At 51.0% G+C, this 121,896-nt stretch overlaps 33 protein-coding genes across 33 annotated transcripts; 18 read left to right on the top strand and 15 right to left on the bottom strand.

The window, feature by feature from the left end:
- Positions 1-5,108: 5,108 nt before the first annotated feature.
- On the top strand, positions 5,109-7,134 carry CTRU02_204575 (uncharacterized protein; the record flags this gene model as incomplete). The annotated part of the gene is made up of 2 exons (XM_036721048.1): positions 5,109-5,722; positions 5,775-7,134. The coding sequence occupies 2 exons, from the start codon at positions 5,109-5,111 to the stop codon at positions 7,132-7,134; spliced, it is 1,974 nt and encodes a 657-aa protein (XP_036587032.1).
- Positions 7,135-12,525: 5,391 nt separating this feature from the next.
- Positions 12,526-16,916, top strand: CTRU02_204574 (exocyst complex component; the record flags this gene model as incomplete). Its single annotated transcript, XM_036721047.1, has 4 exons — positions 12,526-12,610; positions 12,682-14,768; positions 14,816-15,948; positions 16,001-16,916. The coding sequence occupies 4 exons, from the start codon at positions 12,526-12,528 to the stop codon at positions 16,914-16,916; spliced, it is 4,221 nt and encodes a 1,406-aa protein (XP_036587031.1).
- Positions 16,917-17,953: 1,037 nt separating this feature from the next.
- Positions 17,954-23,848, bottom strand: CTRU02_204573 (HECT-domain-containing protein; the record flags this gene model as incomplete). Its single annotated transcript, XM_036721046.1, has 4 exons — positions 17,954-18,150; positions 18,205-18,354; positions 18,404-23,427; positions 23,487-23,848. The coding sequence occupies 4 exons, from the start codon at positions 23,846-23,848 to the stop codon at positions 17,954-17,956; spliced, it is 5,733 nt and encodes a 1,910-aa protein (XP_036587030.1).
- A 2,214-nt stretch (positions 23,849-26,062) lies between these two features.
- CTRU02_204572 (dehydrogenase E1 component) lies at positions 26,063-27,507 on the bottom strand (the record flags this gene model as incomplete). The annotated part of the gene is made up of 2 exons (XM_036721045.1): positions 26,063-26,836; positions 26,896-27,507. The coding sequence occupies 2 exons, from the start codon at positions 27,505-27,507 to the stop codon at positions 26,063-26,065; spliced, it is 1,386 nt and encodes a 461-aa protein (XP_036587029.1).
- An 869-nt stretch (positions 27,508-28,376) lies between these two features.
- Positions 28,377-30,106, bottom strand: CTRU02_204571 (major facilitator superfamily transporter; the record flags this gene model as incomplete). Its single annotated transcript, XM_036721044.1, has 5 exons — positions 28,377-28,633; positions 28,705-29,161; positions 29,216-29,377; positions 29,438-29,860; positions 29,918-30,106. The coding sequence occupies 5 exons, from the start codon at positions 30,104-30,106 to the stop codon at positions 28,377-28,379; spliced, it is 1,488 nt and encodes a 495-aa protein (XP_036587028.1).
- A 668-nt stretch (positions 30,107-30,774) lies between these two features.
- On the bottom strand, positions 30,775-31,933 carry CTRU02_204570 (branched-chain amino acid; the record flags this gene model as incomplete). Its single annotated transcript, XM_036721043.1, has 3 exons — positions 30,775-31,623; positions 31,692-31,796; positions 31,856-31,933. The coding sequence occupies 3 exons, from the start codon at positions 31,931-31,933 to the stop codon at positions 30,775-30,777; spliced, it is 1,032 nt and encodes a 343-aa protein (XP_036587027.1).
- A 414-nt stretch (positions 31,934-32,347) lies between these two features.
- On the bottom strand, positions 32,348-34,602 carry CTRU02_204569 (branched-chain amino acid; the record flags this gene model as incomplete). Its single annotated transcript, XM_036721042.1, has 4 exons — positions 32,348-32,786; positions 32,889-34,101; positions 34,171-34,444; positions 34,525-34,602. 4 exons carry the CDS (start codon positions 34,600-34,602, stop codon positions 32,348-32,350), a joined length of 2,004 nt encoding a protein of 667 aa, XP_036587026.1.
- Positions 34,603-35,123: 521 nt separating this feature from the next.
- CTRU02_204568 (uncharacterized protein) lies at positions 35,124-35,291 on the top strand (the record flags this gene model as incomplete). The annotated part of the gene is made up of 1 exon (XM_070204396.1): positions 35,124-35,291. The coding sequence occupies one exon, from the start codon at positions 35,124-35,126 to the stop codon at positions 35,289-35,291; it is 168 nt and encodes a 55-aa protein (XP_070062159.1).
- A 268-nt stretch (positions 35,292-35,559) lies between these two features.
- Positions 35,560-36,579, top strand: CTRU02_204567 (ubiquinone/menaquinone biosynthesis methyltransferase; the record flags this gene model as incomplete). Its single annotated transcript, XM_036721041.2, has 2 exons — positions 35,560-35,831; positions 35,898-36,579. The coding sequence occupies 2 exons, from the start codon at positions 35,560-35,562 to the stop codon at positions 36,577-36,579; spliced, it is 954 nt and encodes a 317-aa protein (XP_036587025.2).
- Positions 36,580-37,544: 965 nt separating this feature from the next.
- CTRU02_204566 (calcineurin-like phosphoesterase) lies at positions 37,545-39,710 on the bottom strand (the record flags this gene model as incomplete). Its single annotated transcript, XM_036721040.1, has 3 exons — positions 37,545-39,309; positions 39,368-39,479; positions 39,551-39,710. 3 exons carry the CDS (start codon positions 39,708-39,710, stop codon positions 37,545-37,547), a joined length of 2,037 nt encoding a protein of 678 aa, XP_036587024.1.
- A 1,357-nt stretch (positions 39,711-41,067) lies between these two features.
- CTRU02_204565 (telomere silencing protein) lies at positions 41,068-44,080 on the bottom strand (the record flags this gene model as incomplete). The annotated part of the gene is made up of 2 exons (XM_036721039.1): positions 41,068-43,890; positions 44,075-44,080. 2 exons carry the CDS (start codon positions 44,078-44,080, stop codon positions 41,068-41,070), a joined length of 2,829 nt encoding a protein of 942 aa, XP_036587023.1.
- A 3,851-nt stretch (positions 44,081-47,931) lies between these two features.
- Positions 47,932-49,339, top strand: CTRU02_204564 (short chain oxidoreductase; the record flags this gene model as incomplete). The annotated part of the gene is made up of 3 exons (XM_036721038.1): positions 47,932-48,258; positions 48,334-48,591; positions 48,671-49,339. 3 exons carry the CDS (start codon positions 47,932-47,934, stop codon positions 49,337-49,339), a joined length of 1,254 nt encoding a protein of 417 aa, XP_036587022.1.
- A 2,006-nt stretch (positions 49,340-51,345) lies between these two features.
- Positions 51,346-53,312, bottom strand: CTRU02_204563 (mitochondrial rho gtpase; the record flags this gene model as incomplete). The annotated part of the gene is made up of 2 exons (XM_036721037.1): positions 51,346-53,219; positions 53,303-53,312. 2 exons carry the CDS (start codon positions 53,310-53,312, stop codon positions 51,346-51,348), a joined length of 1,884 nt encoding a protein of 627 aa, XP_036587021.1.
- Positions 53,313-55,222: 1,910 nt separating this feature from the next.
- CTRU02_204562 (catabolite repression protein crec) lies at positions 55,223-57,626 on the top strand (the record flags this gene model as incomplete). The annotated part of the gene is made up of 8 exons (XM_036721036.1): positions 55,223-55,227; positions 55,420-56,122; positions 56,173-56,340; positions 56,391-56,767; positions 56,818-57,103; positions 57,173-57,364; positions 57,422-57,497; positions 57,565-57,626. 8 exons carry the CDS (start codon positions 55,223-55,225, stop codon positions 57,624-57,626), a joined length of 1,869 nt encoding a protein of 622 aa, XP_036587020.1.
- Positions 57,627-64,775: 7,149 nt separating this feature from the next.
- On the top strand, positions 64,776-66,834 carry CTRU02_204561 (arrestin; the record flags this gene model as incomplete). The annotated part of the gene is made up of 4 exons (XM_036721035.2): positions 64,776-64,840; positions 64,932-65,075; positions 65,144-65,906; positions 65,962-66,834. The coding sequence occupies 4 exons, from the start codon at positions 64,776-64,778 to the stop codon at positions 66,832-66,834; spliced, it is 1,845 nt and encodes a 614-aa protein (XP_036587019.2).
- A 2,410-nt stretch (positions 66,835-69,244) lies between these two features.
- Positions 69,245-70,830, top strand: CTRU02_204560 (ph domain protein; the record flags this gene model as incomplete). The annotated part of the gene is made up of 2 exons (XM_036721034.1): positions 69,245-69,337; positions 69,454-70,830. The coding sequence occupies 2 exons, from the start codon at positions 69,245-69,247 to the stop codon at positions 70,828-70,830; spliced, it is 1,470 nt and encodes a 489-aa protein (XP_036587018.1).
- Positions 70,831-72,208: 1,378 nt separating this feature from the next.
- CTRU02_204559 (uncharacterized protein) lies at positions 72,209-73,107 on the top strand (the record flags this gene model as incomplete). The annotated part of the gene is made up of 2 exons (XM_036721033.1): positions 72,209-72,324; positions 72,495-73,107. The coding sequence occupies 2 exons, from the start codon at positions 72,209-72,211 to the stop codon at positions 73,105-73,107; spliced, it is 729 nt and encodes a 242-aa protein (XP_036587017.1).
- A 454-nt stretch (positions 73,108-73,561) lies between these two features.
- On the bottom strand, positions 73,562-76,358 carry CTRU02_204558 (Copper transport protein 86; the record flags this gene model as incomplete). The annotated part of the gene is made up of 2 exons (XM_036721032.1): positions 73,562-76,091; positions 76,147-76,358. 2 exons carry the CDS (start codon positions 76,356-76,358, stop codon positions 73,562-73,564), a joined length of 2,742 nt encoding a protein of 913 aa, XP_036587016.1.
- An 885-nt stretch (positions 76,359-77,243) lies between these two features.
- Positions 77,244-78,706, top strand: CTRU02_204557 (tyrosyl-trna synthetase; the record flags this gene model as incomplete). Its single annotated transcript, XM_036721031.1, has 6 exons — positions 77,244-77,367; positions 77,427-77,776; positions 77,827-77,908; positions 77,959-78,090; positions 78,150-78,388; positions 78,440-78,706. 6 exons carry the CDS (start codon positions 77,244-77,246, stop codon positions 78,704-78,706), a joined length of 1,194 nt encoding a protein of 397 aa, XP_036587015.1.
- Positions 78,707-79,261: 555 nt separating this feature from the next.
- CTRU02_204556 (5 -methylthioadenosine phosphorylase) lies at positions 79,262-80,332 on the top strand (the record flags this gene model as incomplete). The annotated part of the gene is made up of 3 exons (XM_036721030.1): positions 79,262-79,289; positions 79,369-79,860; positions 79,932-80,332. 3 exons carry the CDS (start codon positions 79,262-79,264, stop codon positions 80,330-80,332), a joined length of 921 nt encoding a protein of 306 aa, XP_036587014.1.
- A 361-nt stretch (positions 80,333-80,693) lies between these two features.
- CTRU02_204555 (uncharacterized protein) lies at positions 80,694-85,332 on the bottom strand (the record flags this gene model as incomplete). Its single annotated transcript, XM_036721029.1, has 2 exons — positions 80,694-85,238; positions 85,294-85,332. 2 exons carry the CDS (start codon positions 85,330-85,332, stop codon positions 80,694-80,696), a joined length of 4,584 nt encoding a protein of 1,527 aa, XP_036587013.1.
- Positions 85,333-86,219: 887 nt separating this feature from the next.
- On the top strand, positions 86,220-88,210 carry CTRU02_204553 (WD repeat protein; the record flags this gene model as incomplete). The annotated part of the gene is made up of 2 exons (XM_036721027.1): positions 86,220-87,220; positions 87,271-88,210. The coding sequence occupies 2 exons, from the start codon at positions 86,220-86,222 to the stop codon at positions 88,208-88,210; spliced, it is 1,941 nt and encodes a 646-aa protein (XP_036587012.1).
- Positions 88,211-88,410: 200 nt separating this feature from the next.
- CTRU02_204554 (uncharacterized protein) lies at positions 88,411-88,954 on the bottom strand (the record flags this gene model as incomplete). Its single annotated transcript, XM_036721028.1, has 2 exons — positions 88,411-88,688; positions 88,756-88,954. 2 exons carry the CDS (start codon positions 88,952-88,954, stop codon positions 88,411-88,413), a joined length of 477 nt encoding a protein of 158 aa, XP_036587011.1.
- A 3,764-nt stretch (positions 88,955-92,718) lies between these two features.
- CTRU02_204552 (uncharacterized protein) lies at positions 92,719-93,410 on the top strand (the record flags this gene model as incomplete). Its single annotated transcript, XM_036721026.1, has 2 exons — positions 92,719-93,070; positions 93,127-93,410. 2 exons carry the CDS (start codon positions 92,719-92,721, stop codon positions 93,408-93,410), a joined length of 636 nt encoding a protein of 211 aa, XP_036587010.1.
- Positions 93,411-93,559: 149 nt separating this feature from the next.
- CTRU02_204551 (uncharacterized protein) lies at positions 93,560-95,407 on the top strand (the record flags this gene model as incomplete). Its single annotated transcript, XM_036721025.1, has 1 exon — positions 93,560-95,407. The coding sequence occupies one exon, from the start codon at positions 93,560-93,562 to the stop codon at positions 95,405-95,407; it is 1,848 nt and encodes a 615-aa protein (XP_036587009.1).
- A 369-nt stretch (positions 95,408-95,776) lies between these two features.
- CTRU02_204550 (mitochondrial 54S ribosomal protein bL33m) lies at positions 95,777-96,136 on the bottom strand (the record flags this gene model as incomplete). The annotated part of the gene is made up of 3 exons (XM_036721024.1): positions 95,777-95,823; positions 95,945-96,061; positions 96,124-96,136. The coding sequence occupies 3 exons, from the start codon at positions 96,134-96,136 to the stop codon at positions 95,777-95,779; spliced, it is 177 nt and encodes a 58-aa protein (XP_036587008.1).
- A 2,825-nt stretch (positions 96,137-98,961) lies between these two features.
- On the top strand, positions 98,962-100,487 carry CTRU02_204549 (aminotransferase class I and II; the record flags this gene model as incomplete). Its single annotated transcript, XM_036721023.1, has 2 exons — positions 98,962-99,367; positions 99,436-100,487. 2 exons carry the CDS (start codon positions 98,962-98,964, stop codon positions 100,485-100,487), a joined length of 1,458 nt encoding a protein of 485 aa, XP_036587007.1.
- Positions 100,488-101,256: 769 nt separating this feature from the next.
- Positions 101,257-103,099, bottom strand: CTRU02_204548 (proteasome regulatory particle subunit; the record flags this gene model as incomplete). The annotated part of the gene is made up of 3 exons (XM_070204395.1): positions 101,257-101,455; positions 101,508-102,319; positions 102,374-103,099. The coding sequence occupies 3 exons, from the start codon at positions 103,097-103,099 to the stop codon at positions 101,257-101,259; spliced, it is 1,737 nt and encodes a 578-aa protein (XP_070062158.1).
- Positions 103,100-103,491: 392 nt separating this feature from the next.
- On the top strand, positions 103,492-104,922 carry CTRU02_204547 (mRNA cap methyltransferase; the record flags this gene model as incomplete). The annotated part of the gene is made up of 1 exon (XM_036721021.1): positions 103,492-104,922. One exon carries the CDS (start codon positions 103,492-103,494, stop codon positions 104,920-104,922), a length of 1,431 nt encoding a protein of 476 aa, XP_036587005.1.
- Positions 104,923-113,546: 8,624 nt separating this feature from the next.
- On the top strand, positions 113,547-113,882 carry CTRU02_204546 (uncharacterized protein; the record flags this gene model as incomplete). The annotated part of the gene is made up of 1 exon (XM_036721019.1): positions 113,547-113,882. The coding sequence occupies one exon, from the start codon at positions 113,547-113,549 to the stop codon at positions 113,880-113,882; it is 336 nt and encodes a 111-aa protein (XP_036587003.1).
- A 1,749-nt stretch (positions 113,883-115,631) lies between these two features.
- Positions 115,632-117,185, bottom strand: CTRU02_204545 (DUF500 domain-containing protein; the record flags this gene model as incomplete). The annotated part of the gene is made up of 4 exons (XM_036721018.1): positions 115,632-115,695; positions 115,748-116,781; positions 116,894-117,051; positions 117,149-117,185. 4 exons carry the CDS (start codon positions 117,183-117,185, stop codon positions 115,632-115,634), a joined length of 1,293 nt encoding a protein of 430 aa, XP_036587002.1.
- A 1,554-nt stretch (positions 117,186-118,739) lies between these two features.
- Positions 118,740-119,113, top strand: CTRU02_204544 (snare complex subunit protein; the record flags this gene model as incomplete). The annotated part of the gene is made up of 2 exons (XM_036721017.1): positions 118,740-118,874; positions 118,955-119,113. 2 exons carry the CDS (start codon positions 118,740-118,742, stop codon positions 119,111-119,113), a joined length of 294 nt encoding a protein of 97 aa, XP_036587001.1.
- A 718-nt stretch (positions 119,114-119,831) lies between these two features.
- CTRU02_204543 (uncharacterized protein) lies at positions 119,832-121,624 on the bottom strand (the record flags this gene model as incomplete). The annotated part of the gene is made up of 2 exons (XM_036721016.1): positions 119,832-121,435; positions 121,507-121,624. 2 exons carry the CDS (start codon positions 121,622-121,624, stop codon positions 119,832-119,834), a joined length of 1,722 nt encoding a protein of 573 aa, XP_036587000.1.
- Between the last annotated feature and the right edge of the window lie 272 nt (positions 121,625-121,896).

The raw sequence follows: 121,896 nt of genomic DNA, 5'->3' as shown, positions 1-121,896 counted from the left end.
AAGGAGGTTTGTCTTTTTATTAATTATAAGATTAAAGCGTATATTCTTATATACGTCGACGATAACGCTATCGCTATTCTTAATAAGTAAGTTATAATAGAAGTTTGTTATCTCCTTAAGAAGGTTTGTTTTCTTAAAGACCTTAGCAAGGCTATTAATTTTCTCGGTTTCTAGATTAAACGCGACAGGGCTGCTAGTAAGATTTTCGTTTCCTAAGCTAAGTATATAAAAGCAGTATTTTAACGATTTAACTTTGATAGTTTAAGTACTATCAAGACGCTTATAACAACTACTAACGATCTGCTTATTACCTAGGATAAGAACGAGTACTTGCTTAACGAATAGTAACTTTATATCGAATAGACTAGCTGCCTTAACTTCCTAGTAGCTAGAACTTGCGTTAACATAGCCTATACTGTTAGTAAATTATTATAAGCGAATTCAAAGCCTTCTAAGGCTTATCTTTATACTATTAAGCATTTATTCCGATACCTTAAAGGTACCGTTTATCTTGGTATTATACTTAGAAGCATCCTTACGATTAACGAGTTAAGGCTTTACATTGCTATAGATACCTTTTTTACTAATAATAAGCTATTATAAGTCTCGATAGGTAGTTACGTCGTCTTCCTCGCTAGTACGCCGATTGCTTAGAAGTTAAAGAAACAGACTTTCGTAACTTTAAGCACTATAAAGGCTAAATTTATCAATCTTATACCTATAGTAATTACTATAAAGTAGATTAGACATTGCCTCTCCTAACTGCTTAGCAAACCTATTACTACGCCTACTATTATATTTACTAACAATACTAACGGCTACGATAACGTCATAAACCTACTCAACGAGGCACGAACCCGCTATATCGACGTCCGATATAAATAGATTATATAAGAGGTTTATACTACGAAAAGCATTGAACTCCGACTTATCAAAGGCGCTGATATAGCCGCCGATAGACTTACGAAGCCACTAGTTACGGTTAAACACAAGGAATTCGTTCGTTTGTTAGGCATAGCGGAGGGATTAGATTAAGAAGGGGATTTTGAGACTATAGGACTATTGATATTGAGACTTCGGGATTCGGAGGATTTCACAGCCTCCTATTAGCCAGGTTTAACTAGTAATTAACCGAGTTTTCTAATAGTTAAGAACTCCTCAGATTTGGAAGACTTAGGACTTTTCCTATATTTCCTATTATTCTACTACTTTTTCGCTAAGGAGTCTGAGAGGGGGTGTGGGTGGCAGGCCTCGCCGGCCCGTCACGTGGGCTGACGGCCGCCACCACTGGTCTTAGCCAGCCTCCACAGCCCTCTAGCCAGTTAGTTAGTTCTTCCACCAACAACACCACTTTTCCCCATTCTGAGCGTTCTGTGCTGGTTTCGCCCACAGAAGCTATCCCAGCTCTGCATAATACTGGAGCAGAGCATTATGTCTCAGCCATATGTGGCGTCGCATCTTCTTTCACGTGACATGTATCAAGCCACAGTTGCCCGGTCGGACAATGCTCTCCCGACATCAGTTCCGACCATTTCCTCCCAACACGGGATCCCGTCCTTTTGAAAAGAGCTTGTGTGGAGCCTCCGAACCGGTGGACCTAGCTCCAAAGTATCCCTACATCAGAAGGTGCGCCAGGATTGTACTGTGTAGGTCAATCTGTGCCAAATGTGTTAAATATCAAGCAGGTGCATCTAAGACAGGATTAGCTACCACCATAAGAGTTATTGGCGCTCCCAGTAGGTGATTATCAGGTGGTTGTCCTAGGAGGAACTCTCGAATAAAGGGTCATCTTTTTACCTTTCCCCGTCAGTTAGCAAGATTTTCCGACAGCCAATGACTGTAGCTACGTCTTTTGAAAATCGAGCGTTTCAACGCCAGTGGCTATTGTCTGCCATGTCCCAACAACATCACTGCAAAGTATTCCTATAAACGTACTTGTCATAACATGACCCCTTCTGTCTACATTGTAGGATGCGGCAGTCGCCTGCATGTCACCGGGTAGCTCAATGCCCAAAAGCAATAGGGCAGTGCTGAGTAGAATCACTTTTCCTGGTTGATAGAAACGTGCAACGTAATTATACGGTATGGATGTTTCCGAATTGTCAGCAAGCCTGCACCGTTCCAACCAACGACCAAGAGCCCTTAGTGTGAGGCGCGCCTGCAGCAGTTGCAGAAGCGTAATGAGATGTTCATCAAATTCTCTGCGGCGCAAAAGGGGTGCATTACTGAACGAACGACAACCAACAACACTTACTTGCGCTACAGGGCAGGCATTTGTCTTATTGGATCTCGATTTTAACAGCCCGCTGGCAAGTGCCAACGCGGCCCTGAAGCAAGGTTCTTCACAGCCAATGAAATGCAAGTGGAGGCATATGGCCTGCCTCTCTCCTGTTCCGGCCTTTTCAACGGTGATGTCGGAGGACGGGCCACCTTGTGATTGCGGCTCTGTTACTCGACCAAAATCAGTATGCTGCGCTGATGGAGTCTCCCTTCCAGCAGCCGCCACCGTAGAGTAGGTGACGAGAGAAATTAGCGGTGTGTAGTGCGCGGACTGGTCGGCAAACGACCTACTAGATGGGTGTGATGGGGTGAGTTGCAGTAAAGACGGCCCGGACAAGGTATACCCAAGACGCAGCAGTTGCATTCCAGGCCAGGGTCAGCAGTGAACCACAGGAAATCCACAGGAAGCGCACCGCCCACTTGATTTTGCGGAATGTCTGTCCTTTCCTGCATCTTATCTCGCTGATGCCAACTCCATTATCCGACGCAAGAAGAAAAAAAAAATGAGGGAGGCTATTGCGCACCAAATGCAAGCAGAGGCAGAAGCTAAAGATCAGGGAAGATAAACTTGGAAAAACAGAGCAGAGGGACTTTCAATTTGAAATCTCCAAAGAAAGTTTCCCTCACTAAGAGAAATTTGATCAGCGCAACATGACGCGGGAGCTGTTGGGCCTGCTAGGTAGAACCGTTGGCACTACCTGCGCTCCTTCGCCGGCTCCCCTGGATGATCTCCCGGAAACCCCCTGGAAAATTGGGCCGAACACAAGCCGGTGGGCCTGAGCAGCCTAAAGAAACGAACCGGGAATGCCAACTTGTGCCCTGGTCCAGACTAGCCAGGATTCTTGCGTCCAGCATGGCCAGTTATGAGGCTTTTGCAATTAGACGAGGCGCCTGGGTAGCATTTGCCGTGCCGATACTGTACGGAACACCTGGGTCTCATTATCATCCACCGTAAGGACTCCTAGCGATGGCCATTGGCCCCATTATTCAGTGAGCAGTCGGCGGCACCTTGTCTGCAGAGTCATATGCAGCCAGTTCCATTTTGTAAACCTTTCAGGTCGCTTGAGTCAGATTCGCCTGCTGCCCAAAACAATCTAGGCTCAATAAGGCACCTTGGCAGGGTGGGTAGAAATGTGTCTTCTTGAAGCGTAGGGATGTTGTAAAAAGGAGTCAAAATGACCGAAGAGACAACAGGCAGCCCAGGTGCTTGATGCAAAAGTTCCCCGTGCGCCTCTCAATAACGCTAGGCCAGTAAAAGTGAGGCACAAGGCGGTGCCGGCCTGATCCTCTCCTTTCCGCGGGCCAGATCAGAATTAGGCGAACGACGTGGGCGCATGTGAGAGAGCGCCTACGAGGGTCAAGTGCTGGAATGAAGAGTGAGGACGCTAGAGAGATCTGAAGCGGGATGCGTGCGTTTGTCTGAGCCAAAAGAATGCCGTTGGTATGCCACCTTATTTTTCAAGTACTTATGTGAGAAGATACTTGATGTGCTTAGGAAACATGTGAGTATCGATTGGTTGGTTGGACTGGATTTTTGGTTTGGAAGCTGGAGGGTTTGCTAAGCAGGCTAGTGGTGATGCATCAGTTTCGCCTTGGCCAAAGCACAGGAACTCCAGATAGACCAAGTGCAAATCTTCTCAACAAGAAAACAGTGTTTGCCTAAGATGCTTCAAGTGTGCTGCGTTGTTGTCGATTAAAATCACTGGTCGGTCAGGAGAAGGTGCAGGAGAGGTACATACACGCACTAATTAGCCAGTTAAACCCTACTTTACTGGTAAGCTGCCACGGCAGAACCTCCTTCATACGTACAGTCCAACCTCTACATAGTACCCTACTAGGTGGAGAGTGCCCCACGAAACTGCTATTAAAGCGCAGCAGTGTTGAGGTGGGACCACCATATGGCCCTGAACGAGCCTGATCTGGGCCGTCCTTGGCTCTGTCTGTGCTGCCACTGGCGCTAATCTGGGGGAACTGGATGGGGGAAGCTCGTCTTTTTTTTTTCTTTTTTTTTTTTTTGGCCAGCCGGTGGTGCTACCCCTGCCATCCTGCCTCAAAAAAAAAAAAAAAAAACTGCAATAATTAACCCCGGGTGACATTTTTGCAACTTCCCCTTACTCTGTACTTTGCTTTCCACCTCTCCGTCTATCCTTTCCCGACCCCCCTCCCCTACCTCTTCATTCGACAGAGGTCGAGAGATTGCGAGAGTCAACGGTTGAAATAGAGATTGCAACGGCGAGATTATTCCTTAATTCCTAACAAAGGATCGAAACCGGAAATCCTCTCTCGCCTAAGCCTTATCTCGCCACGCTCCTCCTACCCAGGCACGAACCACCTCTCTCCGACCATCACAAGGATCGGCTGTGTTCTGTTCGCGCACGGGTTGGCAAGCAGCTGCTTCTCGACATCTCCCCACGACCTCCTTCTCTTCGCACACTCGTTTAGCTCTTCAGCATCCAGTCTTTCTTTCCCTTGTTTAAACCTCTCCTTGCGTTACATCTACTCTGTCCTTTACACCTCCTTTCCTTTCCTGGTCGTACCTACTATCATACTCACTTTTAAATTTTGCTTGCATTCGTCTTTGCTTGCTTTTCCTCGCTGCAACACGAAAACACCAACTATTACTCGACATACCGCATGAGCATTAGCTGCACGGCTCCCCCGGAGCAGTAGCAAGACCCCGTCCACACGAACGGCCTGTAGCCCTGTACTTAACCTATTCTCGTTGGCGAACTACTACGTCGAATCACTCGTTACCCACCAAACAATTTTCCAGAACCCTTCTCAAGAAGGGGATCAAAAAAAGAGAAAGAGAAGCCCGCTGAGCGATAATGGCCGAAACCGCGAGCAATGCAGACTCGAACCAGAAACTGAGCGCCCCAAAGGATAAGAACTGCCCATACTGTGGCCAGGCATTCACCTCTTCCTCTCTTGGCCGACATCTCGATCTCTACATCAAAGAGAAGAACCCTAAGCCCCCAGATGGCATTCACGATGTCGACGCGATAAGGCGCCTAAGAGGAGGCATTACACGGAGACAACCCAGGGGGTCACTGGGCGCTAGGAACGCCTCAACCCCGACGGGCACACCGAGGGCAGCCCCAGCCAAGGGCGATCCCGCCACACACGATGCTGAACTCCACCAGTCTCCCGCCCTGCCTAAGGACGGCCAATATGCTGTAGATTCCACGCTGAGCAAATACCCCTGGACTCCTTCATGGGAGGCTACCGGCGTAATCAACAACATCCCTCCTAATGGCGAAACTGCTACCTCGACAGACGGAGAGGGTAGCCAGAATGCTGGAAAGAGACAGAGACAAGTGAGCAAGCAAGTGATGCAAAAGGCGAATTTCGATCAGAAGCACAAGCTAGCCGACGCCCTTGACACCGCTCGTGCTGCAGAGCTTGCCTACAGAGAGCTCTACAGCTCGTTGAGGGCTGCTAAGTACGTTAATGCTGGCGTATACAAAGAAGCATACTTGCTAACCATGTGACAGGCAACATATCGACAATAATTCAATGCCTTTTGACTTTGATCCCCTTGCTCTTGACTTTCCCGCACTAACCCTACAATGCCTCGCCTCGCCGCCTACTCTCTTTTCTTCTACGCAACATCCCACGTCCACTTCCTGGTCTGTACAGTCGCCTGGCCAGAGAGAATACGACGCCTTGAGAGCTTTCTTCCAAGAAGAGTTCAGTAACTGGAAGCTTGCCTGCGCGGCTGCTACCACAGCAGCAATAGAGGAGTTGACCTATCCTCCACGTGACGGTCCGTTTCGTGATAGCCGCGATGCAGTCAAGAAGGCCGAAAAGTCTGCCGAAAACCTCGAGAAACAGGTAAACGAGCATTTGCAGTCAGCCTTTTCCGTGTGGAACTCTCTGCCGCTTCAACGGCGCAATGAGCTGTGGCTTTTAGAAATGGCAAGGAGCGTGGGCAGGAAACAGACTGAAATAAGTAAAATGAAGGATGCTCAACACAAGTTGGAGCAGGAAAATGCCCATTTGAAATCTCAAATCGACCAGCTGAACCGCCTTCAACAGCCACGAGAGTTCAAACTTTTCGCCCCGACTATGATCCCCTTTGACAGGCAACTCATGACCCATGTCTTGGAAACGGGCTTGAGCGGCGGCGTCCGTAGTGTTGGATTGCGCCTGGAGGATAGACACTTGGATATCAACGACGTTGTTGTTCAGAGCATTGAGCGGTGGAAGACAGTTATCACATCGGCTCGTGCTGCGACTAGTGGTATGAATGCCCAGAGGTCCTTGGATCAGATGGGCAGCAACACGACGACGCCCACGCCTACTCCTCAACAGCAACAGCCTCAGCAGCAGCAAAATCAGCAGCAGCCACAGCAACAGGTTCAATCACAACAGCAGCAACAACAACAACAAGCACAGCAACAAATGCCACAGCAGGCTCAACAGCAACCCATACCTGTACAACGGCAATCAACGACAAGCACTAATGGTCATAGTGATCAAGGTGCGTCGACTAGCGGCCCGCCTTCGATTGATGAAAACAGCGACCAGGATGCCGACGCAGATGCTGATGCGGATGCGGAGATGGAGGATGATGATAGTTTCGCCGTTATGAACACGCCGACTACAAAGCCTATGCCACAGCAACCAATGCAACGGCAGGCTACTCTCGATGTCCCTCGGACGAGACAGGTGCAGAGAGGTGCTAGCGATGCGCGGTTCATACCGCAGAACGGAAACCCCAATGCGAATCGGGGCGCGATCAATATGAGTCGCTCGATGCCGAACATGCAGGCTACGATGCAGGGCATGCATGGCGGTGACATGGGCATGGTCATGTCCCAGGTACGGGGTGATCCGATGTATATGGATTGAAGGATTATTTTTTTACAAAACAACTCTTGAGCCGGAGGGCAAAAGGCTGCGGTGTTTCCTTTATTTCCAAGCCGCAGCTTGTTTTCGGGGCAACAGCCCGCTGTATAAGCTTACTTTATGGACTAGCATCTCTGAGGCATACAAGGCGTAGCCCAGAATGACTTTTTGGCATTTGGTGTTTTAGTATAAAGTCACCTGTCGGATGACACGGGAATCTTCTATCACCATATTTCGTTACTACTCAAGCATGTGAGGTCTATCTTTACTTCGTTCGTCCACTGGATTTGTGTCATTCAAGGAAGACAAGAACCATGTAGAAGTTGGGGCTCTATCATAAGGGTTAGCTGCCGAACTAATACACAGCGTTGTTTGTTGGATGACGATTTCAAGGATTAGATTCCGCCTAGATCCTGCCAAATTGCTTAGTGTTACCATTCCGTCGGTCACGCTACGGCCAAGGTGGGGGGGTTTTGCATCCACAGTGGAATTCCTCAGCCAGGGGTTGTCACAGATTAAAAGAGTCCTGGAGCATAAAGCAACTTCGTTTAATTCGGTAAAGGGCAGTCACCGAGATAAGCAATGAACAATGCTGAGCTTCTTTGTTGTCCCTATAAAAGACAAATGTTGCCTTAGTCTTGAGGCTCTGGGAGCAGTATTCGCTTGCCATGAGTAAGTGTCACCAGAAGCGTATTGGTGAAATGAGTGGATTTACGGTGGCATGGACTCTATTTAAACTAGCAAGGGTTTCAGCGACTGAGCTCCATTCAAACTTCAATATTCGAAAGGAACAGTTACCGGGGCTATGTAATAATATTTAGCTATTTCGTGTGCGTCGCTTAGGATGCGCTTTCGTCTACTATGATGCAGTGCACTGGATCCAGTCCTTATTCCTATCTTGCCATTATTTTGTTACTGCCCTTCTGCTTGTCTTCTTCCTCGTCTCTGTCAACCTCCCATGAGCCCTTTCCATTCTAATCAAGTTCTGTAGCCATTTCCGTGGCCTTGGAAGGCTAGGGTATTATTATGCTCGAAGGACACGTCCAGGGATTCAACACATGATGCCTTTACCTATTTTTAGGCTAGTAACGGGTTTATAGCCCCAGGGGAGAAGAAGGAGGAGTTAGAAGACACCTCGACACTCATCTTAACTGCCGAGGGGCAATGTGAGTCCGCATCCAGTTTGAGCCCATATTCCCATTTCCCGAAAACCCGGACGGATGGAGACAATGAGACATCGTTGGCCACTACGACAAGGTGATCTCCCTATATTTGGCAATTTCACGACGCCGCGGGGATCCCAAATCCGGAGATACCACCGAAAACAACCAAATCGCAACATTTAATAACCACCTACCCACCTACCCTGGCCTCGATAAGATCCCTTCTTTTTGTCCTGCTCTTTCGTAGCCATGACCTCGTATTATGTTATGGCCATGAAGTGGTTCCCCCCTTTCTTGGCTTCGTTGGAGAAATGATGATAGCTCGATACTCCGACGGCAAGGCTATACCCCCTGCCTGTCGGGTAATGGCGTCCCCGAGGCTTCCATACGAAGTTCTCGGAAGCATACAGTGATTACGTGGAGTCCTATGGTTACTAAGCGGGTATGTCTTTGAAAGCAAATTTTGAAGGGGCCTGATGCGGTGTCGAGAGCAACTCAATGGGCACTGAAAGCCGCAACGGCGTGTATTTCTTGGCGACCTAGGATGAATATAGATATACATGGAGGGCACTGACTTTAGTAGACAAACTTTCCTGGGCCTCATCGAGGCGGGCTCTTTCTATAGTCCAGATGTCGGTGAGATGCTATAGTGATTGGTAAGAGGATGCCCAGGCGCCTAGAGCGCCTTGTTGGGTAGCCGATGGCAGAGGTAAGGAGAGGGCCTAGTTGTTCCACGAATGGATAAGCAAGAGCGTAGGAATGTCACAATACATCATAGCTTTGTGACCCATCAAGTCTTTTGCCATCTTTTATGTCAAGTTTCTGGATAAGCGCAACAGATGTGGGAGTTGACTCGTTCTGATGTAATTAGTTCTTTGTAGACTCGGTAGAGTAGTCTTGCTTTTAATCCAGCCGAAATTTGATACGTCTCGTGTCCCGAGGTCATATCCAGGCTCTTTTTCCTTAGAAGGTTGAGAAGATGTTTGGGATCCCTTCCCAAACGGGAACCTTGTCAGCTAAGATAGAAAGCAGGAATACAGCTGGTCTTTGGTTGATACATGATAAACTACTAAGCAAAATCTTCTCTAATGATCTTTCTTTGTACTGCGCTTAGCTATAGCAACTCTGTTGCCTTTGTTGCTTGTGCTGCTGTCTGTAACTTTGGCGAATTGTATATCCTTATCTGCTATTGGTAAGCTTTAGTGTTGCGGACGAACACATTATACAGCAGAAGTTATGCATGAATATCTGGACGGTACGAAGTGGCTAACTGGCAGACTTGATGATGGGGCTTTGCGTTCACAACACATCCCTCGAACATGTTTAAAAAAACAAATCGAGGCTCGACCATCGTTTTCAATGCCCCTTTATGAGATACACATACAAACAAAGTTTCCAATATATTTTAAGAAACAAGCAATGGATCAACGCCCCAGCAGTGTCCTGCTATTTGTTTAGTCCTGCACCGTTTGGTGTTTGTTCATTTTGTTGACAGAGATAGTAAAAGCGAGGCACAAACGCTCTTACAGATCTACCTTGCTGCTATCTGTTTACACAAACCCGTCACTTGAGTCGGCTTCAAAAAGTAAACCAAAGACCTGTCTTGTAGGTATCCTACCTCCGGCAGTTGATGGTGACATTAGACTAGTCATTGCCCGCCCTTAAGATGGAGAAGCAAGGGGCGTGTTTACACCAGCCTGCGATATTCTGTATCTATTCGCCGTAACGTTTTGGGGCATAGCTGTGACTCGTGATATGCTCACGAAGCCTGGAATTTATTTTTCGGTATCTTGGTCTTGCCAAACCCGGTGGTTCATCATTAATTTGTAAGTGCTCGTAATCAACGGACGCTGCCAGTGACTCCATTCTTTCTTCTCAAGTTTCCCTTCATTACTCATGCGAGCCAAAGCTGATATTGAAGGACGAAAAAAGCACATTATCTAGCTCCATAGGAGTTCAGTTTCGAGTTTGTTCCCAGGGTTTAAATGCATTCAAAGGGCCAACTTGAAAACCTCGGGCGAAGGGTACAAAGGGTACGGTGAATAGGGCTCTGATGAACTGGCATTGGGAACTGCCTCAGGTGGTGCTAGCATGATCGTTGTATCGCAACTATGAAGGGAATGAACATGCTGCCTCTTGTCAGACAAAACTGGCCATCGACATTCCATCTCAGTATCTGCGACCCTCGGCTTGGTCTGGACATTAGGCTTGGACTTGACACAAGCATGTCGTGACGCACGACTAAATTGCCCTCTTGGACACATACTTGATGACCTAGGGTTGGATGCAACATAAGGAAAAGTGTCAATAGAAAGTATTTGTGGTAGAAAGCAGGTCAAATCAAACATTGGTTGACCAAACGAAAAATATTGTTTTGATGTTAGCTTTGACTAATTTCTCAAGGAAAGGCATGTAGATTCTTTCTATCCTACTGTCTTGCCACTTATCTCCATAGCCTTCAATGGCGCTTACCGGAGTGTGAGGCAATGTCCAATTGAATAAAACCGGCATAAAGTTCAGACAAGCTAGATGGAGATAAGAGTGAATAGAAGGGGGATGAAACCACAATAGTAATGAGACAAATGCAAAGAGAACGACAGGGGCATGGAACTTTGGAAAAAAAAAATCCATCAATATACTCAAGCAAAATGAAGAAGAAGCCGGGATTAGAGATAACGAGAACGAGAACGGGGACAAAATGGGACAGGCGGGTTGGGAGAACTCCCACAAGCACTGGTTTAGTGAATGTACTCTAACTGGGAAAAATTGATGAAGCTTGAAATGAAGAACATGAAGCCAAAAAATTCTGTGGCTTTTTATGTTGATGTCATCAAAGCATCCGCCAATGTCAACCGTAGCTGTACGTGCGGCTGCGTGTGTTGTGAGCTTTTCCCGCATTCTGTCAAACTTCAGGGTCCAGAACCCCGTCCGATGTAAGAGAGCACAGGCCACATGATGCTTCCATAAAGAACTTACAGGATTCAAAGGAAAAGTAAAATCCTGTTCGGGTGCTAATAAGTATAATAGTCGCCAATCCGTGTCAGAGTTCTTGTCAACTAGGCAAAGACGTCTAAATTCCGGGGAGATAGGCGGCCCGAAAGGTGTCAAGGCCAATGTCAGAAGTGACCGGAGGCTCGGCAGGCGAGGAGCCACTGGGATAGCATTGGGTTTCTGGGATTTGAAGCGACTGGAGTGTGGAGGGGGGGGCACTTCATTCATGGGCAGGGCAGTTTGAAACAAGGATGAGTGGGAGGCATGACGACGAGCGCCCGAGCTCTCTCACGGGACACTTGCTCCGATGGTGCGTCTGATATCGGTCCAGTGCATAGATGGCCAAAGACAGCATAACCAAAGGTAATTGGACACCGTAGTTACAATTATCTTTTTAAAATAAAAATTGATTTTGCGTGTTGCAGTCAAAACATTTAAATGATACTTGCTGCACTAAGAACTGTCTCTCGAAGGAGAGATGCAGAAAGGGATAAGCTGCAGGTGAACGAGCCAGGCGATTGCGAGACAGAAGTTAATTGGTGGTGGTGGTGGTGGTGGCATTCAGCTCGCAGAGTGAGCCACACTTGACTTTGGCCTCTCCCCTCCTAACCTCCTTCAGCACCCGACTGGGTGGCCCAGGGGAGCAGAGGCCGCTGCAAGTTCCCGTGGGTTAGTAGAGATACAGGCATTAGACAGGTACGGCAAAGTACCGTGGAGTCGAAGCAGCCCTGAACTGTTTAGAGATACTTGGCCACGAAGTAGAGCAGTGTCAGAGGCAACGAAGAAGTAGGTCCTGGTGAATGAGATATGTCACGAAAAATTCTTTTTGAGTAGTCACATCAGACTATTAAACCACTACTCAGCTATAAAGCTTTTTCTCAAAAGCTGCAGGCGATAAAGTGGCGGCGCTACTATTGAGCTGCTTAGTCCCGCACTAACAGGAGCCCCAGACTGCATGATTGAGATACTTGCATCCCCCCATTCCGAGCGGGCCCTCGAGGCTGTGGCAGCAAGCTATCCCCAAGGACAGACACAGCACACGTCGCTCTCCTACTGGCCTGCATCACGACACGACCTCGAAATCCCACCACAACCTCATCAACCTCCTCAAAACGCCCTGTCGACCACCATACCACCACCCGGCGTCGAGATAATCATGCGCATGCTTCCTCCTTCTGTCCCACGAACCCCCTCATGATTGCTCCATCTTACTGCGACGGATCGCCCAAACGGAGCAGCCATGGACAGCAGGGCCCAACGATTCGAGGATGAGAAGCGCCGCATCATCGAGAGCTGCTTCAATAAGAAAGATGTAGACGGGTCACGTACGTGCCGTTCATTTGGTTTCTTTCGAATTAGAACTAGTCTTCTCACGCTGATCATTCGTCCATCATAGTACTCGAGACCTACATCACCCATATCCGAATCACCGAATATTCCTCCCACCCTACTTCTCCTCCTCCCCCCGAAGCACGAACGCCTCAATCAGAGAAGCCCCGCGTCATTGTCATTGCCGTTAGAAAATCTGGCCGCGTGCGCATGCACAAGACGAAAGAAAATGCGAACGGCTCCTTCTCGATTGGAAAGACATGGAACCTAGATGATCTTTCTGCTCTCGAATCCTTTACGGGACCTACAGCTAATCCAACCCTCCGCGAATATGCCGGCGACACGGGCTTCATTGTCACCATCGGCAAGCCTTATTTTTGGAATGCACAGTCAGATAAGGAGAAGAGATTCTTCATCGCCAGTTTGGTAAAGATTTATGCCAAGTACACAGGAGGCAAGGTCCCAGAGTTATTAGGCTTCGACCAGGCCGAGACGGCTCAAATCCTGCGCAACGACCGACGACCGCCGCCGCCCGCCCAGCTTCCTTTCCGGCCTCCGGGCATGACACCAGATGGTTCTACTGGCCAGAGCAACCTTGGTGCTGCGAGCGCAGCGCCCTCGAACTATGGCTCTCCCTCCCCAGGACCACCGCCGGGCCCACGCCGTCCACCACCCCTCAACGGAACCAACTCTCCTGTGGGGAGCATGAGCTCATCCCTATCACAACAAGAACCGCCCACATTAAGGCGCTATGGAAACAAGAGTCAGGAATCGTTTGCTCCGTCTTTGGGAGCGCGGAGCGATGATGCGAGTAGCATGCCACCTCGCTCGAGAAACGGCATGCCTGGGCCGGGGTCCTTCAACAGGTTCGGCGACACTCCTACTGAACCGATTCCCATACCGCCACCCCAGCGCCCAGACAGCCGAGAACCGCCACCCGAGCGAAAGAGACCCCCTATGGATCCCGCGCGGCCTCAGGGCTATTCTGACCGGGATTTGGTTCCTGCGCCTTTAGTAAGCCCTGGAATGCGACGAGATCAGGTAGCCCCTCCTCCAAGGAGTACGGAACGAATTGCTGGCAGGAAAAACTCTTTATCGCAGCGATCTGATGCGGGTTCCTACAAGGACCGGCCTGTTACGCCTCTTACTCCTGGAGATGCAGGAGCGGCAGACGTGCCACCGGCACTTAGGACCCCGACGCGAAATGGAGCCACGCCGACGAGACCCCCTGCGATCGTGTCGCCGCCGCCGGAAATCCCTGTTCCTCCCGCACCTGTTTCTCCTATTGCTTCTACCCCGCCCCCGGCGCCGGCTCCGGTATCTGAACCCGGCCCCGTCGTTGAGGAGCCTCCCGTTGAGCCTGCCGAACCTCCAGCCTCTGGGCCAACCCCTCCTGTGCCGCCTCCAGTGCCAGACGAAGACAGCAGGCCTGGCCTTGGCCCGATGATCAAGTCGAAGAAGTCGAAGGGTGACCTTGCTGGGGTGCTCTGGAAGGCTGCGTCTGCTGCTGCCGCATTCAAACCTCGACCTGGAGGTGCCGGAGAAAGACTGCGTTTGGCTGCGAACAAGAGCACAGAACCTTCCGAGGGAATTACTTCTGTCTTCCAACCCCCGCCCCGCCCAACATCTTCCGATGGTCCCAAGGAGCCATTGCCAGAGTCTGTTCCCGCAACCGACCCTGCCCCTGCTCCTGCTGAGCCTCCCAAGCGGAATTCGGGTGTACCAGAGGTCAAGGTCACAGTCCCCAATTCCAGCCGTCCGACTAGCTTGCAGCCCTCAATCAAGGAAGTCAAGAAGCCAGAGGAATCTACAGCGAAAGAAGAGGCTCGAAAGTCTCTTGTGGTGGGCAATGACGCTAAATACCTCGCATCTCTCGGCGTTGATCCCACAGTCCTCGACAACAGAAGCAGCGAGTTTACAAAATGGCTCGACTACTTCGGTTGGGTGCCAGGCGAGAAGATGAGATCCCGTAACATTGAGGAGATGAAGACTGACCTCGAGCGAGAACTTAATAAAGCACAGGCGGGCGGTTGGGTGGCCCGATTCCAGGAGGAGGACGACCGAGTTGAAGCTATCAAGCGGGGCATTGATCTTGCAATTTCCGAGTGTGAAGAGATGGAGAATCTACTGACTTTGTACAGCGTCGAGCTTTCGGTAAGTCGGATATTGCCTATTTCACAATGGTCGCTCACACTTTACAGACACTTTCCGATGATATCGCATATATTGAGGCTCAAGGCCAAGGTCTGCAAGTTCAGACCGCTAATCAGAAACTCCTCAGGACAGAGCTTGAGTCTCTCCTCGAAACAACCACTATTACCACGGCTGACCTGAATGCTTTGAGAGCTGCGCCGTTGGAGGACCCTGCAGGCCTCGAGGATATCGAAATGTCACTGGTAACACTCTACAAGGCTATGAGCAAAATTGACCCGTCACTACTTGGTGGTGAACCGAGGAAGAGCGATGACCTTGAGGGTGAAGGCAATCAGGCCGTTGGTCTCGACAATACCGACTACGGCAAGATGCGAATCGTTCAAGAAAAGAAGGAGATGTACAGGCAAGAGAGTGCCATCTTCATGCGGCGATTGGTCGAGTACATGGCACGACAATTCGACGACGCTTATAACGAGACAAACAGAGCGCTCAGTGAGGCATTGTCGAGGAAGGTTGACTCTCGCCACCATGATGCCGGCCGAGACATGCTTTGGAAGTACAGCCCTTTGATCAAATACGCTAAGGACGTCGACCCTCCCAACTGGGATCGTATGATTCAGATTTATCAGGACAAGAGCTACCCTGTGTATAAGAATGAGTTCCGCCAGGTTCTAGAGGCATGGAAGCGTAATGCGCGCAAGATGTCTCCCGACGAGACTGCCGAGCTCCTGTTTACGTACGAAGTCGAGAAGCAACAGGAAGGCAGAGCGACCACCGTCAGGAAGCTTACAGTTAAGCGGAGTCAAACCTTGGCTAAAAGTCTGCGGTCGCCTATCGACAGCAGCAGCAGGTCAAACCTGAAGGAAGCAGCCGAAAGTCGCAGCCTCCCCTATGAGGTATTTGGCCACGTAGTAGATGACTTACTGCCCTTGGTCGAAATGGAGCAGAACTTCATCGTCGACTTCTTCCATGCCACAACGATGGAACAGTCGGACTTCCCTGATCTTGTCGCTGCTAGCAGGCCGAGAGACCGTAGAGGAGGAGACTTACGACGACATCGCCTAATGGAACCGGACCGTGATCTCGCCCGACGAGTCACTAAGGCTATGGAGGTGATCTTCTCCTTCTTGGAGAGGGAAGTTGGAAACCTTGTTACATGGGTCCTTCAAGCCGATCCTTTGTATGTTGACAAACCCCATCAAAGGAGGGAGAACTTGCTAACAATGTGGCAGACAAGGTGCTGGTGTGCTGGCTGTTCTCGAGCGCAGTCTCTTCGACATCCAGCAATCAAATCAGGATTTCCTTAATACTCTTTTGCAAAAACTTCACGACACTCTGGAAGCCCAATTCAAGAAGTTTGTGGACGAGCAAATTAAAGCCATCGAAGACACAAAGGTTAAGATCAACAAGCGCAAGGGAGTCATTTCCTTCATTCGAGTCTTCCCCCACTTCTCCAATGCGGTGGAGAACATCCTCTCAGGAATCGACCCGAACCTATCTGTGCGCAAGACGGTTGACCGCGAGTACGACCGCATTCTCAAGTCCATGTTCGACTCGCTCAAGATTATCGCCCGCGAGAACCCAGCCGTAAGTGTCGGCGCCGCTGGTGCCGATCCGGAAGACAAGGAAGCGCTCAACTTCCACATTCTACTCATTGAGAACATGAATCACTTTTTGGAGGAGGTGAACACACACAACCTTGAAGTGCTTGAGGACTGGCGTGAAGCCGCTACAAATGAGCTGAACGAGCACATGGGCTTGTACCTGAACGCGGTTATGCGCCGTCCACTCGGCAAGCTCCTTGAGTATATTGAGAATATCGAGGGCCAACTTCAATCGGGCAAGGGCGGTTCCAGCATCGCAGCACAGCCCTCCAACTCTAAGTCTACCTTCAACAAGGTACTCTCCACATATGATGGGCGCGAAGTCCGCAAGGGCATCGAGACACTCCGCAAGCGTGTTGACAAGCACTTTGGCGACGCAGACGACCCTGCTCTCAGCCAGAAGCTGGTGAATAAGGTACTCCGTGAGTGTGAGCGCTTCTACGGCGAGGTGGAACTACGCATCAGCCGCATCACCGCCGACGTCTACGGTGGGGACGTAATTTTCGAGTGGCCGCGTGTCGAGGTTAAGGCTGGCTTCCGCTAGGCAACGAAGCCGTTTTAATATACCTTGACTGGAACGCAGTCAGAAGTGTTTTTCTTGTGTTCGGTTTACTACCCACCGCCCTCCTCTTTTTGTGTGTTTTGCTTAACTGATGGCTGGGGACCTGAAACTCGACTACCAGCTAGCTGGACAGCTACTGATTCTTGAGTCAGTCATTAGAGGAAAGAACGGGAGGGAGAGAAGGCAGATGATGGGTTTTTCTCGCGTGTGTTTTGTTTCTAAAGGCGGGGAGAGGGCGACAGGATCGAGGTTTCAGTACCTAGGGCATCTTTTTTGCGCAAATAGGGGTCAAGATCCTGTGATGAAATGAGACTTTTTACGCATGCAATCAATGGCAACCTGTTTGTAATTTTCTGAAAGTGAATTTCTGTGCTACCAGATAAACCCTGCGCAACGGTACTGTCTAGTAATGCCATCTCCAGGTCACAGATAATATTGCACTCACAGGACCCGGTTTCCTCTTCACATGTATGAGAAGACGGTTGGGTTTCACAAATCAATTTAACCATTCTAAAGACTACGATGAACCCCATTCGTACTTTGCGTCAAGCTTCGTCTGGATCCAGATGTTGACCCAGGAGACAGTGCCGAAACAATGCTGAAAGAAATGCCTCGAGGCCAGAGCGTAGAGGCAAACTAAAATGAAGCTCTGACGCCTTAACAACCCTGCCATGCAAAGTTGGATGAGGTGTTTTCCATATGTCCCCACCCTCCAAACCGCCTCACCCAAAACTGGTGTCCTACGGTACCAGGCCGTTACCATCCGTGAAGTCTTCAGCTGTTAAAATAATGCTGTCGTTGGGCACAAATTAGATGTATCAAATCCTCTGGCCCAAAAAGTGCAGCTCTTATCGCTGCATAATCCATACTAAATTTCATGCAGGCGGGACGCTGCCCGCTGAGATGGCATCTTAGCCACCTGTAATCGCTTTCTTTTTTTCTTTTATCTCATCTTTCAGTTTTCCTCCCTCATGCTCAATTTTCTGTGTGACACACTAATTCAATGGTAGACACGTTTTCTATGAAAGATGGAACGCTCCTTGACCTTCCTTGATCGCCGTGGATAACTGCTTGCGCATCACGTCGATGCTGGTGTAGTCGGGTAGTTTGAGGTAGTTCACGCATGTCATGACGCTAGGGAGGTAGTCATCAGACGTGTAAGGAGCCTCGCTAGGCTTGCAGACGACCGTGAACATAGGCGTTAGGCTCTTGAAACCTATGACCTAAGTTAGACACGTTGGATTAAAAAGGAAACCAGGTGGTAACGTACCTCCAATGGGCAGTTTGGGGCTGCCGGTTGTGAATTGCAAGAAATCACGGCGCTCAGCTGGACTCAATTCACTCATGGTCTGGAGCAGATTCTTAACGCTCTTGCTATCCATATTGTAACCATGGTCTGCCTTGATCGAATCCATAAGTGCTAGGAGGATTGTTAGTAATTTTCAAAAGAAGGTGCGAAGTCAGCTTACTCTCAAGAGACCAGTCTTCTTCGACTCTGCCGAATAGTGTAACGAGCTCATCTGGAGTGAACGCACTCAAGGCCGAGTAGGGAAAGACTTGGGAGAAGCCAGTGCGGAAAGCATCAACCTGGCGGCGAACACCAACCCCCAAAGTCATGTCAACAACATGCTCTAGGTAAGAATCCACATTGTCAATGGTGACTCGGACCTGAGCGCCGTTGGGCATAAGCTCAATCTCTGGGTATCCGGGGAGAGTGAAGTCCAAGCATAGATCATCCAACTTAACACCATCAATGGTTATGTCTTCGGTGTCGGCAACCTTTTGTGCTGGTGTACGTGAAGGATCCTCGTCGATCTCCTTCTTAGCCAGGGCAAACTTCTTAATAGTCTTCAAAGATCGAGCCAAACCAGGGTCTACGACCTTGACAGCACCGAGGGAGGGCTTTACGCCTGGTGCAATTGAGCTGTCCCCGATGCGGAAGAAGATAGGGTTGAAATTCAGATCGATGATGCGGGAATCAATCATGGATCGAGCGACGAATTTGCCTAGGGTCTTGAATAATTGAAGAATACGTTCTCCGTTAGGAGAAGATGCTTCATCGTCACTAAGTGGTCGAGGGAAGAGTCCACTTGCACCGGAAATGTATTCCTCCGAGTCATTGGAGTCCATTTCTCTCCAAAGCTTCAGCTTCTTCTTCGAAAATTCTTTGGAGACGGTTGAATAGAATTCGAGGGTAGGTCCCAAGCCAGTACCGACCTCCTCGAAGTATTCAACCTCAAGAATGCTCTGTGAAGCACCATATAACTCCATGACCTTCAAAGCGGATTCCAGTATTTTAGATCTCGAAATGCGGACCTTCTGACGTTGGAGACGACCTAAGAACGGACGATCGTGGTCACGGCGGTCACGTCGGGAATCATCGTTGGCTGAGGCATTTTGCCAGCGAGTCATCGAACGAGCATAACCAAACGAGGTCGATTGCAAGAACAGGTGCCTTGTCTCGAAAGGAAATAGGAACGGGTATAGTCTCGCCAGGTCCTCCACCCAACTAGGAATACAGTTGCTTGCGACGATGAGCGGCTCCTCCAATTGCCTGTTCAGCTTGGCAGTAAGCTTGGTATTCACAAACTGAGACAAGGGCTCAACGTTGAGTCGAACAGCATCCTTCTCACTGTTTTCGACCATGACGTCTTCAATATTGGCATTCAAGTCGTGAAGAATGTTTAGGAGACGAAGAATCGAAGAAGTAGATGGATGCTTCGCAAGAGACGCTGGCACATTTCCTTCTCCATTCTCCTCGGCATTAGACTCAGTGTTGGGGCTGAATGATAAGGTCTCCGCAGGAGGCGGGCCAGGAGCACGGCGGAATTTGATGGGGTGAACAGCAGACCAGACACTACGGCTAAGGTGCTCGTCGGAGTTGGAGGCTGATGTGTGAACCGCACGATAAATCGTGGTTTCACTTGGGATCACCTTACCATCGAGGGTGAACTCAATGTGCCAATCTTGAGGCACAGCCTGAATGGCCGCTGCATAGGACATGGCTCGCGAGGAAGTTGAAGGCGTGGGGGTTTCTTGTGACGTCGGGACAGGTAGGCCGCTGAAACGAGTGGGTAGGGCACTTTGAGAAGGCGTCGGGATCCTTGTCCCATCGTCCTTGCGTGCAGTAACCTTCCCACCCGCCGCAACTTCCATATTGACAGCGCCAGGTTCGGGGCCGGGCGATTCTCCCATGTCCTCGTCTAAGTCCCCAACAATGGCGTCGAGGGCGCTGCTACCGCCAATGTCCTCATCATCAGAAAGCTGCTTCTCGTCTGCGCATTCCAGCGCGTTCTGCAGGTCATCGTCCTCTTCCGGAGGCGGCCTTGAGGGTGCCGGGCTGTCTCCCCCGGCTACGGCACTTCGGCGCGATGATCTCCGCAACACAGCCTTGTCTCTAGTGCTTGAAGAGGTGTCCGGAGTAGGTGCTGTCTCTGGTTGAGGCGTTGTTTTGGATTTTGTCTTGCGAAGAGATCGCGAGGCACCAGGCGTGGGTGCGCTGGGTGGAGGTGGAATAGGGCTCGAAGCAGATGCAGCTGAGGCGCGCTCGGCAAGTCTTGCTGCGGCATGGCTCAAGGGCAAACCAGCAGAGCCTGCGAGTGACGCGAGTGCTCTGGAGAGGTTGTCAGCTCGCCTAGAGCCACGTGGTCTTTCGGATAAGCTGATTCTGGGCCGTAAGTAGTCGTCCAGAGACTTGAAGGTTGCAATAGCGTGAATGGACACCATGATGTTCCGATATGACCGAGGGATTTCTGATTCCTCATCTGCTACTAGCCTGAGCCTAATCTGTTTTGCGAGCATCGATGCTGCGCTGCTGCGGTTGCCATCAAAAGTATTGTGGTGAACCGTAATGACCTCGAAATGCTCAGACCTACTGAGCAAGTCTTGCAGCTTGTGAACCATTACGCTGAAGGGAGTTGCTGGCGAATCAGCTGTTGCGGTCTTTGGTTTGGACTTAACGGTGTATCCCATGAAGACCTGTAGAAAAGCCGACTGAGCCGATCGAGCCAATTCTTCATCTGGGTTACTGAAAACATCCAGAAGAACACGAACGAGGCCGGACGCTAGTAGCTCAGCGCTCGTGACACTCTCAAGTACATCCGCGTCAAATGATGATGCCAGTCTCTTGAACAGTTCGACACCTTTCTCAGGTGCAAGGTTAGTGGCAGTCCTGTGAACGTAGAATGCCTCGATTTCTTCGGCAAGGTCTGAGAGGTTGGACAAAATCTTGGCAGCCTTCTTCTTCATGGTCTTACCATGTTTCTCAGTTTCGTGATTCTCCAAGAATTTCTTTGCCACCTCACGGATTCTTGCACGCATAGACTGTACATCCGACAGAAAGTGTTGCGGAGGTCCATCGAGTGACATAGTAGATCCTCTTGAACTAACAGGTGAGCCCGAAATGTCATCAGGATGAGGCTCGTTCTCGTTATCCTCTTCATTTTCTTCATCGTCAGACTCTTCGTGTTCGTCATCGTCTTCAGATTCATCGTTGTCTGATGACCGATCCGCAGAGTCAGCTGATGCTTGTCTCTCAGCGGTATTGGTGTCCTGAGTATCGGCGGCCTCTGGTGGGGAAGGTGTCTGCTCCTCGGCCGCGAGTTTGGTAATCTCCAATATGACGCCTTCACGGTAAAGTTGGTATCGATATACTTCATCCAAACGACTCAGAAGGAGCTCAGTGGCTTGCAGTGCTAGCATGACAAGAGAAGGATGATCTTGCTGGGATAGAATTGAGGCGAGGAAGGAGGCGTAGGGAACCGTCTTCAACGCTTCTCCCAAAATACCCTCATCCAGATTGGAGAGCATCTTTAACTGCGCAGTAAGAACCTTTTGTCGAACATTCAAGTTGACAGTGCTTGAAAAGGCGTCCGTCAAGGTTGGGAACAAGATCAGGGCAAAGCGCCGAACCTCTGATTTGCACCCATCTAGCAGCTCGATTCGCTTGTCGTTTGGTGACTTACGTGCCTTTCCAGGTGCAGTTGAGGACGGGGTAATGGGTTCTGTGGTGTTCATCTCAACAAAATCGCCGTACGAAGGGTCGGCATTGCGAGGGAGGCTAGGAAGGAGCTCGCAGATGACATTTAGGGTCTCAATGATCTGCTCTCTTGGCCGGTGAATCAAAGCCTGCATGATAACAACGCTGTCAAGCTTAGAGGCAACATCGTCCGTTCCGCTGGGCGGGGAAACGCCGGTGAGGATCTGATAGAGTGTCTCGACGACATTAAGTTTGAAGAGCTCTGCTGACAGCTGAGGGCTGGCACGAGCCGTAAAAGCTAAGACTCTAAGGAATTGGGTGTGGATATTGGGCCCAATGAGGTTGGTAGTGCCTGGAACAAGTAGTCGAAGAACCGCTTTCAGCAGATCCACGCTTACCAGCTCTTCAAGCTTTGCAGACTGGTATTTGAAGCTCTCAACGATGCCAGAAACGCAAATAGAGGCTTGCTCAACGACTCGCTGATCACTGCTACCAAGCACGTTGAGAAGGGTCGGCATAACGTCTCTGATGACAGGAAACGAATCCTCTGGAATATTTCGGCAACAGTTTGCTGCTGTTGTCACAGCAGTTCTCTGGGTGCTTGTGGCGAAAAAGTCCAGGTACGACAAGCATGCCGTGAGGCCACCTTCTCGGACAATGCTCGAGGGATACTCGGCAGAGATCTTCTCCAGTGTGCTCAGAGCTTGCTCAGCGAGATCGATGAAGGAGATCTCCAATAACTTTTGGCAGAGAACTGGCACAGCACCTCCATATACAACGTTGGCAACGCTCGCAGGTAGGGCCTCCATCAAATTTGCCAAGCATCGACAAGCGAGGAGCATGATCTCGGGGTTCTCCTCTCCAGTGATTTCGTTAGGCTGCATCAGAATGACAAGTTCCTTGACAAAAGAATCGGGCGAGAAGTGGCCAGACAGGTTGTCCTCATTCGAAACTAGGAGGATCTCGGACAGTTCCTGCAACGCGATCAGTTGCATTGATGGATCATCTTTTTGACGCAAGTTGTTCAGCAGCTCACGCAGGCGGGATGAAATGCCCGACATCATGCCTGTGAGTGCTCGCAGAGTGCTGGACAGCCCTCCAGGACCTCCTGGGCCTCCAAATCCACCAAAAGGGTCATCGTCTTCATCGTCGTACCTCCTACCATCCTCATCATCTTCATCATTATCGTCACTGTCCTCATCGTCCTGGTGCTCGGGAGGGGGAGGTGGCGGTGGAGGAAGGATTGACTCCTTCTCTGCCTCGTCAGTGCCTGTCATGGCAGTATCTTGATCGGCATTGTTGGTAGCATTTCGTTTCGTACGACGAGAAGAACCGGGTGTGTTGGCAGAGAGATCTAAACCAGCCGAGTCAGTAAAACAGTCAATTAGCCTACATTTGTTTGTCTTAGGGTTACCTGTTGCACTGGGAGCTGTTCTCTTGCTTCTGCTCGACTTGCGACTCGAGGACCCAGAAGGGGCAGTATTCTCTGAGATGCTTGCAGGGCCTGCAGGCGTGCTGTTCATTCTGGTCAGTCTAACATATGACTACATTGAATTGAAACTGCGGTTCCTTACTCTGGGCTCGACATGGTTGAGGTAGCTTTGCCTTTCCTCTTAGAACGAGGCGGGGCAGGTGTCTGGGTGGAAAGTTGAGCTGGCGAAAGGGGATCGGCGACTTTCTGTCGCTTAGATCGTCTGGTCGAAGTGGTTGTCGACTGCTGATTACCCGGAGTAGGACTGGGTGGCTGAGCTGGAGCCTTTCGTTTCCGTGACGCAGAAGCGGTAAGGTTCTGGGGACTGGAGCTCGCTGGTACAGTGGCGTTGGTGAGATCAGCACCAGCAGCGGGTTCTGTCGATGAAGCTGCGAGACTAGCTGCTTGTCTAGCAGAGGATCTGGTAATTCTAGGAGACATGAGCGACTGGTTTTTACGAGGCATGCCGACATAAAAAAAAAAAAAACGAGTGTCAGATCAAGGTAGGAAAGTCAGTTGCATCCCCGGAAATCCAGGATGCCGCCAGCCATGTGTCTCCAGCCAGGGTCAGATGTGTGGTGGATGTGAGTGGATGCGGGTACAGTGTAAGGTATGTAGTGGATTGATAGACTGGGGAGATAGAGAGGGGTTAATGGGCACCGATCTGGAGGCGACCCAGGCAGATCAGAGCAGCTAAGGAGCGAAGGAGGAGTCGAGATGAAGAAGAACAAGAAGAAGAAGAGGTGCCGAGAAGGAAAGGATCAGCCTCAGCGGTGCGGATGCAGGCAGCGCGATGCAGCAGGCGGCGTGTTTCAATGTTGGGAAGAAGACCTATCTCTGTCTTTTTTTTTTTTTTTTTTGGAGGTAGGTGAAGTGCGGTGCCTGGCAGATGGTACAGTAGGTAAAGACCCGCTTAAGTTCGATATCCAACCTGCCGGGTACCTAGTAGAGGTAGCCCTGGGTGAAGTGAGAGAGCCAGGTACCAACTGATCCTGAGGCAGAGATGGCCGTGGCGGTTTAGATTTTGGAGAATCAAATATGGTAGACGGATGGGAAGGTGCAAGGTAGGCAGGGACGACTGGCTATGGCTGGAGACTGGCTCACGACATCGGAGGCACTTGCTCTTGCTCTTGCTGGCGGTGTTCCTGGTCGCTCCCGCCGGATATTTGTCTTTCCACTTTCGTCTTTTCTTCAAGCTCGAATCTCTTTCTCTTTTCTTTCTTGCGGCACACAAACAGTGCAAAGGGATCGAAGAAAGCCTGCAAGCAGGGGCTGAAAGCATTTACCTACCGGTGGGAGGGTGACGTCGAAGCAAAGGCGGGCGAGCCCGACCCGGAAGACGATATCGTCGGCGTGGACGAGAGACGCGCGGGAGGATCGTGGTCGACTACCGATCTGGAGCGCGGATTTGCAGAGGCGATTCGTTCTGCCATGGATTACGCCATGAGGCAAGGCGGCTCTGAGCTGTGCTGACGATATGGCAGGTTTGGTATCTCGATATCTGTCGGGACGGTGTGCGTTGGAGCGTAGAGGCCCCGTGATTCGGAAGTCGCCAGCGGGAACGGAGCAGCAAGGGCGGGTGGAAAATGTGCGGTCGACCAAATCAACTGATCAAACGAGGCTTCTTTCGATCGTGAGGAATCATCGACAATCGGGTGTGGTTATTATCGTTGTTATCGTCGTTGGTGGTTGTGATCGTTCTCGTCGTCAACAAGTCGATACCGAAAATGGTGTGTTTACGGTAATGGCTCGGTCGAAGTTATGCAGAACTAAAAGCAGCATGGGAGAAGAGGTAGGTAACTGGCCTGGACTGAATGGGCCGGGCACACTGAATGACTGATGCCCGTGGCCGGCGGACGGGACACATACACACACTCCACCCACACACGCACACCACCGCTAGCAAGCACAAGGCCATACCAACACACACCAGGCAGGCGGCTCTGGTATTCCTCGTCCAGTCCACTTTTTGCACCAAGCAGCCATTAGGTCCCCCCCGGGACCACCAACGCAACCGTTGAAGGGGGATCCCTGCGGCTGAGGAGCCTTGGCTCCAGCAACTCAAGCCGCTCTTATGTCATGATACGGTCTCCTCTTGTCACACCCACCGTTTGGGTCCGTCTGAAGGGGGGCGCCAATCAGGTCGCCCTCTGCACACCGGCTGGCGATTGGAACACAGCTATTATTCTAAGCCACCTGGCAGCGTTGGCAGCCCTTAGCAGCAAAAGTAGCGCCTGCCCAATGTCCGACCGTACAGTCTTTGGCAGCCTGACAGGAGGACAGAGTCCAACATGGCAGCAGCAGCATCCCAATTTTCGCGCTATAGCATCGCACAGCACGATATCATTATGGAGCCCGGTCTCCGTTTGGCACCTCCACATTTACGCTCAGGACCTTACACCAGATCCCGACGGAGCTGATTCAGGCGAAGTGGAGAGATGGAATTCCTGACTCCTGTTACGCCATCAAGGGACCTTTAGTCAATCGTTGCCCATTTCTAAGCAATAGAAGCAAAAAAACACCTCACAGAAACTGGGTCACCAATAATCTCATTTAAAACCACTTGTTTCCTGAGGCTATCCGTACTACTATCCGCTGCTCCGGGGACTCCGCCGATATGACTGGTTTCTAAGCAATAATTGTACCATTATGCAACAAGAACAAGAACAACAAGTTGGTCTAAGCTTTTAGGCTGTCCTTGCCTCCCTCAAATTCATTAAAATCGTACTCATTGGGGTATTTGTCGAGGTGTTCCCGCAGTTGCGCCATTTGCTGCTTTAAATCCGGCGTCAGTTCCTCGTAGACGTCTTCGAACATGGTCCGGATGGGCGGCTTCTTTTCCATTTCGGCCTCCTTGAATGCCTTCAAAACCTCCCGTCTTGTCGAGTCTCGGCATTCCTTCTCTTTGCTCTCATCCCACATTCCCTTGGCCTCCATCCACTTGCGCAGTCGCGTGATGGGGTTATCTCTGCGCTTCCAGTCTTCCACTTCAACTCTGGCACGATAGGCAAAGGAATCATCCGATGTGCTGTGATGGCTCACTCGGTAGGTCATAGCCTCGATCAGGACGGGTCTTCCCCCGTTCTCAAGCGCCATCTCTCGGGCCCTCTTCGTAGCCTCTCGGACGGCCCAGATATCGTTGCCGTCTACTCGGATAGTGTCAATTCCGTATCCGAGACCACGGCTGGCGATACCATCTCCTCTGTACTGCTCCAAAGTCGGCGTAGAAATAGCGTAACCGTTATTCCGGCAGATGAAGATGACGGGGCATGATCTCGTAGCTGCAATATTCAGAGCGGCATGGAAATCACCCTCACTTGCGGCACCCTCACCGAAGTAAGCCGCAACAACTCTCGGTGGTATTGATTGGTCCTGCATCCTCTGCATTTTCAAAGCATACGCTGCTCCAGAAGCCTGCGGCAGTTGCGTGGCCAGCGGTGACGAAATGGTATGCTGTTCATGACTGTTAGACAAGACCCTGTTAAGAGGGGGAAAAACAGGGGACCACTTACGATGTTCAGCTCTTTACTACCGTAGTGCACCGGCATATTCCTGCCTCTTCCAGGATCCTTGGAGTTAGCAAACAGCTGGTTCATGAAGTCCGCTGTCGTAAACCCTCGTTGCTTGAACACGCCCTGCTCACGGTACTGGCAGAAGACAACGTCCTCGGGCGAGAGTACGCTAGCGGATCCTACGCTCAGAGCCTCCTCGCCGGCAGAGACCATGTAGAAGCTCAGCCGACCCTGGCGCTGCGCATCAAACATGATAAGGTCCATGACGGAGATGAAGATCATATCCTTGTACAGCTTCACGACCTCCTCTTCGCTGAGATCGGGCGTGAAGGACTCGTCTACAATGGCGCCGTTCTGGTCGACGACTCGGTAGGTCGGAACGGCGGGGTAATCCCCAGGGGTCTCGAACTTGAGCGTGCTCGTGAAGGCGCTCTTCACAGCGCCAGGGAAGGAGACATGATTCGCATTGGGTCGCTGGGACAGATTGCTCGCTGCTCGGCTCGGGACCGTCGTTGCTGCGAAGGGAGCCGCAGCTGTCGCTGGAGAGATGCCGCTGGCTCGAGGAATGACCCTACGCAGGGGTGCACGGCGAAGCATCCTAGAAGACCTCATGGCGACGATTGACTGGTTCCAAGTTTTAACGATATAGAAAGCAAGAACTTAACATTCAGTCTCGTACTAAAAGAAGTAGAAAAACGTCCCAAAACGCAGCGGGAAGCCGAGACAAACAAACACCCTTCGCGCGGCGGGAGTCGTCTACCGTCGGCCGGCCCTGCGACGTCATGACTGAGCCGAAGGAAAGCGAAATGCGATTAACCCGAGGCGAGCAAGCAAGCCCCTCACCCCCGTTCAATGCCGCCCCCGCGCCCCCCGCGTGCGACTGGAGCCGATAAGGGACCGAACGAACTTTGACAGGGGGTGTGATTGCGATTATTTATTTACCAGCGCAGACAATAAAGTTATGTTTTCCCCCGTGCTGGATGCACCTGTCTGGGGGCCTTGGGGTCGAGTATTTTTCTGTTTGAGGATCAAACTGACAGCCGTTTAGCGCATAAATGAGGCTTGCTACCTTGACAGAATGACGTATGTTTCTGTAACGGAACGTTTGTGGCACCGTAACCTGTAGATGTGAGTTCATTGAAAGCGTCTTACAGAAATAGAGGACTTGACACATTTTGCTTCCACCACTTATCAATGTCTCGCGCGACCACATTACGCCTCTCTATCTCCATCAATGGGACGTTCTTGGAAACAAAATAGTCTCTTGGCTCTTCGACATCACCGCTGAATGAACATGGATTTGCACGGGGCCTCTTTTTGTGGTTACCATGACCTTTGCTCGGAAGAACCCCTACCAACATTTCTAAAGCGGCCGTCCAGTGCTCAATTTGCTTACTTTATCAAATTGGACTTCATTTTCAGTTAATTTCTTGCTGTCACGGTTGGTGGAGCTGCCAATGGACTTCTTGTTGGTACTGAGTCTAATATGTATAACGAAAACCCTTGTTCTCCCAATCTGTCTTGTCTTCTCTCTCCGATTCGAGACCAGCTTGCACTTTGTCTTCCGGAATGCCGTAGTTAAAATCCCGGCGTTTGTTTTCGAAAATGCACAGCAGAGAGTAAACCACGCCAGACACGGCCATGAGAGCAAAGGCGAACATCATGGCGCCGATACCAAGCGGGTATCTCGGGGCCTGGCTGGAGAGGAACAGTTGCGGCCCAATGATATTTCCGATAGCTATGAAAATTTAGTTAGTCTTAGTTCCTAAAGCCACAACTCTGCTGAGAGGGCGAGGCTCTGTCACTCACCATAGCAAACAGCAACGGAAACGCCCATGAAGCTCTTTTTCGTTGCGCCCGCCGTATTAGAAGAGTTCAGACTCAACATGAAAACGAAGGGGGGGTTATAAAAGCCCATCAGATAGACCATGGCTAATGAGGCGTCCCGGTTCACGTTCACGTCAAGAGTATGTACCATGATGGCGCCAACAAGACCGATAAGCGCTGAGACGATCCAGAAAAGGCAGCGCAGGTTCTGCACAAAGAACGAAATTGCCGTCAAGATTGTACCAGCAACCATAGCGACAGCGGCCTGGGGTGTGGCCATAAGCACTGTCTTGGTCTGGCTGAAGCCATAGCCGGCGATGATGAGGGGGTTGAAATTTGTGATACCCGCGTTGGCGATGGCATAGCCAATGCCGCAGGCCCATACGCACCAGCACTTGGGATCCTTCAGTGCTTCAAGAATCTGCTTACCGTCGAATTTCTGGTCCGACATTAGCCTTTGACCCCAGGTTTAGGGTTGAAGCACAAGCCATACCTTGTGATTATTCACGCCCGTCTGGTTAGCCGCAAGTCGGATGATAGCCGCCTTCTTTTCCTCTTCGCTGAAGAACCAGGCCTTGGCAGGAGAATCCGGCAGGGCAAAAAGAACAACGAAGCCTGTAAGAATAGTAACAGCTCCGTAGATGAGGAAGATGTACTAACAAACAAGTTAGTAACTCACGTTTCTGCGATCTACAGCTAAACAGGACCATTTTACCTTCCAAGTAGCCAAAGACCCCTTGATATTACCAATAGCATATGACAGAATGCCACCAAAAACACCGGCAAAGGTGTTATGCCACAAAGCTGTCCGAAGCGGCTGCTCCTCACGGCGGTACCACGTCGAATTGAGCACCAACATGCACGGCAAGAGAGCTGCTTCAAAAACGCCGAGGAGGACACGAATAGTTGCTAGCCCTGCAAAATTGTGGCATGCTGCCATGAGACAAATGGCGGCGCCCCAGAGGACGAGGCACGCTCCGATGTATTTGCCGATTGGCACTCTGGTGATGAGCCACAGACTAGGCAATTCCATGGCAAGGTATCCGAAGTAGAAGATACTGCCGAGCCAAGAGTACTCTTGGCCCTTAAGATTGGTGTCTTGTCGCAAACCATAGACTGCGGCGAAACCGAGAGCGTTCTGAATATATCAAGTTAATTTTTGATATTCAGAGTGCATTGGAAGGGGGCTTTATGCCTTGTCAAGAAATGCGAGGGTCATGCTAAGCACGGCGCATGGTAGGACTACAAGGTCCGTCTTCATGAGCAACCTTCTGTTCAGCGCGGGAGTTAGCACCTCAGACTCGTTGAAGTGCGTCTCATCGTGAGATCTCTTGTCTTCCGCCTGGTTGATCACCCCATTGTTGGCTACAGGTTTCGGATCCATTGTGCAGAGCTACTCTGTGTTTTGGGTTCGACAGCCGTGTAAGTCGAATATGTCTGAGGTCAACAAGTACCAAAACTTGCTGGGTCGACAATTCAACTGGATATAATTCGGTTCAAAACGAGGTCGAGGTTGAGAGCAAAACAAACAACAAAGCTTTCGCCATGGCAGCAAAAGTCGCGGGGGAAAACGCAGATATTTCACTTCGCACCTTACATCATCCACTATCCTGAGTAACAGAATCCTTGGACGTCGATTTCGATATGGAGAATAGAGCTTCAATAGCGATTGACGAAATCCAACTACGAGATCACGCAATGAGAAGGTGGACCGAGTTCGGTCCCCACCGAGACGAACGCCGATTGATATCGGCCCAGTCCGAGTTCTCACCGCTGACTCGTGCCACCAACACCCACTTGTCCGAAGTGCTAAGGTTATTTCTAGTGGTCTACTATGGCGACATGGTTTCAAGTGGCAAGTAGAGACTGATCCGGGGTTACGATGCTTGTGGAAGACCAAGCGTCTCGCATGGGAGAATGTGGCACTCAACCAGACCTGCAGAGTGTTCTGGACAAATATTTCCAAGTATTTAGAAACCAGCGGTGGATTGCACATGGTGAATGGCACTATCTGCTTGCGTTTCAATATTTTAAACCATGGCTGAAAGACATTTACAGCTTCAAACACTTCAAAATACTCAAGTCTCGCGGTTTTTCCAGATCAGCCAGAATCTCCTCTCTCGATCTAGCCACATCCCGTGCCACCTCCGCTGCGTATAATTTCTGGATAGCGGCAGTCATGGGCCCCTTCTGTCCATCTCCCAGTTTCCGCCCATCTACCTCGGTGACATGAATCTGAGATGGGAACGTTCCGGTGCAGAAGGCCTCGTCGGCACCATACACCTCAGTCAACGCAAAATCGAGCTCCCGGACAGTGATGCCATTGGCGCGACACACGTCGATGGTCTTCTGACGAGTGATACCCTGCATCTGATTGTCCTTAGTCGGCGCCCAAACCTCGTCTCCGCGGATGATAAAGAAGTTAACGGAGTTGCAAGTCTTGACAAAGCCATTGAGATCCAGCATCAGAGCCTCGTCGACGCCCATCACATTGGCGCTCACGCAGGCTTGGACGTCTGTGGCTTTGGAGATGTGATTCCACTGCTCGTCCTTGACGTCGGGCGGGCCACGGCGTACCCACGTTGTGCCAAGACGCAGGCCACGTTCCTTTGCGGCCGGATCAACGGCCTTGATCTCGGGGATAATGACAATGAGCGGAAGCCCAATGTTCACATGTGGGTTCTGATAAGGGGTTGACTTCAGGCCTCGGCTGACCACAAGGCGAATGTGTACGTGAGGCTCGCCGCCCATATCGTTGGCGTCAAGGGTTCGATGAAGTAAAGATAAGAGGTCACCCTTCGTCAGGCCCAGGTCCATGTACATAGCCTTCGCAGATTGAAATAGCCGGTTGATATGTTCCTTGGCGAACTGGATGCGACCCCTGACAGCCCGAATGCCTTCCTGCAGTAGACACACAATGTCAATTCAACTGTGAAACCCACAGTACCTTAGTATTCCCGTCTACATACCCATATACCATCACCAATAAGAAAACTGGAGTCGAATACCGAGACCATTGCTTGGTCTCTAGGGACCAGGCGGAATTTGTTGGTGACTCCATCGCGAATGCCAACCTACGAAAAACATAAGCACAAACGATGTTGAATTAGATGAGTCTTCAGATTAAACTTACTAATATGGATGCATTCTTGGCATTGAAAACAGATGTATGGCTTGTAGCTGGTTGGTTCTTAGATTCGGGCTGAGCCATGGCTTCTCTGATGTTCGCCAGGGGCGATTGCGAAAGTAACCCCAAAAACGGTGTGCTTGGTGACCAGGTCCCAAATGAGTTAGAGAATTCCGCACGAAATATTAAGGCTTTTCTTGGGATTTATCTTGAAAAAAAATGCTCGCAGTTCAGAGCTGTGTAGTTGCCATTCAGACACTTGATGGGGTGGTTTGGTGGGCACTAGACTCGGTGGAGGCCGAAGGTGTAATACCGTAGATCGAAGATTGTACTTGGTACAATCTCGGTCCGTCCCGAACCCCTGAAATCTGGTTGAAGCTCTTTCGCCCGCGGTGGATTTTACAATTCCGCTCTAATGAACAGAATATTATCCAATTTGGTAGTCCAAAACTGCAGTAAATCCATCTGTGCGTGGGAAATGACGTAACTGTCTGTGGCTCACCCCAATTCTGCGTTGTCGTTAGGTTGAAGTTCATCCAAAAAGGAGCCATACCAGGCCGCCAAGCCTTCATCCATATTGACATGACTGGTATCGAAGTAACCTGTGACCTGACTAACATAAGTCTCCAGCACGTCACCTTGGAAAAATAATTGTGACTGTAGACCATCAGAATCAAACATGCCCAGTCCATTGGAAGAGTTGATGGGGGCTGCTGATGAATGATCTGTAACTATTGCCTGAGAACTCAGCGAATCCCAAGCTGCGGGACCGTAGACTTTGATCCTAGCAGCCTGCAGAAGGTCGCGGTATTTCAAAAGGGAGTCTTCTTTCATCCAGGCAATCCCGCGGTCGATGATATCGATACATGCCGCCACGTCGTTTCCATGGGTGTGGAGTACATGAGAGTCAGAGTTTCGAGCCATTGTTTTCGTGTACCTGGAAAGAATTGTCAGGGTTTAGGAATGCGGTAAAAACTGACATAGCTCAGTAGAAAGTGATCAACTCTGAAGAGAAGGAAAAGTAATTGAACCAGCTCACCAGTCGCAGTAGAGGCCTGCGAGCCCTACCATTAGAACTGCATGTACATGACGGAAGCAGCGGCATACAGCGCTGATGCCATGATGTGTCTCCAGCTTTGTCCATTGGCGTACGGTACCAGATACAGCCCGCGAGGAAATCTCAACCATCTCGTGGGATGGAATCATGAATGTGGGTGAAGGCCGATACATCAGCAGCAGAAGAAGGCCATACTCAACTTTAATTTCTGAATATTCCCGAGTGCCTTCAATATCTAAGGCTTCGGTATCCCGTTTCCAGGATTGCAATTCCTGTTGAATCTTGTCGATTTCGTCACAAATGTTCTGGAAGGTAGTCCGGGATGCTCGTCCATCAGCGCCTCTGGCAATGTACACAGATTCCAGTACACGCCCGCCTATTTGCCGCAGCCGTACCAGATGATTGAAGAGCTTGACGTTGAGCCTGTGAATTGTAGGCGCAAATTGCGCCTCGTGATTCGTCAGGCTATCCATACTGTTTTCTACCGGCTTAGGTGCGTCTATTGCGTGGTCTCGAATGGACAAGACCCGTCCAGTTATCAAGGCGATTTGTCGTTCTAAGCTGTAGACACACCACCACGTGCGGTTACGGACTTCAGTATCCTCGTAGCTGAAGTCACCCGCGGCCGCAGAGCGTCGGTGAAGTCCCATTTCGATGGCTGCTGACATAGCATACCGGCTGAGGTGCCAGAGGTCATCGCCATGGCTTCTTATGTTTGAGTTTAGCATCCACAAGCTTAGAAGAAGGACACATTGTAGCCCTTGAATATCCCGTGGATGGTCGTGAAAGTCCAGGAAATATCGCAAGCCCGTTTGAAAGTAGTCAGATGGGCTGTTTAAGTCCATCATTCGACGGTACTCCTGACTTTCGGAGGAGTGTGCAGAAGCAAGGGCCAGAACCATCAAAACCAGAAACTTTTGATAGGGACTACATCTAGCTGGATCTTCGTATAAACAGCCGACGCTAGCTCTCAAAAATGGAAGCGATACAAAGGGCCACCAGATATGAATGCGACGGATGTATTCAGCAAGCAATTGCTTCGCAACTGGCTGCGGGGGAAGCGCAGCGTTGTGACAAAACAAGTCTCGGTCCAAATCAAACATTGGCGGACGACTCGCATGTTGCCTAATTGGGGATTTTAAGTCAATTTGCTTGAAGAATATTCGAGCAAAGGTTGAGCCGGTGGCACTTCCCACTGCGCCGAACACATTTGGTCAACGATGGGCTTTTCTGAGGCAGAACCTAAGCACGAGAGTCCACTTACGGTATAGTCTGTCTACATAACTATTTGGCCGTCCAATTGCTAGAACACCGATCTCCTCGGCTTCCTTGCGCAAATCTCCAAAACGACTGGCTTCAAGGTCTTGAGGTGGCTGTTCTGCCGTGCCTTGGCTAAGACTGTCGACCTTGGCCTGCAGCTCCTTGATTCTGTCTTGTAGGCTTTTGACAGCAGCGTAGGAATAGGTCACGCATTCCGTGATATTGCACTGCTCATTCTGTTTCTGGCATGCCGAGCAACGGGGGACCGTCAGATCACACTTAGCTAACAGCATTAGTTAATGATATCTAGTTTGGGGTTTCTTCATCGTTCCTCGATGATATGAGGGCGGCCTAGTACCTTTACTTTACGAGAATGGCATCGACTGCACGCTTTAGATGCGGTTGGCGGAAACCGCGCCTCCCAACTTGGATCCATCAGTTGGAAGCGTAGACACTGACCAAGCTGTTACTGGCACGATAAACGGAGTTGTGGTTACCATGGCTCGTGGTGCCAGAGACTCTGATTTGAAGGGCAGTGTGCTTACAGTATTGCACACCGTGTTAAATCTGCCCGTAACCTGTAGTGCTATCCCACGTTGCAGACCAGGTTCCTTATCGTTGCCCCACTTCCCGATATCGATACAAGGAGGTCCACCTTACAGCATTCAGCGGGGATGTAAGTGACCCTGGGCAAGGCTTCATGGCATGAGATTGTGAGAGTTAGGTGAAGGGAACAGAGGCAGTTGCGTGTTCAGTGATGCTCAGGTAACTTCCAATAAATCAGCATATTGGTACAAACACAGAAATTCAAAAATTCCACCTTTCTTATGCACATAGCAACCACACCCATTCCACAACCTCCAGAACTAGACCTTGTCGTCAACTTCACCCAGGCAGCTTCACCCACCAAAAATCCTAAAACAGCCAACATAAAGAAACAAGAGAAAAAGCAAAACGATGAGTCCCTCTTCCAAGATAGCCATCTTGATTATTATGATCACACTGCTCCTGTGTGCCTTAGCCTACTACGCTCGCAGTCAAATTCACGCATTCGCCAAGGCTCTTGCCCAGCATCGAGCTCAAAGTAAGGAACGCGAGGGTAGCGACACAGTCGCCACGGTCTAAGTAGGTTCTTCCTGAAAGCCTATGCGATCTTCTGGACGGACTGGTGTTTCTTTACTCGACGTTGTGGTGTTCATCTTCAGTTTCTTATTAGTCAATTAAGACGTGGCTTGACCCCCTTGTTCTGGCCCAAGAAAACGTCTCCATGTCGCGCACCAGCCACACCAAATCTATCTCCACCAAAATTTCCATCCTTCGCAGCTCTCGATCGACTGACATCCCAATCGCCAGGACTTCCCGCTGTTCCGCGAAACCAAGCCATTTCTCGAAAATGGCGACCAGACGCGCCCTCCGCACGCCATTGAGCGTACGATCCATTTCCACACCATTTGCTTCCTCTCAATATCTGCCCCGCCCTTTCGCAATCGCCTGTCGATCCATCAATACCGGCTCCGCAGAGCGCCCCAAGACAACACACTTTGGCTATGAGACTGTTCTTGAATCCGAGAAGGCTGAGCGTGTCGCCGGTGTCTTCCATAATGTTGCCGACTCTTACGATCGTATGAACGATCTCATGTCCTTTGGCTGGCATAGAATATGGAAGTACGTCCTTATTGTTTCTCCTTCACCTTACACGATCTTTCTCACCACTAACACTTCTTCTGCCAGGGACCACTTCGTCTCCTCCCTTCAGCCGGGCCTCTCGGCCTCTAACCCCCCAGCTCCCCAGCACATTCTAGACATCGCCGGTGGAACCGGTGACATCGCTTTCCGCATGCTTCATACTGCACACAACGTTAACAAGAACCCCGACGTTCGCGTTACAATCTCTGACATCAACGCCTCCATGTTGGCTGTTGGTCGCGACCGCTCCAAGGCGCTCCCAGCGTCCCAGCAGGCCGCCATTTCTTGGCTTGAGGCCAATGCCGAGAAGCTCCCTGAAGGCGCCATCGCCGACAACTCAATCGACCTGTACACTGTCTCGTTCGGTATCCGCAACTTCACCAATATCCCCGCTGCCCTGCGCGAGGCCTACCGCGTCCTTAAGCCTGGCGGCGTCTTCGCCTGCCTCGAGTTCAGCAAAGCCGACCAATACCCTCTCTTCAACGCCGTTTACAAGCGCTGGTCCTTCAGCGGCATTCCTCTCATCGGCCAGCTCGTCGCCGGCGACAGAGACAGCTACCAGTACCTCGTTGAGAGCATCGAGCGATTCCCTAGCCAGACGGAGTTCCGGGACATGATTAAAGACGCCGGGTTTGTGGTTGCTGGCGAGGGTTATGAGAACTTGACGGGCGGTGTTGCAGCCATCCATAAGGGCATGAAGCCCATCGCCCCAAAGGGGGACTCGTGAAGGGATGGTAAGGATGGAGAAGTTTTGGTCTGGATTGGGAGGCAGACGAGCCTACGGGCTCTTGTACAATGTTGAAACTGTACTAACACAAAATCACCTGGCATGACTGCATAGACGGCGGGTAACCCCAATAGACTCTATACGATGAATGTAAATCAAACTGGCCGCTGGCCCTGTACAACAGCCAATCTCTAGCACACTCTGTGCGCAGGAGTTTAACAAGCAATATCCTTCTATAAGCATGACTGGAACATATAGATGACACAATTAACCAGTGCCCTTCTGTCGGCCTACGTGGGTTATCAATTCCGGCACGTTTTGCTTGATAGTAACAACCCCGCCTGAGGCGGATAATCATCAGTAATTCTTACAGCGTCAAAACTCCCAGGTTAGAGAAAGTCAATGCAGCCTTTATGCTATTCCCAAAGGAGGACGGCATCAGGTCTCTGCGAACAGGCGAAAATGGAATATTGAGATCACAAATGGATTCGATTCAACTCTATCTCTGCCAATCAGCTCTCCACCTGCCTTCCCGGCACCTCACACCATCACCGAAGAAACGGACCAACGGTAGTTCCTAAAATTTGGCTCTCTCTCAACTCCACCGAAGCCGTCAAGCCTTTTATTTCTCATCGACAAAGAACTCCTAACATGGAAAACGGGAAACTGAGCTAAGGACAAACAGCCCGGATAGACTCGTCCAACCCGAGAAACCCCACCCTAAGTTATCTCATTAAGGTACGCGTACAAGAATTGGTAGCACTTATTTTCTTTGCCCCCTTTCTCCTTTCATAACCGAAAAAGAATCTGAATCGTGTCCTTCATTCCCCTTGCTTTGAGGGGCCAAACTTGGCCATTAGGGCTGCAAGGACATCATTGGCCGCATACGGACGGCAGCGCCTCGATCTCGAAGAGTTCGAGCCGCCTTTCGCAGCATGTTCATCATTGACTCTGAGAGAAGAGTCCTACTCCGCCGGAGTGGCAGGGCCAGGAGCGGGTGACGAGGCGCCACCCTCACCCTTGAGTCCGCCTCGACCACGACCGCCACGTCCTCGGTCGCCTCCACGGCCGCCACGGCCACCACCACGGCCGCGGCGGTTGCTCTCAGAGTCACTGGCTCCGCCGGCGCTACGGTAGCCGCTGCCTGTGTTTGCAGAGTTGCCGCCGCCTCTGCTGCTTCCCCAGTTGCCGGCACCGCCGCGGGGCTGGAACTTGGTCTCACGGTGCTGGAAGACCTTGACAAGAGGGCGAGAGCGATCCTCTTGGGCGCGGGTCTTGAGGTCCTCGGGAAGGCTTGCTAGGGCCGCGTCACGGTCCTCAACTGTCTTGAATTGCACCACCTTGTTCGAGTTGCCCCACTTCTCGATCTTGAGGATCTTATTCTTATGCTCCCCGTCGAAGAGATCACGCGTCTGCTCCTCAGAGCTGACATTCATAATGAACAGTCCGATGATGTCTTGAGCGGGTGTCTTAGGAGCAGGCGAGGAGACGGGGTCAGGGGCATGGGCCGATCCGTTGGTGCCCGTCGGCGCGGGGCGCTCATCCTTGGGAGGAACTGCAGGAGGGGCAGGAGTGGCAGCAGGCTGAGGAGTCGCAGGCTTAGCAGGCGGAAGAGGTGTCGCGACCGCGGGCTTAGGGGGTGCCTGGGATGAGGGCTGTCTGCTGGTAGGTGGGGGTACTGTAGTTTGCGTCGAAGGGGGAGCAGGGGTAGGAAGGTTACCAGGAGCTGCGGTGGGGGTTCCAGCCGAGACGGGCGCTGCCGCCTTTGCACCCCTATGTGAGAAGTTGAAGCCCTGCGCACGCATCTCAGTTCCAATACGGCCATCTTGGATTTCGAGAACCAGCCAGCCGAAGGCGGCATCCGCCAGGTTGAAGTTCCACATGTTCTTGAAAGCACTTTCATCGACCTGGCCGAGCTGAGCTTGGCCGGCGACAGGGCCTCCAAAGGGGTTGCCACCTGCAGCAGTGGTGGGCATCTTCTCGACAAGTTGAAGTGCATTCTTGAGCAGGTTCTGTTGCCCCTCGTTCTGGGAGATGGCAGGCTCAACCTCGCCCTTGACGGTTTCCCAGACATCGTTGAAGGAAGCCTTGGAAGCAGCAAGCTTGCCACGGTAGTGGTCGAGGGTAGGGTTTACGCTGAACTCGTTGTAAGAGCTGCCATAACGGAAATGCAATCCGGCAGAGATGGAGAAATCGGCCTTGAGGGTAACAGAGAGCTGGTTCAAGATACCCTCGCGAGCGGGAGAAGCGTGCGTAACGAAGACACGGGTCTCGGTGGGGTCATAGACTCGGTGTGCAGTGTCGACAAGCTCACCCATCTGCAGAAGGGTGGTCCACATAGTACCCTGACCTCCCGCAATCGTGGTCCTTCCCTCACCATTATCGAAAAGCTTGTGCATGACGACGGCACCGCCAAGACCGAGCAGTCGAAGCTTCACTCCGCCAATCTCCAGGAGCATTGATCGAGCTTCATCGATGATGTGCAGGTTCTGAACCTTGTACTCGCCAGACCGAAACTTCTCAAGAACGCGCACATCCTCACAAGCACCCCATACGGTGTATACGGGGACATCGAGCTTGATCTCGCCGCTGAGGAGCAATGGGAGTTCGGAAAGGGGAAGCTCGTTGGCTGGGAATCGGCTCTTGACTGGACCAGGGCCGCCCTGTTGAATCGCCTTCTTTACAGGCTCCGAAATCAGGGGAGAATACTGGGCAACATGCTTGAGGGTCCTTCGAACAACTGTCAGAATGACGGCGGTCGGGTGTAGGATCGCGGAGGGGTCCTTACTTTTCTGCGATTCGCTCCAGGGAGGTGTCGTCGTAGAAGCCAAAGTCGCCAGTGTGAATAATGTGGTCGGCTCGTGCCTGTTTTGCCAGCTCGTTCAGAGATGTGAGATTACCTGTCACAAAAAAGTTAGGCTAGAGCTTGATCACTAGTCATCCAGCGGCCTCTAATGGAATGGGAACGAACCTCGAACATCAGCTATGCAAAGAACTCGGATGGGGCCAGTCTGGATAACGCGACCCTGGTTGGGAAGGAGAGGCGCAGCTCCGGGATTAATAGAAGAAGCTCCGTTAGGCATGTAGCCCGGGTTGTTGTTGTATGGACGAGGCTGAAAATGCGATGCCATGTCAGCACGTGGTTCTACGGCGGGGGTTGGTTGAAGCTATCAGGGCCCCTAGGCCAAACGACGTAGCATCGCGACAGCAAAGTCGAGAACCCAAGCAACGAGCGCAAGTACATGCAATGATTCCAGGCCAAGCATTTCGGCTTCCTTGAATCTTGGTTGTGATAAGTAGAGGGGAGCACTCACAGCAGCCATGCTAAGTGGTTGTCCAGGTAATCGCGAGATGGAGTCGGGAGATGGAGGCCAGAGGGGATCGGTCGGGATCGGGGATTTCGTCGAGGTCTGGACCGGGTGCTCGGGTCGGAGGGTCAAAATAGAGAGGGTTTGGGTATCAACGGAGATGGAAATGAGGTTGGAAGGAGCAGACGGCGATGTTTGCGACGGAGAAAGGAACAAGCTCCCCTTACAAGTTGGTGATATTTTTCTGGAGGTTAAGGAAAAGTGCAAGGTGTAGGTGGAAGCAACGAACGGACGAATTGGCGCCCTGCCAGAAGAGGCGGCCTTTTCCCCAAACGGTTTAGCGCGGATAGTCACAGCTGGCAGGGGCCAGAATTGCTCCTTCCTCAGAGCATCAGTGCACCTCGTTTCTGGAGCGGACAGCGGGACGCACGCTGGGTGCTGGGCACCTCTAGGCACCGCAGCGGGGCTGGGGCAGCTGCCTTACGCTAAAAACCTGCCCCAAGCTGGGCCTCTCAGGGATAGACACGACATTCATGACAAACAGAAGCTATGAGCTCTCAGCTCACTTGTTGGACAATGTGAGGCTTTCAGGGGTTCCATCCGCTGCACGTCTTGTGGCAAACGATCAGGTAGGCATAACCATTTATGATTTTGCCTCACAGTAAGCTATCTCATCATCGAGAAAACATCACCACCTCTCATATAACATTAACACTCATGGACATCTCGGGCGGGAGGAGCAATATCCCGCCGACAATTGACAAGCAAGAGATCCACCGTATGCTGTGCATCTCGACCTTATTGTTCTTCCCCGCGCCTCTCGATGGAACCCAAATAGCGTCAAAAAGAGGCTGGCCGCTACGTTATCTGTGTACATGTGCTTCAACAAATTCCCCCGTCCACCACAATACAACCCAAATAGGACAGTAGAGATGATGAGATGTAAGATGAGAGAAAGACAAGGAGGCCGGCGAAAAGACTTGACTAAGCCATTAACATGGCCCCCTTTTTAAATGTATGTCGCACTCGCGCCCCTCGAACTCCGCCATATGCACATACGTTTAGATAATACAGAGCTTCCAGACGAAATCACCTACACTGGTCCGGATTAGACAGGAACCTTCCTCCCCTCAGAGCTCCTCGACACATCGTCACTCCGTCGTTTTCTTGCTTGCCGAGACTACCACATGTCATCTCGTCCATCACGGCGTCTACTGTCATCGCTAGCGTCCCGCCCATACTGGTCGTGGTAGTACTGTTTGCCAGGCTGAGGTTCGTAGCCGTCAGGGCCATTGTAGCCATCGCGTCCTTGTTGATCCATGTCCCCACCATGGTCATACTCGTAGATCTGAGCATCATCCACGTAGTCCACTTCATTGTGGGGATGGTCTCCGTATTGGCTCTCGCCCTTCTGTATGTCAGTGTGAACCCGCCAGTGACCAACATGCTTGGATGAACTCACGCGATGGTACTCAAAGTTGTACTGGCCCATGGCTTCCTGGTCCCCTGATTCTTGAGCCTGCTGCATCTGTTGCTGTGCCAAGAACTGCTCCTCCTGTTCCTTGCGACGGCGCTCCTCTTCCAAGCGTCGCTGCTGTGGCGATTGCGGGACCTGCATCTGGGGATGCATCGCCTGAACGATGGCAAGGTAATTATACATGAAGTTGCTCAGTAGCACTTGGCTAAGCAATGACCGACGCGGGTTTGCGAGCTTAATGTGAGCCATCCGGTAAATCGCGCGTTCCTCGAGCAGCGGAAATCTGGTCCAGTGGTAGTCGACATCAGGCTTAAGAGGCCTGTAGGGTACCTCTTCTGATACACGCAAGTGGCCCTTCTTGTTGTTACTTTCCTTCTCGCTCTTCTTCTTGCCGCCGCCGAATAGGCCTGAAAATAGGCCTCCTTCCTTCTCTTTCTTTGCCTCTGTCTTTCGGCTCTCCTTCTTACGCTCTTCTGCGAGCTTGTTGTCGACATTGTCGCGGTCCACGACGATGCTCTCTCTTCCCTTGACGCCCTCGATCGAATTCTGCAGAACGTCCAGCCGTGCGTTGTCCTGTGACTTGTCGCCATAGTTCTTCTTTTTCTTCTCCTCGTCCTTCTTCTTTTTGTCCTTGTCATCGCTGCCTCCCTTGAGCCATTTCGACCAACCACCAGAGGACTTTGTTGAGGAAACACTCGCGGCATCATCATCCCTTTCTTTCCGAAGCTTCTTTTGTTCGGTTCGTTTCTCTTCCGACTTCTTCTCCTCTGTAGGTAGAGTAGGAATAAAAGTCAAGGTGTCAGTACGATTAGCACCACTACCAGGCAAGGCAGACGGATGGGAAGACAAGTCGTTCAGGCCGTGACTAGGAGCATTTGATTGCTGCTTTGCTTGCTGCTGTGGTGGCGGCTGCTGCATAGTAGGCGTTGTAGGGCTTTGCATCGAGTGAGAGCTCTGCACCGAATGAGACGAACCAGGTCGCAAATTCGAACGAGCCGGAGGTTCCTCCACGGCAGACTGGGTATTAATCTGGGGCCCTGCGTGCTGCGAGGAGGAAGAACGTTGGGGGTATTGTTGGCGTTGCACACTTTCCTCAGTTGTGGGCGATTCAACGATGGAAGGAACACTTTGTCTGGCGTCTGCCGAAGCCGAGGACGTTCTCGCAGGATGTTGCTGCGCCTGCTCGGAACGCGTGCTAGTGGGAGATACCGGTTCCTCAACTTCAGATGAACCACCATCGGACCCAGCTTGCGAAACGCCCATGTCTTGAGAAAACTTCTGTTGTCTTCGGACTGATCGATTAGGTCGTGAGAAGTTCTCAGCTATAGGCTCTGACGCCACAGGAGCATGCGCAGGAGCCTTGGGCACTTCAGTGGGTAAGGGAGGTACTGTGTCCGCCGAATCAGAAGAATCCGTATGAACATGGCGGCTTGCAACTCGTTTCGAGAATGGTAAACGGTCTCCCGATCGCACACTTCCGTTCTTTCGGTACGTTGTCCGCGTCGAACGCCGAAGTCCCATGCCCGGAGCCACCGGCAAAATAGGCATATCCTCAGCGCCGCTCTCCGGTTGAGTTTCCTTCGAAAGCTTCTGTACCACCTTGGAAGGGTCCTTCACAAGTTCGCCTAGGTCCAGCTCTGGGGTCGAGTACTGCCTTAGAGAGCTTTTCCGCGAGAGCCTCTCGGCACCGTCTATGTAGCCATCTCCTCCTCTTGTGCCTAGCGGGTCGATTTGTCTGGAGAGCATGCTCTTCTTCCGTCTCAGCCCCCCGCCGGAGTCGCTCCGGTCGATACTGCCATCGCTGGAAATGAAGGATTCCCCTGATCGACGTTTGATTGTGTTCACTCGTGTTTCCAAAAAGTTCTTGAACTCTGTTGGTGCAAGCTCCGGATGAACGGCTGCGGGAACCCACAGCAATCTCGACGGGTCGTTCTCGTCGTCATCTCCCTTGGGAGCAATGGGGGGCATGGCCATGAGGGAAAGGCCTGAAAAAGGCAGCATATCAGGATCGGCATTATTGCCCACATCCATGGACATGCGCCTCAGGGCCTGCAAGTTACTGAGTTCCTGAGCAATGTCGTTCGGATTTTCGATGTTGCCCAAGGGAAACTGCGACGACTCGTTTTTCACGTCCCGCAAGGAGAGGGGAGGCGACTTGGGGCCATTATCAAAGTTAACGCTTCGCTGACTTGGCGAGCGCGTAGGCAGTGTGTGTGACTTTTTCAGCGTCGGCGTACCGTTTGGTGCCACAGCTAGGCCCGTCTTATCCGAAGTCGAGCGTATCACTTGGCCGCGAGGGTCTTGAGCAGAAGGATCGGACTCGGCCTGCTTTTGTGTCTCGTCTGAATAGGCTTGGCCGAAGAAACTCGTAGGGCGACTTTCGCTAGAATAATCGTCCTCGTCCCCATAAAGAGTCCCAATAGTCTCAGTCACATGGTGACTAGGGTCTGAAATTGACAGCTGGCTAGCATGACCGCGTCGACTCGCAAAGCTGCCACCAACATCGGCGCGGGGTCTAGATGAGGTCTGTAGGAGTTGCACGTTAGCCTTAGGTACCATTTGGACAATGTTACAAGAGTGCCAGAGCGGGCGCAGCCGAGACCAGCGCCCGATGAAAGTTGAGGCCGGGTATTAACAATAGTAAAATGCATTCAGGAGCCATTCCTAGCTGTCTGGGGAAAGCTGGAGGAGTTCATAGGGGCAGACGCACCATCATCTAGAAAATTGGAAGACCCGCAGGGAGGCCGAAAAGCCAGCAATTCCCTTAAATACACCACTTCTCTGCCAAGTATCTCGTTCGGAAAGGGTTCGTTGGTTAGCTCTCATCTGTCTTGGGTAGGGGGTAGCATATGCGCGGCCACGAGAGAGCGAAGTGAAGGTGGTGAGCGGAGAGCGGAGGGCGGAGGGGAGGAGTTGTGGCGAGTGAGAATGTAGATAGATGTATCTATTCGAGAGGCGGTCGTAGTGTTCGGGATCGCATTCGAGGGTTTATTGAAGCGGTACCCACGGCGTAGGTAACTAACGATAGTATGGCAGGAATTACGAAGTCGACCGTTGCAAAGGAGGGAAAAAGAAAGCGGCAAAAGACTGTTGGGAGGTGCAGAATAGGCGAGGACAGGAGAGAATAGCACACAGGATGGGGCACGTCACGGCGGGTAGACGATTGGCGTGCTGCTGCTGTGACTGTGTTGTGTGTTGTAGTGGTAGCGGCGGCAGTCGTAGAGGTGGATGTAATGGATGGTGGTTAGATGGTTCTGGGAGTAGTTAGTGGTCGTGGTCGTAATCGTAGTACTGGTACTGGTACTGGTACTGGTCTGCTCCAGCCTATAGCGCTCTAATCACGTAAACAGCCCGTTGAATCGCTCGTCCAGTCGTTCTTCGGCTTTCGACTCGGGGGTCTCAAGGTTTGGGAATTAGAATTGAGATTTCCGTTCGGGTCAGTGTAATGTAGTGGGTGGTGCAAGTCAACCCCCCTACTGCAGGTCAACTCGGAGAACGGACAGCAGACCCAGCGCGAGCGAGAGCGATAGGCAGGCCGGGACAGCGGCGCTACCAAGGTTGAGGTCACGTCGTGGAGATCAGGTACTTAGGCACCCAAGTATGTGGGTACGAGTCTATTTGCAGAATAACCCATGAAAATACGCTGTCACAGCGGGTGGTCTGCTGGGAGTGCCAGGGTGGAGGCCTGAGGGGGCGATGTACCAGATACCTGCCAATGAGTGGGCAAATTGTGTACTCTGGAGAGGGGGGTGCCACTCAGCCTGCATTAGCGCAATCAAACTGGGCTGCCCGCTGCTTTGAAAAGCGGCCAGCCAAAGTGGTCTGGTCCGAATGAGCACATCCGCGTCACGTGCACTATCTATCCATCGGCCGCCAGTAGACCTGCCAAAAAAAAAAAAAAAAATCGAACACTAGACAAAGGTAGTGTGTGCCTTGGAAAGAACACAATGTGCAACAAGACGGAGCCATAATCCATTAGTCCTCTTTTTTTGGCCCTTATTTCTTTTGTTCCTGAATACCTCACAATGGGCGACCGAGGTCAGAGCGGGTCTAGTTTGAAGGGGAAAAAAAAAAACGCGACGTGCTGGTATGCAATTTGAAGCAAAGCAAAACTACTTTTTGAAGATTAACTAATTATGACTGCCATGTCTTGCTTCATTGCACAGTCTTCGTCCGTTCTACCAGTTCCGTAAGACCAATTACCATTTAAGTCGTGCATGTATGTACCGCATGTGCCTTACCTTTCTCAGCATCATACAGGAGCTAAAATCTGTACCGACCGTTCCCTACCTACCTATATCACGGAACAATGCCCCTGGCTGAATTTCCGAGCTAACTGGGCTACCGTTGTGGCATAGAAAAGCTGCAGGCACATAAGACGGAAGGGGTAGGGGCAGCATTGCTGACAAAGAAGGAAAGACAAAATAAAAATAATAGTCGCCTGCTCACCAAGAAGTCACTTAATCCAACAAACTGAACCCTCTTTCCACAGAATAATTATGAGTAGGACGAATGTGCAATGTCCTGCGCACAGCAAATTCTAGCCAAGCCTGACCGACACCAGATGACGAGACAAATGAGCTGGCCCCGGCTGACTCTTCCCAAAAAGCAGATGGCAACCCCATGGCCCGGACATTGGAGTGGATGGCTGCATGGATGGGCCATGGCCGCACAGTACCGCACAATCATTCGACTAGGGCGATCAAAGAAAAAATGTCAAAGAAAAAAAGATAGACCATAGGAACTTCATCTCCTAGCCCTAGACGACACCTGTTGTCGATGATGAAACACCCAAAAAGCGATACGAGCTCCAGACTTTTTGTTGTCTTTCTTTCTCCCAATTCCAAGGAGTTGAGCTGATTCTGAATCTGCCACCCCTCAAAAGCGTGTTTCTTATTCCTCACACTGCCACAGCGGCATCCGGCCCGCGCAGGGAGCACCCAACCAAAGTCGAGAAGCTTATGATGTGCAGCTGGGGACCAACGTCACTTCATTGCTATTTGAGGACACTCAAGGAAGCCTCTCCTTACCTCTGCAATATCGCATTGAACAGCATTCATTGGTGTTCGGGGTACTTAGCAACAAATCATTGACGATTGAAACCACATTGTACTTTACTTCAGTTTTGCTTCTTCGACGCCTGCCGAACGGATGTCGAGCTGCATCGGTGTTCGCTGCTGGCTGCTGCCCGCAATCGAGACTAACGCGGCCCCAATTGCCCCAATGACTCCAAACCTACGGGGTCCATCCCAGACCACTAACCGGGCAAAAAAGGAAAGCCTCCAGAATACTACGCAGCACTGATAACTCACTACTCCCTGGCAGGGAACAGCAGCTTCCTGGACAAGGTTTGCGTCTCTACCTTTTTGCCCGTGATCACAGTTACCCTATTGAGATGCCAAGTCTGTGCCAGCGTGGTCCTACCAATCGAAGGGTTCCTTGGGTTCTTTGAGCCTCGAAGAATATTACCCACTGCTCTGAACCGCACTGCCGCACACCTAGCCCAGCCCCCAGTGTTCCATGCCATTCTCGAATAACACGAAGAACCGGGCACCGGGGCATACTGGAGACAGGGCTGGAGACTCACCGCAGTGCTGTGGACTGGTGACTGCTTGGCCCTGTGGATATTGTCGGCCATGGTCTGACGGCCATGTCACCTCCTCGGGCCCCTATTCACACCGGCGCTGCCGGCCGTCGTCTCCGTCCCGTCACGGTCATCTCCCAAGCTCCCACTTTCGCCCCTTGAGCCCCTTTGCGCCTAGGGATGACTTTGATTTCGAGGCTAACCGGCCTTGGCTCCACAGCGTCAGACCGACCTGAATCGGCAATCTCATTTTAACGCCCATGGCCTTCTACATCCTCCCAACACTCAAGCTCCAGTGCCCCTGTTCTCCATCACAATCACAGCGAAGCGCCCTTGCCGGCTCTGAAAACTGTTCCCTGAGCACAGCCAACCAGAGGCCACCCAACAGCGATCGCAGCGTTGCATGTTATCCCATCTGCCGCTCGGGGCTTGTCATCCGCCTGCGATAAAGACCTGACTGCTTGTCATTGACCGTTAAAGTATCTTTCCACTTATGTGAGTGATGGCTTTATTCAAAGGCGAGCTATCCTCCGTTTTTCGTAGGCCTTCTGTTATATATATCGCTTTCGTCACATTTCGCGTTGACCGTGTTTAGGGAAGACAAATTCAATCACTGGATGACTTGTATTATGCAATCCTGCCGCGCATGTTCTGGCTGTAACAAGTACCGGCGATCAAGTGATTAACAAACAGGTTGACAGCAAGGCCGCCTCTCCCAAAAACACAAATCCATGCGCCAGGCTACTCTGGATTGGCGTCAATCCTTCTCACTGTCGAAATGTTTGACCAGTAATCCCTGGCACCAAGTCGGTGACAGTGACAGTATTCCCTCAAGTGGCATGTGCGACACATGATATCCCGATGCTCACCCTCACGAAAACAACAGTATAGGTCTACCTCCAGTTTTGCATTCTTTTCGGACTCGTTGATACACTGCATATCATCTACAGTGCACTGCGCTGCTAGATCAATACAGACACTAAATGTGGCGGATTGTGGGAATCGGGAAAGCAAAATGTGGACTGATGGTGGTTGTGCATTGGTCATCCAGACGATCAGCACCTCAGAGTTCCCCGCGCCGCCACACCATCTCCAACGCACGGGAGGCCTTGGCCAGGCTGACGTTCACTGAAAGGTGTGGCAGCTCCGAGCACCATACTTCGTCATCACACCTCAAACCCAGAGAGCTATGCAGCACCCACCATATTTGCATGGACGTCGCACGCACTGAAGAGAATGTCATGACTGCGGATCCCAGTCAAATGGCTTTCCGAGCCGTAACGCACTGGCTTCAAAGTCAGACTATGCCGGTATTCTGCTGCACCACGCCGGCATTCCGGGTTCGGATGCCATCAGAGCTCGACGCTGACCCTCCATCGTTACAGAGTCAACTAAGCAAGGTGCTGAACCAGCAACAGGAGCAGCCACAGCAGACGCTCCAATCGTCGCAGATCGATAACGGCGAGAAGGACAGTCACGATAGTTTACTGAGGCGCGCATCTTCAACGAATCTGTGGACAAAACCGCTTCCCCAGCTACCGCCGCCTAACATGTCCTTGTCCGGCAAAGTCGCCCTCGTCACTGGTGGCGCAAGAGGTATTGGAGCAGCCATCGCGTTGAAGCTCGCCAGAGAAGGTGCCAGAGTGCGTCCACCAATCTCAGCCTTACCGTTCGCAGAGAGCCACGGCTAAAATTAGTGTTTCATCATTGTGCAAGTAAAAGGTCGCTTTCACCTTTGTAAATACATCGTCGATAGCGAAGGCTCATGAGGTCATATCCGAGATCGAGGCGTGCGGGTCCTCAGCCACCGCCATCCAGGCCGACGTCTCCAAGCACCAGGAAAAGGTAGTAAAGCGTGCCATGATGGCCTTTGGTGTCGAAAAGATCGATATTCTTGTTAACAACGCCGCTGCCACGCTCAGCGCGACACTGGACGAGACCAGCGCCGAGGACTACGACCGTATTTTTAACACCAATACCCGCGCCGTGTTCTTCATGATGCAGGCCGCCAAACCCCATATCGCTCAGGGCGGGCGCATCATCAACATATCCTCCGTCGCCGCCCGTGCCGACAGCCCTGGCAGCATGGCCTATGCCGGTAGTAAGGCGGCTGTCGAAGCCTTCACGCGTGTAGCCGCCCGCGAGATGGGGCAGGCACACGGCGTGACGGTCAACTGTATTAGCCCAGGGACCGTGAAGACAGAAATGTTTGATTCACTCCCAGATGACCAGCGCAGCGCGGACCTTGAGAGGGCAACACTCACACCTGCGGAGGCCAGGCTGGGCGCAGTCGAGGATATTGCCGATGTAGTCGCCTTTGTTGCGAGCGACGAATCGAGGTGGATTACGGGAACAGTCATCCCGGTCAACGGGGGTCGACTGATGAACTAAGAACACACGAGGTAAATGAATCTATGGACAATCTAATGGGTTATGGGTAGTTTGTTTCTTCAGTAACAGTAAGACTGCAAGGGTCGAGAATATGTAAGATGGGAGTCTGAAATGTTTGGGTTATTGCTTGGGTCATAGGATACCGGTCCGGTTGGGTCACGTCGGGTCAGGTTATGCAGTGTTACATGAATGGTCTCGAATGTAGGATGCCCTGCCAGATTATTTCTCTTTCGTTTAGTATGTATTTCACAACTTCAGTATACGGCCAGAGTATTTTCTCACATGCCAGTTTGATCATGTCTATGCAAAGCTGCTGGTTCTGGATTCTCGTATCCGCGTTGAGTTGCTATTCGATGATGAGGAAAGAGACGAGGCCACGGAGACCAGTGTGTTTATACCATTGCACGGGGTGGCCAGCAGTAGTTAAGGAACGAACGAGAATATAATGATGTTGCTGGGCTGTAGACGGGAAGGACGGCAGTTGTTAGGTTATGCTATGTGCTCGACATATGTGATCGGCATTTCGATAAACAGAGGCCTCTCGATGCTGACATGGCCGCGTAGAGGCACGAGTTTTCTTGTAAATTGAGAGGGCCAAGATCCCAAGACATCGTCGAAATTTACAGGAAATCTCCATGACCATCTTACAACGCACATTAAGTCATGATCTGCTGTATGCACTTTCATGAAATCCGCAGCTCGTCATTTTCAAGTTCTCGTGGGCGGGAAGGCATTTACCATCGGGTCTGGGCATTAACCCAATTCGCAGGCAAAGGTCCTCCAGCCGCAAAAACGAGATGTTAAACATTGCTTAAGGCACATCCTCAGAGTGGGAGTCGTCGAAGAGCTTGATTGGGTCATCGCCAACGGGCGCCGCGTTCATTAAACCAGGTCCAGACTGCTCGAGACTGTCATGAGCACCGGAGCAGCCCGGTGCTGCGTTCCCACATTCAAACAAGCAGGCTGCTCTGACATCCTTGAAAAGGGGGACACGTTACCATAATATGTCAAAAGATACCGGAGCTTGCTATCACGTTGTAAGACCTGCTTCATGGCTGTCCAGTAGCATGACGAGTCAACCCCGGTCGTGGGTGAAGCAAAGCAGCAGCTGAACTTCAAATTCCAATTCGGTCTTCTCCCCCCTTTTATTTTTTCCTTCCTTTTTCGCTTGCCGTGTATCAAGTTTCTTATCTATGTTTATTTGTATTGCACTGTCTCGGTTATTGAGAAAGAATGTCCGTCGATGACCTGAGGTGGGAGTCCTTGTCTCATCATCAGTAAATTGCGGTAACACAATATACACCAAGCACATTTTGTAGTTAGTATTCACAATTTATCTGTCACAATGATGCGGGAAACTTGGACACACTGCTTCTTAGAAACTATGGGGACGACAGACGAACTTTCCTTTGCCTAGGTTGCGTATACAGCCGTTGAGCGAAAGATCACATGCTAGTATCCATATCTTGGACCATGGATGACTTACATATTATCCCGCCCCGGGTTGTTCTATGGCACCTGGAGTTTGCCCGCACTGGAAACATCATGCCATTTTCTAGGATGGGATACTGCTTCCTCTGAATGTACCTGCTTACGACACCAACATAGAGTCGCTTTCAGTTAAATCCGCTGACAGTTAATAAACGACAATACTGTACTGCATCACGCTCATGTATGATTTGAAAGTTCTGTTTTCGTTCTAACATACAAGAACTGGAGACCTCATGTGTTTGATAGTCAACAATATGAACTACTGTACTTGAAGTTGAGTAGTGGACTACTTCTTATATACCACTGCGTCATACGGACAACCTTGGAGTCCACCGCCGAGAATGTTTCAATTAATTTGATTAGAGACTACAATCCTTGATATATAATGTAGGGTGGAGTTGGGTATCATAATTCTGCTCCAACGAGGACAATGAGACTTGCGAAAACGCGCCAACTCCGTAAAAATGCATATGAAAAAAAAAAAAAAAGAGTCAAGCGCAAGCCCACCGTGTCCTCTAGGCCGATGTAGTTGAGCGCCGCCAAATCATGAAGGCGGCAATGCCGGCGCAAGCCGTTGCGCCCAGGGCGAGATACAGACTTGTCCTGTCCGGGGGCGGTTCTTCACTTCGGGGGAAGGCGGTGCTAGGGTTCGTTGCGGCGTCAGCCAAGGCAATGAACAACTCGCTGATGTTGTTCCACTTAACAGTAACGTGTAGTGGCGTGCTCATCATCAGACTCGACGTATACATGTCTGGCTGCATTTGGCTGCGCTGCATCGTCTTGTCCTTATCCGCCTTCAACGCGGTGTAAATATTGGGGAGATCATCCAGCTGCGGATAGCGCTTGCGCAGCTCGACGATGTGGGTGAAAGAGTCGGGATCTGAAGAGTCGTACGCGTAACATATGAGATCGCAGGCATCAAGCTTAGCCTGGTTCTCCAGGATAGCAGGCTCCAGCTCGCCAAGCTCCTCGAGAATCATGTAGCACTGCTTTCCTCCAGGAAGCTCAACGCTATTGACGGCACGCCGTGGCTTGATTGTCGGCCGATATAGACTGTCGAAAGGGCGACTCAAGAACGCGTCCAATAGCGACGACTTGCCGGCTCCAGAGGCCCCGAGGACATAGCATAGCACAACGTTGCGTTCGACCTTGCCTGGGCGCCTTCTCCGCTTGCGCGACTTGGTGACCTTGAGAGCAGCAGTGGTAGTCTCCCGCGCGGTTGCTGGCTCAAAGCCAAGGTACGCCAGGTATTCCAACGTTGTCTTCGGTTCCATGAAGGTTGTCATGCTCCACTGAGCTAGCCACCCCTGCAGAGTGACGTGCCCGGCTTCGTTACGTACAGTGGATGACGGGAACGACGTTTCAATCCACGAAACGGGAAGCCCGGGCGTAGGCGCAAACAGTGCCTCCAGCTCTTGGTCATTCAGACCACCATCGTTATCCTTATCGAACAGCAAGAACAAATCCACAAAGAAGCGGTAGCCAGCAGGACTCAGTTCTGCCGAAGAGTACTCGGGTACGTCAAACTTGGGGTGTAGGAAGCTGTCCTCCAAGCTCAAGCTGTCGGTGTAGCGGAACTTCCGTAGAATGATCCATATCGTCTCGTGTCTGCCCTTCTCGGCATAGATTTTGTTCAATTGCAGGAACCCTCTCTGGTCAATGCCGTTCTCCGCCGACCAGTGTGATAATGACTTGCTGATAGAGAGCTTGATGTTTTCTAAGTCTTCGGCTGTCAGGGTTTTGTCGAAGCAGCGCGACTGGAAGTCATGCATCTCCTGATCATTAAGGTATCCATCTTGGTCCTTATCACACAGGTAGAATATCCGCTTTAGCGCGTCAACACAGGCCGGCTTCAAGTTACCCTCCTTGTAGTCGAATAGCGGGGCGATGGGGTGGGTGACGGCCTTTTGACACAGGAAGAAAACTTCGTTTACGTTCCGGTGCTCCCTCGCACTAGACCGGATGCATGAATCGATCTCGCGAAACTCGGCCATAACCGGAAGCATTTCGCCCTCGACGACCTGAGGCGTGTTTCCATCGCCGGTCAGATCTGACTTGTTCGCGCAGAGGACGACTGGCACGTTGACGCCGAGAGAGCGGAAGTAGGGCATCCAGAAGAGGGCAACGCGCTCATAACTGTAGTGATCTGAGTAGACGAGGAGGATGACGTTGCATTTTCGAATCTCCTTCCGCAATGTTGTTCGGTCCTGGGGTCGGGCTGAGGTGTCGACGATGGTGGTGGTGACGTTTTCGGGAGTGCCGAGCTGGGGAGGGATGGTGATGGAGGGGAGAACGGACTGGATCTTGTTGGAAATGAATACGTCCTTGACGAGCGAAGCGATGAGGCTGGACTTTCCGGTGCCCTCGTCGCCGCAGACGCAGATGCGGACTAAGTTTGGACAGGAGTGGTCAGTTTGGAGCTTGGGCGAGAGGGTATTGAGGTAGGACAGAGCTATCCATCAGGCCACCTACCAGAAGCCATGGTTGGGATATGCGGAGCTACGACAGAGAAATATCTCTATTGAGATTCCATGGCAATGTGATCCCGAATTGTTGATTGAGAAGAGTCGGCTCGATCTGATTGATCTTCAGCTTGCAGCCTAGGTGGTTGATGGGTCTCTTGGGTGCGATTGTGATTCAGGTTGACCCAACGAGTTCGAAGAAGCTTTGGAGCGGGTAGGACGGGAATCTGCAGGTTGACGGGGGTAGAGTTCGAATGACGACCTGAATTGCAAGGATCCCTCCGGTGGGTGGACCACTGGAAGGTGCTGGCAACGCGGCGGCACCAGCGCCTCGGCGATGCAAGGCCCGCTGTGAGAGCAGTTGATTAGCGGAGCAACACTGTGCAACTCTGTGATAAGCGAGCCGTTGTTCAATCCAATGAGCTAAGTAAAGCACAAGTAACTGAACAGCAGTTTCTTATCTTGCATTGGTGAGTAGAGTGCATCTCATTGGTGCTTGGAACTGCAGCGTTGAATTGACGCAAGTGAATAAGAGAGTCTGGTGATTTGAATATTAGTTAAAAGTGGCAAAAGTGATTGTTCAAGATAAGCTCTTCTCCTAGGGATAATCAATGGACGTTAAGGTCTGGAAACTCAAACGAGACAGCACTGCCCTTCAGCTAGCGTATTTACGAGCATGTTAACTAAAAACTGCTTTGCCATGCCCGAGTTTGAAGCCACCACCTTTGCCCACACTATTCATTGTCACATATTTGAGTTACCCGTTCAACTCGACTCTGCTTGGAACATGTCTGGAGTCGGATAGAACAATTTTCATATCTTTGGAAACCCCCATAATATCGTGAGTTTATCTGCGAAGCCATCCCTGGGTAAGAATGCAAACAGCTGGCTCTAGTGGCCTGGTATTCGCAACTCTGAGTCTCCATGGCTTGTCCGAGGACATCTCAATATTGCAGAGACTCCAGCAACCCCTCATAGCTGCGCCAATGAAACTGTCGGCTGACCGTGGGATTTACGACTCGAGGGCCGGGCAAACAAACCGACTGACCGAGACGACTCCAGCGCCAATGGTCTCCTTCTCCAGCTTTTTACCCCACACTTTCGCAGGCCAGTCTCACCAGATTAAACCCGGCCGTCAGGGACAACTCGCCTGTCGATGCAGCGTGCTCTTGTTACTACCCCCGCCAAAATGGAGCAGGTTGCCCTCCTTCCCACCACTCATATCGCAGCAACCCTTCTCCGGACCCCAGGCTAACCTGCCCTTTTCCCACGCGGTGGCCTTCTTTCATGGACAAATAGGCAACTTGGATGGCTTATCCCAGGGCGCAGACATGACCACCCCCGGGTCATAGGAAGGCGGGGACCGAACCAGAACCAGACGCACGTCGCTGGGTTGGGGTTGGTGCTTGGTGCACATTACCTTCTTCAGCCAACCAACCTAACGTTCCTGGTCTTCAAACCCCCAGCCTTCTCGGCCTGTATTAATACTCTTCGACACCTCCCCTTGCACGAAGGAGTCGTCGCCCCCCATCGAGAACTATTCTTGAGTTCGTCTGGTTGTTGGCGCACCACCCTCTATCAGTCTTCCCACCCCGACCTCTCTGCCATCCGATCCATCGCCGAATCATCCCTCCCGAAAAGCCTCACCTCACCTGGTCTTGTGTGACCTTCCCGAAACGTTAACCTCACTATCAGCCTCTTTGTCTTCGACCTCCCCACCGCCCTGACGCCGCTGCCAACGTCCCAAAACACCCACCCCAGCCGCCAGTGACGAGCCACTATCCCGAACCCCGACCATAATTACCTCCATCGTCTCTCGAGGTCGTGTGCTACACATTTCCCTCGCCCTTTTCGTCGGCCTCGTAGCTCTCACCACCTGTCCAATTCGTAATTGTATCGTCGCCGTCCTCGAGACGTCTAATCGCCCATTATGTTGTGAGTACTCTTAGCATTTTGATTGTGCTGCCTGGCTATTTGTCGTGCCCCTTCGTGCAACGATCGGAATCCTGCCTCATTGCACAATTTCGCTGTCCTACCGGCGCACAGCCAAGCCCTGCCATAATGCGATCGAAGACATCCAGAAAACACATGGCTGACATCTCGCCTCTTGTGCGACACTCCATCCAGCGTTCTCCCGCCTCCCCCGCGATATCCCTCGCACTCGGGCGCCTATGGCGCAATGGGCGCAGGCATCGCTCCCATGATCGAGACGAACAACATCCTCTCCAATCCCGAGGGTCCTGAGTACCAGTTCCTGGTCGGTGAGGGAACCTACATCCTCAAGGAAGACCTCCACCTCGCGACACCGCCCCCTCACCCCTCCGAAGCTCCCGTCGTTAACCCGAACCCGCTTGCGACGAACCCGCAGCCTGCGACCGCCGGCACGAAGCTATCTCTCATAAGCCTCGACATGCGCGCCGCACCGCCTTTCTTCTACAAGGGTTCATCCGCCACGACCCTGTCCCTCGGTGGCGATATTCAAGAACATCCCAATGAGAGCCGGTACTCGACCGAGGCAGGGCTCAGCAGTGATGGCGGCGGTGGGACCTCGCTCAGTGATGCGCCGCCAACATCGCTTACCATGGTATCGGCGCCAGCATTCGGTGACGGCAACACGGCGCTCGCGCCCACCAACACCAAAGATGCTGCGAAGAAGAAGGTGCCGAAGCCGAAGAACAACATGACTAAGAGCAACTCTTCATTCATTTCTAGAGTGATAGTAAACGAGAGTTTGACCAAAAAACTTCAAGAGCGGCCCACGGATGGAGTCTTCGCATTTGCCAACATTAATCGGGCGTTTCAATGGCTGGATCTGTCATCGCCGACAAAGGTACGGACGTTGATCTGGCGATCCATAGAGCTGATTCTAACATCTGGCAGGCCGATTACTTGACTAAGATTCTGTTTACTAAGGCTCACTGTCTCTGCCACGACGTCAATTCGGTCACGAAAAGCATTTCACACATAGATGTCATCATGGGCTTCTCTACTGGTGAGATTATCTGGTGGGAGCCCGTGTCGCAACGATATACCCGTTTGAACAAAAACGTAGGCGGCGATCCTCCATGTTGTCTTTTGTGTTTGGCTAATACTCTCAGGGCATCATCAACGGCACTCCGGTGTCTGAAATTAGATGGATTCCCGGCTCGGAGAGTCTATTCCTGGCCGCACATATGGACGGTTCGCTTGTGGTGTACGACAAGGACAAGGAGGACGCGCAGTTCTCGCCGGAGGAGGAGTTAGCAGCTAATGGGATGACGAACGGCGAGAGCGAGTCGATGAATGGCATCAACCACAACCTCAGGATCCAGATCAACAAGTCAGTTCACTCCAAGAACCAGAAGACTAACCCTGTAGCGTCTTGGAAACTGTCCAACCAGCGGATCAACGCCTTTGCTTTTAGTCCCGACAACAGGCATCTGGCTGTGGTTTCAGAGGATGGCTCTCTCCGTATCATTGACTACCTAAAGGAAGAGTACGTTTGCACACCTCACTTGAGGAGTGATTTTGTTGACGTGTGAACAGACTGTTGGACCTCTACCACTCGTACTATGGCGGCTTCATCTCTGTCTGCTGGTCTCCGGATGGCAAGTATGTGTTGACAGGCGGGCAAGACGATCTAATTTCAATCTGGTCCGTCGTGGACTCGGCCATTGTGGCGCGCTGCCAAGGTCATCAATCCTGGGTCACGTCGGTTGCTTTCGACCCGTGGCGTTGCGATGACAGAAACTATCGTTTCGGAAGCGTCGGCGAGGACTGCAGGCTGTGTCTATGGGATTTTAATGTTGGCATGCTTCATCGCCCCAAGGCGGTACGTTGGACTTGACTCAAGATGTCATACGAATTTTGAAGCATGTAGGAATGCTGACAGCGGGAACAGGCATCCGTCCACCACCGGGGCTCCGTGTCATCACGATTCGCTAGTCCTCTGCAGAGACAAGAAACAGCGAACACATCAGCGAGCCGGATCCGGTCCAACTCGACCCTTTCGGGAGGCGCTGTCGACGAGGAGAGCAGCATCGTTCACCCAGTCGAACCGCGGGCTAGAATCGCCATGTTGCCCCCTGTATCTGTAGGCTAAGCCTTGCTTTTCCATGTGAAAAAAGCCCTGTTGCTGACGTGTTCGCAGTCTAAAGCACTTGATACCCACCCTCTCTGCTGGCTTGCTTTCACGGAAGAAGCCATTATCACAAGTTGCAAGTCGGGTAAGTTGACCTTGCATTGGCAGGAAAACCAAAATGCCGCGTTTGCTGACTTGTACCGTAACAAAAGGACACATCCGGACGTGGAACAGGCCGACAGATGCCCCAGTGCCAAAGGAGGGGACATCTTAGATAACGGCAGTTTCACACTCATTTTTTCGGGTTCGATGCAGATATTGGAGCTTGGGGGTAGGATTAGCCAGTGCCGTATTAGAGTCACCATGGCTACTGTTTTAAAAAGTTCCACGAGCAATTACACTTCAATTCCGTTACCATAATATCATGCAGGTGCAAGGCTCGTTTTGCCGCCGCACTTCTGGTGGTAAAGTGTACGTGTCTCTCATGAGGACGGGATGATCATGACGTCCCGATCTGCGCGTGAACGAGGGACAATATGTCAGAGCTTCCCACCCTGAGGGGACCCTTTTGAGACAAAAATCTGCGTTCTGCTGCACAATCAAGATGCGGCTCATGGTGGGCTGGGCCCCTTGCGTGCTTGGGGGGGCCCTGTCTTGGGATTTGCCTGTCTGCCACCAACAGCATGCGTGGGGGTTCCACCAAACCGTTGTCGCCCTCACCACACACAGGGATGGGAGTGAGCGTCACCGAAGACGGCGGGCGGGCGAGGTGTGGGAACCAAGACGGGTTGCCTAAGTGGTGGTAATTGGCGCGTGGGTGGAATGCCAGCCAGCCAGCCAGCTTTCCTGTCGACCACGAAAAGAAGCCGGGTGGAAGTCGAACGGTTTTTTTTTTTTTTTTTTTTTTTTTTTGGCGTGGTACAACCGTTAACGGTCCCTGGCCTGGTAGAGATAAGACGTTGGAAAGTCTGGAACACATGGAACGGAACATCGAATGAGCTGCGTCTTTCTCGGTGATTTCCACTTGGGTCGTATTTGGTCTTGAAGCAAGGAAGAGGAAATTCCCGACGGTCCACTTTACTTTGATATGCGACGAGAAAATAAGAAAGGGTGTCGCGGTAGGAAAACCCTCTTAGGCAATGAAACTCTGCGCGAAGCTTGAGCGGATACCTTTCACATGCTGTTGATACCGAACCCTGATACGACGGCGTGATTGACATGAGGCCAAGGGGACTGATAGGTTTCACTGCTGAGAAGGTGGATGGGAGATCGATAGTAGTGCAGCCGCAGCGTATGCTATGCAGTAGTATCGCGTGAGAGCTTGACCTAGTAGTGTTTTTGAAGCATATGCACGCCTACCGGGAGATCCACGTGCATGCAAAGTCCATATGGAATTGAATTAATTTTAATTTTTTATTTTTTTTGCACGCAGTATTCTTGTTGGTGTTGGGCTCCATTGTCAATGTGAGGGCCCCTCCCCTTGGCAACAAGGCGTAATCGGAGGTGTAGGCGTAGACGTGGACAACGGGTAGCAGGCCCACTTTGAGCGGTTTGTGTGCATATCTACAAGTGCTTGAGAGGTCGGGAAGCAGGAGGCAAGGCTGAATATTAGCCCCACCTCGTGGTTCGAGTTGAGCTTACGACAGGTCAGAATTTGGTCCGCGGCCGTCGGGTATCAAGGTTCATGTCTCTGTGCTGGTAATCTGTGAGAGGTGACCCCTTAGGTTTTCACCGCTGCGAAGGGCCGATGGTGAGAAATTTCAAAGTAGTGGGGATTTGGAGGCGGTAGTTGGCTGAAATTCCAAATGGGGCCAGACTTCGTGACTCAAATTGGTGCCCGAGATGGATCATCGACCTCCAAAGTTATTGAAACGATGGACCTGTATGGGTAGTCGGACCTTTGCAAGCTTTTCGCCATCGATGGCAATTGGAAACGTGCACCCATCTGCCATGTTGTGTAGAGTTATACATAGGAGCAGACTCCTTGCGGTTCAAAACATCCGGATGACCCGCTCGGTTCCGACGGACCTCAGTCGATTACACACACCGGCGACTGCGATCAGTGAACGATACTCAGGCCATGATGTGCCCTGAGACAAGACCAGAAACAGGCCAGATAGGTTGGTGGAAAAGGTACGCACGCTGCAAGCTAACGTAAGGGCCAAAACACCTGCTCAAGAGATGTCATGTTGATATCAGTGGGACTTGGGTGATCTGACCCAAGGAAGCAGGCATGATGCTATCTTTGCACACGCCCAGGCTAATGGTGTAGTGGATACCTGTGGCTGCGGATGCCATCTGCGGCAGTCGGCGAGCTGAGCCGTTGGGGCGCCATTGATGCTCAGGACAACTTGAAGTGTGCGCTAGCAGACTGCGTGCCGCCGGACCTCGATCCTGTCATCGTGGCCCTGGACCAAACCTGCATATTGGGCCTGGGTTCCTTGTTAATGGCACCTTTCGTTTCGCGCGGCGATATATCTTGGCTTGGCGGACCAACCGTTCTTCGCCGGCGTATACCGGTGGGTAATGGCTTAAGTTCGCTTGTGATATTTACCCGCCTTCTGCGCAGATGGAATGGAGAGGCCGGTCTAGTAACCGGGATATCTTGAATAGTGCTTATTATGTAAACATGGAAACATGGTTGGCGAGTGCGTATGGACATGCTAACAACAACCAAAATCTCACAAACTCATGAACAGCCCCCAAACAGCAAAAGGCCGGGCTTTACGTGCATAGCTGACCTAAAATCGCCTTAGGGCTGGTGAGCTTCGAGTGTGATCCTGGACACGAAGTGCCACAAGTTCGACTCTGGTGGCCACTAGTGAATGCGGTATACTAAGTGAATATTGCGTCGCTTGGGCAAGAGATTGAGGTTTGATGATGACACAATCAAGTCCCAACCTTCCACAAACATGTGCTCGTACATCTCGAGTATAGCCTAGTAAGCCTAAGTAAGTTAGCTCTGAGAAGCTTGCCGGAAAGCTAGTGCAGTTCGACGGGGAGAGGCCGTCATTGACCGAGATTCAGGTCCGTGTCTCGAAGATTGTCACTCGGCATGGATCCGGGCTTGGTGCGGATTCGGACCGCTGCACGGGCGACTTCGCATTTTAGTGCAATTTGCTGTTATCTCGGAGTCATCCTTCCTAGCGCGACCCCATTGGTTGCCAACCACCAACGGAGCGTAAAGAAGAAAAAAAGTCGCAATCGGAGAAATAGCAGGGTCGAAGACGCCATCGCCAAAATTTCAGCGAAAGAATCCACAACGAGTCGGTGAGCGACCCATTAAAATTTTGGGTTTTGTTGGTCTTGTTCTTACATGGTATTATTATTGTTGGGGAACAGGTTTCGAAGCCCTCGAAACTGGAGAAAAGTCACAGTAGCAAATGATACTGGGCGCGAAATCGTATGGTGATGATTTGATTTCTGGTTCTGTTTCATTCGTTTCGTTATGCATGTTGGAATGGCAACGAAAAGCGCTGCAACCGCGGCATCGTGAATTGACAGGCCGGGACTTGACGGGATGACAAGACAGGCCCCCTGGGCTTGAGATCCAGAAATCTGTGTCGATAAGGAGATAGTATGAGACAAGACGGAATCCTGGCTCGCTGGCAATCTGGACTTCGTCCTTATCGGTGGGGTTTCTACCGAGCTCCCCTCTCTCAGGAAGAAATTCCCATGGCAAGGCTCGGTCCAGGTACCAGAGTGGTTTCCGTCTCTCCTAGCGACGATCTTCCAAGCACCCGACTGGGTCCTGGCAGGGGGTGAGAGAGCGTTCTCGGCTCGGTGGATTGGATCCGTAAAAACGAGAGGAGGTCAGTTGAAAGTACGGTCTGGAAGTCTAGAAGGCTCTCTATCTGCGAGGAATATTGCATAAGGGAGGCAGCCCCGTAGAAACAAGCCTGCCAGAAGAGCTGGATAAATTGACTTGCATTGACTTCCCGCTGCGCGTGCAGATGCCAATACGGAGGGGTCATGCCCTCAAATGAGTAAGACACGAACCCAGCGACAAAACACACAAGAATTTCAAGAGTCAGTGGTTGAAGCGCGAGACGGTATCGCATTGTTCACATTCTTTGTGTGAAGTAGTAAACTGGAAGTCACGGGCTTAGCATGTAGAGAACATTGTGAGATTTTTCGTATCAGACAGAAAATTATGTCGCGGAACTGGCCCGGCAGTAGAGATCAGTCTACCTTACCTTGCTGCACGTTTTGGTGTTATCCAGTTTGTCAAACAAATATTGATCATGTTCCGAAAGGTTGTCACTCAGTTGCAAGTAAAATCCATTCTGCCGTGCTCTCCTGACCAGTCTCCTGACCGATGGTGCTCATGACCGTCAACTGCATTTGAGAATCCATCATGCGGAGGGGGTCAAAGTAAGCCAATCAACCTTGTCCAGGGGGATTGTTGTTGCCTGTCGTGAGGGGTTGTGCTACACGTAACTGCCCGTAATGTAAACGTGCCGTCGATTTGCAGAATGTGAGAATGGTAGACACGGCAAGACTGGCAGTTGGCGACTATCGACATCTGGGACATCTTCAATATCGCGACGAGATAAATCTTGGCTTCTCCGTTTAGATTCGCGAGGCGGAGTAGACCACATATGGTGACAATGGCGTATTTTGAGGCGGTCTGCAGTTTGTTACAACTAGGTTAGCACTTTGGCTAGCCATATCGACCGTCACGACCGTCCAATTACAGACCCGATCCAATGGCGATCGGGGTACGAATTGATCAGCAGAGGAAAACCAACGAGACAACTACTACCACAAAACAATTATCGGTACGGAGTACACTAATTGGTACATCGAACCAGATCCGGATCCGTGATGGACGGAAGGAAGACCGCTTGCTGGAACAGCAATAGAGGCGGGTAAGATGGGAAACATCCCACGCAGACCCACCTGCCTGGTTTTTTCTCACTTCTTTCCCCTCCTACCTCTGCACCTCTGTTCCCTCTCAAGAAGGAAAGGTTTCTCGTTGGCAGACTGGCTGGTGGTCATTGCCCTTGGTCATGTTGCAGTGGGTGGCAGGAGGCAGCGGCAGTACATAGTACATAGTACACAGGCAGGTGTGTGGCGGATAATCGCCTACCAAGATGCCAAGACAGGGAAGAAGCAGGCTCCATAGCTTCCATTTGGCTTCCATATCATCGCACGATTCATGTAGGGGGTGCCAGCCTTCGGTCATCGGTCGCCTTATCCGTCAGATGAACAGCGGGAAACGGGAAGATGTTCCTGTTTTCCATTCCTTCCCTTTCTTCTTCTTCTAAACTTCCCCTTGCATTACTGGTGGTGTTGTTGCTGACTCTTGGATGAGTATTGACGAATAAATCGACTCCGCGGAATCATTCAAAGGCAGTTAGCGAATCAGCCAATACAAGCATTATGGCGGACGCCCTATCGGAGTTCCTGCGCTTAGGGGCACAAGTGACCGACGCACTCGTAATGGTGATTTGCATCGGACTATCCGTATTGCGGACGTGATATTTCCATTTGCTTGTCAGCTGAGAATCGTGGCGGGCGCATGTTGGCTTCCGCACAAATAAGATGCACATAACGTGAATGAGACCGTGGCATCGTAGCCGGGCGCAAGCAGGTGTGAAAAACCCTCCAATCAGCCCAGCCTTAAGAGCAGAGAAGCAGTTTGCAGGCGCTCGAACCATGTGTTTCGATTCCAGTTGCTTTTTTCCTTCATCGTCCTTTCCTTTCCCACCCTGTTTCACTTCCACATGGATTTTTATTTCGTTTTTGTGCATTAAGGTTGATTCTTGTTTTTTTCAGAAAGTTTTAAACCATGCATGATGACCACATGAGCGACAGTAAATCGATTAGTCGCATGCCCTGATGAGGCATAAACCCACCATCTGACGATAGTGCCCTGACACGATAGCATGCAGATACGTTGCTCCTGCTTCGAGGGATTACGAAAGCAGGCGTTTTGTACTGCAGGCTTCGCTATCAAAGGAAAATGTCAAGCTGGACGGCTAGTCCGCCATGCTAACCAAAGTCATTGCTGGCAAGCTGTGGGCTTTCTTTAGTCCATAGCAGCCCTAAGCACCACTTCGGGTCCCGATTGAGAAAGCGGCCGAGAGATACTGCGGACGTCTTAGCCGACGGTAGTGTGGTGGTGGTGGTGGTGGTGGTGATAGCACGAGAGTCAGATACAAACTCAGGCTTACACTCAAGACTCAGACTCCGCGTCAGCAATAGCCGCACAGGTAACCACAAGGTCCAGTCAGCCAACCTGAGGTCTCAAGATGCACCTCATGTGAATTTGCGCTAGTAGTCCCAGATTCAGTACTCCCGTCTGAGTTGAGTTTGAATGGGTGTCCACACTTAGGTGTGTATCGAACGGAAATATTGCGAGCTGATGGAAAGGTATTCCCGTCACTGGATGCATTTTTGACCGAAAGACTGACCATGATTCGCCCACACCCCCCTCTTTATCTTCTCCCATTACCGTCATCCTTTCTCTCGAGGCAAAGTAAAAAAGAAGAAAAAAAACCCATCCCACTTTCCATCCACCGGACCATCGCCGCCAAACCCACCCATGGCAGGGCAGGGCAGATAGCGCAGCTCACACACACACACATATACACACACACACATACCCCTGCCTTGACCGCTGGGATCCATGACGAGGAGCCTGCCAGTCTCGTACTGCTCACTACTCACTCCTCTTCCCTGCTGGGTCGGTGTCTGGTCGGGATTCTCTTCCCGTAGCCAGCAGTATCTTAGGATGGGGGAGGGGGGCAAATGCACGTACCACCTGTGCCTTACCTCATTATTAGAGTAGTTTTCTTTATTTTCTTCGCCTCGCATGGAATTCTGTAGTGATACGTATCTAGTCTCGTACCTTACGCTGGTGCATCGACCCAGCCCTGCACCTCGTTTCTTTACCTGCCATGGTCACCCCCCGGCTCCGTTTTGGGCCGTCGTCCTTGTTCGGTGGCTGCCGCTGGCCCCCATCATCCTTACAGTGGACGTACCATACGCAAGCCAGCGCAGGCCCAGGCCTCGTCCCATTCTCTCCTTATCCAACTCCGTTCAAAGTTCGGGCTTCCAGGGACCCTGAACAAGGAACAGTCTTTCTCTCATGGATCTATCTCTCCCGGCCCTGCCCCACCACGACACCCACGCCCACGTCGTCCACCCCTCGGTGGTGGGCTGCCCGTTTGTGAGATGAAGGCACCGGCGCTTTTTTTTTTTTTCTCCCTCCCAGGTTGATGTTGCTAATCATGCTTGCGCTTGCGCTTTGCCTGGTCTAAGCCCACCTTTGATCTGATGAATGTATCTTCGTACCCAAATGGATGCTCCGTTAATAAATACAAGCCCGCCTCCAGACCTCCCCATCCCAAATGTTTAGGCCGCTTTCCTCTTGCCAGGCATATTGCTTGGTTCATGTTGTCTCCAACCGCTGAAGATGCCGTCATTCAATCCATTCTCGACCGTCACGGGCAAGCATGCCGCTTCCCTCTTTGAGATCAGGTATGCTCTACTACTTTCGTCCAACGCAATTTCTCCCCTCTCGTAAAGTCGCATTCTCAGTGCTTGCCTACTAACTTTATCTATTTTGCAGACTCGACAATGACTTTATCGTATTTCGTGGAGGAGAGGACGAGTCTGCTGGTCAGATTCTCAAGGGTGTTGTGGTGCTGTGTCTGCCCACTCCCCTCAAGATCGAAGATGTTCACCTCCGACTGACCGGCACTCTCCGATTATCGTATGAGCCACTCCCTAGCCCCGGTTCGACTTTGCAGATCGGCCAGCTGACCTGACCCCCTTCTGCAGGTGGGATTACTCCAAGAGCGCCGCTTCTGGCGTATCGAGCCAGAAGGTCGATAAGACCACTACCCTGCTCCAGCATCGATGGGCTCCGTTCGTCGGCGGCACTGGTGGCAAGAACACCATTTTGCCGGCCGGCAACTATGAGTGGCCGTTCGAGTTTACCCTGCCCGGCAACACCGCCGAGAGTGTCGAAGGAATCCCCGAAGCGAGCATCACCTACAAGCTCAAGGCTACTGTCGCCCGCGGCAAGCTTGCCTATGATCTGCATGCCTACAAGGCCCTGCGCATCATCCGCACCCTCGAACCCGCCGCCCTCGAGTTCCTCCATGCCATGAGCGTCGAAAACATCTGGCCTAATAAGGTTGACTATTCCATCATCATCCCGCAGAAGGCTGTCGTCTTCGGGGCCTCCGTCCCCCTTCAGATGCGCTTCACACCGCTGTTGAAGGGTCTGGAGCTGGGTGAGATCACGGTCAAGATGCTGGAGATCCGCGAATGCACACTGCAGGGACCTACTGGCAACATTTTCAAGGAGCATAGGACAGAGAGAGAAGTTTCCAACTGGAAGTTCGAGGTCGACAGAGACGAGCATTGGCACGACACTATCGAGGACACTGGCCAGGAGGGTTGGTTGGTGGAGAAGAAGCTCAACCTACCGAAGAGACTGCGACAGTGTGTTCAGGACCTAAACCACAACGGAATCAAGGTGCGACACAAGTTGAAGCTTGTTGTTGCCCTGAAGAACCCAGATGGACATATTTCAGAGGTAATTCGCTCCCTAGTATTTCCTACAATCTTCTTCAATTACTAACAATCTTTAGCTGCGAGCCACCCTCCCCGTCTCCATCTTCATCTCCCCAAACATGCCTCTCGACGAACATGGAGTTCTTGTCGACCAGGCTCCCGGCTCCTCAACAGCTTCTCAAGCTGAAGTTACTCGAATCGCGCCCCCGGGCTATGGCGAACACGTTCTCGACCAGTTGTACGAAGACGTCGATATGAGCGGCTTCCAGACTCCCGGATTCCAAACACCCGGCATCCAGTCAGGCTTCAGCAGTCCCTTTTATGCTCAGTCTCGTGCTGGCTCCTCGGAAAATCTGGCCTCTCTTGCAATGATGAACGGGCATGGTGTTGCACCCGCCGCACTGTCATCTCGCCTCCAGAACGTCTCTTTGGACCCGTCTCAACGCAACACGTCTTTCAACTCACTTAACGCCATTACTGAGGATGTAGCTGCTCCCACATCAGCACCTACTGGCCACAGCTCGCAGACACACTCTGCTGCACTGACTCGCCACAACAGCGCCGAGGACCACCCCAATTCTCACTCGTCAGGCCGCAACTCGCCCGAGCACCTCGATTTCCCTGATATGGCTACCTTGAGCAAGGTGCCTAGTTACACCACAGCCCTTAAGACTCCTGCTCGGGTTAGGGGTCAAGCTGGCGAGGCACTTCCAGATTACTTCTCCGCCATGAGTGCTCCCAACACGCCTCCTGCTACCGATGCCCCCCTTGCGGACCCTCTGAGCATGATTCCAGAGCACCAGGGTGGTGCCGGTAGCGAACCAACTACCCCAGGAGGCTCGCACCGTTCATGGCATCGCCCTGCGAGCATGACCACCCTGCTTCACGCGGCTCAGGGTGGTGAAGACCGCAGATTGCATCTCTTCCAAGGACGAGAAAGGGTCTACTGAGATTTCCAGTAGGAGATTTTCACTCATTTGATTTAAACCTATATTATAGAGGGCGGCACTCGGGTATTTTAGCATGGCATTGGCGTTGGGGGAAGCGGGAACCCAGACTGGGCGGTACCCTTTTTGAAGTTTACAGTATTAGATTTGCGCCTTGAGGCAACAGGACTCCTTGGCTGCTAGGACACATGTACACGGATTGATTTGATGTTAATGGGAAAATGGGGCGATATTGGGAAGGCATTCAAAGGTTACACGATATACCCACCGTCTAGAGCGCGGCATGTCGAACGCGAGATACCAAATGAACAAAAATTGATACTACTTAATGTGCCTATTACTATCTGACGTCCTCTCCCATGTTACAGTGTGTCATAGCCTTGTCTCTAGTACAGTGGCGGGATGCGAGCACGACGTTGCAAAATTCAGTCACATGCGAAGCCCATATGGCCTACAAACAGCTAGCAGAAATTGCATCATCCTGAAATAAAATTACTCATTCACGGACGGGTTGTCGCAATGCCGAGGACGAGCTCCTCGGCACTAAATCGTTCGGAAATCTCGCCCCGCTAGAGTGCTGAGGATACGGCACGGCATGTCTCCACTTCCGCCGACCCCCGGTGACAGCTTCTCCATCGCCGGCCGATGTCGGACACCCACGCCGCTGCTGCATTGCAACATGTAAGATCTAGGCTATTTGGTTACAGGGGCTTGTGGCTAACCTTTACTCCATGGGGTGAACTGGTTAGTCGATGTTTAGATGATTTGTGTCGTAGAAGACGGCGATCCGTCGCGTTGTAGCCATGGGCTAGAATGGAGCAGGCACTTCCAAGATGCGCCTGGTAGCGAAACGATACAGGTCTGACTAATTATTGCTATATAATTACGTGGTTTTATAAGGTATTCCGTGTCGTGAACGCAATCAATATGTGCACTATATCTATATTCTGCTTCTAGGTCCATTTTGCAACGGTGTTCCAGCAACCAGTGACATTGTCTAGTAGCTCTGGAGGAGCACGTTGGTCATCACATATGGGCACAGATGTGTATCCCTACCTACGTTCGACAGGTCCCTAGTTTCTCGGAGTAAGGAGTTGCTATCAATATCATCTGACTTGGCTAAGATGAATATCCTTTTGTTGTACGCATCTGGTTATCGTCATTGCCGAATATGTAAGCTGCACCGTCAGAAGTCGCATATCTTTCGTTATTGACACAAAAATATCCTTAGGTTGTTCCGAATCTTCCATCAACGTGCAGTGAGCGCTGTTTACACACATATCATGCAGATACGATGTTGTTTTATGCAATACAAAGACAGGGGGAAAAACAGCAAGATCTGAGACAAAAGAGAGCAGGAGTTGGTTCCACAATTGATTGGACGCCACGATCAAGCCCTTTCAACCGCGCCCCTGCCAACAGTGTAAAGGCTTCAGAAATTTTCCTAACCTGGTGGCTTCACTGCGCATTGCCCCTTCATCACGAGCAGCATTCGGGTAAGCTAGGCCAAGACCATGAATGAGGCCAATCGGCTCAAGGGGCCCGGTCCAGATTTCCATCCGAATTCTGAATGGTCAGTCCTTAGGCTGTAACCCTGTCATCAAGTATTGAATGGCCGTCATCGCGGAACAGTGCCTCTGGACGATCGAAAAGCTTGTTATTTGACGAAAGGGTATCCTAGCATGTGCGACATTACCATGATTTCAGTTTAACATATTTGTTAGCTTTCACACATGATGTGCCACAACGTCACTACCATTACTGTTGGCAGGACGGACAGGGACCATCTAATCTCAACTAGCGCCGTTGTGCGATGGAAAGTAGGGGACTGTTCACTAGATGTTGACGTCATAACCCTATGGAATCACTGCTTGGCTCTCATTTAGCGTGTCGCAACAGAAACACCTGACGGGTGCCAGCGCAAGAGACAGTGCCGAACAAAAGGCGATAATCCAACTAAGACGTGGTAGACATTGCCTGTCTTAGTTGGTTTTCACCACAAGCAGCACAGCAAAACGGGAAGTCTGGATTTGCCCTTCAAAAGCGAGGATCGTCACAGGGGGCCGGTGACTCCACTTTTGGGGACCAGTGCAAGCGAGAATATCTGGGCGCTAAGACCAAAGGGTTAGCAGCGGTAGTGGAGAACGTCATACGCTTCTGTGGTGCAGGGAGCTTGGGCAGTTTAATTACCAGTTGTCACTGGCGGGGAAGGGGGAAGGGATAGGACAGCTACTGCAGTTCTGTCGCTGGCGATATAACAACCGCTGCCCTACTTCTTGCAGTCTCGCGCTCCCCTATCCCAACCGACTACCTAAAAGCAGCTTGAGCGAACTTATTTACATCCACGATACTCCTCTCAATCGGATCCGGCAACTAGAGTACCATTCAAACCGTAACTGCACATCGTGAAAAGATGGCGGACACCAAGACACTGCCCACAAGGTCAGGGACGATCATGACCAACTCGACTGCCGACGAAGCGGTGCCCGAGGTCGACCCTACCAGCGTGAGTATAGTCTCTTCATTGTTTTAGTTTGACTCATATGTCCATTTCATATTCCCTTTACTTCGTTCTCGCAAGGCCATCCCCTCGCTTGATATCAGCTAACAGTTTGCGCCCAGACCGCTGGTCTCCTTGCGGAGCGTCTTCAGGCCTGGAAACATGCCGTTGGATACTTGGAGGACTACATGGAGGCGGTCGAAAAGATTCACCGGGCTCAGTCGAAAGAATATGAGAAGGCCCTCAAGGTCATCTCCCACCCCTTGAAGGAGGGCCATCATTTTGACCAAAGCCTTGGCGGAGTTGCGGGCTACTTCGAGAACATGCGCTCCAACACTCAGGCTATTATCAACACCAATATCGAGACGGAAAAGAGCATCAAGGGGTCGGTTCTTCCTGTGCTGGAGCGTTTACATAAAGAAATCAAGCACAAGAGCAAGGAGCTGGCCCACGGGGCCCAGAAGGGTGCTAAGGAAGTCGACAAGGCTCGCAACACCACGCAAAAGCACATTGAGCTCCTGGGCCAACAGACCGCTGCATTTGAATCGGCTGGCGGTAAGATGCATGGCTCTGACGACCCTTATGTCGTTCACCGTGGTGTCCTGCATAGGCTTCACAAGCAGGTTCTCGAGGAAAACAACAACCGCAACGACTTGATTGCCGTCCAACACAACTTCGAAGCCTTTGAGGCCCACGTTATTGAGGTCATCCAGCAAGCTATGGAGGCATTCATTCAATTGACTGGAGGCCAGGCGGAGAAGGTTCGCGCCTTGTACTCTGACATGCTCGGCGCCATCCAACGGGTCCCTCCTGATATGGAGTGGAAGGGCTTTGTAGCCCGTAGCGGCGACCGTCTAGTCAATCCCAACGAGCCCCCTCGATCGGTTGAGTCTGTCACCTTCCCCAACATGGACCACGTGGCAGTCAAGCCTCTTATCGAAGGTACCCTGGAGCGCAAATCACGCAATAAGTTGTCCTGGGGCTACTCTACTGGCTACTACGTTGTAACCCCAGCCAAGTTCTTGCACGAGTTTAAAGATTCTGATAACGCTCGAGTTGACCCCAAGCCGGAGCTATCTATCTACTTACCCGACGCAATTATTGGGCAGCCTAGCGGAGACAAATTCAATGTCAAGGGCAAAGACAAGAGCGGATCTATGAGTGCCAAGCTTAGTGGCACTGCTGAGCTGGCTTTCAAGGCACACACTCCTGCGGACGCCCAGAAGTGGTTTGAGATCATCAAGAACGTTGCGGGAGCTACTGGGCCTGCTGAATCAGCTTCCCCCTCCTCGCCCGCCTCGCCTGTCGTTGCTTCCGACGAGAAGTTTGCTGCTGTCTCGCCAGTCACCACAACCTCAGGCAACCACCAAGCCCAAGAAGCTGGCGTCACTGGTTCTGATCCTACCGCAAGCCCGGAATTAATGAGTCCTGTAGATGGTCCTTCTGCGAGCGCCGCTATTCCTGCAACCAAGGCGCCGGTGGACGAAAAGAAGGCGTAAGGGGCTCTTCGGACACCATCTTTCTGCTCGTCTCCCACATGCACACAAAATCTGCCTCAAATTTGACTAAAACTTGTCAAATCCGCCCTGCTTTTTTAGTAAATGAGGCGGTGTTATGTTGACAGGGTGCCCCTCTTCGGTTGCCTTACTGCCTAGCCTTGTGAGTAGGCGAACGCGCCGCAGTGATGCGGTGGCGTTTTTTTTCGATTGGCCACACCAACTCCAAACAACACAGCCTTACACCTGCTTGCTTTCTTTGCTGCCATCGCGTTATGGAGGATACCAACTTGACTTTTTTCCCTGCGATAATATATAGGTCTCACAATGTAAACCATAATTTTACTTTGCGACATCTCTATCTTGACTTTTGGTGGAATTTCAAGATATCAGTTGAATTTCATTGCAACCCAACAGTTCGAAGATTCTTAGCGTTGTTCCCAGGTCGGCTGTGTTGAATGTCTGACACCAACCAGCTCTATTTGATCATTCGCGTCCTCGCTGAGACACGGTGCCGAAGCCTGCATATAATTCACGTGGATGCCTCCAACCCATGGGGGAAGCCTCAATTATAAGTGCGGAAAGTAGCAAGTTCAATGCTCAAATTCCCGTTATGGCTAGCAAAAACACAACATGTCACGACAGAGGTGAGGCATTGCTTTGTCAACTAAGAGCCAAAGCGGTGCGCACTGCGACTCGGCCAGAAGAATGGGTACCATATGTGCAACCAACATAGCTTGTTGCACTTTTAATAGAAAGGTTAGATGTTTGAGATGTTCTGTACACCTTGACTTACCTCGCAGACCTTCGGTGAGGGGTTGTCCTCAAGGTGGTGTGGAACACAATGTCCTCCACACTCCCCTCAGCCTCCTCCCCTCCATTGGGAACCAAGGCTGTTAACCGATGGAGAAAGGCAGATTTGAGTACCCTGCCATCGTTAATCTTTGCGCGCAATTGTGCCGATAGGCGGTTTTGAGGATGTGTTGTCTGCCTCTTAGTGGACTCGGTGAAAATCCTCGACCGCAAGTGCTGCTACAGCCAACGTAAACAACATGCAAGACCTCCAATGTTCTCGAGCCAGCGGGAAGCCTACTCCATAAGTGTTTTTTCTCTCTTCGTCAGCCCCAGAATTGCCTGGGCACCTCATCGTAGCCTGTTCAAAAAGCCGTGAAAGAGGATCAACAGCCTGATCCTGAAAATGGTTATATACATACGTTGAAAAAACTGTTTCCCAGTTCCCCTCTTGTAATCATTTTGATTATACAACCTCGGTTCACAAATGCAACGGTGACATCCATTTCAGCCTTCCATTCTTGTCGAACTCTTTTCTTTCAATGACCCGAGATTACCCAGTTAGAGTCCCTTGTCCACCAGCGCAACTATGACCAAAGCCTGGAAAGAGCACCGCGATGTCATCACGAATCTCTACATAAACGAGAACCGGACTTTGGACGATGTCAGGGACATAATGCAAAAGAATTATAACTTCAGAGCTTCGTTAGTCAACTATTCTACCTTTGTATTATTTGGTTCAACCCGACTTTACCTTAATTTACTATGCCCAGCTGTCTTCAGCATACATACCCCTCTCACCTTGTGCAACAGACCGCTTTACCTTTCACTTGTCCTACAATTGGGGGCAACCTTACTAACACTTTTACTGATAGAACTAGATCCTACCGCCAGCAATTTGACAAGTGGAGCCTCAGCAAGTATAACTGCAAGAAACGCAACAATCGTCGCCAGCAACATGGCCCCTCAACTGGAGGAAGCCCAAGCCAGATGGGAATGTCTGCGCCATCTGAATACGGCTCTCTCAGTCCGCAGAGTTTCCAGAGCCAGAGCCCAGACCTCGATCATACCCATGATGCCCTTGAAGCCGAGACGATGGACTTGAGCCACTCCGGGCCTGTCGGGTTTGCGAGGCACTATACATATCTAAACCAGGCGCAGCCATCGGCCCAGGCGTCCATGGACCGTCACCACTGGGAGCAACAAGAGCGATGGCGAGCAATGTCCTCCTCAAGCGCAGCAGGGCTACCCAGTCCACCCGACGACAATGGTGTCTTCTTCCAAATGGAGACCCAGTCGAACAATATGGAGTTGATCTCCCCCCAGCCTGTCCATCCTCAACAGTCCTACTCAGTTCTTCATCAGAACGTGAAGTATACGCAGCCGCCAGGGGGGATGGTCATGACCTCGGGACACCGGTATGCACCATACAATAACGCGGTCCATTGCGCGTTTCGTACCTCGGATTCTGGCGCCTACCGCCGCTAGTCGGGGTAAGGAGGATGACACGGAGGCTTTTTTTTTTTTCTTCGTTAATTTTATTTTTCATCTTTTCTTTCTTTTCTTCGGGAGGTGTTTATGGCTGACGGGTTTCTCCTTTTTGGTTCGTTTCCCCCCTTATTCTCGGCGTTATCCCACGTTCGTTTTACATTTATTTATAAAATTGTAGAAAGGATGGGAGGGATGCTTCTGGTGATGGAACACAGGACACACACACGATGGCACCTCGCTCCTTTTTTTTTTTTTTTTTTTTTTGAAATAGATCTTTGTTTTCGTCCCCCACCCCTTTCTATCCTTCTTTTTGTATGGTCATCCTTGATGCTCGCTCTTTACACTACCAAAAAAGAAAATTGAGACTGTGAGGTTTGGACTTTTCCCCTTTCCTTTCCCAATGTTATGCTACTTGCGCCCGGTTCTCCCTTTTGTAAATCCGTGAACATGTCTACATGAAGTCGTCCTCCGTGAAAGGCTCGTTGGTACCCTGCCGTTTGTTTGAGAGGTTCATCTTGGCCGCGCTTTCCGCCAGACCGTACGGGTCGTGCACGTGTTTCTTCCCATCACCGTCTTCTTGAGATGTGCCGTCGCCTGCCGGTGCCGAATTGGAGCGGACCTGGACCTTGACCTCGCCTTGGATGCCGTCGACACGGATGGTGGAGGTGGTCGTGCCTCCCGGAGGAGGTCGCAGGTTCGGCGGGGGCGCGAGGTTGACGAGCTCGCGGAAGAAATTGTTTGCGGCCTCGCAGCCGTCCAGAAGCCACTTGAGACAGATCGTAACGCGTTCCTTGGCGAAGGGGTTGTGGTCGTCGTAAGCGCAGCAGTTGAGCAGGGGCACGATACCGTTGTGGTTAACCATCTGGTTTTGTACCTCTGGGTTGCCTGGAGATGACTGTCCCGGCGGGGGTTGGAGGAGGGTGGCAAGGATCGTAAAGATCTGACCCTTGATGCCGGACCAAGGGTACTTATGTGCCGGGTCAGAGAGGGACGGCGGGGGTGGAGAGGGCGGGAGGCTGTCGTTCGTTGAGTAAGGACGCTCAACGATCGGTGTGGTGTTGGCGCTGGAGCTTTGTTGTTGGTCGGCGGCAGCGGGGCGGTTGCGACTCGGGACAGCATCGACGAGAGGCTTCTTAGGAACGCCGGCCTCGAGGCCGTTGAGGAGAGTGATGAGGTCGTACACAGCCTCCCACTCGATGAGTTTCTTGCGCGACTCGGCGATCTCAGAAGCGGTGGTAAGGAAGTCAAGGTACTGTGCGAGACCATCTTTAGCGCGTTCCATGTCCCAGGTATCGACAGGAAACTCGGCTGGGTCGACATTGTCCTCGCGGATCTGTGCCTGGAGGTGCATGAGAGCAACACATTCGGGGACAATGCGGCTGCGGAAGAAGCTGAAGAAAAACATGACGAGCTTCACATCGCGATCCTGGTCCTTCTTGTCCTGCGGTGGGTTGCTGATGCGACTGCGGAAAATATGGTTGACGAGGCGAAGGAGAACGGTCTGGGCCGGGGAGATGATATCCTTTGGGATGCGTAGGGAGTTCCAAGCATATGGAACTAGGGCGGAGTGATGCAAAGCCTCGATGAGCTGGGAAGTGATCTGGAAGATGAGGGACTGCTCATCCTTCTCCCAGACTGCAATGAAGACAAGCATCTCACGGAGTAAGGACTTGCCACAGTCGAGGGCAAGAAACATACGGCAACGCGTCTTCTGCAGGTTCTCGCCCGCGCGGGTCAGGCCCGTGCCGGCGGAGTCAAGAATGCAAGACTTGACAATCATGTGAAGAGCCTCGATTTGCTTGGGGTCGAGAATGTTAGGAATCTCAGTGAGGAGGCCTGTCAGCGGTCCTTCACCATACGACTCGTCATCGTCAATATCCTCGTCATCCATCATGTCGTCCAGGTTTTCGATTTGATGGTAATCCTCGACGTATTCCTCGGGTGAGCCCTCGGGAAGGTCCTGTTCTGACTCTTCAATCTCAACGACCTCTGCCTCTTCTGTTGTGTGCATGACAGGAACCGGAGTGTAGCGGTTGAGGAGGTTGTTCTTGCAGTGCTCCGTCCTCTGCTTGGCGAATTCGACGGACGGCATGGCCACCGCCCAGCCGTCATAATTAGCGTCTCTAGCCCGCAGCCACCAGGTATCGATTTCTCTTGAGACACGGCAGTAAGCCCGGTCTTGCTCGAACTTGTCCTGAATTTCGGGGTCCCACGTTGGCACAACACGCTCCCCTTCCTTGTAGTTGTCTGCGCGAACCTTGACCTGTCCCTCGGGGAACCAATTCCATGCTAGAGGGGCGATAGGTGCGAGGACGCCGGGTGGTTTATGGGACTTGTTCTGAGAGTAATCTGTGAGAAGCTTTCGAGCCGTGTCGCACATCCTCGAGTTGCGCTCTAGCCAGTGTTGGATTTCCGTCTTAGCGACATCTACGCGGAATCCAGAACCGTCACCCATGCCTTCTTGAGGATCATCAAGCTGCGCGTCCTCGTCGAAGAGAACGTCGTACCAGAACGACATCTTGTTTCGGTCGTTCTTGGCAGTCCAGTTGTGGGCTTGCTGTAGGGAAGTGACCAAGAGCTTCTTGTACATGTCTGTTATCTCATTCAACTTCGCTCGGGATGTTTCATCCAGAATCTCGCCGTCATATCCTTTGCTCGTTACGTTCACACACAAAATGATAGTTTGATAAACCATCTGATCGAAGTGAACGGCGGCGCAAATATCCTGAGGGACCTCCGGCTCTGAAGTCACCAGTAGGTTCCTGGCAATGTGCATAAGTTTGTTAAGAATAGAGAGATCATCCTTGAGACTGTGATGGTTTTTCACGATGAGAGCCGTGCTTTCCTGAGGTGTGACACCCTTCTCAGGGTCGTTCAGGCTTGACAGTGGGCCTACTGAGCGCGTGGTGAGACTGGGAATGGCGGCGCCGAAAATCTTCGTCAACCATATCCAGATTTCCACGTTTCGTGACAATGTTTCTCTGGTTCTTGTCAGATATGTGTGATGGCTCTTAAGCACGCGACGCAACTACTTACCTGACATGTTTGAATGTGTGTGTCTTTTCGAGCGTTTTGGCGATCATGGATGATACCCTCGCTGCCGTCTGAGGGCCCATGGGCGGTATGGTGTAGTGGCCCTCCAAGCAGATGAGGGCTGCTGAGAAGCAGCGCTCTTCAATCGTCTCGTAGCCGGGCGTCCCATTCTCAAGGTCGAGATCCGGCAACGACGATGCTGTGTCCTCCGCCATAGCGTTGTAGCGGAGGTTGATTTGGGCTCGGGAGATGCTTGATGGTAAGCTACTGATTTAGAGAGCGAAAATGAGTTTGACGCGGAGAGTACAATCAGACAGTGCACTTGAGGGTACCCGGTAGCCCAGAGATTAGTAATTAAGCTTGGAAAGTGAAGTCTTCTGGTCAACGAGACTTGGAAACTTTTGCAGCAAATAATAATTCATTTGAAATGGACATAGATCCGTCGGGGTGGCGGCGCCGGGAGGACGGGGATCAGGTCGCCAGCGAGGAAAATTTCCGCCCGCCGCCTGGATTTCGCGCTGGAAGTATCTATGCACGGCAAATTGGTAAGCAGGTACACATGGGCTGGCCGTCACTTTGAGGGTTTTTGAGCAGCCGTGAGCGTTGCTACTCTCAGCGCTAAATACAGAATCTAGTTAAACATCAACTCAAGAAAGATATTTTGATAACAATAAGCTGTCAATTTATATATGCGGTTTGCATTAACCAACCCCAATGTCTGATTGTATAAATCCTGTGCGAAAAAGCGAGCCTGTAAGTCGGGATGCGACTGCTCTTCTAGGTTGAGAGCCCTGTGAAATTTGGAGTAAACCCCTCCTGATGGATCCCCTGAAATCGACCAATCGTCAGGGGTCATTGCCCCGTAGACCCCTCTATCGGCCTTGTCCAGTGTGGCCTCCGACGTCCTCCCCTCGGCGGGGTAGTCTCATTGCAGTGTCCTGCCTTTGACACGAATTTTGGACAAGTCACGACTTGACTCACCGACAGCAATATTTCTCTGCGACCGTCATACCTCAGTCACTTTCGCAACCTCCGCCCCATTCGATCGCAAACCCATACCCTCTCGATTTATATTTCTCGAATCTCAAATCTACTTCAACATGGCGGAAGGTGCGAAGGCCCAGGAGAGGTTCGCCCTCATCCAGGAGAACCTGGCTGAGGTCATGAACCCCGAGATCCTTGAGAAGATTCTGGCCGAGGGACGCAACCCGAAGATTTACTGGGGTAAAATATATCGCAATAAAACTGTAATCTTGCAGATTGGCTGATTGGGTGCGCCACAGGTACCGCGACAACGGGCAGACCGCACTGTGGTTACTTCGTCCCTGCCATCAAGTTGGCGCAATTCCTCGCCGCTGGCTGCGAGATGACGGTTCTCCTCGCAGACATTCACGGTTTCCTCGACAACCTCAAGGCCCCGATTGAGCTCGTCGAGCAGCGCGCCAAGTTCTACAAGTTTGCCATCACAAACATTCTTCAGGCTGTTGGTGTGTCCACCGAGAAGCTCAAGTTCGTCTTGGGTAGCTCCTACCAGAAGAGCCCCGAGTACATCATGGATGTTTACAAGATGAGCTCGCTCATCAGCGAAAGAGACGCAAAGAAGGCCGGTGCGGAGGTTGTGAAGCAGTCTGACGTGAGAAGATCAGTTCGAGTTGTGCCAGGGTTAGGCTGACGGTCTTGTAGAACGCACCAATGAGCGGTCTTCTCTACCCCGTTCTCCAGGTTTGTGACGAGGAACACCTTGGTGTTGATGCGCAGTTCGGAGGTATTTGTCCCTATTGCCAGCTTTTGGAGGCTCGGACTGACACCACACAGGTATGGATCAGAGGAAATTGTTCGCGGCAGCGACCGAGTGGCTGCCCAAGGTCGGATACAAAGTGCGCGCGCATCTGCTCAACCCTATGGTGCCAGGTCTGAACGGTGGCAAGATGAGTTCAAGTGACCCTGGTAAGACGGCAATGCGACTCAACGGTTTTCTTTCCAGAAACTGACGTATGATTACATAGACAGCAAGATTGACCTTCTCGATGCCCCCGAAGTTGTTCAGAAGAAGCTCCGCAAGGCCGAGTGCGTCCCTAAGGTTGCTGAGGGCAATGGTGTTCTGGCTTTCGTCGAGTACGTACTGCTGCCTGCGGCCGCTCTGAAGGGCAAGAAGGAGTTCCGTGTTGAGCGCGAGCGCGACGGTCTTGAGCCCTTGGTTTACACCAATATTGCCGATATGCATGAGGACTTCAAGAACGATGTGGTAAGTGAACCGAGCTAAGTGAAAACTGAATATACGCTAACCCTGTATCAGTTGACGCCTCAGCTCCTGAAGCCGGCTGTCACAAAGGCTCTCAACGAGCTCCTGGCCCCCATCCAGGCGGCTTTCCAGGCCTCACAGGAGTGGCAAGAGATTACCACCAAGGCCTACCCGCCAGTGGAGGACGAGAAGAAGAAGAAGAAGAAGCAGCCCAAGGACAAGGGCTCCCGCTACCCCGGCGGAGCCAAGAACGATGCAGCTAAGGATGGCGCAGCCAAAGAGACGGAATTGCCTGTGCGCACGGCCGAGGAGAACAAATAAGCGATAATATCTTGGTTTGCATTGCATAGAAGTGATTTTCGTTTTGTCTGTATGTACTAGGGTTGGAGTTCGGATGAAGACCAGCAAAAGTCTAGAGAGCTAGATACCTCAGATGAAAAGAGCATATGAACGATCCCTCCATCCCAACTTTAGGGTCGAAATATACTTCAGTGACAACTTCCAATGCTTGGAAAGAGAAAGCGCTTGAAATATCCCATTATTTAGTGATGTTCGCCCACACGTGGTGAGAAGATTGGCGGTACGTGGTCGAAGTTCATAGGAGTATTGCTCTAATAGCATGGCGGGATGCGCGGGAGGTCGCAATGGCGGGGCCTAAAGAGACGCAATCAAGGATGAAGGATGGCGGGGTAATTTCGGCGGGGTCCCCCGAAAAAAAAAGGTCAGAATGGACATCCCTCCAAGGTATCGCAATCCCACCTGAGATTTTGAGTCTGTAACCAAGCTCGAAGCTGCCCTCTTTTCCACTTTACGACCTTCATTATTGACCTTGAGATACCCCTTTCCCTTTAGTGACACCAACCTCAAAGATAAACAATGGCCGATCTTCCTACCACCTTCGACCGTAAGCCATCCTCTTCGTCCCACCTCCATGGATGCGCGTGAAAATGCTTTAGATCGATGCTAACAAGCCTTCCTTCCAGGTCCTGTCCACATTGCCGTCATCGGCGGCACCGGTCTGGGAAAGCTGGAGGGCTACACGCCTGTCGCGGCTCTCAACCCGACCACGCCCTGGGGCCAGCCCTCCTCGCCCATCCAGATCCTCGAGCACAATGGCGTGCCCATCGCCTTCCTTGCCCGCCACGGTCTGCACCACCAGTTCGCACCTCACGAAGTGCCCGCGCGCGCCAACATCGCCGCTTTGCGCTCCATCGGCGTCCGTTGCGTCATCGCCTTCTCTGCTGTCGGTAGCTTGCGCGAGGAGATTAAGCCCATGGACTTCGTTGTCCCTGACCAGGTCATCGACCGTACCAAGGGCATTCGCCCATTCACCTTCTTCGAGGGCGGTGTTGTCGGCCACGTCGGCTTCGCGGACCCCTTCGACTCGGGCCTCGCGCAGGTTGTCAAGAAGTGCGCCGCGCATATGCAAGGCGAAGGTGTTGTTCTGCACGACAAGGGAACCATCATCTGCATGGGTTAGTTCCACTCAATGTTTCTATGACCGTATACGAAAAGAGAAAGCACCATGCTAACAGGCGATGTCCAGAGGGCCCCCAATTCTCCACTCGTGCCGAGTCGCATATGTACCGATCCTGGGGCGGCAGCGTTATTAACATGTCAGCCCTTCCCGAGGCCAAACTTGCCCGCGAGGCTGAGATGGCCTACCAGATGATTTGCATGGCCACTGATTACGACTGCTGGCACTCCTTTGAGGATGTCGACGTTGCCATGGTCATGAAGTACATGGCCGCTAACGGCGAGAACGCTAAGCGCCTCGTCGGTGGCGTGCTTGATGAGCTTTCCAAGCAAGAGCACAGCGAGATGGTTCTCGCCAAGCACTGGGAGGGCGCCTCCTCTGGCGCCGTTAAGTTCATGACCAAGCCTGAGGGCCGCAACCCCGAGGCCATGAAGAACGTCGAGTACCTCTTCCCTGGTTTCTGGAATTAAGCGGATGCCTAATGCTGCAATTTTTATAAATTTGATGAGGGAAATGTTTAGAAAGGGTCGGGTTTGGTGTTATGTTAATATGGGGGGAAAACCAGCGTGAACTTAACTAAATGGATGCTTCATGAGGGATAGACATTTGCCTAGTCATCAACCGTGCAGGGCCATATGGTAGATTTGAAATAGAGGAGCATCTGCAAAGCGACTATCATGTAGGGGGAAAAATGCGGCCTGGGATATTGATCATTGAATTTCTGATGACCTCTGAATCCCATCAGTGCTAGCGAAAGTAAACAGGTCCAACGCCGTCTAACGCCAAGTTTTGGACCAAAAGCAAGTCTACCTTTGAAACCCCCCTTCCCAATCACATCAAAAGGTATAATGCCCGGACGCCCTTCTCCGCCGCCGCGATATGCCAAGGCCGTATATCAGTCCCCCTATCTACAACACCTCTTGCTCTGGCCAAGGTACCTAACCCCCTAAAATACGTGAGCATCTCTCTCATGAGAGGCTCATACAGCCGCGGGTTGCTGTCCACGTGCACAATATTGACTTCTAAGACTACCGGCGGATCTTCAAGTTTCGTTCCTCCACGCTTGACAAGATAACCACTGACAAGGGCAGGGTTGAGTTCGCCCAAAGTAGACGCGTTACTGAGACGATGAGAGAGCACTGCACCCCAAGTCTGATCGGTGACGTCAAGGAGGATGGCGTCCCCTTCCGCTGGGTCTGCACCCCCATCACCAGGGGTGCCTCCCGGTGTAGCTGCGTTTGCTGGGTTGCTTTCCTTCATAGGCGTTGCCGGAGTTCCACTTTGCTCAGGAGAGACAATTGATGCCTGTGGTGTTGACACCGGCGTGGTGTAGAATGCCGATGATGCCGATGCTGGTATTCTGATGGCTGGCGGAATCAATTGAAGCGAAGGACTCGTGTCAACTGATATCAACGTGAGGCTTACAGTTGCCACCGACTCAGTCTGAGCAAGACCGTGCCAAAACCCAATTTCCTGCTGATCCATAGGCCCGCATTTGGTGATGATAACCCGCCAGTGGACTTTCCACTTAGATATCAAATCATGGGTAGTCTCCCAGATCTCATGATAGACATCATTAAGCGGCGTTGACAGTGGCTTGCCTTTACGTCCAAGATTGTATGATACTGTCATTTGCTGGCAGCCTCTATTGTCGGTCCATGCCGCTGTAATCCATCTCTCGTCAATGCTCTGCGCATAAGCGATGTGAATACAGGTATTTTCATGCATAAGAGACGATGAAGATGTGTTAGCAAGCTTGAAGTCGATGCCTCGGGGCAGTGACTGCTCAAGCATGATGGCAGGTGATGGCATTGGTCCGCCAAACAACGTGCAGCGGTCATAGGTCTCCAATGCTAGTTTGATAGCTTCGCTTGGGGGCGGTTCAACGATGCCCGCTGCCGAAGTCAGGAAGTCAAGGGGCACCAGTTGTAGAACTAATTCATTGACTGGAGTTAGTCTCCGGTCGGTTAGCGACCTCTTATGCATTTCGAACAATTGTTGGAAAGCGGTGCATTCCTCCACGATGGATCCGGGATGGTCTGGCGGGTAAACGAAATAAACCACAAAATTCTTTTCTGTGACGGTTGCTGACAGGAGCGCCTGGTTGAGAGCTTCCATGCGATCAGCCAAACTTCCGCCAATATGAGGACTTATGGTCCCCGGTGAAGTTGCAATCTTGTCTGCCTCAAATGGCATTAGCCCATCACTCACTTTTGAGCTGGACGGTAGTCGTTCAAATGAGCCAAGTTTGAGGAGTTCGTAAACGTTCCGCATTCTATCCAAGAAAGCAGCTGCGACGTCTGGCATGCCGTCCCAGTTTGGAAACACGCAAACAACGTTTAGATCTTTTGGTCCTTGCGCTGGGCCAAGGCCTAAACTTTCCCAGAATTGGACGCTAGATGGAAGAACTGACAGTCTGGCCTCTGCACGACGTAATTCCATGTGCGGCGTCGGGATCTGGAAAAGATTGTTTGGCTTGGGTGGTTCTGCATTTGAATCTCTCGGCGGTACTGGCCTTGGATGTAGCCTATTAGGCTGACCGAGCAATGGAACGTCGGGAATTTCAACGACGCCTTTGAAGTTGCATGTGTTAAACTCTCCAAGGCATGCGGGAATGACTTCACGCAGGGAATTTATGGCAGCCCGGCCTAGCGACGCCAATTGACGCCGCGTTTCTGAGACTATCGCGGTGCTTAGAGTGTTGGCATTTGAATCGCGCACCATCAAGTTGCCGGTGACCGCCTGCTCGGTCACAATCTGGGCAATGGTGATCATATCCTCGTCTGTAAGTGAGAAATGAATTGGAAGTGATTCGGCGTCCTCGAAGTATTTGGTAATTGAAACTTCTGTTGCCTCGGCCTTCGCTAGCCTGGGAAGATCCAATGCCAATGTCGGATCAGAATCTTCCACAGATTCAATATCTCTCAAGGAAGTCACTTGAGAGACGACATCATCATCAAAATTTAGCCTTCTGATGCTGGACTTGAAAGGCGATGCTGGTTCATCTGTTGTCGAACTGGAATCATCCTGGTCTGAGACCAAGCTGACATCGTCAGCATCTGACGCCAAATCTTCTACCTTTCCAGGACTTGTATTGAGATTTGCATTTTCCAGTCCGCCTGTAATTGTGCGAATAACCGCACTGGTCTGCTCCGGATGTTTTAACAACTTCCTCTGTTTTCCATGTCTCCGTAGGTAATCCGTAGTAGGGGGGCCTTGGAGTACAGAATGCGTGGTCGGTTCATGGGATGACCCTCGAGACGTCGGGTTACAGTCAAACCGGCCACCTTGCTCGTATTTTTTATTGACAAGGGGTAATACAGGGTCAAAGTCCACGCTGTCAAATATACTTCCTTTTCGTGAAGGCGTTCTAGTTGGCATGGTGCCAATATCTGCCAGGGAGGCACGAACTCTTTTATAAACGGTGTCCGGATCGAAGGGGCTCGATTCTCTCTTAAGACCGGCCGTCTTCTCAATGCTGGATCTTTGCTTGCCTTCATCCATCAAGGTGCTTCTAGCATGCTTCAATTCAGGTTTTGTGAATATCGGAGGGCTTGGTTCTGGCTTGAGCTCCTCTACGGGAGGAGCGATCATTTTCTCAGGCTCAGGTACCGGAGCTGGAAGAACAGAAGACATCGATGGTGGCGCATCGGGCATGCCCAAATCCGGTAAGCCTGATAAGTCCAAGTCATCGCCAGGCTGCTCGTCAAAGAAGCTGAAATCAGCATCTGTAATATCGGCGTCGCCAAACATATCTGGGCCGATGTCTCCGAACAGGTTGTCGCTCTCACCTCCAAGGAAAGAGTCCGCTCTTTGCTTGGTCTCATTCGATGTCCAACCTTCGCCATATGCTTCACTTGCCTGGCCACCGTTTGTAATCGGAGCGTCAGGGGCGACCGGATCTGTCATGGCAGTATCTATGTCGGCGACTGCTACTGTTGCATTTGGAGCACCCGGGCTAGATGTAGTTCCGTCGATAGATGGTGTGATGCCCAGGGGATTCTGGACACCATCTGGGGGCGTTGGATACATGGCACCGACAGCAGCTGCGTTGCTTGCACGCCTCAATCCTAAAGGAGAATGCCCGTTGGGCTGCTGTGTTGAAACAGACGCTGACGCCTCTTTCGCTGCAGCAACTTCCCTTTCCTTTTTCCGTCTCAATACTTTCTCGTCTCTGTCAGTCCCAAGTTGAAACCAGGTCCTGGCCTCGCTCAGAAAATCTGAAGTTTCATCCTGAGCAAGCAGAATGGGGTCTCCAAGGCCATGATTTCGTGCCAGAACAACAGACTTTTTACGGAAGCAGAGAACGGCTGGCCAAGATATTGTGGCCATAGCAGAGAGCAGCGGTGTCATCTTTCCATCCATTTTCTGTTCACCATTTTTTCGGCGGATCATCTGAAGTGCAATCCAGGGACAAGACTGGAGTAAGGCGGGGGACAGCCCGCGGGATTGAAGAATTTTGATGCAGGTGTCTCTCCATTGTGAGGATCTAGCATCCACGTTCCTCCAAAGTTGAGTATCAGGTGTTTGTCCCAGGCTCAACTCTGGATACGGCAAACCTCCGCCCATGAAGCCTTGGTAATTCGCCAAAACTCCAAATGGAGCTGCCAGAATCTGAGAGCCCAGAACAATTTGACTTGGACTTAATGGCTCATTCACAGATAATAGACCTTCGCAGCATGACAACGACAAACTCATGACTAAGCCGCCCGTTGTCGTCAAATAGATCCTGAAGGTTCCAACAACTGCTGATTCCGTATCCAGAGCTTTCTCAGATTGACTGCCGCGAGTGACTTTGGAGGGTAGAAGAATTGTTCGGTAGTTTAAGGGGATCGCTGAGATGCGGTTACAAAAAGAAGCCGATATTGTCGATAAAAGTGCCGTAATAAAGTGCTCGTATGCATCTTTCAAAGCAACAGACCCTGTGCTTTTAATATCGGATCCTCCGGCAGAGGCGGGTTTCGAATCGGGATCGGATGAGCTCGGCGGTCCAGTGCTAGTCGTCGGCGGGTTACGAAGCGACAAATCGAGGGCCGAATTGGTCGAAGACGAGCTTGTTGGTGTATTTGCAGCTTGTTGGCCTGGTGCGCGACCTTTGAACAAGCTGATCGGTTCGAAGGAGCCATCCTCAACCATCAACAGAGTGGCACCAGCGACATCGACCGTGCTACCCAAAATGCCACTGGACTCGTCGGCCGAAGCCGCATCTTTGCCTGGAACGTGGAAATACCACAAGACGCGTCTAGTAGCATCGTAGTATACGATATGGCCGCGGTTCCTCAGTTCGGTCTCGATATCGGCAGCTGCCGATGGAAATGCTTGCACCTGTTCTTGAGAAGGCTCATAAACTCGGAAAACGATCGACGAGATGTTATTCTGAAGGGGTGAAATGTTAATCTCAAAGCTCAAGTCTGTAAACCGTCCAACATACATTTAATAAGGTATTAGTATCGTATTCGCTTGTATCCATGTCGGCGGTCGAGTCTCGCGACGGCGGGATCCGTTCCTTGTCGCAACATCAACTCCCTCAGTCGTTAAAGCTCCTGAAGGCTGCAGGAGCCAGTTTGTTTATTGAAGAATGCAGTCATAAAAGAACAAGGTCGTTTCGGCATCGATTGCAGTGAAGTTTGCAATGGAAAAGGGTTTCGAACGGATTGTCTGCTGGAATTCGCGAAGTCATCGACTCCATCTCCGTGAGTCGAAAGCGCGACCAAGTGACCGGCTTGTCGGCATCTACCGAGTCCACGGTTGTTCCAGGGCCTTCAGATACTATGCGATTGGAGATACAAGCGGCTGCACGCAAGTTGTTGTAGCGCCCAGGTCCAGGACACGTCGATGCTCAGTGCTCGATCAAGGCCGTCTTTGGAGTGGAGGTTGTTGAGGCTTTCGCAACGTTGCTGTGTATTCAGCAGCCAGATTTGGCCGGGTCGGGATAGCGGCGGAAACTCAGCACGGTCGTTGACAACCAGACACCTCAGGGAGCAGTTCGTTCGGCTGAAAGCCCGTCGTAGTGCACTAACAGGGTCCAAGGGGATCGGAAGTCGGTGGGCGTTTCGCCCAATGACTACAGCTCCCGACTAAAGTGCCTGGCCAGTAGTGGGGATAGACGCTAATGCAACTTCACCTGATTCAGCAGGGGGAATCGGACTTACTTTTCCACGGCTTCACCGAAAAGCCTACTCAGCGGGCCAAGTGTGGCTCTCGTAGGCGTATCCACCGAAGCACCGGCCACCGCATTCTTATCTTATCAGGACTTTTTTTTTCCTGGCTCCCCTCGACCGCAGATTTCCTTCAATCTTCGTCGCATCGTCGCGCAAAAACCGCCCGTGTATTTCGCCTCGGTCTCCGACAACCAAAATGCAGTTGACAAATCCAGGAACCGTACCGGTTTATACCGTCTCTGGTGCTTCAACAGCAAGACCTTTGCCTGATTGGTTGGCAAGACGCAGAAAGCGATCGCTCAAAAACGACCCGGAGTACCAGAATCGAGTCGAGTTGCTGCAGGATTTCGAGTTTGAAGAGGCAAGCACCTGTATTCGGGTCAGTGAAGATGGCGATTGGGCCGTCAGTGCAGGAACCTACAAGCCCCAGATTCACGTTCACAACCTCCCGCAACTGTCTCTTTCTTTTGCGCGCCATACCAATTCTCTTACTGAGAAGTTGACGATCCTCTCGTCCGACTACTCGAAAACTCTGCTTCTCCAAGATGATCGAAGACTCGAATTCCACACCCCTATGGGTTGTCACTATACGATTCGGATACCTCGGTATGGAAGAGATTTATTGTATGACAGGCAATCTACAGAGGCACTTGTGCCGGCTGTGGGCGTGGACCAGGACGGCTTGGGCGAAGTGTTTCGATTAAACCTCGAAATCGGAAGATTTATGAAGTCATTTCAAGTCGATGTTGGAGGAGACGAGGAAGGCGCTGGCTTACAGGGAGGCATTGAAGCCGGAAGTGTGAACGCCGCCGCTTTGGCTGAAAATTCACATGGCCTTGCCGCCTTTGGAACGTCTCTCGGTACAGTTGAGTTCTGGGACCCCAGGTCGAAGTCAAGGGTTGCGCGCCTTGCTTGCCAAGAGGGAGCTATCACCGCACTGGACTATAGTGCTTCGGGGCTGTCTATTGCCACAGGTTCTGCCAACGGCATGGTTCAACTTTTTGATCTACGTCGCCCGGTTCCCCTGCTAAGCAAAGACCAGGGATACGGCTTCCCGATCAAGAAATTGATTCACATGACCACTGCTTCGCAGGAGAAGAAAATACTCTCTGCTGACAAGAGAATTATCAAAATCTGGGACGAGACCGACGGCACACCCTGGACTTCGGTTGAACCCATTGTGGACCTGAATGACATGTAAGTTGTCTTCATCTGAAGGGAATGAACCTTGACTGACAAAGAAACAGTGCTTGGTGTAAGGACACTGGTATGCTTCTGACTGCCAACGAAGGAAAGCAGCAACACTCCTTCTTTATACCCAGTTTGGGTCCGGCTCCCAGATGGTGCTCCTTCCTGGATAACATGGTCGAGGAAATGGCCGAGGAGGTCCGTACGGAGACTTACGACAACTACAAGTTCTTGACCCTACCAGAGCTCAAGCAATTGAGCATGGAACATCTTATCGGCAAGACCAACCTCCTCAGGCCTTACATGCATGGTTACTTTGTGGCCTCGAAGCTCTACGAACAGGCTCGTCTTATCGCAAACCCGTACGTATGGGAAGAAGAGCGGACGAAGCGTATCAAGGAGAAGGTCGAAAAGGAGCGCGCCAGCAGGATCAGAGGCAACAAGAAGGTCAAGGTCAACCAAAAACTGGCCGACAAACTCCTCAAAAAGCAAGAGAACAGAGAGGTTGTGGACACCAAGGCCGGCTTGCTCGGCGACGACCGTTTCACCAAGCTCTTCGAAGACGATGCCTTCGCCGTCGACGAGACCAGTTACGAATTCCGTGCTCTCAATCCCAGCACGACTGTTGCCGCTCCAGATTCTCACGAGGTCGGTGTCAGCTCCGCTGCTAAGCCTGTGGAGGCGCCTAAGCGAGGCCTCGGTAAGAAGGCTCAGGCTCAGGCTCAGGCCGAAGCGGATATGACCATGAAGGTTTCTTCCTCTACTCAAAGGCGTGGTGGAAAGGAGAGAGATACCGCGCTGGGCTCCAGAATACAGAAGTCGGGCCGCATCAACAAGACAAACCGCGGAGACTCTTACGGCGAGAAACAAGTCACGTTCGTCCCAGAGGCGAAGAAGAAGAGCCGAGGCCCGCCGCAGCGACAAGAGGAGAGCACACCACAGGGCAAGCGATCCGGTTCGAGAAGAAGCGCAAGTACGAACACATTCAGAAGGCTTTAAAAAAGGCCGCTATGAGTACTCTGAGAGCATAAATAATGGTACATGAAAGGCTTTTTCTAGTCGCCAAGCAGACACTGGCTGCCACGATTCGTTTCAATCATTCAATTTCCACCCACATCACCAAAGGAGTCGATATACCAGCACCAAGCCAGTTGGCGGTCTTCGACCTCGATACCTTATTTGTATCTTTAAATATCATCTTACTTGCGACCCCACTTCATGAGTTTTCGCTTCGATTCAGCCTGTGCGAGTCCTTTTTCCAGATCTTCTGGGCGAAGTCTTGGTGTTGGGGGCACGTCGTCAAGTCTAGTGCGCCCTCGGTGGCTGCGGGGAGGCGAGTTCGACTCCTTGACTGATCTGGGAAACTCGGTTCTTCGCGGCGTTAGGGCTGTAACAACCTTTCTGGCTGACTTGCGCATAGTCTCTCTTATTTTCCATTCACGCTTCTTGGCTATGTAAAATAAGACAGCCATGCCAACTGTATGAGCACAATGTTGTGAGTAAAATGGGTTCAGAGGCGTTAATCAATAAAGGTGCCTACGTACTGCCGAGTGCGCCAACGATGGATACGACCACGATGATAGCAATCATGGCATTAGGAGAGAGGCCGACAGCTCCAGGGCTGTCTCCAGAAGCACCGGCATCGTTGTCGACGTGGCCGCCCGGTGAGCTAGCATCGCCGGCACCTCCTGGGTAATACGTCTCAGTCGCCAGAGGGAAATAGTTGGAGGTCGTGGTCGCCATGTTGTTTGGGCTATGTGCCGCTCACAGAGGGCAATATGGAGACTCAGCAGTATAGAGGCGGCAAAAAGCACTAGCGAATGTCGGAATAGAAAACGGCACAGAGTCGTATGAGTAGAGAGAAAAGCTGGATAAAATCGAAAAGATACCCGGCGCCACGAATGTGGCCCAACTCAGTATTTACATGTTCAACCGCTCAGGGACCCTCACATGTAGTCCAGCGCCAACCGTTTACCCCTTGCCTGCAAGTGGTCTACCAGCACTACCACCTTTGAACAATGAATGTGACGACCGAGTCAACCCCGTAGAAATGCGTGTGTCCCACGGCAGTTGTGCGTATGGTGGGGCCTGCTAAAGTCAAGAACCGTGTCGAGGCACCCTGCTGTTGCCATGGGAGGTCTGAACCCAAGACGGTCGAGGTAGGTTCACTATGATCCTATTGGCGTTGAGTGGCCTCGAAGCGCCGGCACACGGCGCTTTCACATCGAGGCCGGGGTGCGGCGGCCAATCAAGGGCCGAATCCCAGGATTCGGCGGTACAGGCGAATTAATTAGGGGAGCAGGGGCGAGCCTTATCACAGCCCGCCCCGGCCTGCTCATTATCTACATCTTTTTACGTGTCTGCACGTCTGCATGGCGGCATCAAGTAATTGCTGGGCCAATCTAAGCCGTTCGTCACGGCAGTGGCTGCAATATCAGCAAGCTTAATAGTGTGATCGGGAGAAATGCGTCTTTTCTCCTACTCAGCCATGCAGTGTGACAGGCGCCTGTGGGTGCTCATTTGGGGATTCCCGTCTATATGGTAGCCGGCTCTTGTGATGGCATCTGCACGTCTAATCACTATCACGATGCTTCTTGCAGAGTGAAAGAGAGTTTACGAAATGGAGAGCTTGAGAAGAGTCATATTTTCCCAGTTAGTCCACTGAAATCATTCGTCATCCGGCAGTGCTATTTCGGAGGTGTTACTTCCTGCCTATCTCCTCCCACAAGCTTCGGGTGGTTTCGCGTCTCTTGGCTTCGTCTCTGGGTTCTAAATTTGGATGACGGCTTGGCGGCCTTTCTGGATGGACGAATTTTCTCAACACCGCATTGAGGACTCCAGTATGGGTCACTTTTAAGGCCAAACCATGAGATTGGCAACCGGCCAGAGGCCGAGTGGCCTCGTCAGATTGTCGCACTAACTCTCGGGCTTTGAGTCTTCCGGCATCGAAAATAACGAGATACATTCACCAACGATGGCTATCGAACGACACGTCTCACAAACGATGAATCAACTTGTCAAAATGTAGTCGCTTTGCGCTTCTAAATCTACTACAGTCAGCCCAACGAACGCATCAACATCATGATGTTGCTACTCGTCGAACTCAAATACAAATAGTTTTCCTTATGAACTGTTCGTGCCTTCCGAACCGAACTGCCCTGGTCATCCGAATAGTTGCAGCCTCATTGCCTTGCTTTTAGAAAGAGCCCAGGCTCTCTCTAGGACTAGGTAAGAAGGCATTGGGGCTACATTCCAGTACTGGAAATCCCCTTTCCTAACCTTCCTCATCCAGATACCATAGATGCTGAGGACAGCTAGTTCTTTGCACAAGCGATCAGTTTTAACAAGAGGCAGATAGTGTACCTCAGATGCGCCAGGCGTTCATAATTGTATTGTCGCCTCGAGGACATTCCCATCTGCAGACAAAGTTGTCTTCGCTGGCTTGAATGAACAAGCAGAATGCTGCCTCCATATCCACTGGTTGTAACATGAAGATTAAGTGGCAAGCTTCAAGGAAAATTAGGCAGTATAAGTGCACTACCCTGGAAGCAGGGCCTTTCCTCGTGCACCTGTTATGGTCTATATGTAAGGACACAACACTGGTACCACAAATTGTTCCTTCCTCCCGGATCAAAATATCTCAAGGCATTACATCGTAACTTCCTAGACTCGCTAAAGTCAAAAGCTCAATTTTGAAAACTACTTCTGGATACGCCGAGCAACCTATGTCGATGTCTGGGCAGAAGAGACTCGAAATCCCCCAACCACTTCCAGTCGCCGTGGTGATTATTCCTCTGCAATTCTTAATTCCGCCTTGGTAATTCATGGCTCAGAGAGCCTGGAGCTTCTTTTATTTTTGTAGCCTTGTTTCTCCTTGTCGCTCCTTGTCGGATTTTTGCACCTGACACGAAACGGGGAGTCTGGTCCGACGACATTACAAGAGTGTTAGGTGTATTTTGGGCGAAATACTCAACATGACAGCCCAAGCAAGCCCTAATATTCTTCATGGGAAACAACCTATAGCTCAATGCTCTTCAGACAAACCTGAATCTCTCCAAAAACGAACCTGCTCCAGTGATTCTCCACAAAGCGACGGTTGTAGCGAAAGTTCTGCATCCATTTCAAAGATCCATTTAACGCTACAAGTGCAAGGAGACATGCAAGATGGCATTTCCAAAGCCAGTCAAAACACTGGACCTACACGGCACCCAATATCGTTGAACGGAAATCAGTTAGACACTGATATCGCATCCTCTGCACAAATACTGGAAGATGTCTTTGAATTGCGGGAGAAACTGTTTGCACGTCCGCACAAGTATAAAGCCGATCAATTCTCAGGCAAACAGAAAACAGGGCTCTTTCAATTTGGCACCGCTGAAATAGTGCAGGCCTCAGGTTTAATGCACGTTGAATGCAACGCGTTCAAGCCAAATGTGCAAGAACTTCAACCTTGCAGCATCGACCGAAACACTCAAGGCAATACCTCCAAGGTTACAATTGAGAATGACGCCAGCATTCCAACACAGAATGAGGAATTCTACTTTAGTTCTAATACTCATCGCCTCAAAAACACAAAGGTTAGAACTGATCAACCGGGATACCAGTGTCCAAGGAAAACCAGTTCCAACGCAGAAATGGAGGCGATTCGGTTGGTTAACGAGTCGTTCCAAGCTCAAGAACTAACGCACAAACTACCTCATTTCGAGTCTCATCTAAGCCCGCTTTCAAAAACTGTTGGCCATCTCCGCCCATTCCCTGATGCCGATGATAGCATTACCAACGGATCAGGTCGGCTTTCATCTTTTGAGGATCTAGGAAACAAGACAGAGGTAGGCTCAAATAACGGCCACATTCCAGAGATATGCGAGATATCTGTGGGGTCTGCCTTAGACCTGGATCGGTCGAAAGACGCTCAAATACCAGTAAGCCAGGCGCGTTCTCAAAGGAGCCACATGGCAGGTATCAGATTCCCCAGACACGATGAAAATCTTCTTAGAGCACGCAGAGTGGATATGGAATCACTAGTGAACGAACCGCAAATCCCTGTGGAGGATTTAGGGGGTCCTCGCCTTTCGCCGAAGCCTGGTTACACTTCACAGTGTGGCAACGACATATTAACTCATGACAGTCTCAAATCACAAGATCCAAATATTTCTGGATCTCGAAGGTCTCGAAACAGAGGGAAGCCAGTTGCCAATCGCCGATTTCATCATGCGGAGCCCCAATACGAGCGCAGCTATCCGAACACTGGTCGGTACCGGGACCTTGAACATGTCGCAAATGCTTTCAATGGACTGCTTGCCGATACAAAACAAAAAGAAGTCAAATACTGTGAGGAAATCCTGATTCACCGTGAACAAATTGCGAATCTGAAAGGCAGACTAAACGAAATGCAAGAGAGACATGAGCAAACCCAAAAAGAGCACAAGCAACTTGTTGTTGAGTCAACTCAGCTTTGGGATGATTACAACCAACTCACCCTTGAAGCAGCACAGCGAAATGATCAAATGAAAGAATTGGAGACAAGATCGAGCCATCTTCATAACCAGCGAGAGGCGCTCAAGCTCGAAACGAAAACATTCCGATCCAAACTTGAAACGACTCAGGTTACGCAGAATAAACTGCGGGATACCGTATGTGAATCCAAAGACCGTCTCACCAATACAATTGCAGAGCACAGAAGCCGCTGGAAAGATTCCAATGATGCCTTCCAAAGTCATATGAGGGATGCGGAGGAAGAGCATCAGATATCTTTTCGCAAGTTGGAGCAGGTCATTAATGACGGGCAAAGCTTGTGCAAGAATCAGAAGAAATATCTCGAATCCAAAATTTCACTTCTCCAAGAGGAGCTTGGCAACGGTAAGGATTAACTATATGTGTTTCGAAAAATGAACATTACTGACAACCTAAAAAAGCTAGCAGCAACTTTAGAGAGTTGACACTCGAAATTGGTATCCTCAAGGGCGATTTTCCCAGAGAACAGGAGACCACTAAAATTTTGGAGGAACAGCTTGCTGAAAGCAAGAAGCGTGAGAACTTCCTTAAACAACTTGAGGCACGTATGGTCAACATCTTTGCAAGATTAGAGAAGGTTGATTTAAAGGCAGAGAAGGCCAAAGAATTGCCGTCTCTGATTTCGGAGAGGTTGGTTTGCTGTAATCGTGGAAAGGTGACGCAGGTGGTAACAGTTGCAGGCTGAGTGAAATAGCAGAGCTCGTCCAGTCTGCACCGCAACTACAAGATCCAATTGAGGTCCGAAATGTTATAGAGTCATTTCAGGAGAAAATGGCTTCTCAGTACGTGCTCACTGATCTACCAAGATATTGCAGCTAATGTTTTAGCAGGCTAATGCAAGAAATGAAGCAAATGATGACGGAGCAATCCAACATCCAGGGCAAGTTACAAGCCCTTAAGAATTGCGTGAATGGTCAGGCGATTCTTAACAATTCTGAGCAAAAAAAACGACAGGAAGTCTTATTACAACGGATTTCTGAGAAAAGAGAAGAGAACTCCAGATTGTCACAAAATCTGCAGTCAAAGGAAGGGCAGATCATAGAACTGACGAAAGCTGTTGTTAATATGGATCAATGGTTAAAAAAAGCTACGGAATCAACGGCACATATGTCTCCAGAGCTCGCGCCTAATGCAGAATTAAAGGTAGCCCATGAGCTTCTGACTAACAACAGAGACCTAGTGACTCAACTGCAAAGTGGCATCCAGGCACAGCGTGTTGCATATGAGTCCCGCCAAAATGAGCTTGAAAACCAGCTTCAAATAGCACAGGAAGAACTTCGAATTACCAGCAAGCTTCTAGAAGAATTGAAAGAGAGCAGAGCTTTCACGGAACACTGCCTTGCTGTAGCGTCTCAAGAAAGACACCGTGAGTTAGAACTTCAATTGGAAGAGAAAGAAGCGACTCTGAAGGCGCTGCAACAGCAGCATCACGAGAAAATAACTGAACTTTCAGAATTTAAAATAGGAGAGGGTGTAGCACAGAACCGTCAGCTCCGGAAAGAACTCAAAGCTGCTAATCAGAGAATCACCAATTTGACTATAAAGCTCCGAGAGATGCCAATGCCAGCAAACGAAATTGACCAGGTGTATCCACAGCTGGATGAACTCCAGGAAATGTTGAGGGGAATCAAGGAAGACATGATGCCGGAGCTTATAGAGGCCAGTAAGCTATTTGCAGACATGCGAGGTTACCTAACAGATGCCTCCAAGAGACCTTCGGCTTCACCTAAACAGGCTATTGACTTGGATGACGATCAGCTGCCCATGAAACAATCGTTTTCTAGGGGGCAACCTGAGAAGCTGTCAAAGAGCCAGAATGATGAAGGGAATATCTCTGAGAGTAATCGGGGAGGGCGAGAGTTTCTTGAAGTGTCACGAACGGACCCTCTCGATATTCCATTCAGGCGAGGGCTTGATAACCTTAAGACAAGCTCATCCAACAAGATTCTCGAGCCAGAGTCACCATATGCAAAACGAGTGGTTATACGCAGTCCCATTGAAGATTTGTACCAGTCTTCAGACCCGTCCTCAGTAGCATTTGGTAAGCTCTATCTTTCGGAGTCAGAAAGTGATTCCGCACGGCCCAGAAGCATTATGCGGACTGGTGCTTCCATGCAAGAGACAGCAACCAGGGGTACTGTTGAGCCAGTTAAAAAGCCTCTCGTCGCCACTCATATCGGTCACACCAGGTACAATCGTCCTGTTGGAAGTCAAAATATCGTCCCAGATGTTGCGCTTAATTATGTTGACAAACGCAAAAGACTTAAACAGTCACAAATTCCTGGCTCAAGGGTTCTCAGTAACATAGACAAAGATCGAGAGCAAAGAAACAAACGAAATCAGGCCCAACCACCGGTAGATCGACTTGCAAAGCGCACGAAACCATACTACGACATTAAGGAGGATGAGGGCGCAGTGTCTTCATCCGGAAGAAGTAACACTAATACCGATGCACGGATCGGGCCACTACAACACAGTCAAAGAGACAGTACTGAGGTCACAAGGTTTCAGCCGCAGGACGATGATGTTATTTCGCAACACTTCCACATAGGAGCGGCCGAAGTAAATGAGAGTGCGACAACGACAAGTGGAAGTCAGATGCAGCAGGTCTCAGGCAAGCCTCTGCGGCGAGGCCCCGCAGCAGCAAGACCTATTCGAATTAGGCATTTCAGAAAGCTATGATGCTGAGGCGAATGCGCACGTCTTGAAGGCGCATCGATAGTCATTTGCAAGAAAAGACCCTTGGGGAAGAGAAAATCGCAAGGGTGCAATAACATCGGACGTATTTGTACGACTATAGATTGGCAACCTTTGGTAGAATATACACTTAAATTGTGGCAATCAAAGCCCGTAATTTCATGAGCCCATGAGTTGTGGTACAAGGTTCCAGCGTCTTCCCTTCTTGTATCTGTCGAGAGGGGGTGGTTCGATGGTGCAATCCATGACCATTTCATGACGTCCTCCAAAACCAATTGCATGCCGCCGTGAACGCCGTTTATGATGATATCAATGTTGGTACAGGTGGGATCGATGTAGACGTAATCGAGATGTTCATTTGCCCTTCTTCTTTTGCTCCAGGAACAGAACCTTTCTGCGGACTGCGACAGGGTTAGCTTAACGTTCGTAAGCTCGACGTGATGGCTCGCGGTAGATTTGTGGCCATGACAAGCAACATATAGTTGATGTTCAATAGAACAAGAACGCAAAGAGAGCTCTTACTAATCGGGTCGTATTTAAGCATGCTCATGGGTGAAGCTGTCCGGAGACGCTTGAAGGTGTAGAAATAACCCGTCGCGGCCATGGACAAGAGCCGGACGATCATCACACGGGACTTAGCTGTTCATTCGTTAGCGTGTGATGTAATTTTGTGAGCGAGGCATCAATTGGGAGCTGCGCACCTTTCTTGGCCATGTTGAGAGTCTTGCCGCGTGGTGGGAGCTTGAAGCTTGCGGTCGATCTATGTGGACGCGGATGGCCCGTGGAGACGGGAATTTTGCAATGGTGAGAGCTTTCGGCAGAAAAAAGGGCCGTTCACCGCGGATAAGTGGATCGATTTCGGTGAACGTCTTGAAAAAGTTATTCTAATTGGGCGTACAAGTGACACCAGCTGGTGCCTGTCGGGAGGCTTAGCTCTTTAATCAGTGTCTCAGTGACTTGTATATCATGTCTACATTTCTGCTCCAAAAATTAATTTTCATGACATAATTCTGGTCAAATGACTTGATTAGAATAGGCCAAGAACTTAGGGCGAGACCACCATCGTGGATGTCGGTGGCAGGGCATTTCGGAGGAAGATACAGCGGGAGGATTAAAAGGCACAGCGCCCTCACGGTCGATACTGCAAGTCGCCGAAGCTTGAGAGTGTTCGTAATCCGAAGAACGGAGTTGGTCGGTGGACCTCCAGGGTGTTTGCAGATGGAGCCTGCCATCAATGGCCTAGAACGTTTTTTAGGAGCTTGCAGGGTCCAAGCATGGAAGAGCTGGTGCCGCCTTCTATTGCTATGTGTTCGGATGGGAGGCTGCGAGCGACAGCACCGAATAGGCTTCAATGCGGTGAGTCTAGGTGGTTCATCATTGTTTGGCACCGTTTGTTGCCCACTCTTTCATGCATGCTTGTGACCACGCCCCCGGGCCCTTGGAGTCAAGCCTGCAGTCGAGGATAGTCTGTCGTGAGGACCACCCAGTTGCCGGCGATCGGACTCAGCAAGTAGGTAGCCCAGCAACCCCAGGGACTCGGCGGGTAAGTTCATTTGCAGCTGCTAGTATTTCTCAACCGATATGTGTAGCGAAAGATAAGCTAAGGTAAGGGTCTGGGGAGGAGAAGGAGGAGAAGGAGGAGTGGGAGGGAGGTGGTATTGGAAGATGGGTGACCGCCTACGGGCAAATAAAGAGGAACAGCCATCCTGTCTTGCCTGCTTGCGTTGGGACGAGGGGGTGCACAACCATAGCTGACAGACTCTTCTTTTCTTCTTTCTTTTTGTCTATGTGAACTCTTTCGATAATAAGACATTCCAGCTGTTGGGCAATTTTGCCGCAACCGAAAACAGAGCTGTGTCGTGCCTACTCTTTGTCCAACACAACTTCCACTCGCCTTATTTCGATTCTGAGGTTCACCCCGCCGATTGAAAGCAGCGGCGTATCACCACATCGTCAACATTCCATCGGACAAAGCTTACATCACCCTCTCGATACAGTCGCTACGATGAGCTCGAAGATGGCGGCTTGCAGGTTGACTGGCGGCACGGCTAGATCGCTAGGAGCGCACGGCAAGCAGACGGCCACTGCCAGCCAAGCAAGACTGATGAGTAGTTGCGGATCAAACGGTACGTCACGGAAGAGCGAAGACGAAGCTCTGTGTTAATTGCACCTGGTTCTTTTCGCATTCCGTATCAAATGTGTCTATTTGCTTGCCTCTTTTTATTTTACTTTGTGTGTTATTTTCTTTCTTTCCCTCTCCACCAATTTTTCTTGTCTGGTTTTCCCGAATTCCATACTGCGATAGCCTGGTTTTATACTACGTAGTATGCTGTTTGGCAAGTGCGAACAACTCATTGCTCCAGAGCAGCTGGTGGGAGAGCTGTAATTTGGGAGACCTAAGCTCCAGGTCCCCCGCGGCCACCTTTCAACCCCGACATTTTCAGGCTTCACCTATTCTACACCGTCCGTAGCGCTCATCCATACCTCACCGAGCCAACAACATTCTTAGTCAAAGATCCATCCCGATCCGGCCCTATGGACCCCACGTGGAACCCCGCGCCTTTCTCTTTTTTTGTCATTCCCTCAGCCACTGATTTTTCAAGGCATTGAAAAGGCCCTCATGGAAGCCTTCAGGAAACCCGGCTGGGCCCCCTAGTTACTGGTCACCGGTTTCGGACAAGAGACTTTGGAATAGGCAAACAATCCAACCCAACCCAACCAACGTATTGCCAGGCCTGGTCTGATACACGCGATGGCGTGTACGGTCGGCCACGTCCAACTTCCAGCAAGTGCTGGCACTCCCGGGAAAGGGAAAGGTGGCAAAAAACACACAAAGGATTCATGGCAACTTAGGGAGCCGAAGTTACAAACAGGCATCCCGTCCAGGTCACATCCTGTCCATGATGCAGGGCCGTGTCTCGTGGTCCAGTGTCCTAGATCACAATGGGAAGTGGGCAAAGTGTGTCCAAGACTCGATGAAATTATTAAATAAGAGTTATGCACCGCATCGGATGATAACGGGAGAAAAGTGTGCTGATTTTCTGGGGAATCCGTCGTCCCTCCTCCTTCTGCCCGTTTCAATCCGTCAATACCAATACATCGGGTACTCAGCCGGTGTAATAGCTCCCCCACGTCCAAGCTCGGTGCTGGTGGTCATTGCTTTTATAAACCCCTCGTTGAAGAAAGATGAATGGGAAATAAATAGCTATTAGTGTGGCTGCAAGTTCCTTCAGCAATTTTCAAATCTCCTCATAGCCTCATCAACACCGTGTTTTTCCTCGGTAGCCGCGGCGATATTTTCCTTAATCTTTTTTTAGTATCTGAAACATTTTTCTGTCAGGCAGTTGTCAGTCTGAAGAAAAGGTGCTTCTCTTTATGATCTCCACTGTTTCGCGTTTGAAGCCCTTTATCCTAACCTATGTGACTCTTACACAGATACCCCGCGGTCCCCAAAGATCTTCCTCTCCAATACCCCGCCATACCACCGGCAACTTTTCTTGAGCAGCAGCAACAGTCGTTCGTCACCCCACCATCGAACCATGTCGACCACGCCTACTCGTCGGTTGAACGTGCACAACATCAACCAGCATGTTGTTGCCGCCAAGTACGCCGTCCGTGGCGAGCTTGCCGTGAAATCGGAGGAGTATCGCGCGAAGCTTGCCAAGGGCGACAAGGACCTCCCCTTCGACGAGGTCATCTCGGCCAACATCGGAAACCCCCAGCAGCTGGACCAGAAGCCTATTACCTTCTTCCGCCAGGTTGTTTCTCTTCTCGAAAACCCCCTGCTGCTGGAGCATGAGGACGTGCTCTTGAACCAGCTCGGATACAAGTCCGATGTCATTGCCCGCGCCAAGTGGCTTCTGAGCAAGGTCGGCTCCGTTGGTGCCTACAGCGCCAGTGCCGGCGTTCCTGCAATTAAGGATAGCATTGCTAACTTTATTGAGCGTGAGTTGTGACCGGTTTTGTATTTCTTGTTTTGCGCGGCATGAGAACTGACCGAGAATTTTCTGCAGGCCGAGACGGGTTCCCCGCCGATCCTGCCCACATCTACCTCTCTGGCGGTGCCTCCTCCGGTGTAAACACTCTCCTGCACATCATCTGCAAGGATTCGTCGAGCGGTGTTCTCGTTCCTATTCCCCAATACCCTCTCTACACTGCTACCCTTTCCGTCCTCAACGCCACGTGCGTTCCGTATTACCTCGATGAGGCTTCCGGCTGGGGTACCGACCTTGCCACCATCAAGGCCGCCTACGAGAAGGCTACCAGCGAGGGCACCGATGTCCGCGCCATCGTCATCATTAACCCCGGTAACCCCACCGGTGCCTCTCTCCCCGAGGAGGATATCCGTGCCGTCTACGACTTTGCGGCCGAGAAGAACCTCGTTGTGATGGCCGATGAAGTTTACCAGACCAACGTCTTTGTTGGCAAGTTCCATTCTTTCAAGGGTGTCCTGCGCAAGCTCCAGAAGGAGACCGCAGGCAAGTACGACGGTGTCGAGCTCGTCTCGCTGCACTCCATCTCCAAGGGTATGGTCGGCGAGTGTGGCCACCGCGGCGGCTACTTCGAGCTTGTTAACTTCGACCCCGAGGTCGAGGCCAACATCTACAAGTTCGTCTCCATCATGCTCTGCGCCCCAGTCATCGGTCAGTGCATTGTTGAGCTCATGGTCAACCCCCCCAAGGAGGGCGAGCCTAGCTACGAGCTGTACCGCAAGGAGTACGACGGTATCTTCAACGGCCTTAAGGAGCGCGCCACTGCCCTGCACAAGGCCTTTGACCAGATGGAGGGCGTTGAGTGCGGCGCTCCCCAGGGTTCCATGTATCTCTTCCCCACTATCAAGCTCCCGGCCAAGGCTGCTGAGGCCGCTGCCAAGGAGGGCCGCACTGCTGACGAGTTCTACTGCATGCAAATGCTCGAGGCTACCGGCGTCTGCGTCGTTCCCGGCAGCGGTTTCGGCCAGAAGGAGGGCACACTGCACTTCCGCACGACCTTCCTCGCCCCCGGCACTGACTGGGTTGGCCGCATCACCAAGTTCCACAAGGAGTTTATTGAGAAGTACCAATAGATGCAATCTTGAATCTACATGTTTCGGAACCATCTACGGATAGGGGAGTTAGGAAAGGTGCGAGGAGGCCAGCCGCTTAGGTGAGACGAGACTTGCGAAGCATAACAGCGAGCGCGCGGCTTGGACAAATATCTTTTTTGTATTTTCTTCTTTTTTTTCGGGGAGGTAAAAGACCGAGCGTGTTTTTTTTTTATTTCTGAATAAAAAATACAGCAAACCATTACTTGGATCATGGTTGGATATAGCGGTCTAAATACGAAGAAAATGAAATAAAATGAGATGAGATGGGCATGCTATAATCTGGGAATGGGGCATTCTACCACATTTTCGGAGCAGCAACGGTTTGCATCAGGGCACATCTAAGACGGTTCTGTGATTAATGGCGCCTTTGGCAGATAGCTTACGAAAAATAGAAGCATCTCGCGCTCCGCCCCGTCGTGTTCGGAAACGCTAATTTTCCTTGGGTAGAGACAAAGTGTGCTGGTGGCTAGAAAGCAAGGAGAAATACATCAGACCACAGCAGTTGCAGCACATAATGGCATGACCAAGGGGCAAGAACCATCCAAGCCAAGATTTTTCATATTGGCTCGTCTATCCGTAGGTATCATACAGAGTTTGTTGTAGTAGCACACGCATTTGCTCACCCATTGTTCTATTCGCCGCCGTAATTTCTACCTCTGCGCGTGACCGCCGTTGATAGTATTTGATTTTAAAGGGCCCCTCGGCTCTCATCGGCAATACCTTCTCAGCTTTCCATTACTTTAAGCAATTACGCACGCTCGCTTCCCCTTAGGCGCACGGCCTGGCCATACTTCTGAAGCTTGGTGATAAGCTGATCACCCTGTCGAACGACGTCCTGGTACTGCTTGTTCTTGTCGTCTGGCCGGTTGGTCTCGATGACGCCTTTGCCGCTAACACGGTCGATTGTGCAGGGGATACGGCCGGCCGCAATGAACTTGGCGAGGTCACTAGACGTAGAGTTAGAAAAGAGAATGTCCGTGGAATTCTGGTAATACGCACCGGTCCAGGAAGTCAACTGTTACGCCAAAGTCAGTGGCCATCGTCTCCAAGCCGACGACGCGGTAGCTCTGCAGAAGCTGTTGGTAAGCGCGCAGGCGCATCTCGCGGATAAACCAGTTCTTATGCTCGTGGAGGTAGCGATCCTGCGTGAGGAAAGATTCCTCGACCTGAGCGAGGGCCTGGAAGAAGTACTTGTATTGGCCGTTGTAAAGGCTCGAGACGAGCTGAGCCAGGGGCGAAAAGTCGATGGCCATCTCGGCCTCGGGCTGATCGGTGCTTGTTCCAAGGGTTGTCAGGTTGACGGCCGTCTTGGCAGCGGCGGTGGTGGCCGGGGCGTCTGTCATAGTATCGTCGGCACCAGGACCGGCACTCAGGGCGCCTGACAAAGCCAGAAGCTTGTCTTCTCCATCACCAAGGATGGCCTTGATCTCGGGGGCATCAACAACCTTGCTCTTGAAGTCAACACGCTTCAAGGAAACAGATCCAGCGAGTACGGAGTAGACGACGATCGACGAGTAAGTGCAAAGTTCGTAGCTGGTGAATGTGGACAAACTGTCGAGAAGGAGAGGTGCAGCGCTGTTGTACGACCGCACGGTCAGCGAGTAGATGCCCTCGTAGGCCTTGAGGCGGTTGCGACGATCCCAGTCACCACCAGACTCGACGAGGGTCTTTGCACGCTCGATGTGCTTCTTAACAAGGAGCTTGTCGCCGTAGAAGAGACCCATCCGGACTATTGCGAGCACCAAGTCGATCTTGGTGCCCAGGATACCCGTCTTTTCGAATACGTCTTCGTATGCGGCGATCGCTCGGTCCTGCCAGCCATGTCAATTACCCATCCTAATGATGGCCGACAAACGTGAACGTACCTTGTCACCAACTCTGGCCCAGAATTCTGCCCGCTTCCCCCGCGCGGCCTGAATCTCCGTGTCACCTGCCTTCTCAACGGCCTCATCTTCCTCCTTCTGAAACTCTTCCAGCTCTCTGTCGTTGTCGGCCTTGAGTTCCTGGTAGCGGCCCTCATCCCAAGGCAGGTTGACGGTGGTGGGGGTGCTTTTGGTGGCGATCATGCCAGCCAAACTCGACTTCCGGCTCAGCGGCTTGCCAGGTGTCTGGCTGCCGCCCTCACCGACCTGGTTCAAGATTCCCTCGAGCGGATGGGCGAGGTACCGGTAGAGCGGTGCCATCTTGTGCTCGGTGATGGCATCGTTCAAAGCTTTCGCGGCGTTTTGTTGGGATGGTCGGGAGGCGTAGGCGTTTGTGAGGGTGAAGACATGCTGGGCGAGGGGAAGGAGGGGGTACTTTGCGTACTGGGGATCTGAGCCCATCTTTGCGGTTGTATTTGCGACGGCGGCCTTGGATCGAGGGAAGAAAATCGAGGTATGAGGTTGAGGAGAAGATTGAGGCTGTGGGATCAATTTACTGGGTGAGCAAGAGTGATGTCGTTGTTTGGAGGTGTTTAGAGCTGGAGCTTGAGGGCCCCTGCAAACCGCAAGCAGCCGGTCAGAGTCTGACGTGATTGGCCCGCTATCGGGGGTAAGCTTAGAAATTCGGGCAAGGCTGCAGTGCGACACGTACTGGAACTGCCTACGCATTACACCTGAACCTGCCAAAGAAACAACTCAATATCACCAAAAACAATTTAAGAAGCTGCATTTACTTCTTAAGATTCTAAGAAAATACTATTTGAAATTTTCTTTATTATTTCACAGGTTGTTCGTCATAACATGGAAGGAACGGAATACTGACGATGGCACGGCACTTGCCTTACATTACTTACACGCCGGCCGTGTTTTGGGAAATTTATTTAGTGGGTCCTACCTCACCCTTGTTCTGCGACCACGATCAGCTTCTTCCTCAAGGCCTTTCTAACCACAATCACTCTTCATTTCCCATTTCTATTAAACACTCTTGAACGCCAACAAGGATAAAATCAAACACACTCACGAAAACCTAACATAAAGGGCATTGTCTGCTGATCGGAATCATGGCGGGCTACGACAATGATACCACTGATTCCTACGACGCGAGAAAGCGCAAGAGATCGCAATCACCACCCAGGAAGGGCAAGAGACGTGATGAAGAAACCGATCAACTTCCCCAACCATACAATGCGAAAGAACTTCAAGCAGCAAAGCGGCGGGCGGTATCTCCTTCCGAACAACCGCGAAAGCAAAAGAGACCTGGCGCACGCGCTCGCATCTCTGAAACCGAGCGAGAGGCAATTCGCCAGCGAGCCCTAGACCGCGAGAGGGCCTTGGAGGCCGCAGCACACGCAGAAACTGAGCGCCAGCGCAACATTAACGATGTTGTCACACAGCACTACAACAGTGTCCCTGAACGCGGCAGGGATTGGAGGCGCACCGACAGCAAGATTAAGGGGCTCCGAGCATTCAACAACTGGATCAAGAGCTGTATTATCCAAAAATTCTCACCAGATGAGGACTATTCTCCTAGTTCCCGTGAGCAGGGCTCATCCACAGGCAAGGAGCTTCTTGTGCTTGACATTGGTTGCGGAAAAGGTGGTGATCTGGGCAAGTGGCAGCAAGCACCACAGCCTGTAGAGCTTTACGTCGGCCTAGACCCCGCAGATGTCAGCATCGACCAGGCAAGAGAACGTTATCGTCAGATGGGCAGTCGCGGGGGTGGTGGAAGAGGTGGGCGAGGCGGGTACAGGCGACCTGCTCCCCGCCTATTTGAAGCGCGCTTCCAGGTCAAGGACTGCTATGGCGAGTCCATTGAGGACATTGAAATTGTGCGACAAGTTGGATTTGATACCAATCCTCTCAGTCGCCGAGGTTTTGATGTGGTAAGCATGATGTTTTGCATGCACTACGCTTTCGAGACGGAACAGAAAGCTCGGATGATGCTTCGTAATGTGGCTGGCTCACTGAAAAAAGGTGGCCGGTTGATTGGGTGCATTCCCAACTCTGACGTCTTGGGAGAGCGCGTCAGAGAGTTCAATAAGAAGATGGAGGAGAAGAAACAGAAGGCTGCCGAGGAACCGCCTCCGGAGACCGAAGAGGGCGAACTAGAAGACGGCGAAGCAGAGCAGTCAGCGGAGTGGGGTAACTCCATTTACCGGGTCCGCTTCCCCGGTAAGACCCCTGAAGATGGTGTGTTTCGTCCTGCCTTCGGTTGGAAATACAACTTCTTCTTGGATGAAGCTGTCGAGGAGGTTCCTGAATATGTAGTGCCATGGGAAGTTCTTAGAGCCCTTGCCGAAGACTACAATCTTGAGTTGCAGTATCACAAAACATTCTCGGAGATCTGGGAATCGGAGAAAGATGATGAGGTCCTTGGTCCTCTGAGCGAACGAATGGGTGTGCGGGAGCGCGGTGGGGGAAGACTATTGGTTTCACCAGAAGAAATGGAGGCGGCAAGCTTCTATACTGCTTTCTGTTTCTACAAGGTCTAGTTTGGTCATGATGTGGTGCATTTGTACCTTTGGAGGAGTTCTACCCCAAGAGAGAAACCTACCAAGAAGAGCCGTTAATCGAAGTTACTTTTGGGACGCAAACATGGTAGGATGACCTTACCAGCGTTCAGAACCATTCGAGAACATTGAGAGGTTTAGATATTAGATGAATAGCACGACCTTTCATGATTTTCGAGGAGTACCTGAGTAGTTGTGCGTTCTATATTCTGTCGAATAGTGCCTTAAGGCAAACGAAACTGACAAAGGGGCAAAGATCCCTTTGTGAACGCTGCAGGGAAGCCAATAGAAAGGATGTCTTATCTGTTCGTTATACGCAGCTCAACAGACGTTCCATCTGCATGAATTGATACGTCGGCCAGCAACAGAAAGGTTATGGACTGCCGCGTTCGGTTTTTACGGGGTCTCGAGCGATTCAAACAGTGGATGACGAAGAGCATGTAAATATAGGTCTATCTTCATGACTACCCAACCCAACATGGCATTAAAAAACTTGAATTATATGTTTGTATTTCTGCCATAAAAGTTCACTTGAGAAATTCCCTGCTTAGGAGAACAAACCGACATCAAGATCACCCTTCTATGGAAAACTATTGACCGCTGTTATAATAATAAAATAAAATGAGTAATGAACAACAAATAGAGTTCATAACATATGGCAGGGTAGAGACTGTTTCCACGAATGCTGCATCGGAAATGACCTCCTCCTTTGCCATGGCAGGACAAAAACTTGTTTCACCAACCGAATGATGCTGGCTCTGTGCGGAAATGAGGGTACCGTTTCCCCCTTCCACTCTCAAGAAATCCCAAGACACGTAGATAGCTTCTTAGACCAAATCACATCCATCACCAAGCCAATAGGTACCAGCTTACAATCTTTTTGTTGGCCTATTCGGCTGTAATGGCGATGCCACCTATTGAAAACTTTGGTGAGAAGACCAAGGCGTATTTCCACTTGGTAATGCCTGCAAAGGCACAGTGGTAAATTTAAAACAAAGATGACTTTGTCACTGTTCAAAACGTATTTTAGCTCCGAGTAATGAATGCTTTAAAATTCACCCTCATAGCATTGGTGGGAATATCCCGGATCGTTGTTGCTAGATTCCAGATAACTTGATCCAGATCCTGTGCGAGATGATGACATGGATGTGTCCAGGCGTATTGAAGGCACCGGCAAGGCCGTAACATGCGATTGAGACGTTAACAGAGTATCGCGTGTAATTTCTTCCGGCATAAAGCTCCAATTAGTCATGCCTTGAAATATTGAAGGGGAGTCCTCTGAAATGAAGTTTTCCCAGGTTCCGGAAACTGAAGTGACGTCTGCGTTGGCGCATGTGAAAGAAGGCTGAGATCGGTGTGGGAATGCGCGAGTTCCAGCTTGTATCTCATCCAACTGATGACCCTGGGCCTGAGTGAATTTGTCGTGATACTCAGTTTCAATGTGACGAATAGCCGGCGAAACATCATGTGTTGCTGCTGTATAGGGTGTGAAGGAGCCTTGGCCAGCACTGTAGCTGTTAGAGCAGCCTGTCGAGGTAGAAAAGACGTTTTGTGCCGCGTGATCATCGCTAGACAACTGAGTAGTAGGAGTTGTTTCAACTCTCCCTTGGCTGACATAGTTATCCTGACTAGGCCCGTATTGGCTTTCGTACCATTGGCAGGCCACGGCATCCGTTACGGGTGACTGGATGGGGATTGATCCAGAAAGGGAAGTTAAAACAGTTGAGCGCGGAAGGTCGCTGGTCGAGATGTTATAAGTCAGACCGCTATTGCTTTGCGTAAATGGAGACTGCGGCTCGATAACAGGCTGAAGACAATCGGCGGCACTTTTAGCCTGTGTCATCCAAACCCCATTTCCTGACACGAGACCTACTCTCATTAGTTATTGATTTACTGTGTTGAAAAGATGTTGTATTTACCTGGTATGTCCCCAAGGGATGGAGACGTTCTTGGTCTTGGGGATGTCTCAGCAGCGCCGATGCCCAAGTAGCAGTAACTTTCTTTTGGCAGTCCACCTTTACATTGAAGTCGCCTGATTACCTTCTTACCCACAAGAAGATCAACGCCAAGTGGCTCAAGAAGGCTATCCGAGACAACAGCTATATTGAAAGTCCCAAGCTCACAGTCTGACAACCAGGAAGCCTCGATCTCCACGCTAACGAATTGCTTGGAGCTGACCATGCCCAACTTTGTCATGATGCTTATGTGCATACTTGGTGGGTATATCATAGTCCCTAGCCCCAATCTTTTCGCTGCAGACAGTGTTATGAGCGAAAAGCTACTACTTGGATCATAATGTGCGTTGAGGGGTTCTGCTTCTGTGAACACCTTCGAGTCTTTGACCCATAATGTGGCGTATGTGTTAGGGTCTTGCATTGGTGATCGAGTTGGTTCTGTGATGAGAGCATTCGGCTGGGATAAGCGTTGTTCCAGTAAAGGGAAAGACTGATCTCCAAGGCTTAGAGCTCGAACGTGACGCCTTCCTTTACTAATCCCGTTTACTTGACTGAGTTGGCGACCATTAGCTGGTATTCTTAATGTTCTTGGTGGGAAGAGTCCGTTCTGATTGTTCTCTAATTGGTTTTTATCCTGGCTGACTTGCAGCGTCTCCCGTTCAGAGGCAAGGCTTCGAGGGTCATTCCCCAGAGCTATGTTTGGGCGTGTTTGGCGAGAGTTTGAGGGTGCATGCGGCTCCTTTGAGTTGATGTCTCGCGGCAGTGTGAGTGATTGAAGCATCCGCTTCCTCTTCGTCGCCTCGTATAGGCCTTCTGTTGTAAAGTTGCCTTTCATTGTAGATTTCCTCAGTCTGGCTGGTAGGGCCGTGTGACTCAGCCTGCAAAGTCGAAGAAGACCTTTGTGTAAGAGGAAAAGTGCTACAAAAAGTGGGATATGAGTTCGTATATGGGGCAAGTCAGATCAGGCTTTGGGGAATGAGGAGCGGTCTATGGAAGGAATATATTGGGCGAGCCCAAATATTAACCTTCCACTGCGACGGCTTTCTTCCGAGGGGTGGAATAGGGTGACAACAAGATAGAAAATGGGGAATAATATAGGCAGTGCATGTATAAGTCGTCGGCTGTCTTCTTAGAAAGACCTCACTCTTGCCAGAGGCCTGTAAGGCGTCCAACTACACATTTACAAGACTGGAACCTCGACCGGCGCAAAGGTAGAGCAGAAAGATCCAGGCAAACAGAGGGGGTCGGCACAGCCACTAAGCTATCTGGCAGAGTCAAATTGTTATCAAAAGTACAATCACAACATGATGAATCGTGAGAATGCCTGCCGCTGCTTTATTATCAAGTGTGGCTGCTTTGCGGGGTTATTCTGGACGCCTACTCATCAGCCTGCTGGGCGTTTTTCGCGGCAGTATGGTCCTTATAGTACACATCGCATGTAATCCAGTACAGCCTCAAACCATCCATTTCTGCCTCGAGTCGAAGACGAGACGAACAAGAAGGGTAGCGGTCAAATATACGGCGGCAACTGCCAGATGGAAACAGGACCATTGAATGAGAAGACACGGAGACATTGAATATCTTCTCGTACCTAGATCAGTGAAATAAACGAGAATCAAAAATTTCTCAAAATCAAGAAATCCTGAAAGCCTCACCCGGGCTGGCTTGGCTATACGTGTACACGCATGTGTGGGAGAAATGAACGGCCGTACATGTTGGTGCTCAGACGCGGTCATCTGCACGCTCCCCCACTTCATCCATTCCACTTTGGACAATACCCAATCCTATCGACTTTGTATGCCCAACCTACATCTTCTTTTGATCATGCTCAGTATGCAGTCGATTTCGGCCTAACGCTGTCTTTCAAGGCAGGCAAGGTAACACTTGTGCTCTATCGTACCCCTTGCTTCTCCAATGACGTTCTAATAAAAGTCCACTGTTCTAGTAGGATCAAATATGCCAGCTGCATTTACATTGTTTCTGCATCCAGACTGTTCTATTTGTGTCTGAATTGTAATTGTGGCCAAACTTGCCTCATGCATGAGTACGTGCTTTTACAATTACAATTGAATGTCTACAACTGAAATCCTGCGAGATACTTTGGGCTCGGTGATTGAGGGAATCGTTTTTTACATTCTCCCAATTTAGTAGTTGATTGGTTCCAAATCGTCATTCACCGGTGAGAAAATTGGAGGTTCGATTCTGTCTTCTACGAACTCGCACATCGCCACCCGCCTCACTACTGTGGACACCGAGAAGCGGCGTCTCGGACGCAACTTTAGTGTCAGTTTCTCATATTGCTTCTCGGGGATATCGGGTTATGTATTAAGAGATTCTTTAAAAGTCGTGCAGATACCGCATTGCCCTCTTCTGGTTGCCGGGCTTTGGCGCAGCGGCTCTCGTTAATCAAAAGTTTTATTGGCCAGTTACTTATACCATCTCACAGTCTTGAGGCCTTGCCTTTCACTGAGCTTCATTCTAGCCGATATGACAGATCGCCTAGCTATCCCGCGAAACACCGGCACCTCAAACATGTGCCATCAAGCTCAAATATTCAACGACCGGCGATATGAGCCTCTTTATCAACCAGGAAAGCAAATAGCCAGACCACCAAACGATGAAAATCAACGCCAGTCTCTTCCTCCCACACCTCCAGAAACTGTAAGATCCTGGCCGCATTGCCATGGGCCTCTATCAACAGCTGAAGGTTCTGATGAAAGCGAACGAAGCCATCAGACCTTGAGCTCCGATTCCACAAGAACTGGCGAGCATAGCGAGAGCTATACATTACTTACTTCATCCGAGACATGTAAGCGGTCACGAGAAGAGGAAATAAAGCCTCATATCTTGTCGTGGAGTTCTGATACTGAAGCGCTCGGTCGGTCTGACAACAACTGTGAACTACAACTTGCAGAGATTCCGGAGCATTTTATCATTGGGAATTTACATAGAGTGGGCTCTGAGAAAGCCCTACAGTTGCATCCCTTCCCTGCCACTGTGACCCGAGAAGAGAAGCTGGAAGAAAATCGCCTTGAGGATGATATGTGGAAACAAAGTCCATCTTACAAAGACTTCCACGAAGACCCAGCACATGAGTTCTGGAAATGGGACCAGATGAGGTTGCAATGGTTCCACCAAGATAAGGAGACAGGATCTTTCATCTGGTGTCCAACAGAGTTGGATTGATTTTTTGTACATATACGCATTATGCGGATACCCTGGAGTTACAACGCCCAAAAAAGTTGCTTCCTAAGGTAATATTATATTAGGTATTCAGACTAATTAGTTGGTTGGAGTTGTAGACAAAAAAGGAATGAATGCACAGCTCTCTGAACAATTCTACTTGAAATATAATTTATAATTCTAAACCTTATCTTGAGCAGCCTTGCAGACTTCATGCAAGCATCTTCTAATTCAACCCACGACGTCTAAATACAATATGGAAGATTCTGCCACTACGGAATTCAAAGGCTCTAAATGCCTCGAAGAGTGTATGAGATGTGAACATCTCTATCTCATGATGTTATTATGTATCGTCATATTAAAACTTTAAAATCAGTTTTCAATCAACTCCCACGTTTCTATCTTATCGCTTCGTTTTCATGCCCAAAACTCCGACTTGCTGAAGGCTTGTCTCGGGGTTGCTCTACTCCTCATTTTGCCATCTGATTCATGGAATGAAGTAATTTATCAATGGAACCGATGAGCAGACACTCAAATAGACTGCTGGATATAAAAGCCGACAAAAAAAAATCAAGGAGGAAGCCCAGCAGAACGCCCCAACACCTTTGCGGAGATAGAAAGATCCAGTAACCGGATAATCTCCCATCAACATAACATTTGTTAAAGTATGTCACAAGCAATCTTGTCGCTCTGAGCTTGCTAAACCGTTTAAGCAATTTTGTCTGTCGGCCGTATCCAAGGAGGAAGATGCCAAATCCTTTTTAGAAATAGACGTAGGAGTGAAGCTATCGGGTTTAGGGTTGGTGATCGGGTGCAAATTCCCACGGCCCGAAGTGACGTCGTAAGAGCGCCTAGATGTCTCGTCCAGTCCCAGAGTTGATGGCGGTGTTGACAGTTGGTGATCGATAATCGTGAAAAAAGGCGTCCCTTCCAAACGACTTGTAGTACGGGAGTGGGCATCTGGGGGGTTGGGAGTTAGGAGACCCGGGTCCGGATCCGAAAATGGGTCCATTTTCACGTCAAGCGGGTCCAATTTTCGGCCCAAACCTCCGGATCCCGGTGGACTGTGAAGCGAAGTTGTATTCTCCACTAAGCCTACGGTCGGCGGAAGATGAGGAAGTTGCCGGCTAGGCATGGCTTTGCAGTTTTCGGGAGGCAGTGCAGATAATTGCCCGTTTTGGTCCAGCTGTGTTTTTTCATTGAGGTTCGTCAATGTATCGGTCATGTCCCTGACTCTCTTCCGAAAATTGCTCCCAAAAAAAAGGTCGACATCTCGCCAGCAGTATCCTTTATCAAGAACTACTACATGAACAACCGTGTATGGAATACCTGCTAATGGAGCTTTAATTGGTATGGAAACGAAATCCTTCAAGTAAAGGAGACCAAAGTTTGTGTGGTAGGGGCGTTGCCGCATTGGTGGAGGTAGTGGAAATGTTCTGAGCTTCAAGCTAGCGACAAACTCGGCGGTTGCAAGTGAGTGCACAAACTTGGTATGCATGGCAATGCGAGTCTCGAAGTGTTCATGGGCCGACTCAATCTCGATAGAGAAAGACAGGCTGTCAACAACGTCCGGCTGGTCGATCCTTGTGTTTGTTCTCATAATGTCTGCATGATTTGGGGTTGATTCGCACGTATTTGTCGACAGAATTGGGCCATTACTTTGTGTGGTCAGGTACGGATACGTTGGAGAACGCCTCAAAGATTCCGTAGACGACATTTTCAACTTCTCTTTCAGGCAGTAACTTGTTACAGCCCAGCTGCTTCGCCCAGGGTGATTCCGGTGCTACTTCTTGAATACGATGCGATTTCCCCGAGGTGCAATTTACTTGACGCTTTTGTTGATTCTGGTCAAGTGGACTCTTGAATTGTCAATCCAGTTGATGTCTCGTTCCAAAATCGAATTAAGGTTTGGACTCGAGTTGTTGGTCGGGCTTGCAGGCTTATCGAGGCTGGCAGAGTTGCGAATTGGGCTCTTGGGCTTATGCAACTTGCTGTGCGAAGGATCCAAAAAAGACTCTAACAAGAGGTCGAAAGATAGACAATGTAAGTCACCCGGACGGCCCAGTGATATATCTTAGTGGGCTAAATCTTGAAGTCAATGAGACCTGCTTGGGCTTTTAGCTATCATCACGTACCACATTGTAATGTAGCTTCAGATGAAAGCAGCCTCGCCGCACGTTGGTTCGCGAACCATTTCTAAAGCCCGAGCATGAAAGGCTTCCCTGGCTAGGTTATCCGAACAGTATTCCATCCCAACAGCCCAAGGTAATGAGGCTGTATCTATCTATACCATGGGCTTTCTCTGCATCGGCCATGCCGTTCAGTGCGGTACTTTCTGAGTGAAGCCCAGATTTATGACCCTTGATCCACCGAGAATCAACATAGCCTTATGAGTTGCTGTTGGTAATGATCATGTGAAATAGTCGTTAGTGGTCGTCGAAGCCCAATTGCCTCTCACAGCTCCTGCATGCCGATCCAATTGTAATTTCGGCCCAAGAACGAACCCCAGGACCACCGTCAGCATCGCATCATCACGTACTTCGGCTTGGCACTTACATCTCCACCTCCTCTACGAAATTTTGTGTGACCCGTACCGTGCCAACACATCGGAGCTTGTCTGGCCAAAACACTGAATAAGAAACAAGGCGAACCAGGAGGATAATTTTTTTCTGAATATTACACCTCGAGTAGAATGGCACACTTTACATTATATGGCGCATTCAGTTTCGGTCAGTCTCCCCCTGTAGACCTCCCAGTGCCGTGTCAGCCTGCAGGTTCAATGTAGTGGTGCATACGTTATCCACGACAGCTGCATGCCTTACTCTACTAGTGGCTGTTATTATAGGTCATATTTTCAACAAAGATGATTAGATTTGAGGCCTTCCATTTACGAGAAATGCTCTTCTATATTGTCTATGTGACCAATCGTGTACCAAGCGACCTATTCCGTATGGTCTACTGAAACATTGCAGTTTGAGATACACTAGTTCAATCTTCTCGTGACGCTCAAAAGATTCACCGAAGTGTTTCCAGCATTAACATTCTCGACAAGGTTATGTACATGGAGCATGATGTTTCCTTTATACTTGTGTCGAGTCTAATGCTTTCCGCCCCCAGGTTGACCACCTAATTTCACCTTCACATTCAGTGATCTTATATACCTTTTATGAGCGGTCTCAATACAGAGGAGTGCAAAAATCACCGAAGCTTCCACAAAGCCCTCACTGGCACGGAACCTGTGAGTGTAGACTTCGTCTGGGCAAAAGGACACTTGCTCATTGTATGGAACACAGATGCTCGAGCCCAGACCGCATACTTTTACAGCAATAACAAGACGCAGACCCAGGACTAATGGACGCTAGAGGTGTTACCCAAAACAATGTGCCTCATGAATCTCAATCGAATGCAGAGACACCAAGGAACGACGTGTGGACGAATGGAAGCCAGTCTCATCACACTTACTCCTCTATGGGATATTCATCACACACGCACCAGACACCGGCCAGTAGCATACACATTGTAGCACCGGCAGAGACGGCGACGGAGCAATGGAGTCAACGGACGTTGCCGTCCTCCCAGAAGCGCTCGAACCTGGCCTTCCCGGCTCTTAAAGAGCCAGAAAGTAAACAAGTCATTAAACCTTTAGAGGCGGACGCTTCTGATGATGTTGTTTGTCAGAGTCAGATGGAATTTGAGGCAGATCCCGCCCACGAATTCTGGAAATGGAGTGTGCATAAGCAAAACTGGTATCACTTTGATGAATCAACGGGCTCGATTCTTTGGGCTCCTCTTCAGCTAGACTAGAAATTTCTGCTATGCATTCCTGTCATTACCACATTCAACATATTCGCGTTTTACTTTCCGGGTTTTCTGGTTTCTTTGGTTCGTTCTGCTGGCAGATGTGGGCGCAATACCGAAAGATTTCGAGTAATTGGAAAACTGAGATACAATATAGCCAATGCTGCTTCAGCTGCCCCTGTATCGCAAACTGGAACATATCTTGAATCATCAAAGCATATCAGTTTTGAAATTGCAAAATCCATCTCCTGGGCTGCGATAGTGAGCGGCCATATCTTAGATGAGCTTAGTGACTAGTGAAATCTCAAATATTTAGACGCCAATGACAACGTCTTGGAAAAGACTTGAAAACTAGCATAGTATGGGGTAAATGCTCGAGTTACATATATGTCGAAGTCAGAGACTATGTTCTAGAATCCCTTCTCATTCAAAACTCCAGTTGCAACCCAGAATGGTCTAATTCCTATGATGTCTATCTGTTGCTTTTGGCAGATGTAAAAATCCTAGAAAGAAGAGAAACTCTGACCAAGGGGGGTTGCATGATGCATCATTTACTACTTTCAACCCTGTATTCTGGCGTTTGAAAGTCTGGTTAAATCTACCCGGCTGTGATTTGGTTGATGAACTCGTGATTTGTTGTCCTTTCTCAACATACGTTTCTAACTTGCATAACTATCAGCTATGAGCTAAGTATCTCCTCTACGTACCTTTCATGCCGTCGTCCTTGATTTGAAGAAATAACATATATGACACTCTAATTCACCTGAGGCCGGTAGTTCTCAGACACTAATTGAGAAGTCGACGGACAGGTGGGTATGGCAAGCGAAACAACAGTTGGGTAGTCTGCAACCTCTCGAGAGAGAGACACAATATTATGCTCTCAATACCAGTACCAATGTACGTTGTAACTCTAAGCTTGACTTTATGGATAGCCAGATGAACTAAAGATTTGTCAAAACGGGCTAGAGAAGTCTGTCCTCTCAGGCCATTACCCAGACACCTCAACCGTAATCCCCCAACACTTGAGGCGCAAACAAGGACTTGTAGTTACCATGGAGTAGCTATAAGTAACCACCTGACTCAGCATATCATGACACAACGTTTCGACAGCATTTATCAACGTTTGCCCACCCCCGCCATGTCGTCTCATGAAACGAAAGTGCCCCTCTCTAGCCGCTGACAAGCGCCGCTAATCTCATCTAATACCACCCTTCCATATTTGGTTATATCCATGACGTCGTGTCGTCGCAGCATTGAGCTCCGAGCTCATGTAGTCGGCAGTTTACGATCCCGGAGTATGGATATGGAATGATGTGCATATGCACCTGTGCTCCTCCCCGTCAGTCCGTGCAAAGGAAAGTTGCAAGTGCGAAAGATAGCAAACCATTTGTCATGGTTTGAAAGTAGAAGCGCTTCTTTGATTTCTATCTCCTCACCAAAGACCCTGGTAGACATTTGTGTTGAGAGACTAGCGACAGATAGGAGTAACTGAACCCCCTTTCAATCCAGAACGCCCAGAGCTATTGGAGAAATAGCATGGCAAGGAAAAAAGAAATTGTCATCATAAAATAAGTCGTAGATAAAATAGGATGAATGCCACCCGGAGTATCATAAATAATTAGAAAAGGTCCTTCCTTCCTTGCTCCCTCACTGCCTCCTACAGCGTCAGATGCAATTTGAACCCGCAATGACCCAAAATGACTAAACGTTGGGGTATTCAAGTTCGCATTATATTGCCTCGATCAATTTCAAGCATTATTCCTTCATTTTGACGTAGTTACTCGGGAAAATACCGTGCCTCGATCCAATCATACCGGTCCTACAGATAATGTCAGTTTGCGCTTGTAGACAAAGGTCGTTTGATTACATACCACCAATCGGTGTCGCTTTCTGTTTTCTTGAGCACCGTGATGACGTCGCCCTTCTTGAACCCAAGGTCGCCAGGCTGGTCCGCTTCGAAAGTGAAAAGCGCAACAGCCTCGTTTTTCTTGAGCATGGCCGTCTTGGACGCGAAGTTGGGCTTCGGCGCTGCGGGCCTACCTGGCGGCCCAGTCTTTTGCTCCAACCCGCCAAAGCCAGGCGACGGGTTATCCCTATAGACATAGTTGTCGTTGCCTCCTCTTGACGCAAAGGTGTTGGAGCGGGACAGGCCACCAAAGCCGCCGCCGCCGCCGGTGGGCCTGTCGTAAACGTCATCTTGCCACGTGCTGGACCTTTTGGGCCCGCCGAACTCGTCGGCACCGCTGCCACCGCCGAAGGTGCTGCTGCGGTTGTTAAACTCCCCCTCGCCATAGCCACTACCCCGGCGGCCGTTCCACACCACATCGTCGTGACCTTGCTCGTAGACGGGGATGTCATTATACATGGAATCGTTGGCCTGGCCAGTGCGGCCGGCGTTAAAGGCGCGGGAGTTCAGGATGTTCATGAGAGGTGCGGCCTGGGGTGGTGGGCGAACACTGCCGGTAAGAATCTGAGCAGCGGTGTAGCGGGTGCCGTAGAGCTTCTCGTTGGCGTCGCGGCGCTCGATAATGACGGAGCCCTCGAGCGATACACCAGCAAACAAGCCCTTGGTCTTGGAGTAGGAGAAGATACCCGCAACACCCTTAAGCGAGGCGGCGCCGGCGGCCTCGGCATTGCGACCTACAGGTCCCGCGGCAATAGAGACATTGCCTCCCAGGGTAAGAGAGCCGGCCTGGGCGAAGGTCTTTACGGCGCTCGCATCGTTGAGGATGAAGACGAAATCAGTAAGCTCGAAACCAATTTGTCCTCCAAAGCCGGCACCAGCGGTACCGATAGCGCTTGGGGCGCTCCAGGACCCGTCGGGGAGCCGCGAAACGACCAGACCGCTGCCAAAACGACCGGAGCCGAGGAAGCCTGCCTTAAGGACAGTAAGGATCGCGAGGCCCTATTCAGTTCAATGTATGTTAGCAAACATTGCTTTGCAACGATTCGCAGAGACACGATCCGGAGGCCTCTGAAGGCAAGGAAAAATGGTGTGTGTGTGCGCGCGCGCGCGCCAAGGCGGCGACGGAAAAGTCGTGTAGGGAGGGCGGGGTGCGAATATGGCTCACCTTCGCGTTGGCGAGAATCGAGGGAGGAATAATCTTGTCGGGACTAAATGCTTGCCGAGGGTCGATAAAGGACGTCAGAATCTTGCCGCACTTCTTGCATTCCGCTGTATATGAAGGTTAGTTAAATGTTTGCGCCGGGGGGAAAGATGATGGAAGGGCGGGTGAACCGGATCGCCGGCACAGAGGAGATGGTGGACTTACACGCCATAGACGACGGCAACGGGTTATGGAGGCCCATGATGACGACTTATCGAGCGCGATATTAGAAAAAGGTCGAAGTCGCTTACTCGAGAGGGGAGTGGTGAAAGATTGGGAGGTTGAAGGGAAGGGGGAAAAAAGAGAGACAGCTACACGAAGAGGCGAGGAGGTGCCTGGGATATTGGGATGTGATTTAGGTAGGTAGATCCAAAAGTACTTTCGGGATCCTCTTCGTCCACGGTTCCCGCAACTATGGTGAGTCCACACCTCCACGTAATAGCGATTTAGTGGGGTTCTAATGGGTGAAGAGCCGCCGAGGCCTGCGCCTCTTCTTTTCGTCTTAACCAAGAAATTTGGAGAAGAGCAGCTGTTACTGTGAATGCTGAGAGCATCCCAAAACAGGATGGTGAGTCTTTGGCTTGGCCTTCCGAGAGGGACACGGTACTCCTTATCATACTCGTTTCCTTTAAATGTTTACCTGCTTGTTTCTCTCTACAAAACAGATTACTATCCTGCCATTGGACAGCGCTGTCTATGGAGTTGCTCGTCAGACAGACAGGATCTAGCTCTGATTTCTTCAGCATCAACCCAGTGCACCTTTTTACGATAGTTTACGTTTGTCTAGGGTTGGTGCAGGTGACCAAAAAAATCTTGGGATCGCCGAAACAAAACATTTTTCAAAACAAAAAGTCGACTGGGAATGGGTGAGAGGGAGCTACTCTGGTGAGGCGTTGCGGGCTGTCATTGCTACGGTACCTTGCGGCGCGGTGGTGAGGTAATACCACCTCTTTATTCGCGGGGTACGGGAATCTCTTAACAGAGTTGGAGGGGAGAAGGACCACTGCTCTCTTCTCGGATTTGGGGGCTCCATTGTAGGCCTGAGTGTGGCGCAGGCACACTGACGCGCAACCCCACTAACAAGGGTACCGATCCGAGAAGCGTCACTGTCGCTCCTGTTCGCTGCCGGCCGCTAGTAGTAGACGCAGTGACCATTTATCCTTCCCGCCTGACATACCACTATGTGCACTTTCCCTACTCGGGGAATGACGCTAGGGAAAAACTCACACTACGCTCCGGGGTTCTAGACCCCCCGGTCAATCCCGTGCCTTTCCAGCGCACCTTTGCGAATTCCAGCCTCGCCTCGACTGGCTTTCTTTGAAAACGCCCGGTCCGGCCATCGTCATTGTTTCGCCGCCTGCTAAACCAACCACATCTTCGCCCATCAATCCACCCATCCCTTTTAAAGCCTTTCCCATACAAAACCACGAACAAAACCACGAACAAAACAGCCGCCAGCGGGACATTCAAATATAATTACGCACACAAGCTCCGCCTATCCCAACACCTTTTGATCCAAGTATCTACGAAGACCACCAAAAGACGAAAGGTACACTGAACTGTGCACGCGGCAGTCGACACGAAGCGAAGGTCAATCGAAGCTCTTACATCCTCGACCAACTCGACCAAAACCACCAAAAATCGACAAGATTTTGACTGCACCCGCTTCCCAGGGTTCCGTGCCGTCACCTCCGTTGTCGCACGCATTGAGCCATCTTTCTTCTCTACCCCAAGCTACCGCCGGTCCATCGCAAGAATGTCGGAGGCATACGAGCGCGAGCGCCAGAACAATGCCCGTTTGGACGAGCTGTCCGCAAAAGTGTCCGCTCTCCGCGGCGTCACTGTTGACATTTACGACAATGCGCGTGCCCACGAGGTCATCGACAACACAGTATGTCTATTCCCCCTTTTCCCCTTCTATTCCTCACAGCAAAAGAGGCGGTTCAGCTTACAATCCCACCCCCTTGTCAGTCCGAAACGTTCTCCTCCATGTCCACCCAACTCAAGGGTTCCGCCGGCCGGTTAACCCGTATGGCTGCCTCCGGAAACAAGGTCGCCATCCTCAAGCTGTCAGCCATCATCATCGGCGTCTTCAGCCTCCTGTTCTACATTTCTAAACTCTTCTTTTGAGAGTTTCGCGCGAATACAATCTTTCGGTCGGTTTTCTATGTCCTTGGTTCGATAGACATGGGCGGCAAAGCAAGAAAGGCAGGCAGGGGGGCACCTATGAGACTTGACAAAAAAATAAAGGAGGGATGACAATAGGCGAACCCATCAACTGCATGATGGACTCGGCGCCGGCGCTACATTATGGTTTCAAGGGGTGGGAGGGGGTGAGCGAGTTGGATTACCCCAACTCACAAAGGTGCCACAGGATGAATCGGCAAGTAAGAACATAAGGGAAAACAACTTTTTTTTTTTGTTATTTGATGGCGAGGACGTTGGGCGTGGACGTTCAAATACCCTGCGCATGGACAACGGAGTTTTCATATTAGGGGTTTACAGCAAGACGACTGGACTGATTGACTGTATTGATTGCACTGCACTGCACTGCACCACACATACATATCATATCACACTCTTATGTTTATGTTCTGTAGCATGAATTTTAAATAGCTTGCTTTTCAGTCTTTTGCAAAGTATTCATCTATGACGCTTTTGCATCCGAATTACAGACATATCACATAAACCCCCCGCCCTCTGTGCCCGCAAACCCATCAATCGACCACTTTCGTTGAAATGTCTATAGACGAACAGAAATCGCAAGAATACTTGAAACTTCCGCCGCGGCTGGAAACAAATTCTACGGCTTCAATTCACCATCGCCCACTTTCCACACCCTCCACACTTACTGCCATACGTTCGAAAACAGGTCATCGTTTCCTCCAGCGGGCTTAGCCGACCCGGATCCAGTGGTTGGCCCTGTGCTGCTCGTCCATCCTCCAAACTCCTCATCAGCCGCCACTTTTGGCGCTGCGCTGAATCCGCCAGACGCACCGGGGACGATTGGCGTGTTGGCAAAGGAGCCAGAGGAGCCCCATCCACCCAGGTCGGTGCTTCCTCCGAAACCACCAGACGGCTTGGGTGCTTCCGCAACCTTCGGAGGAGCCGGGGCCGCGGCTGAGGTGCTGGTGTCGGGTGTGCTCCAAGCGTTAGAGCCCCACACGTCGGAATTTGCCCAGTTTCCTGAGTTGATAGTGCTTGTAGCAGCTGCCGTGGGGTTTGTCACGGCTGGCGGGGACTTGGGTTGATTGGAAGAGAGGTTGAAGACGGAGCTTGAGGCAGCAGCTGGTGAAGGGTTGCTGGGAGCAGCGGCAGGTTGAGAGGGGGAAGAGAGGTCGAACAGGTCACCCATGGACGAAGACGCTGGTTGAGCGGGCTTGGGCTGTGATTGAACAGGCGCCGGGGCAGGGGAGCTGGACCAGCCAAATCCACCAAAAGCGCTGTTGGAGGGTTGCTTCTGGTGCTGAGCAGCGGGTGCTGGCGCGGGCTTAGAGTCGAAGAAGCTGCCTCCACCAAGGCCACCAAAGGCATTTGACGAACCTAGCGGCGGTGACTTGTTACCGATGGGGCTGGCCAAGCTCGCAAATGGGTCTGCTTGAGCTGGCTTGGGGCTCGTAGTGTTTGAAAACCCAAGGTTGCTGAAGGCATCAGTCATGCCACCGAAGGATTGCTGTTGCTGGTGTCCAAAGGTGGGGGAAGGCATGCTGCCAAAGGAGCCGCCCGGGACTTGGGGGGCTTGTTGCTGCTGCTGGGGCTGCGGTCGTGGGGCAGAAGCGTACAGCGAGAGAATCGATTGCTTCAGGTCTGGCCTCGAATTGCCACCCATGGCGCCGGCAGCGTTGGTGCTAGCAGGCCGTGGCGGAGCCGCGGGCTCTCCAAAGAAGTCCAGGCCTAGCAAGGAATCCTTGGTGCTCGTGGCCTTGGGGGGAGCGGGATCGGATTTGGGAGGCACCTTTCCGGGCTGCGGGCCGGCCGTACTTGCTCGAGGAATGGGATCGCCGCCGATAAGATCAGCCTGCGGCTGCGGGGCGGCAATGCTCTTGGGAGGGGCAGCTGACTTTCCGACCGAGCTCTTGCGAACCGACTCTCGTCTCTCTACGTTTTGCTTCTCCCTGACCAGGCTCAAAGGCACGTCGTCATCGCCATCGGCATCCAGCGTGGCGGGGTCCGGAATGGGGCCGTCCATTGTCCATCTCTTAAGCTCGTACTTGGTGCGGATGAAGTTCTCAATCTTGGATTCGGAGGGGACATGACCAGGCGCCAATTTGGCCTCCCAGTATTTGTTCGCGCGTGCGTTACCCCAGCTCAAAATGCTTTGGAGTTGCTCGTCGGTCCAGGAATCGAGGTCGACAGACTTGACTCTGCTGATGTGCGTGCCCATGCCACGGTGGATACCCGAGCACCGAATGCAGATAAAGACACCTAGGTTCCAGCTGGCCCATCGGGGGTCTGCCGTCATGCAAGAGTTAGAGGGGGAAAATCAAATGAATAATAGAAGCAAGAGAGCACAGTCAACTTACGCTTGTTTCTTTTGCAGTCGGAGCATACTTTGTTGCACTCCAGCTTCAAGAGACTCTTGATGGTCTGCTGGTTTTGGGCTGCTCTTTCAGCGGCGGGATTCGGCGGTCTTCGAGACATGGTGGTGTTTCTTTGTGCGGTGTGTACTGGCGGGACGATTGGCAGTTTGCGCGAAGAAGAAAGCGTGTGCGAGTCGGCAGACGAAATTTGACTGTCGTGGCGAGTGCAATCGGAGAAAGGGGAGGGAACGCAGGATCGCAAGTTGACCAGCTGGACCTTGGACGTCGTGTGCCTGGGATTAATATTATGAATTAACGTACCCACGCAGCGCTGATACCAGCTAGGTCAGGGGCGACTGGTGGTCTCGACTGTACAAATCGTCCCTGCCTAAG

The sequence above is a fragment of the Colletotrichum truncatum genome (genome assembly GCF_014235925.2).
Source record: "Colletotrichum truncatum strain CMES1059 chromosome Unknown Contig_0002, whole genome shotgun sequence".
NCBI lineage: Eukaryota > Fungi > Ascomycota > Sordariomycetes > Glomerellales > Glomerellaceae > Colletotrichum > Colletotrichum truncatum.
This window is presented reverse-complemented; position numbering and strand designations above follow the sequence as displayed.